This window comes from Urtica dioica, chromosome 11 (assembly GCF_054948205.1).
Source record: "Urtica dioica subsp. dioica isolate 48M chromosome 11, U.dioica_male_clone48M_v1_H2, whole genome shotgun sequence".
NCBI lineage: Eukaryota > Viridiplantae > Streptophyta > Magnoliopsida > Rosales > Urticaceae > Urtica > Urtica dioica.
Window position 1 is genome coordinate 16,304,929 of NC_142766.1, and position 117,962 is coordinate 16,422,890.

At 38.8% G+C, this 117,962-nt stretch overlaps 11 protein-coding genes, 8 non-coding genes and 2 pseudogenes across 23 annotated transcripts; 1 reads left to right on the forward strand and 20 right to left on the reverse strand.

The window, feature by feature from the left end:
• Nucleotides 1-2,947: 2,947 nt before the first annotated feature.
• On the reverse strand, nucleotides 2,948-7,752 carry LOC149381701 (potassium transporter 1-like; annotated as a pseudogene). The gene is made up of 8 exons (XR_016293829.1): nucleotides 7,198-7,752; nucleotides 6,936-7,154; nucleotides 6,633-6,852; nucleotides 6,158-6,208; nucleotides 5,475-5,792; nucleotides 5,130-5,244; nucleotides 4,487-4,700; nucleotides 2,948-3,916 (listed from the first exon to the last, which is right to left on the reverse strand). The product of XR_016293829.1 is annotated as a potassium transporter 1-like (transcript).
• Nucleotides 7,753-8,610: 858 nt separating this feature from the next.
• On the forward strand, nucleotides 8,611-9,932 carry LOC149381702 (uncharacterized). The gene is made up of 2 exons (XM_089601415.1): nucleotides 8,611-9,487; nucleotides 9,631-9,932. The coding sequence occupies exon 1, from the start codon at nucleotides 8,611-8,613 to the stop codon at nucleotides 9,271-9,273; it is 663 nt and encodes a 220-aa protein (XP_089457541.1). The 3' UTR covers nucleotides 9,274-9,487; nucleotides 9,631-9,932.
• A 480-nt stretch (nucleotides 9,933-10,412) lies between these two features.
• On the reverse strand, nucleotides 10,413-12,144 carry LOC149381703 (INCREASED PETAL GROWTH ANISOTROPY 1-like protein 1). Of its 2 annotated transcripts, none has more exons than XM_089629958.1 (4): nucleotides 11,221-12,144; nucleotides 11,009-11,120; nucleotides 10,798-10,923; nucleotides 10,413-10,721 (listed from the first exon to the last, which is right to left on the reverse strand). In XM_089629958.1, exons 1-4 carry the CDS (start codon nucleotides 12,090-12,092, stop codon nucleotides 10,680-10,682), a joined length of 1,152 nt encoding a protein of 383 aa, XP_089486084.1. In that variant the 5' UTR covers nucleotides 12,093-12,144; the 3' UTR covers nucleotides 10,413-10,679. The 2 variants fall into 2 exon arrangements, with proteins under 2 accessions (XP_089486084.1, XP_089486083.1); XM_089629957.1 differs by having other exon boundaries at nucleotides 10,413-10,728; nucleotides 11,221-12,141.
• Nucleotides 12,145-14,694: 2,550 nt separating this feature from the next.
• LOC149381704 (MADS-box transcription factor 50-like) lies at nucleotides 14,695-15,270 on the reverse strand. The gene is made up of 2 exons (XM_089601416.1): nucleotides 15,022-15,270; nucleotides 14,695-14,949 (listed from the first exon to the last, which is right to left on the reverse strand). Exons 1-2 carry the CDS (start codon nucleotides 15,268-15,270, stop codon nucleotides 14,695-14,697), a joined length of 504 nt encoding a protein of 167 aa, XP_089457542.1.
• Nucleotides 15,271-33,816: 18,546 nt separating this feature from the next.
• LOC149381705 (potassium transporter 1-like) lies at nucleotides 33,817-37,475 on the reverse strand (annotated as a pseudogene). The gene is made up of 7 exons (XR_016293830.1): nucleotides 37,284-37,475; nucleotides 36,981-37,200; nucleotides 36,517-36,567; nucleotides 35,824-36,160; nucleotides 35,500-35,614; nucleotides 34,877-35,056; nucleotides 33,817-34,369 (listed from the first exon to the last, which is right to left on the reverse strand). The product of XR_016293830.1 is annotated as a potassium transporter 1-like (transcript).
• LOC149381706 (INCREASED PETAL GROWTH ANISOTROPY 1-like protein 1) lies at nucleotides 37,397-38,624 on the reverse strand. Its single transcript, XM_089630326.1, has one exon. The coding sequence runs from the start codon at nucleotides 38,098-38,100 to the stop codon at nucleotides 37,501-37,503; it is 600 nt and encodes a 199-aa protein (XP_089486452.1). The 5' UTR covers nucleotides 38,101-38,624; the 3' UTR covers nucleotides 37,397-37,500.
• Nucleotides 38,625-38,981: 357 nt separating this feature from the next.
• Nucleotides 38,982-39,554, reverse strand: LOC149381707 (agamous-like MADS-box protein AGL61). The gene has a single exon (XM_089601417.1). It carries the CDS (start codon nucleotides 39,552-39,554, stop codon nucleotides 38,982-38,984), a length of 573 nt encoding a protein of 190 aa, XP_089457543.1.
• A 606-nt stretch (nucleotides 39,555-40,160) lies between these two features.
• Nucleotides 40,161-42,263, reverse strand: LOC149381708 (INCREASED PETAL GROWTH ANISOTROPY 1-like protein 1). Its single transcript, XM_089630325.1, has 4 exons — nucleotides 41,356-42,263; nucleotides 41,144-41,255; nucleotides 40,933-41,058; nucleotides 40,161-40,863 (listed from the first exon to the last, which is right to left on the reverse strand). Exons 1-4 carry the CDS (start codon nucleotides 42,225-42,227, stop codon nucleotides 40,783-40,785), a joined length of 1,191 nt encoding a protein of 396 aa, XP_089486451.1. The 5' UTR covers nucleotides 42,228-42,263; the 3' UTR covers nucleotides 40,161-40,782.
• A 3,997-nt stretch (nucleotides 42,264-46,260) lies between these two features.
• Nucleotides 46,261-50,294, reverse strand: LOC149381709 (agamous-like MADS-box protein AGL62). 2 transcript variants are annotated; one of them, XM_089630633.1, is made up of 6 exons: nucleotides 50,219-50,294; nucleotides 50,068-50,149; nucleotides 49,877-49,997; nucleotides 48,744-48,786; nucleotides 48,110-48,255; nucleotides 46,261-47,039 (listed from the first exon to the last, which is right to left on the reverse strand). In XM_089630633.1, exon 6 carries the CDS (start codon nucleotides 47,035-47,037, stop codon nucleotides 46,390-46,392), a length of 648 nt encoding a protein of 215 aa, XP_089486759.1. In that variant the 5' UTR covers nucleotides 47,038-47,039; nucleotides 48,110-48,255; nucleotides 48,744-48,786; nucleotides 49,877-49,997; nucleotides 50,068-50,149; nucleotides 50,219-50,294; the 3' UTR covers nucleotides 46,261-46,389. The 2 variants fall into 2 exon arrangements, with proteins under 2 accessions (XP_089486759.1, XP_089486760.1); XM_089630634.1 differs by lacking the exons at nucleotides 49,877-49,997; nucleotides 50,068-50,149; nucleotides 50,219-50,294 and having other exon boundaries at nucleotides 48,110-48,260; nucleotides 48,744-48,763.
• A 2,441-nt stretch (nucleotides 50,295-52,735) lies between these two features.
• LOC149381710 (ran-binding protein 1 homolog b-like) lies at nucleotides 52,736-55,568 on the reverse strand. The gene is made up of 4 exons (XM_089630635.1): nucleotides 55,263-55,568; nucleotides 55,011-55,162; nucleotides 54,768-54,893; nucleotides 52,736-53,351 (listed from the first exon to the last, which is right to left on the reverse strand). The coding sequence occupies exons 1-4, from the start codon at nucleotides 55,409-55,411 to the stop codon at nucleotides 53,077-53,079; spliced, it is 702 nt and encodes a 233-aa protein (XP_089486761.1). The 5' UTR covers nucleotides 55,412-55,568; the 3' UTR covers nucleotides 52,736-53,076.
• A 3,133-nt stretch (nucleotides 55,569-58,701) lies between these two features.
• LOC149381711 (clathrin heavy chain 2-like) lies at nucleotides 58,702-71,075 on the reverse strand. The gene is made up of 30 exons (XM_089601137.1): nucleotides 70,867-71,075; nucleotides 70,525-70,729; nucleotides 69,915-70,003; nucleotides 69,728-69,806; nucleotides 69,452-69,579; nucleotides 68,426-68,524; nucleotides 68,174-68,282; nucleotides 67,921-68,000; nucleotides 67,603-67,830; nucleotides 67,459-67,524; nucleotides 66,599-66,715; nucleotides 66,268-66,465; nucleotides 65,709-65,825; nucleotides 65,482-65,541; nucleotides 65,254-65,340; nucleotides 64,763-64,846; nucleotides 64,537-64,671; nucleotides 64,395-64,457; nucleotides 64,215-64,319; nucleotides 64,020-64,132; nucleotides 63,670-63,922; nucleotides 63,362-63,498; nucleotides 62,981-63,259; nucleotides 61,458-62,460; nucleotides 60,851-61,336; nucleotides 60,585-60,755; nucleotides 60,324-60,509; nucleotides 59,861-59,983; nucleotides 59,657-59,767; nucleotides 58,702-59,223 (listed from the first exon to the last, which is right to left on the reverse strand). Exons 1-30 carry the CDS (start codon nucleotides 70,909-70,911, stop codon nucleotides 59,110-59,112), a joined length of 5,070 nt encoding a protein of 1,689 aa, XP_089457263.1. The 5' UTR covers nucleotides 70,912-71,075; the 3' UTR covers nucleotides 58,702-59,109.
• Nucleotides 71,076-74,996: 3,921 nt separating this feature from the next.
• On the reverse strand, nucleotides 74,997-76,392 carry LOC149381712 (mitogen-activated protein kinase kinase kinase 18-like). The gene has a single exon (XM_089629959.1). The coding sequence runs from the start codon at nucleotides 76,349-76,351 to the stop codon at nucleotides 75,065-75,067; it is 1,287 nt and encodes a 428-aa protein (XP_089486085.1). The 5' UTR covers nucleotides 76,352-76,392; the 3' UTR covers nucleotides 74,997-75,064.
• Nucleotides 76,393-84,951: 8,559 nt separating this feature from the next.
• Nucleotides 84,952-86,903, reverse strand: LOC149381713 (putative protein phosphatase 2C 25). Its single transcript, XM_089601679.1, has 4 exons — nucleotides 86,231-86,903; nucleotides 85,745-86,083; nucleotides 85,477-85,656; nucleotides 84,952-85,385 (listed from the first exon to the last, which is right to left on the reverse strand). The coding sequence occupies exons 1-4, from the start codon at nucleotides 86,732-86,734 to the stop codon at nucleotides 85,224-85,226; spliced, it is 1,185 nt and encodes a 394-aa protein (XP_089457805.1). The 5' UTR covers nucleotides 86,735-86,903; the 3' UTR covers nucleotides 84,952-85,223.
• Nucleotides 86,904-90,508: 3,605 nt separating this feature from the next.
• Nucleotides 90,509-90,651, reverse strand: LOC149381714 (small nucleolar RNA snoR136). The gene has a single exon (XR_016293970.1). It is a non-coding gene; the product is annotated as a small nucleolar RNA snoR136 (small nucleolar RNA).
• Nucleotides 90,652-90,698: 47 nt separating this feature from the next.
• LOC149381715 (small nucleolar RNA SNORD25) lies at nucleotides 90,699-90,785 on the reverse strand. Its single transcript, XR_016293983.1, has one exon. It is a non-coding gene; the product is annotated as a small nucleolar RNA SNORD25 (small nucleolar RNA).
• A 5,243-nt stretch (nucleotides 90,786-96,028) lies between these two features.
• On the reverse strand, nucleotides 96,029-96,170 carry LOC149381716 (small nucleolar RNA snoR136). The gene has a single exon (XR_016293973.1). It is a non-coding gene; the product is annotated as a small nucleolar RNA snoR136 (small nucleolar RNA).
• A 55-nt stretch (nucleotides 96,171-96,225) lies between these two features.
• Nucleotides 96,226-96,312, reverse strand: LOC149381717 (small nucleolar RNA SNORD25). The gene has a single exon (XR_016293986.1). It is a non-coding gene; the product is annotated as a small nucleolar RNA SNORD25 (small nucleolar RNA).
• A 5,568-nt stretch (nucleotides 96,313-101,880) lies between these two features.
• LOC149381718 (small nucleolar RNA snoR136) lies at nucleotides 101,881-102,023 on the reverse strand. Its single transcript, XR_016293971.1, has one exon. It is a non-coding gene; the product is annotated as a small nucleolar RNA snoR136 (small nucleolar RNA).
• A 48-nt stretch (nucleotides 102,024-102,071) lies between these two features.
• On the reverse strand, nucleotides 102,072-102,158 carry LOC149381719 (small nucleolar RNA SNORD25). Its single transcript, XR_016293984.1, has one exon. It is a non-coding gene; the product is annotated as a small nucleolar RNA SNORD25 (small nucleolar RNA).
• A 4,744-nt stretch (nucleotides 102,159-106,902) lies between these two features.
• On the reverse strand, nucleotides 106,903-107,044 carry LOC149381720 (small nucleolar RNA snoR136). The gene has a single exon (XR_016293972.1). It is a non-coding gene; the product is annotated as a small nucleolar RNA snoR136 (small nucleolar RNA).
• A 56-nt stretch (nucleotides 107,045-107,100) lies between these two features.
• On the reverse strand, nucleotides 107,101-107,187 carry LOC149381721 (small nucleolar RNA SNORD25). The gene has a single exon (XR_016293985.1). It is a non-coding gene; the product is annotated as a small nucleolar RNA SNORD25 (small nucleolar RNA).
• Between the last annotated feature and the right edge of the window lie 10,775 nt (nucleotides 107,188-117,962).

The following is a 117,962-nucleotide window of genomic DNA, read 5'->3' on the forward strand; positions in this document are numbered from 1 at the left end:
TTACCACCTAAGAAATTTAAAAGAAAGCCCTTGCCAACTCATCAAGTAACTAGTTTTATTTATAAAATGAACTTTTATAATCTTAATAATATACTAAATGAAATTAAACAATCATAGATTTTTAGAATTTGTTTTAATGATACCTTTAAATTAATAAAATTCTTTTTTTAAATATTTAAACATATGATAAGTTGTTCAATTGTCTTTTTTTTTTACGGTGTTAAACTTCATAAAAAAATTAATATTTTATGAAATTGATTAAAATTAATGCTATAAATTAATAATTCAAAACTATTTTACTAAAATAAACTAGATCAGAAAAAAAAAAAAAAAAAAAAAAGCCTCCACATCAATTTCAGTACAAGCTATTCATGTCACGCAAGGATCCACTTGGTGTCACAGTGAAAACTGACTAAACTTAGAAGTTAGTAATGAAATTATGAAAGTCTTCATTTTAGGCACCATTCTTTAAATGGATCCATTTTAGCCAGCTATATTGTACCTGAAACAATGCCCATAATTATAACACTTGAATTATCACTAACGTGACAGTTGCTTGGTTCACTTGAATCACTTCTTAATGCTGAAAAAGAAAAGAAAAAAAAAATCCACACCGCCTAATTAAGAGACCTCCATTATTTATGCCCCCCTAATCCCCTATAAATAAAAAAGATATATGCTTTTTAGCCACAAACAATTTCACAGCATCCAAATTCAAAGGAAATGATGGGACAAGACCTTCACGATTATTTTAGCCCTACACCAACCGTCCTTCAAAAGAGCTCATTGATGACCTATAAAATGGTTTGTTCTAATAACCGTAGCTTTTTCCGAGACCTATCAAAACTTTGAAGATCCATCAACTAAATTGTTGTCACTTTGGAAAGATAGTACGTCTTAAATGAGTTCATACAAACCAACAGCTGATGTGTACTTTCCTATACATATAAGATAAGTACGACTCAATTTAATAAATATCACACTATATGAGATATTATGGAAGCTGGTCATGATCGACTGGTCAATGACTCTGATCATGGTCGTGTCTCAGAATCCATTGTTGAAACTGCTGAACTGCAAATGAAATGAAATATCCCTCACACTTCTCCACACATTTTATCACATGTTCTTAGTTATGATAAATTGTCCCTTCCATACAGGTCTTTTATTCTTGCAGTCTATGTGGAATGTGAACCACAATATTATCACCAAGCTTCTAAACACTCTCATTGGCAGGATACCACAAGCTATGAGTGAAAACTGGTCCATAATTGCTCTACAACATGACAAAAGATCCATTTGGTGCAGATGGATTTATAAAAATAAATTCCATGCTGATTGATCTTTGTCTAGAAGAAAAAGCACGTCTTGTGGTCAAGGTTACAATCAATGAGAAGGCTTTGATTATCTGGACACTTTCTCACCGGTTGAAAAACTAGTGACAGTGAAATTGCTATTATCTTTAGCTTCATCTTGCAATTGGCATCTAGAACAATTCGATGTCAATGATGCCTTTTTTAATGACGAACTAACTGAAGAAGTTTACATGGATTTTCCACTTGGTTATCATATTCAGGGGGAGCTTCCAAAAAGGCAAAGTAGTGTGTAAATTACACGAATCCATTTATGGATTAACACAGGCTTCTCGCCAATGGAATTTGAAATTCACACAGGCTTTGCTGAGCTATAGTTTCATTCAGTCAAAATCGGATTACTCGTTGTTCACCAAAGGGTTTGGAAGCAGTTTTATTGTCATTTTATTATATGTAGATGATATAATCTTGTCTGGTCCTGATATGAGTTTGCTTGCTAAAGTTGAGAAATTTCTGCATTCTAACTTTAAGTTGAAAGAACTTGGTCTTGTTAGGTATTTCCTAGGTCTTGAAATTCCAAGGTCAAAGGAAGGGATAGTAAGTTCACAAAGGCAATATGCTTTTCAACTGCTTCAACGATTTTAGATTTCTGGAGTCAAAGCCGGTCAAGACTCCCATGGATACTCGAAATTCACTGTCTATTTATCGCAGACTAATTGGACGCTTGTTCTACCTCACCATTTCGCGACCAGATATCACTTTCAGTGTGCACAAGTTGAGCCAATTTGTGTCAACACCTCGTACTGAACATCTATAATCAGCTCATTATATTCTACGCTTCATCAAGAGCCATCCAGGTCGTGGTCTGTTCTATCGTTCCACTTCTTCAACACAAGTCCTCACTGGCTTCATCACGACGTTCAGTCACTGGCTTTTGTGTGACTCACTCATCTCTTGGAAGCCTAAGAAGCAAACCACGGTCTCGCGAAGCTCAGTGGAGGCAGAATATCGATCTCTTGCAGCTGCAAATTCTGAGTCATTATGGTTAAAACAGCTGCTAGTTGACTTCTCAGTCACGTATTCAATGCCAACAGTTTTATACTGTGACAACCAAGCTGGCCCAGTCAAACTCTTGCCAGTAAGAACAGAGCATCATCTCGCAAATGTATTCATAAAGCTTCTATTAGCTCCAGTCCTCACTTCTCTTTTGTCCAAGATGACTCTCAAACATTCATACGGTAACTTAGTTGCTAAGTTACCGTTGAGTATTGTTTAAACTCTGGCATTGTTATTTGTTTTAGCTTTTGACGTGGACAGTCCTTATCCTTTTACTTTATCGCTTTACAGATGTATAAATACTATTGGTTTTGACCTCAGCTGGGTTAACCAATCATTAATTCCATTTTTGAATTCATTCAATGTTTAAATTGGGAATTTCATCTTCTTCTTCTTCGCTCCTCTGATCTTGAGTTCTCAGTTCCGCAACAACAACAAAACATTATCCACTACACGGACACATTAAAATGAGAGTACCGACACCCAGCTAGGAATCGGGATTGAGACTCGCGCCACCAAGAAATGTTATTTTTTGGGTCAAATGTGTGTATTTCTCTGAAGATAAAGTGTTTGGTCTAAGTAATAATGTTATTGATATATAAATACGCTTCAAATTAAGAAGAAAAGAAATTCCGGGGGGCTTGAAGCTCAACTCCGCTTTATGTGGCTTCGTGCCTCGATACCAGGTACTTGCGGTAAAACGGTTTAGGGTGTGCTGGTAACCGCGGTAACTCAAACCAAAAAAATTACAAGTTTAACCATAAGATAAGAGACATAGATGCATAATAAACCCATATATACATCCTCACCCACTAATATAAACACTGAAAAACTATAGGTGTCACGCTTTGTGAACAATCTAAATTCACACATCATTCAATCAAACTCTATTGAAAGACTCATCACACATAATAAACCATGCCAACTTGGAGCAAAGAGGTATGAGGCACGTTGAGAGGGAGCCACGTCGTTTCCTCTGCAGTTCTTGCTGAGAATCGCGTACACCACGTCAATGGCTATCCTCTTCACAACCGACGACGATTTCTTCGACTTGGCGTAACAATGGCCGAGGATATACGCCACTCCGGTCTCCTTGCCTCTCAACACACTCTTCCTTACTATTATGATCATTACTATCATCAGCCTCGACGAAGCGCACGATCTCCTCGACGAGCCTGGCCTCGAAATCGACGCTGTCGCTGGGGAGGTCCTTGTAGTTGTACCCGTATCTGAGGACGCACCGGAACACGAGGGACCCATGCGGGCTATCCTCATCCCCGACACGTGGCACGTCGAACTGGTGCTTCTTGCGGGTCCCGTAGTGCCACGTGTACATGGCGGCCGTGAAGAGGAGCGAGAGGGTGACAGGGACGAAGCCGTCCTCGGGGATCTTGGTGGCGCAGGATGACACGTAGAGGAGCTCGATGGATCACCCGAAGAAGACGAGGAAGCTTAGTGAGAGGATTGGGTTCTTGTTCCACACTAGTGTGTCATTACTAACGCCATTAGACATGTTGTTACCAACATCACGCTTGTTATTGCCAGCCCTGTCAAAAAAAAAAAAAAAATTACAACAATTTTGTGATTGTTTTATTTTATTTTATTCTGCCCGTAGTCAAGCATATGAAGTTTAAATCAAATTATAATTCGTTAAACTACATCAATATGTCAATTGTATTTTAATCAACGTTTAGTTAATAATTAAAATGTAGTTGATTCGATAATGTGAAAAGTGAGTAGAGGATTAAAAATTAGCCAATTCATATGTGATCATTTGATTAATAATTGGAATAGGCTAATTTCAATTATCGATTAAAGGTTTGGCTAAAATATAATTTTAACCTCTTAAAAGAACTATATAATTACAGCGGATGCAGTGTGTGTCCAGGGTGGGGCCGAAACCTCCCCTCATTTTTAAATTTTACTTTTATTTTACCTTAAAATTTACAAATTAGCCGTCTGAAATTTTTCTTACGCGATGGCACTCGAACTATTAATTTTGTATTGTTTTAGTAATTTTCCAAACATAATTACTTTTTGTAATGAAATTCAATACTTCAAATATATGAACTTGTAATTTGGGTGAAAATTGAGGTGAGTAAGATTGGGAGAGTAACCATAAGCATGGCCAATCATGTTAGTGTCTGTGAGTCCAATTGTTGATCTCCGGAATGTAGACTTGGCCCAATATTTGGGTGGAAGTGTGGACTACTTTCACCCTCAGAAAGCAGTTCAGAGCGGAGCACTGTCTTACGATTGAGAATGTCGCCGCTTGGCTTCCCACCACTGCTGCCATTGTCGCCACGATGAACACCGGCCAAAATACCGCTTCTATAATAATTTCACTTCATTTAGTTGATAGTGTTTAGTCGATTAACTGCAAAAACTAAAACATTTTAGTCCATCGCATTTCAAGCTCGATTAATAAAATCGAAAAAATGAAATTACGAAATTTCTCAATCCCTAGGCATAAAATTATTTAAGGGGCATCTGCGGCCCTGATGAGTTTGAACTCACGACCTCACTTTTGAAATGGCGCGGAATCACCTCTAGACTAAGTTAGGAACCACCACAACCATCAGAATTCATTAGAAGGTCAAACAGATAATTAAACCAAATGGTTTTTCCCGGTTGAAGACTAACCGGTTACAATTTCTTTTTTCTCTCTAGTTAAGTGGTTTAACCTTTATTATTTTTTGGAGTCGAATGTTATTGTCAAGTGTTGAAAAAAAAAATTCAAACCAGAAGTTTCATGTTTACCTGGAATGGCCTTATAGAAGCTCCTCTGAATGTCGTCGCGGTGTTTGGAGAGAAACGCAGCCTCGCCCATATACGCCAGCATCAGAGCCGGGTACACCAAAACTGTGAAGGCTGTCTGCATATATTGTGCTTCTTATTAACATATCTCGTCATTTTTTTACTCGTACTAAAAACTAAAAGATATCATAGTGAAAGAAAGCGACGACGTGGCTTTTTTCAATTGGAGAGACACCGAACGAGACAGAGAATAATATTCTCCTCAAGATTCCTTTTTTTTCTATATCCTCTCTACATTTACAACTTATGATCAACAACTTGTTACTCAAGCTAAGTACTTAAACATACCTTGATTGAGAGAGGAGAGAAGTGCCCTAGATTGGCAAACATTGCTTCGACACCGGTCATGGAGAGAACCACTCCGCTCAGCGACACCCATCCTTTGGTGCCGGTGGTGCGGAGGAACTTGAACATGTAGAGCGGAGAGAGAGAGAGAGCGGAATATCCAGCGATTCCATCGCCAAATGTTGTGCACTCCGATCCCACTGATGCAACACAGCCACGCCATCACGACCGGAGCAAACACGAACGCCACTCTGTGGGTCCCGTGGTGCTGAAGACTGAACAGCGCCACCAGAATTTCGCACGATATTATTACCATGTAATCTGCAATAATTATGTTGTTGTTTTTCACAACTTTAATCCAGAGTTGGAGGCAGGTGGAGACCAAGGGACATTTAGGAACTCAATTTTTACCTCTATTAACGAATATTTACAACGGTTAATGTCTTTTTAGTTTTGTTAATAAAATCTCTTGCTATTTACTTAAAATTTATCAAAGTTTGGCTGTATGACAAAATTTGAGTTTTCATATGATTATATATCTAGAGAGCCTTTTTATTTTTTGTTAATGAAATACTCTCCTGGGTTCGAATTCTGGCTCCACCACTGCTCAAATCGATGGCTTGTTTACATAGAAGAAGAAGAAGAAGAAGAAGAAGAAGAAGAAGAAGAAGAAGAAGATGGCTCACTGTCATGGAGTTCTGTAATCTCAAGTTGGATGCCTGAGACCGCTGAAAGGACTGCCAAAAAAAAAAAAAAAAAAAAAAAAAAGGAGCTTCATTCTTAAGTTGGAAATTATCATATGAGAATGTGCTGATTAATCTGTGGGTAACAATGTATATAGAAGAAGATGATGGGTCAAGGAGCGAGATAGATAAAGAAACTTAACAGAGTTGTTTACAAGGTCATGGATCACTCATCTGATTACTAATAGATCTTTAGATAATAAAATAAAAAATGGTACATGGTATCAGACTCACAAAGTTTAATGGAACACTATAAAAAAAATGATGGGATCCAGTTTTGGATAAGTGGACCCTTGAGATTTTATAAGATCACATGATACTTAACATGAGCAGAGTTTGCTCCTTCTATTTTCTTCAAAAGGTTTTGGTCATTTTTCCGGCTCATTAATAAATAAAAGGCAAATCCAGAGAAACATGCCTGAAATCGCAGGAGTCAGAACTCCGTCCCCGATGGTCATAGAAGCTCCGAGCAGAACGAAAACCAAGAGCGCTTCGCAAAGTTTTGGACTCTTCTCGAAGATCAGCTTAAGAGTCTGGCTATGCCACGTGTCCCTGGAGGAATTCCAAAAGTTTCTCGTCCAAGGCAACGCTCACTCTCTCGTGACGGCATAGAAGCGAGTACAACGCAAACACACAACCTGAAAATAACATTAAAATTAGTATCACTGATGATCACAAACAAAAGGTTATTAATTGGGTAGGGAAGGGTAATACTAAAGACCTTCGCCGTGATCGTCGGCAGAGATAACGATGAAGACGTATTTGAAGAGAGAGCGATGAGAGTGAAGGTCCAGAAGATGAAAGAGAAGACGCCGAAGATTTCGTCGTGGTCCTCGTGGAGGCTGAGTTTCCCTGAGAAGGTGGTCTTGAAGACGTACAGCGGAGATGTGCTGAGATCGCCGAGATCTTCTCGTGGGCCGAGCTCTCCACTTCCTTGATCAGCAAGTTAATGAGCTCCGCCCGAGTCTCCACCTCCGACTCACTGCCGAGATGTACGTCGACCGGTTCTCGATCTCCCCGATCATGTTCTTCATCAGAGCCACCGCCGGGCTTTTCCCCGCTTCCCCGGGCTTTGTCTCGGGACCCGCGTCGCGCCTCGTCAGCGACCGGTAGAGCTCCATGACCTCCGGGACCCGGTGGACCGTCCTCAGGCCCACCAGAGCCTTGGAAGGCATCGGCGGCGGCGGAGGAGCTCGGGGCGGGACAGGTGGCGGGGTCGGAGCCTTTTTCGTCGGACTACTCTCTTTCTTTTCGGCTTCTTGCTCCGATTGTTGTTGCGGTTGTTTCTCAGTCGTCGATAGGTTGAGAAGGATCGTTGGCTTTTCGATGCTGTGTTCGTTGGAGTTTTGCAGCTTCTTCCACGGCATTGATTTTCTCTCCTGGCTGTGGGCTCTGAGAGCCGTGGTCTGCGCTTTGAGACGATTCACCTCTTGTCTCAGCTCCTCGTTTTCTTTGGCCAACGAAGCGTTGGTCACGAGAGCGGATTCGAGTTGCCTTCTCAGAAGATTGGTCTCAAATTCGCCGTCTTCTCGCGGCATTTTTGTTTTGGAAGCAAGCAGAGAAGAAAACAAAGTCTTTAGAAAGTCTCGCTCTTTTTTTTTTGGCCTTATATATGAGCTTTTGCCTTCAAACTAAGGTATGTGTGAGAGAGAGATATTTAGAGAAAATGAGAAATGCCATCACTCACCATGTTGATAATGGCAACTATACGAGTCTTATGCACAGTGGTTCAGACAAGGATGGTTTTGGCATTACAAAAGGTTGGAAAAAATAAATAAAGTAACTCTAAAACATGGATAGCAAAATGTGAGAGGACTTATTCAATTTGCTTTTATTAAAAATTTTATTCTTTTTCTTCCTAGTTTAGGTGTAAGCTTACTTGGGCTTGGTGGCATAGGAGCTTATTGGTATGTTCACGAAGCTATGTTAGCTTAATCACATTTGAAGTGTGTATGATATGTTCTAATTCTAGAAGCACAGGAGTTCCTAGTGTACCACGTGTTTTTAGATAGATAATTGGTGACAAATGTTGCATGAAATATGAGCATAGACTATGTAAATGACCCTCATGGTGGTTTGATTGATTTTCATTGTGATATAGTGTATTACAAATTTACAATAACACATTCAATTTGTATCTCCTAAGCAATACTTTCATATGTTTTCAGAAAAAAAAGGTCATATTTTTATTTTTATTTTCAATAATAATTTAAAGTAATATCCTCGTTGCTACTGACTTTGTAGGACTCTCACTTTATTTTGGCTTTTATTTCCTTAGGACCCATGACTTTTATATAAGCTCATAATATAAATTCCCTACAACCATCGTAACCTTGGAGGGTGATAGCTTAACAACTTGGTCAACACTCTACCAAATAATATAAATTCCTACAACCATGGTAACCTTAGACGATAAATTAATTATAAATCACCGAAGACGTACGATCAAGCCATTAGCGTTCCCATCACCGTCAATCAACCCCTCAAACATCCCTTCTTCTTCTTCCGCCGCCGCCGCAGCCTTCTCGGCGACCATACGCCTCAGATCCTTCAGCGCCGCCAGAAACCCTTCCGCGTCCTCTGCCTCCGTCACCGGCCGGTCCCACCAGAACCCGCCGTCCTTTTCCCGCTTTCTCCGCTCCGCCGTCCGCTTCGCCAACTCCTCGAGCCGTTGCAGCTCCCTCACCGCGCCGCCGCAGTCGCTCTCCGCCGGCGCCGTCGGTCGCCGGAGAACGGGAACAACGCCGTTGCGTACGGCGGAGAGCACGGCTGGGCCCCCGGGAGTGGAGAACGTGTACGTCTTGCCGTACTTGGAGAAGACGATGACGACAACCTCTGATCCGGTGAGGACGCTCAGCTCCGCCGCCTTGTTGATTATACCGGCCTTTCGCTTCGAGAATGCCACGTGGCGTCTGTTATCGTCGCCGATCACTTTCATTTCCAGCTTCCGGCGACCGGCGCTCGTCCTCTTCTCCGTCTCCATGGCGGTTCTTCGTTCTTGCATAGAGAGAGAAAGGTGGCTAGGGCTTGAAATAGAACTCTGTGTTGCTCGAAGATGAGAATGACGGTCTGTTTGTGGCGGATTGGGGTTTGAGAACCTCGTTTCGCACTTATAAAGCGAACCCTAGTTTGAGAGTCGGGCCGGGTCAAATTATTAGTGATTTAAGACTCCGATTTTATAGTGGCCCATAACAAGTCTCTTGGTTTATGACCTCGGGTTGTCGCGATAAAACCTCCAGATTTGACGGCCTTTGCTTCACCATGAGAGCCAAGGTAAAGTCTCGATTCAAATACAGATAGTGTACGTAAATCTGATATTTTACATTTCGATTCGTATGATAAAAAGTGTTCGATTTGCAAGAAATTCGTTAGTGACAGATTTCGATTTCGTGTTTTTATTTTATTTTATTGATCAGTGGAAGAAGAAGCGTATGAGGAGATTGAAGAGGAAGCGCCGAAAGATGAGACAGAGATCTAAGTGAGGAAGTTGTGTCCCTCCGTCTTCGTTTCTTCGGAGTTCTCTGGCTTGGCGTTTGATCGGTTTTAATTTTCATTTTTGGATTTCGTTTTTCAAGTGCTTTGTTAGGGTTTGTGTCGAATCATCGAGTGCTCGTACAGCTTTGGTGTATTTGGTACATTTTTCTAGCTGTTAAAGTTCGAATTCTAGTTTTGTCAGACTCAAGTTTTTAATGAATTATTTAGATTTTGCTGATGCTGATATATTGACTACTGAGCCTTTAGTTATCTGATATATGTCTAATATAAATTGATGTAATATCTTTGCATAGCTTAAGAAGAAATTCAGTTTTGATAATCAGAACGAAAATAAAAATATCTCACTGAGTTTCTCATTTTTTTTTTTTCACAACCAAAAAACAGAAGAATACAGGTTGGATCACTTGTGATCAGTGACGGAGCCAGAAAAGACTATCAGGGGGGCTAATTTGAAAAAAAAAATTCAGGGGGGGCTTGATTGTAAAAAATTTATAAAAATTGGGCTAAAAGTATAAATTTTCAAGGGAAAAAATGTAATTTTTTTTTAAAATGGGTAAAAAGTGCAAAAAAAAAATTTTGAGGGGGGCTTAAGCCCCCCTGAGCCTTAGCTGGCTCCGTCACTGCTTGTGATAGTAACTCATCTTACAAGATGATGATTTTACATTGCTAGAATGAACAGAGTGTGTGTAAAAGGACCAAGTGAAACGCATAAATATTCGTCAATTTCTCGTACTAAAAAACAGAAGAAGAAATAGGTATTTTTTTGTTGCACAACCTGAGGACTTTTGAAACTCTCTTCAACTCAAACGATGTATAAGATTCTAAGGATTCATTTTCTGTTTTGATATTCTCAGAAATAATATTGTACATATGCGCTGGCTAATTTAATACTAAGTTCACATTGCATCATCTAATCACATGTGCTCTTGTTAATAATGCTACTTTGTTGCATATCCAAGTCCTACTCTCTTCAGTTCTTGAAACGCTTGTGTTGTTTGAACATCAAACCCACCTGCAAACTGGACATTCAGTCTCGAGTTTAGTTTTAGTTTTATAATGCATCAGGCTGAGAGAATATTCAGTTTTACCTGGTGAACCCGATGAGCAAATCGAACCCCTTGAAGCAGGAGATTATCTTCTTCCCTCGTCGATTTCAATTCTCTAGTTACCCTTTTCATGTACTCTCTTGCCAGCCTCAGCGAGCTCAGTTTCATCTGCAACAAAACAAAACACAGTTCATATACCTCACTATAAATTTTGTTGCTAATTGGTTGGTTCTTAGTTTCACAATCTACAAACCTCGCCGATTAGACCCGAGTCGGTCATCCAATCCCACGGAATCTTGAAATCCCGGTACCTCTTGCTCGTCCCTTCCCGCGTCCTCTCCACGTTGCTCACGCTCCTCTCCAACCTGTTAACGACCCCGAAATCCCGTCTTTGTTAAATTCGAATGAAACGGCTTTGATTCCCTTTTCGAATCCGACGAAAAAAGAGAGAGTGTACATGCTCGCCTGTCTTGCAAATCTTGGACCCGCCTGGCGGCCTGGGCGAGGCTCTCCCTCGGGTTGTCCTCGAAGGACGAGACCTCGCAGTTGAGGCTCGCGAGGTCTCTGTAGCAGAACGCGGCCTCCCGGAGCGTGTCGGCCTTCCTCTCCGGCCACCGCGGGAAGTGGCGGAGCACCGCCCGCTCGTCCACCAGCCCCGAGAGCTGCTTGTCCACCCACCCCACGAACGCCTCCACCTCCGAGATCTTCTCGTGGGCCGAGCTCTCCACTTCCTTGATCAGCAAGTTAATGAGCTCCGCCTGAGTCTCCACCTCCGACCTCACCGCCGAGATGTACGTCGACCGGTTCTCGATCTCCCCGATCATGTTCTTCGTCAGAGCCACCGCCGGGCTTTTCCCCGCTTCCCCGGGCTTCGTCTCGGGACCCGCGTCACGCCTCGTCAGCGACCGGTAGAGCTCCATGACCTCCGGGACCCGGTGGACCGTCCTCGGGCCCACCAGAGCCTTGGAAGGCATCGGCGGCGGCGGAGGAGCTCGGGGCGGGACAGGTGGCGGGGTCGGAGCCTTTTTCGTCGGACCACTCTCTTTCTTTTCGGCTTCTTGCTCCGATTGTTGTAGCGGATGTTTCTCAGTCGTCGATAGGTTGAGAAGGATCGTTGGCTTTTCGATGCTGTGTTCGTTGGAGTTTTGCAGCTTCTTCCACAGCATTGATTTTCTCTCCTGGCTGTGGGCTCTGAGAGCCGTGGTCTGCGCTTTGAGACGATTCACCTCTTGTCTCAGCTCCTCGTTTTCTTTGGCCAACGAAGCGTTGGTCACGAGAGCGGATTCGAGTTGCCTTCTCAGAAGATTGGTCTCAAATTCGCCGTCTTCTCGCGGCATTTTTGTTTTGGAAGCAAGCAGAGGAAGAAAACAAAGTCACTTTAGAAAGTCTTGCTCTCTTTTTTTTTGGCCTTATATATATGAGCTTTTGCCTTCAAACTAAGGTATGTATGAGAGAGATATTTAGAGAAAATGAGAAATGCCATCACTCACCATGTTGATAATGGCAGCTATACGAGTCTTATGCACAGTGGTTCAGACAAGGATGGTTTTGGCATTTCAAAAGGTTGGAAAAAAATAAATAAAGTAACTCTAAAACATGGATTGCAAAATGTGAGAGGACTTAATCAATTTGCCTTTATTTATTTATTTATTTATTTTTCTTTTTCTTCCTAGTTTAGGTGTAAGCTTACTTGGGCTTGCTGGCATAGGAGCTTGTTGGTATGTTCACGAAGCTATGTTAGGCGTAACATTTAATTCTTTTTTTATCTATAATTCTTTTGGTCAAATTTACCAATATATTAGAGAGGGAATTGGAATGTGACTGATTGCAAACTAACAACTGCCCTGGCCTCTGCTTTAAACAGTATTACGTCTTTACTCTCTTGGTTTTGTTTCATTTTATTTGCCAATGCTTTTTTTTTTCTTTTCTTTTCTTTTTTTTCTTCCTTCTTAAATTGGAGTTTGCAATTCTTTGCTTGTGAAGCGAATGTGAAAAGCAGAAAAAGGCGAGGCTACGTAAACACTACTTGTAAATATCTGCTGACAAGGGAAAATTAAAGTAAAAGTAAAAGAGCTTTGACATTTCACATCCCACCACACTGATAATTAGTTCTTAATCACATTTGAAGTGTGTATGATATGTTCTAATTCTAGAAGCACATGAGTTCCTAGTGTACCATGTGTTTTTAGATAGATAATTGGTGACAAATGTTGCATGAAATATGAGCATAGACTATGTACATGACCATGGTGGTTTGATTGATTTTCATTGTGATATAGTATATAACAATAACATATTCAATTTGTATCTCCTAACCAATACTTTCATATGCTTTCAGAAAAAAAAAGGGTCATGTTTTTATTTATATTTTCAATAATAATTTAAAGTAATATCCTCGTTGCTACTGACTTTGTAGGACTCTCACTTTATTTTGGCTTTTATTTCCTTAGGACCCATGACTTTTATATAAGCTCATAATATAAATTCCCTACAACCATATGGTAACCTTAGAGGGTGATAGCTTAACAACTTGGTCAACACCCTACGTCCCTTCTTCTTCTTCTTCTTCCTCTGCCGCCGCCGCAGCCTTCTCGGCAACCATACGCCTCAGATCCTTCAGCGCCGCCAGAAACCCCTCCGCGTCCTCCGCCTCCGTCACCGGCCGTCCGCTTCGCCAACTCCTCGAGCCGTCGCAGCTCCCTCACCGCGCCGCCGCAGTCGCTCTCCGCCGGCGCCGTCGGTCGCCGGAGAACGGGAACGACGCCGTTGCGTACGGCGGAGAGCATGGCTGGGCCCCCAGGAGTGGAGAACGTGTACGTCCTGCCGTACTTGGAGAAGACGATGACGACAACCTCTGATCCGGTGAGGACGCTCAGCTCTGCCGCCTTGTTGATTATCTCAGCCTTTCGCTTCGAGAATGCCACTATCGTCGCCGATCACTTTCATTTCCAGCTTCCGGCGATCGGCGCTCGTCCTCTTCTCCATCTCCATGGCTTGACGGTCGGTTCTTCGTTCTTGCATAGATAGATATATATATATATATATATATATATATATATATATAGAGAGAGAGAGAGAGAGAGAGAGGTGGCTAGGGCTTGAAAAGAGGTTTTATCGCTTACTAATTTTGTTATTAGGTGCGACAATGTCGCACCCAATATGTTAAAAAAAAACTCGGAGAGATTCGCCGAAAACTTTAAATTTAAACCCTTTGGGTGCGACAACTGTCGCACCCAATAAGTTGAAAAAAAACTCGGAGGGATTCGCCGAAAACTTTAAATTTAAACCCTTTGGGTGCGACAACTGTCGCACCTAATAATATTATTAGGTGCGACAATGTCGCACCCAATATGTTGAAAAAAACTCGGAGAGATTCGCCGAAAACTTTAAATTTTAAAACCTTATGGGTGCGACAGTTGTCGCACCTAGAGGTATCAGGTGCGACAATTTCCTATTAGGTGCGGCACTGGTCGCACCGAATAACACTAAACATTAGCAAAAATTTTAGTCATCTTCATGAGTATCCGGTGCGACATGTCGCACCGAATATGGTCTTAGGTGCGACATTTAAGTGCGACATGTCGCACCAAATACTCCTTCCGCACAAGAAATGTAAATTTGTAGTAGTGGACGACGGAGATTCATAATCACATCCCACAAACATGTAGTAGAATTTAAAGAAAATAAAACCTTCCTTGATTGCTACAGCTGAATTGAAGCAAAACAAACCTAACTTTTTATATACTCACAAAAATCAAGACCCATATGTATATGTATATCAATGGCGATCGCTATCAATTATTATCCCTACAATTATTACTAATAATCAAATTCAAACCGAAAACACACATAAATTATTATTTACTTACAATTACCATTGTCAGAAAATTAAAAAAGCAGTCTCTGCAACCTGCATAATACACTAAGAGAGACGATGAATTAATTATAAATCACCGAAGACGGAGAAGAGCCCATGATCAAGCCATTAGCGTCCCCATCGCCGTCAATCAACCCTTCAAACGTCCCTTCTTCTTCTTCTTCCTCCGCCGCCGCCTTCTCGGCAACCATACGCCTCAGATCCTTCAGCGCCGCCAAAAACACATCCGCGTCCTCCGCCTTCGTCACCGGCCGGTCCCACCAGAACCCGCCGTCCTTATCCCGCTTCCACCGCTCCGCCGTCCGCTTCGCCAACTCCTAGAGCCGTCACAGCTCCCTCGACGCACCGCCGCATTCACTCTCCGCCGGCGCCGTTGGTCGCCGGAGAACGGGAACGACGCCGTTGCGTACGGCGGAGAGCACGGCTGAGCCCCCGTGAGTGGAGATCGTGTACGTCTTGCCGTACTTGGAGAAGACGATGACGACAACCTCTGATCCGGTGAGGACGCTCAGCTCCGCCGCCTTGTTGATTATCAAGACCTTTCGCTTCGAGAATGTCACGTGGCGTCTGTTATCATCGCCGATCACTTTCATTTCAAGCTTCCGGCGACCGGCACTCGTCCTCTTCTCCATCTCCATGGCTTGACGGTCGGTTCTTCGTTCTTGCATAGAGAGAGAGAGAGAGAGAGAAAGGTGGCTAGGGCTTGAAAGGATGTTTTATCGCTTACTAATTTTGTGTATTTGGTTTGTAATAAGGAAATGTGAGAGCTTAGGGCTTTAATATAGGAAATGTATGTTCGCATCAATTAGTAATCGCAGGGCTGGGGTTGAATGAGGGTTTTGACTGTAATTAGGTCCGTTGGATGAAGGTTTTATCAAGGGAAAGTTCCTTCTTTCGTCAAAGAGAATTAATAAAGATTGATTTTATGTCCTATTTTGGACCGTGTGAAATCACGAAGAATCAATTTATCAAACCGTACATATATATTTAAGCTGTCAATGTAAATATATTTTTCAACCATATTTATTAGGTGCGACATTGTCGCACCCAATATGTTGAAAAAAAACTCGGAGGGATTCGCCGAAAACTTTAAATTTTAAAACCCTGTCGGTGCGACAACTATCGCACCTAAAGGTATTAGATGCGACATTTGTCGCACCTAGAGGTATCAGGTGCGACAATTTCCTATTAGATGCGACACTGTCGCACCGAATAACATTAATCATTAGCGAAATTTTTAGTCATCTGGATGAGTATCCGGTGCGACATGTCGCACCGAATATGGTCTTAGGTGCGATATTTAGGTGCGACATGTCGCACCTAATACCCTTCCGCACTAGAAATGTAAATTTGTAATAGTGGACGACGGAGATTCATAATCACATCCCACAAACATGTAGTAGAATTTAAAGAAAATAAAACCTTCCTTCATTGCTACTGCCGAATTGAAGCAAAACAAACCTAACTTTTTATATACTCACAAAAATAAGACCCATATGAATATGTATATCAATGGCGATCGCTATCAATTATTATCCCTCCAATTATTACTAATCAAATTCAAACCGAAAACACCCATAAATTATTATTTACTTACAATTACCACTGTCGAAAAATTAAAAAAGCAGTCTCTGCAATCTGCATAATACACTGAGAGAGACGATGAATTAATTATAAATCACCGAAGACGGAGAAGAGACCATGATCAAGCCATTAGCGTCCCCATCGCCGTCAATCAACCCCTCAAACGTCCCTTCTTCTTCTTCATCCGCCGCCGCCTTCTCGGCAACCATACGCCTCAGATCCTTCAGCGCCGCCAGAAACCCCTCCGCGTCCTCCGCCTCCGTCACCGGCCGGTCCAACAAAAACCCGCCGTCCTTTTCCCGCTTCCACCGCTCCGCCGGCCGTTTTGCCAACTCCTCGAGCCGTCGCAGCTCCCTCGACGCGCCGCCGCAGTCATTCTCCGCCGGCGCCGTCGGTCGCCGGAGAACGGGAACGACGCCATTGCGTACGGCGGAGAGCACGGCTAGGTCCCCGGGAGTGGAGAACGTGTACGTCTTGCCGTACTTGGAGAAGACGATGACGACAACCTCTGATCCGGTGAGGACGCTCAGCTCCGCCGCCTTGTTGATTATACTGACCTTTCGCTTCGAGAATGCCACGTGGCGTCTGTTATCATCGCCGATCACTTTCATTTCCAGCTTCCGGCGACCGGCGCTCGTCCTCTTCTCCATCTCCATGGCTTGACGGTCGGTTCTTCGTTCTTGCATAGAGAGAGAGAGAGAGAGAGAGAGAGAGAGAGAGAGAGAGAGAGAGAGAGAAAGGTTGCTAGGGCTTGAAAGGATGTTTTATCGCTTACTAATTTTGTGTATTTGGTTTGTAATAAGGAAATGTGAGAGCTTAGGGCTTTAATATAGGAAATGTGTGTGCGCATCAATTAGTAATCGCAGGGCTGGGGTTGAATGTGGGTTTTGACTGTAATTAGGTCCGTTGGATGAAGGTTTAATCAAGTAAAAGTTCCTTCTTTCGTCAAAGAGAATTAATAAAGATTGATTTTATGTCCTATTTTGGACCGTGTGAAATCACGAAGAATCAATTTATCAAACCGTACATATATATTTAAGCTGTCAATGTAAATATATTTTTCAACCATATTTATTAGGTGCGACATTGTCGCACCCAATATGTTGAAAAAAAACTCGGAGGGATTCGCCGAAAACTTTAAATTTTAAAACCCTGTCGGTGCGACAACTATCGCACCTAAAGGTATTAGATGCGACATTTGTCGCACCTAGAGGTATCAGGTGCGACAATTTCCTATTAGATGCGACACTGTCGCACCGAATAACATTAATCATTAGCGAAATTTTTAGTCATCTGGATGAGTATCCGGTGCGACATGTCGCACCGAATATGGTCTTAGGTGCGATATTTAGGTGCGACATGTCGCACCTAATACCCTTCCGCACTAGAAATGTAAATTTGTAATAGTGGACGACGGAGATTCATAATCACATCCCACAAACATGTAGTAGAATTTAAAGAAAATAAAACCTTCCTTCATTGCTACTGCCGAATTGAAGCAAAACAAACCTAACTTTTTATATACTCACAAAAATAAGACCCATATGAATATGTATATCAATGACGATCGCTATCAATTATTATCCCTCCAATTATTACTAATCAAATTCAAACCGAAAACACCCATAAATTATTATTTACTTACAATTACCACTGTCGAAAAATTAAAAAAGCAGTCTCTGCAATCTGCATAATACACTGAGAGAGACGATGAATTAATTATAAATCACCGAAGACGGAGAAGAGCCCATGATCAAGCCATTAGCGTCCCCATCGCCATCAATCAACCCCTCAAACGTCCCTTCTTCTTCTTCATCCGCCGCCGCCTTCTCGGCAACCATACGCCTCAGATCCTTCAGCGCCGCCAGAAACCCCTCCGCGTCCTCCGCCTCCGTCACCGGCCGGTCCAACAAAAACCCGCCGTCCTTTTCCCGCTGCCACCGCTCCGCCGGCCGTTTTGCCAACTCCTCGAGCCGTCGCAGCTCCCTCGACGCGCCGCCGCAGTCATTCTCCGCCGGCGCCGTCGGTCGCCGGAGAACGGGAACGACGCCATTGCGTACGGCGGAGAGCACGGCTAGGTCCCCGGGAGTGGAGAACGTGTACGTCTTGCCGTACTTGGAGAAGACGATGACGACAACCTCTGATCCGGTGAGGACGCTCAGCTCCGCCGCCTTGTTGATTATCCTGACCTTTCGCTTCGAGAATGCCACGTGGCGTCTGTTATCATCGCCGATCACTTTCATTTCCAGCTTCCGGCGACCGGCGCTCGTCCTCTTCTCCATCTCCATGGCTTGACGGTCGGTTCTTCGTTCTTGCATAGAGAGAGAGAGAGAGAGAGAGAGAGAGAGAGAAAGAGAAAGGTGGCTAGGGCTTGAAAGGATGTTTTATCGCTTACTAATTTTGTGTATTTGGTTTGTAATAAGGAAATGTGAGAGCTTAGGGCTTTAATATAGGAAATGTGTGTGCGCATCAATTAGTAATCGCAGGGCTGGGGTTGAATGTGGGTTTTGACTGTAATTAGGTCCGTTGGATGAAGGTTTAATCAAGTAAAAGTTCCTTCTTTCGTCAAAGAGAATTAATAAAGATTGATTTTATGTCCTATTTTGGACCGTGTGAAATCACGAAGAATCAATTTATCAAACCGTACATATATATTTAAGCTGTCAATGTAAATATATTTCTCAACCATATTTATTAGGTGCGACATTGTCGCACCCAATATGTTGAAAAAAAACTCGGAGGGATTCGCCGAAAACTTTAAATTTTAAAACCCTGTCGGTGCGACAACTATCGCACCTAAATGTATTAGATGCGACATTTGTCGCACCCTTCCTATTAGATGCGACACTGTCGCACCGAATAACATTAATCATTAGCGAAATTTTTAGTCATCTGGATGAGTATCCGGTGCGACATGTCGCACCGAATATGGTCTTAGGTGCGATATTTAGGTGCGACATGTCGCACCTAATACCCTTCCGCACTAGAAATGTAAATTTGTAATAGTGGACGACGGAGATTCATAATCACATCCCACAAACATGTAGTAGAATTTAAAGAAAATAAAACCTTCCTTCATTGCTACTGCCGAATTGAAGCAAAACAAACCTAACTTTTTATATACTCACAAAAATAAGACCCATATGAATATGTATATCAATGGCGATCGCTATCAATTATTATCCCTCCAATTATTACTAATCAAATTCAAACCGAAAACACCCATAAATTATTATTTACTTACAATTACCACTGTCGAAAAATTAAAAAAGCAGTCTCTGCAATCTGCATAATACACTGAGAGAGACGATGAATTAATTATAAATCACCGAAGACGGAGAAGAGACCATGATCAAGCCATTAGCGTCCCCATCGCCGTCAATCAACCCCTCAAACGTCCCTTCTTCTTCTTCATCCGCCGCCGCCTTCTCGGCAACCATACGCCTCAGATCCTTCAGCGCCGCCAGAAACCCCTCCGCGTCCTCCGCCTCCGTCACCGGCCGGTCCAACAAAAACCCGCCGTCCTTTTCCCGCTTCCACCGCTCCGCCGGCCGTTTTGCCAACTCCTCGAGCCGTCGCAGCTCCCTCGACGCGCCGCCGCAGTCATTCTCCGCCGGCGCCGTCGGTCGCCGGAGAACGGGAACGACGCCATTGCGTACGGCGGAGAGCACGGCTAGGTCCCCGGGAGTGGAGAACGTGTACGTCTTGCCGTACTTGGAGAAGACGATGACGACAACCTCTGATCCGGTGAGGACGCTCAGCTCCGCCGCCTTGTTGATTATCCTGACCTTTCGCTTCGAGAATGCCACGTGGCGTCTGTTATCATCGCCGATCACTTTCATTTCCAGCTTCCGGCGACCGGCGCTCGTCCTCTTCTCCATCTCCATGGCTTGACGGTCGGTTCTTCGTTCTTGCATAGAGAGAGAGAGAGAGAGAGAGAGAGAGAGAGAGAGAAAGGTTGCTAGGGCTTGAAAGGATGTTTTATCGCTTACTAATTTTGTGTATTTGGTTTGTAATAAGGAAATGTGAGAGCTTAGGGCTTTAATATAGGAAATGTGTGTGCGCATCAATTAGTAATCGCAGGGCTGGGGTTGAATGTGGGTTTTGACTGTAATTAGGTCCGTTGGATGAAGGTTTAATCAAGTAAAAGTTCCTTCTTTCGTCAAAGAGAATTAATAAAGATTGATTTTATGTCCTATTTTGGACCGTGTGAAATCACGAAGAATCAATTTATCAAACCGTACATATATATTTAAGCTGTCAATGTAAATATATTTCTCAACCATATTTATTAGGTGCGACATTGTCGCACCCAATATGTTGAAAAAAAACTCGGAGGGATTCGCCGAAAACTTTAAATTTTAAAACCCTGTCGGTGCGACAACTATCGCACCTAAAGGTATTAGATGCGACATTTGTCGCACCTAGAGGTATCAGGTGCGACAATTTCCTATTAGATGCGACACTGTCGCACCGAATAACATTAATCATTAGCGAAATTTTTAGTCATCTGGATGAGTATCCGGTGCGACATGTCGCACCGAATATCGTCTTAGGTGCGATATTTAGGTGCGACATGTCGCACCTAATACCCTTCCGCACTAGAAATGTAAATTTGTAATAGTGGACGACGGAGATTCATAATCACATCCCACAAACATGTAGTAGAATTTAAAGAAAATAAAACCTTCCTTCATTGCTACTGCCGAATTGAAGCAAAACAAACCTAACTTTTTATATACTCACAAAAATAAGACCCATATGAATATGTATATCAATGGCGATCGCTATCAATTATTATCCCTCCAATTATTACTAATCAAATTCAAACCGAAAACACCCATAAATTATTATTTACTTACAATTACCACTGTCGAAAAATTAAAAAAGCAGTCTCTGCAATCTGCATAATACACTGAGAGAGACGATGAATTAATTATAAATCACCGAAGACGGAGAAGAGCCCATGATCAAGCCATTAGCGTCCCCATCGCCATCAATCAACCCCTCAAACGTCCCTTCTTCTTCTTCATCCGCCGCCGCCTTCTCGGCAACCATACGCCTCAGATCCTTCAGCGCCGCCAGAAACCCCTCCGCGTCCTCCGCCTCCGTCACCGGCCGGTCCAACAAAAACCCGCCGTCCTTTTCCCGCTGCCACCGCTCCGCCGGCCGTTTTGCCAACTCCTCGAGCCGTCGCAGCTCCCTCGACGCGCCGCCGCAGTCATTCTCCGCCGGCGCCGTCGGTCGCCGGAGAACGGGAACGACGCCATTGCGTACGGCGGAGAGCACGGCTAGGTCCCCGGGAGTGGAGAACGTGTACGTCTTGCCGTACTTGGAGAAGACGATGACGACAACCTCTGATCCGGTGAGGACGCTCAGCTCCGCCGCCTTGTTGATTATCCTGACCTTTCGCTTCGAGAATGCCACGTGGCGTCTGTTATCATCGCCGATCACTTTCATTTCCAGCTTCCGGCGACCGGCGCTCGTCCTCTTCTCCATCTCCATGGCTTGACGGTCGGTTCTTCGTTCTTGCATATAGAGAGAGAGAGAGAGAGAGAGAGAGAGAAAGAGAAAGGTGGCTAGGGCTTGAAAGGATGTTTTATCGCTTACTAATTTTGTGTATTTGGTTTGTAATAAGGAAATGTGAGAGCTTAGGGCTTTAATATAGGAAATGTGTGTGCGCATCAATTAGTAATCGCAGGGCTGGGGTTGAATGTGGGTTTTGACTGTAATTAGGTCCGTTGGATGAAGGTTTAATCAAGTAAAAGTTCCTTCTTTCGTCAAAGAGAATTAATAAAGATTGATTTTATGTCCTATTTTGGACCGTGTGAAATCACGAAGAATCAATTTATCAAACCGTACATATATATTTAAGCTGTCAATGTAAATATATTTCTCAACCATATTTATTAGGTGCGACATTGTCGCACCCAATATGTTGAAAAAAAACTCGGAGGGATTCGCCGAAAACTTTAAATTTTAAAACCCTGTCGGTGCGACAACTATCGCACCTAAATGTATTAGATGCGACATTTGTCGCACCCTTCCTATTAGATGCGACACTGTCGCACCGAATAACATTAATCATTAGCGAAATTTTTAGTCATCTGGATGAGTATCCGGTGCGACATGTCGCACCGAATATGGTCTTAGGTGCGATATTTAGGTGCGACATGTCGCACCTAATACCCTTCCGCACTAGAAATGTAAATTTGTAATAGTGGACGACGGAGATTCATAATCACATCCCACAAACATGTAGTAGAATTTAAAGAAAATAAAACCTTCCTTCATTGCTACTGCCGAATTGAAGCAAAACAAACCTAACTTTTTATATACTCACAAAAATAAGACCCATATGAATATGTATATCAATTGCGATCGCTATCAATTATTATCCCTCCAATTATTACTAATCAAATTCAAACCGAAAACACCCATAAATTATTATTTACTTACAATTACCACTGTCGAAAAATTAAAAAAGCAGTCTCTTCAATCTGCATAATACACTGAGAGAGACGATGAATTAATTATAAATCACCGAAGACGGAGAAGAGCCCATGATCAAGCCATTAGCGTCCCCATCGCCGTCAATCAACCCCTCAAACGTCCCTTCTTCTTCTTCCTCCGCCGCCGCCTTCTCGGCAACCATACGCCTCAGATCCTTCAGCGCCGCCAGAAACCCCTCCGCGTCCTCCGCCTCTGTCACCGGCCGGTCCAACAAAAACCCGCCGTCCTTTTCCCGCTTCCACCGCTCCGCCGGCCGTTTTGCCAACTCCTCGAGCCGTCGCAGCTCCCTCGACGCGCCGCCGCAGTCACTCTCCTCCGGCGCTGTCGGTCGCCGGAGAACGGGAACGGACGCCATTGCGTACGGCGGAGAGCACGGCTAGGTCCCCGGGAGTGGAGAACGTGTACGTCTTGCCGTACTTTGAAAAGACGATGACGACAACCTCTGATCCGGTGAGGACGCTCAGCTCCGCCGCCTTGTTGATTATCTCGGCCTTTCGCTTCGAGAATGCCACATGACGTCTGTTATCGTCGCCGATCACTTTCATTTCCAGCTTCCGGCAATCGGCGCTCGTCCTCTTCTCCGTCTCTATGGCTTGACGGTCGGTTCTTCGTTCTTGCATAGATAGATAGATAGATAGAGAGAGAGAGAGAGAGAGAGAGAGAGAGAGAGAGAGAGAGAGAGATAGAAAGGTGGCTTGGGCTTGAAATGAGGTTTAATATCGCTTACTAATTTTGTGTATTTGGTTTGTAATAAGGAAATGTGAGAGCTTAGGGCTTTAATATAAGAAATGTGTGTGCGCATCAATTAGTAATCGTAGGGCTGGGGTTGAATGTGGGTTTCGACTGTAATTACGTCCGTTGGATTAAGGTTTTATCAAGGGAAAGTTCCTTCTTTCGTCAAAGAGAATTAATAAAGATTGATTTTATGTCCTATTTTGTACCGTGTGAAATCACGAAGAATCAATTTATTAAACCATACATATATATTTGAGTTGTCAATGTAAATATATTATTCAACCATATTTATAAGGTGCGACATTGTCGCACCCAATATGTTGAAAAAAAACTCGGAGGGATTCGTCGAAAACTTTAAATTTAAACCCTTTGGGTGCGACAAGTACCGCACCCAATATGTTGTAAAAAAACTCTGAGGGATTCACCGAAAACTTTAAATTTAAACCATTTGGGTGCGACAACAAACCTTCCTTGATTGCTACATTTGAATTGAAGCAAAACAAACCTAACTTTTTATACACTCACAAAAATTCAGACCCATATGTATATGTATATCAATGGCGATCGCTACCAATTATTATCCCTCCAATTATTACTAATCAAATTCAAACCGAAAACACCCATAAATTATTATTTACTTACAATTACCACTGTAAAAAAATTAAAAAGCAGTCTCTGCAATCTGCATAATACAGTGAGAGAAACGATGAATTAATTATAAATCACCGAAGACGGAGAAGAGCCCATGATCAAGCCATTAGCATCCCCATCGCCGTCAATCAACCCCTCAAACGTCCCTTCTTCTACTTCTTCCTCCGCCGCCACCGCCGCCGCCGCAACCATACGCCTTAGATCCTTTAGCGCCGCCAGAAACCCTTCCGCGTCCTCCGCCTCCATCACCGGCCAGTCCCACCAGAACCCGCCGTCCTTTTCCCGCTTCAACACCTCCGCCATCCGCTTCGCCAACTCCTCGATCCGCCGCAGGTCCCTCGACGCGCCGCCTTAGTCGCTCTCCGCCGGCACTGTCGGTCACCGGAGAACGGGAACGACGCCGTTGCGTATGGTAGAGAGCACAGCTGGGCCCACGGAAGTGGAGAATGTGTATGTCTTGCCGTAGTTGGAGAAGACGATGACGACAACCCTTGATCCGGTGAGGACGCTCAGCTCTGCCGCCTTGTTGATTATCCCAGCCTTTCGCTTCAAGAATGACACGTGGCGTCTGTTATCGTCGCCGATCACTTTCATTTCAAGTTTTCGGCGACCGGCGCTCGTCCTCTTCTCCGTCTCCATGGCTTGACGGTCGGTTCTTCGTTCTTGCATAGAGAGAGAGAGAGAGAGAGAGAGAGAGAGAGAAAGGTATTATATTAATACGGCACTTGTTAACTCTAGCATCCAGAGAATATAGAAAATACCAGTAAAGATAATAAAGCCAGAAAAGAATGTTCTACGAAAAAGAACAAATAGAACCACTATAAGAGCCAGATATAAGAACCCCATTAACCACTAGAATGTCGACAGAGAAGGCAGGTAAGACTTATCGCGATGTAGATCGACAAACCGACCTTGAAGAGTAAAAGAAAAGGCCACGCTGTTTGAAAGATGAGAAAGGGCTTAGGTACAGACTTAATGACCTCTGAAGCTGCTTTTTGGGCTTACCTAGTTCAACCGGCAAATGGCCGATCCAAGTTCACCAGGCCATTGGCCGGCCCAATCCTTCAGTCGGCCAATGGCCGACCCAAGTTCACCCGGCCAATGACCGACCCAAGTTCAGCCGGCCAATGGCCGGCCCAAACCTTCGTCGGCCAATGGCCGACCCAAGTTCACCCAGCCATTGGCTGGCCCAAACCTTCATCCGGCCAATGGCTGACCCAAGTTCACCCGGCCATTTGTCAGGCCAAACCTTCAGCCGGCCAATGGCCGACCGAAGTTCAGACGCCCAATGGCCGACCCAGGTTCACCCGGGCGTTGGCAGGCCCAATCCTTCAGTCGGCCAATGGCCGACACAAGTTCACCCGGCCATTGGCCGGCCCAAACTTTCATCCGGCCAATGGCCGACCCAGGTTCAGCCGGCCAACGGCCAATGGCCGACCCAGGTTCACCCGGCCGTTGACCGTTCAAAACTTTCAACCGGCAAATGATCGAACCAAGTTCAGTCGGCCAATGGCCGACCCAAGTTCACCCGGCCGTTGGCCGGCCCAAACTTTCAGCCGGTCAATGGCCAACCCAAGTTCAGCCGGTCAATGGCCGACCCAAGTTCAATCCGCCAATGGTCGACCTAAGTTCAATCCGCCAATGGTCGACCTAAGTTCAGCCGGCCAATGGCCGACCCAAGTTCACCCTGCCTTTGGTCGGCCCAATCCTTCAGCCGGCCCAAACTTTCAGCCGGCCAATGGCCGACCCAAGTTCATCCGGCCATTGGCCGGCCTAAACATTCAGCCGGCCAATGGCCGACCAAAGTTCACCCGGTCATTGGCCGGCCCGAACCTTCATCCGGCCAATGGCCAACCCAAGTTCACTCGGCCATTGGCCGGCCCAAGTTTAGAACCTGTTCTTAGGTTTTTGGTCTTGGAATAATATAAGTAGAACTTAACTTTAGATACATCTCAATAACGCAATTGATACACTCTGTAGCATCAAACAAACACAAGCACAACCGTAGATAAAGCTCACAACATTCAGTATTTACACAAACACAATTCTATCTTAGAACATTTAGTATTTACCTAATGTTTAAAATATGCCCAAACTCAGAGCAAGACACAAGATCTCACAGAGGAAAAATAAGAAGCAAAAACGCATAAAAAAAATCAAATCAAATAACAATCAGAATTTCTAGGCGATCATACAAAACAAAAAAAACATCCAGGCAACACTCATCAAATTCAACAAGTGATCAGACAAAACAAAAAAAACAATACTCTTCATCTGGACAGAGTGAGTGAGAGAGACTCACCAGAACGAGTGGCGGAACAACGGCGAATTTTTGGGCGGGTTCTGAGAGATCGATTGACAGATTTCTCGAGCGGTGGAATGATGGCGAACCTGAGACTTCTGGGAATTGAGGGAGCCGACTTCTGAGACAGAATGAGTGAGTGAGGGAGTGAGCGACACATATAGAAGGAGAGAGATCGAATCACCTCAACGAGCGGCGGAGCGGCGGCCAAAATCGCGCGGAGAAGACAATTTGGATTTTCGGGAATCGCCGGACCTGGGTTCGGAATGAGGGAGTGAAAGAGTGAGGACCTGGGTAGAGAGAAGGAACGAGAGAAACACTAACCACAAACAAGGCGGGACGGAGATGGCCGTCAATTTCCGGGAAATTGCATCGCACACGGAGTCTGTTGAGAGAGTGGTTAACGTGAGAGCTAGGTTTCTATTTGGGTGTTCTATTTATATATTTATAAAGGCATATATTACTTAATAAGTTGAGTCTATTTCTTTTTTTGTAACCTAAAGACGCAACTTCTCGTGTCTAAATCCGTAGTGCAAAAAAATTATGTAAGCACATTTTTCTCTTTATTTCCCCCAACATTTACGTATTCAGTTGTGTCTATTTCTTTTTAACCTACCGACACGACTATTACTACCAGACGCGATTTGTCGCGTCTATATCTTTAGCGCAAAAAAATATGGAGGCAAATTCTTCTCTTTATTTTCCCCAAATTTGTGTAGACGCGATTTTTTATTTTTGACGCGACATGTCGCGTCTGTTACTTAACAAAATTAATAAAAAAAATGGGATAAATTATTTTCGAACGACCATTGGATGGCAAAACCTTGCCTCGGCAATTGGTCGGTCCAACCTTTGACCGGCCAATGGCTGACCCAAGTTCAGCCGGCCAATGACCGACCCAAGACTCGGCCAATGGTCGACCTAAGTTCAGCCGTCCAATGGCCGACCCAAGTTCACCCGGCCATTGGCCGGCCCAATCCTTCAGCCAGCCCAAACTTTCTGCCGGCCAATGGCAGACCCAAGTTCATCCGGCCATTGGCCGGCCCAAACATTCAGCCGGCCAATAACCGACCAAAGTTCACTCGGCCATTGGCCGGCCCAAACCTTCAGCCGACCAATGGGCGACCCAAGTTCAGCCGGCCAATGGCCAACCCAAGTTTAGCCGGCCAATGGCCGACCCAAGTTCACCCGGCCATTGACCGGCCCAAACCTTCAGCCGACCAATGGCCGACTCAAGTTTACCCGGCCAATGGTCGACCCAAGTTCACCCGATGAGGACGCTCAGCTCCGCCGCCTTGTTGATTATCCCGGCCTTTCGCTTCAAGAATGCCACGTGACGTCCGTTATCGTCGCCGATCAATTTCATTTCAAGCTTCCAGCGACCGTCGCTCGTCCTTTTCTCCGTCTCCATGGCTTGATGTTCGGTTCTTCGTTCTTGCATAGAGAGAGAGAGAGATAGAGAGAGAGAGGGAGGGAGAGAATGGTGGCTAGGGCTTGAAAGGAGCTTTTATCGCTTACTAATTTTGTGTATTTGGTTTGTAATAAGGAAATGTGAGAGCTTAGGGCTTTAATATAGGAAATGTGTGTGCGCATCAATTAGTAATTGTAGGGCTGAGGTTGAATGTTGGTTTTGACTGTAATTAGGTCCGTTGGATTAAGGTTTTATCTAGGGAAAGTTCATTCTTTCGTCAAATAGAATTAATAAAGATTGATTTTATCTCCTATTTTGGACCGTATGAAATCACGAAGAATCAATTTATTAAACCATACACATATATTTGAGCTGTCATTGTAAATATATTTTTCAACCATACTTATTTATTTAATATTTTCTTTTCTTGTGATCTTGTGTATATCGCATGGAATGGAAGAAGTACTGGAGTTTTATTTTCTCATGTTCGTATATAATGCTACATTTTTTAGAAGAAAAGAGATAGAAACAGATAGAATGGTCTATATGATATTTTTGGTTAGGGATAATTCCAAAATTATTATCATTTTGATATTTGTTTACCAAAATTTATTACTAGCTTTTTATTTCAAAATTATGATCATAATAAAGTTATTAGGTCCTAAAATACTCTCTCTCTCTCTCTCTCTCTCTCTCTCTCTCTCTCTCGAGTTGGTTTCATTTTAGATATTCATGTTGATTACTGTTGTCGGCCCGTCCCGGACCGACGATAACAAAAGCATCTCTTCAACCTACACGACCGTCGCAAGGTTTCGGACGGCCATTGGATGGCAAAACCTTGCCTCGGCAATTGGCCGGTCCAAACCTTTGGCCGGCCAATGGCCGACCCAAGTTCAACCTGCCAATGACCGACCCAAGTGCCAAGTTCAACCTTTGGCCGGCCAATGGCCGACCCAAGTTCAACCTGCCAATGACCGACCCAAGTTCACCCAGCCATCGGCCGGCCCAAACCTTCAGCCGGCCAATGGTCGACCCAAGTTCAGCCGGCCAATGGCCGACCCAGGTTCACCCGGCCGTTGGCCGGCCCAAACTTTCAGCCGGCCAATGGCCGACCCAAGTTCAGCCGGCCAATGGCCGACCCAGGTTCATCCGGCCGTTGGCCGGCCCAAACCTTCAGCCGGTCAATGACCGACCCAAGTTCAGCCGGCCAATGGCCGACCCAAGTTCACCCGGCCATTGGCCGGCCCAAACCTTCAGCCGGTCAATGGCCGACCCAAGTTCAGCCGGCTAATGGCCGACCCAAGTTCACCCGGCCATTGGCCGGCCCAAACTTTCAGTCGACCAATGGCCGACCCAAGTTCAGCCGGCCAATGGCTGACCCAAGTTCACCCGGCCACAGATCGGCCCAATCCTTCAGTCAGCCAATGGCCGACCAAAGTTCAGTCGGCCAATGGCCGACCCAAGTTCATTCGGCCATTGGCCGGCCTAAACCTTCAGCCGGCCAATGGCCGACCAAAGTGCACCCGGCCATTGGCCGGCCCAAACCTTCATCCGGCCATTGGCCGACCCAAGTTCAGCCGGCCAATGGCCGACCCAAGTTCACCCGGCCATTGGCCGGCCCAAACCTTCAGCTGGCCAATGGCCGACTCAAGTTCAGCCGGCCAATGGCCGACCCAAGTTCACCCGGTGAGGACGCTCAGCTCCTCCGCCTTGTTGTTTATCCCGGCCTTTCGCTTCGAGAATGCCACTTGGCGTCTGTTATCGTCGCCGATCAATTTCATTTCAAGCTTCCGGCGACCGGCGCTCGTCCTCTTCTCCGTCTCCATGACTTGATGGTCGGTTCTTCGTTCTTGCATATATATATATATATATATATATATATATATATATATATATAGAGAGAGAGAGAGAGAGAGAGATAGAGAGAGAGAAAGAGAGAGAGAGAAAGGTGGCTAGGGCTTGAAATGAGGTTTTATCGCTTACTAATTTTGTGTATTTGGTTTGTAATAATGAAATGTGAGAGTTTAGGGCTTTAATATAGGAAATGTGTGTGCGCATCAATTAGTAATCGTAGGGTTGGGGTTGAATGTGGGTATTGACTGTAAAACTCGGAGGGAATTCGCCGAAAACTTTAAATTTAAACCCAACCCAATATGTTGAAAAAAAATTCGGAGGGATTCGCCGAAAACTTTAAATTTAAACCCTTTGGGTGCGACAACTGTCGCACCTAATAATATTATTAGGTGCGACAATGTCGCACCCAATATGTTGAAAAAAAACTCGGAGAGATTCGCTGAAAACTTTAAATTTTAAAACCATGTGGGTGCGACAACTGTCGCACCTAAAGGTTTTAGGTGCAACATTTGTCGCACCTAGAGGTATCAGGTGCGACAATTTCCTATTAGGTGCGACACTGTCGCACCGAATAACACTAAACATTAGCGAAATTTTTAGTCATCTGATGAGTATCCGGTGCGTCATGTCGCACCGAATATGGTCTTAGGTGCGACATTTAGGTGCGACATGTCGCACCTAATACCCTTCCGCACCAGAAATGTAAATTTGTAGTAGTGGTAGCATTTAGTGCTTTATATTAGTATTAATCTTTTAATGAAATCTACCACCTAAGAAATTTAAAAGAAAGCCCTTGCCAACTCATCAAGTAACTAGTTTTATTTATAAAATGAACTTTTATAATCTTAATAATATACTAAATGAAATTAAACAATCATAGATTTTTAGAATTTGTTTTAATGATACCTTTAAATTAATAAAATTCTTTTTTTAAATATTTAAACATATGATAAGTTGTTCAATTGTCTTTTTTTTTTACGGTGTTAAACTTCATAAAAAAATTAATATTTTATGAAATTGATTAAAATTAATGCTATAAATTAATAATTCAAAACTATTTTACTAAAATAAACTAGATCAGAAAAAAAAAAAAAAAAAAAAAAAAAGCCTCCACATCAATTTCAGTACAAGCTATTCATGTCACGCAAGGATCCACTTGGTGTCACAGTGAAAACTGACTAAACTTAGAAGTTAGTAATGAAATTATGAAAGTCTTCATTTTAGGCACCATTCTTTAAATGGATCCATTTTAGCCAGCTATATTGTACCTGAAACAATGCCCATAATTATAACACTTGAATTATCACTAACGAGACAGTTGCTTGGTTCACTTGAATCACTTCTTAATGCTGAAAAAGAAAAGAAAAAAAAATTCCACACCGCCTAATTAAGACACCTCCATTATTTAGGCCCCCCTAATCCCCTATAAATAAAAAAGATATGTGCTTTTTAGCCACAAACAATTTCACAGAATCCAAATTCAAAGGAAATGAAGGGACAATGACCTTCACGATTATTTTAGCCCTACACCAACCGTCCTTCAAAAGAGCTCATTGATGACCTATAAAATGGTTTGTTCTAATAACCATAGCTTTTTCCGAGACCTACCAAAACTATGAAGATCCATTAACTAGACAGTCGTCACTTTGGAAAGATAGTACGTCTTAAATGAGTTCATACAAACCAACAGCTGATGTGTACTTTCCTATACATATAAGATAAGTACGACTCAATTTAATAAATATCACACTATATGAGATATTATGGAAGCTGGTCATGATCGACTGGTCAATGACTCTGATCATGGTCGTGTCTCAGAATCCATTGTTGAAACTGCTGAACTGCAAATGAAATGAAATATCCCTCACACTTCTCCACACATTTTATCACATGTTCTTAGTTATGATAAATTGTCCCTTCCATACAGGTCTTTTATTCTTGCAGTCTATGTGGAATGTGAACCACAATATTATCACCAAGCTTCTAAACACTCTCATTGGCAGGATACCACAAGCTATGAGTGAAAACTTGGTCCATAATTGCTCTACAACATGACAAAAGATCCATTTGGTGCAGATGGATTTATAAAAATAAATTCCATGCTGATTGATCTTTGTCTAGAAGAAAAAGCACGTCTTGTGGTCAAGGTTACAATCAATGAGAAGGCTTTGATTATCTGGACACTTTCTCACCGGTTGAAAAACTAGTGACAGTGAAATTGCTATTATCTTTAGCTTCATCTTGCAATTGGCATCTAGAACAATTCGATGTCAATGATGCCTTTTTTAATGACGAACTAACTGAAGAAGTTTACATGGATTTTCCACTTGGTTATCATATTCAGGGGGAGCTTCCAAAAAGGCAAAGTAGTGTGTAAATTACACGAATCCATTTATGGATTAACACAGGCTTCTCGCCAATGGAATTTGAAATTCACACAGGCTTTGCTGAGCTATAGTTTCATTCAGTCAAAATCGGATTACTCGTTGTTCACCAAAGGGTTTGGAAGCAGTTTTATTGCCATTTTATTATATGTAGATGATATAATCTTGTCTGGTCCTGATATGAGTTTGCTTGCTAAAGTTGAGAAATTTCTGCATTCTAACTTTAAGTTGAAAGAACTTGGTCTTGTTAGGTATTTCCTAGGTCTTGAAATTCCAAGGTCAAAGGAAGGGATAGTAAGTTCACAAAGGCAATATGCTTTTCAACTGCTTCAACGATTTTAGATTTCTGGAGTCAAAGCCGATCAAGACTCCCATGGATACTCGAAATTCACTGTCTATTTATCGCAGACTAATTGGACGCTTGTTCTACCTCACCATTTCGCGACCAGATATCACTTTCAGTGTGCACAAGTTGAGCCAATTTGTGTCAACACCTCGTACTGAACATCTATAATCAGCTCATTATATTCTACGCTTCATCAAGAGCCATCCAGGTCGTGGTCTGTTCTATCGCTCCACTTCTTCAACACAATTGCGTTTCTCCGATGCGGATTGGGCAACGTGTGTGGATTCACGACGTTCAGTCACTGGCTTTTGTGTGACTCACTCATCTCTTGGAAGCCTAAGAAGCAAACCACGGTCTCGCGAAGCTCAGTGGAGGCAGAATATCGCTGCAAATTCTGAGTCATTATGGTTAAAACAGTTGCTAGTTGACTTCTCAGTCACGTATTCAATGCCAACAGTTTTATACTGTGACAACCAAGCTGGCTCAGTCAAACTCTTGCCAGTAAGAACATAGCATCATCTCGCAAATGTATTCATAAAGCTTCTCTTAGCTCCAGTCCTCACTTCTCTTTTGTCCAAGATGACTCTCAAACATTCATACGGTAACTTAGTTGCTAAGTTACCGTTGAGTATTGTTTAAACTCTGGCATTGTTATTTGTTTTAGCTTTTGACGTGGACAGTCCTTATCCTTTTACTTTATCGCTTTACAGATGTATAAATACTATTGGTTTTGACCTCAGCTGGGTTAACCAATCATTAATTCCATTTTTGAATTCATTCAATGTTTAAATTGGGAATTTCATCTTCTTCTTCTTCGCTCCTCTGATCTTGAGTTCTCAGTTCCGCAACAACAAAACATTATCCACTACACGGACACATTAAAATGAGAGTACCGACACCCAACTAGGAATCGGGATTGAGACTCGCGCCACCAAGAAATGTTATTTTTTGGGTCAAATGTGTGTATTTCTCTGAAGATAAAGTGTTTGGTCTAAGTAATAATGTTATTGATATATAAATACGCTTCAAATTAAGAAGAAAAGAAATTCCGGGGGGCTTGAAGCTCAACTCCGCTTTATGTGGCTTCGTGCCTCGATACCAGGTACTTGCGGTAAAACGGTTTAGGGTGTGCTGGTAACCGCGGTAACTCAAACCAAAAAAATTACAAGTTTAACCATAAGATAAGAGACATAGATGCATAATAAACCCATATATACATCCTCACCCACTAATATAAACACTGAAAAACTATAGGTGTCACGCTTTGTGAACAATCTAAATTCACACATCATTCAATCAAACTCTATTGAAAGACTCATCACACATAATAAACCATGCCAACTTGGAGCAAAGAGGTATGAGGCACGTTGAGAGCCACGTCGTTTCCTTTGCAGTTATTGCTGAGAATCGCGTACACCACGTCAATGGCTATCCTCTTCACAACCGACGACGATTTCTTCGACTTGGCGTAACAATGGCCGAGGATATACGCCACTCCGGTCTCCTTGCCTCTCAACACACTCTTCCTTACTATTATGATCATTACTATCATCAGCCTCGACGAAGCGCACGATCTCCTCGACGAGCCTGGCCTCGAAATCGACGCTGTCGCTGGGGAGGTCCTTGTAGTTGTACCCGTATCTGAGGACGCACCGGAACACGAGGGACCCACGCGGGCTATCCTCATCCCCGACACGTGGCACGTCGAACTGGTGCTTCTTGCGGGTCCCGTAGTGCCACGTGTACATGGCGGCCGTGAAGAGGAGCGAGAGGGTGACAGGGACGAAGCCGTCCTAGGGAATCTTGGTGGCGCAGGATGACACGTAGAGGAGCTCGATGGATCACCCGAAGAAGACGAGGAAGCTTAGTGAGAGGATTGGGTTCTTGTTCCACACTAGTGACATTACTAACGCCATTAGACATGTTGTTACCAACATCACGCTTGTTATTGCCAGCCCTTTCAAAAAAAAAAAAAAATTACTAACAATTTTGTGATTGTTTTATTTTATTTTATTCTGACCGTAGTCAAGCATATAAAGTTTGAATCAAATTATAATTCATTAAACAATCAATATATGTCAATTGTATTTAGTCGACGTTTAGTTAATAATTAAAATTTAGCTGATTCGATAACGTGAAAATTGATTAGATGATTAAAAATTAGCCAATTCATATGTGATCATTTGATTAATAATTGGAATAGGCTAATTTCAAATTACTGATTAAAGGTTGGCTAAAATATAATTTTAAACTATTTTTATTTTACCTTAAAATTTACAAATTAACCGTCTGAAATTTTTCTTACGCGATGGCACTCGAACTATTAATTTTGTATTGTTTTAGTAATTTTCCAAACATAATTACTTTTTGTAATGAAATTCAATACTTAAAATATATGAACTTGTAATTTGGGTGAAAAATGAGTAAGATTGGGAGAGTAACCATAAGCATGGCCAATCATGTTAGTGTCTGTGAGTCCAATTGTTGATCTCCGGAATGTAGACTTGGCCCAATATTTGGGTGGAAGTGTGGACTACTTTCACCCTCGGAAAGCAGTTCAGAGCGGAGCACTGTCTTACGATTGAGAATGTCGCCGCTTGGCTTCCCACCACTGCTGCCATTGTCGCCACGATGAACACCGGTCAAAATACCGCTTCTATAATAATTTCACTTCATTTAGTTGATAGTGTTTAGTCGATTAACTGCAAAAACTAAAACATTTTAGTCCATCGCATTTCAAGCTCGATTAATAAAATCGAAAAAATGAAATTACGAAATTTCTCAATCCCTAGGCATAAAATTATTTAAGGGGCATCTGCGGCCCTGATGAGTTTGAACTCACGACCTCACTTTTGAAATGGCGCGGAATCACCTCTAGACTAAGTTAGGAACCACCACAACCATCAGAATTCATCAGAAGGTCAAACAGATAATTAAACCAAATGGTTTTTCCCGGTTGAAGACTAACCGGTTACAATTTCTTTTTTCTCTCTAGTTAAGTGGTTTAACCTTTATTATTTTTTGGAGTCGAATGTTATTGTCAAGTGTTGAAAAAAAAAAAATTCAAACCAGAAGTTTCATGTTTACCTGGAATGGCCTTATAGAAGCTCCTCTGAATGTTGTCGCGGTGTTTGGAGAGAAACGCAGCCTAGCCCATATACGCCAGCATCAGAGCCGGGTACACCAAAACTGTGAAGGCTATCTGCATATCTCGTCATTTTTTTACTCATACTAAAAACTAAAAAATATCATAGTGAAAGAAAGTGACGACGTGGCTTTTTTCAATTGGAGAGACACCGAACGAGACAGAGAATAATATTCTCTTCAAGATTCCTTTTTTTTTCTATATCCTCTCTACATTTACAACTTATGATCAATAACTTGTTACTCAAGCTAAGTACTTAAACATACCTTGATTGAGAGAGGAGAGAAGTGCCCTAGATTGGCAAACATTGCTTTGACGCCGGTCATGGAGAGAACCACTCCGCTCAGCGACACCCATCCTTCGGTGCCGGTGGTGCGGAGGAACTTGAGCATGTAGAGAGAGAGAGAGAGAGAGAGAGAGAGAGAGAGAAAGAGCGGAATATCCGGCGATTCCATCGCCAAATGTTGTGCACTCCGATCCCGCTGATGCAACACAGCCACGCCATCACGACCGGAGCAAACACGAACGCCACTCTGTGGGTCCCGTGGTGCTGAAGACTGAACAGCGCCACCAGAATTTCGCACGATATTATTACCATGTAATCTGCAATAATTATGTTGTTATTTTTCGCAACTTTAATCCAGAGTTGGAGGCAGGTGGAGACCAAGGGGCATTTAGGAACTCAATTTTTACCTCTATTAACGAATATTTACAACGGTTAATGTCTTTTTAGTTTTGTTAATAAAATCTCTGGCTATTTACTTAAAATTTATCAAAGTTTGGCTGTATGACAAAATTTGAGTTTTCATATGATTATATATCTAGAGAGCCTTTTTATTTTTTGTTAATGAAATACTCTCCTGGGTTCGAATTCTGGCTCCACCACTGCTCAAATCGATGGCTTGTTTACATAGAAGAAGAAGAAGAAGAAGAAGAAGAAGAAGAAGAAGATGGCTCACTGTCATGGAGTTCTGTAATCTCAAGTTGGATGCCTGAGACCGCTGAAAGGACTGCAAAAAAAAAAAAAAAAGGAGCTTCATTCTTAAGTTGGAAATTATCATATGAGAATGTGCTGATTAATCTGTGGGTAACAATGTATATAGAAGAAGATGATGGGTCAAGGAGCGAGATAGATAAAGAAACTTAACAGAGTTGTTTACAAGGTCATGGATCACTCATCTGATTACTAATAGATCTTTAGATAATAAAATAAAAAATGGTACATGGTATCAGACTCACAAAGTTTAATGGAACACTATAAAAAAAATGATGGAATCCAGTTTTGGATAAGTGGACCCTTGAGATTTTATAAGATCACATGATACTTAACATGAGCAGAGTTTGCTCCTTCTATTTTCTTCAAAAGGTTTTGGTCATTTTTCCGGCTCATTAATAAATAAAAGGCAAATCCAGAGAAACATGCCTGAAATCGCAGGAGTCAGAACTCCGTCCCCGATGGTCATAGAAGCTCCGAGCAGAACGAAAACCAAGAGCGCTTCGCAAAGTTTTGGACTCTTCTCGAAGATCAGCTTAAGAGTCTGGCTATGCCACGTGTCCCTGGAGGAATTCCAAAAGTTTCTCGTCCAAGGCAACGCTCACTCTCTCGTGACGGCATAGAAGCGAGTACAACGCAAACACACAACCTGAAAATAACATTAAAATTAGTATCACTGATGATCACAAACAAAAGGTTATTAATTGGGTAGGGAAGGGTAATACTAAAGACCTTCGCCGTGATCGTCGGCAGAGATAACGATGAAGACGTATTTGAAGAGAGAGCGATGAGAGTGAAGGTCCAGAAGATGAAAGAGAAGACGCCGAAGATTTCGTCGTGGTCCTCGTGGAGGCTGAGTTTCCCTGAGAAGGTGGTCTTGAAGACGTACAGCGGAGATGTGCTGAGATCGCCGAGATCTTCTCGTGGGCCGAGCTCTCCACTTCCTTGATCAGCAAGTTAATGAGCTCCGCCCGAGTCTCCACCTCCGACTCACTGCCGAGATGTACGTCGACCGGTTCTCGATCTCCCCGATCATGTTCTTCATCAGAGCCACCGCCGGGCTTTTCCCCGCTTCCCCGGGCTTTGTCTCGGGACCCGCGTCGCGCCTCGTCAGCGACCGGTAGAGCTCCATGACCTCCGGGACCCGGTGGACCGTCCTCAGGCCCACCAGAGCCTTGGAAGGCATCGGCGGCGGCGGAGGAGCTCGGGGCGGGACAGGTGGCGGGGTCGGAGCCTTTTTCGTCGGACTACTCTCTTTCTTTTCGGCTTCTTGCTCCGATTGTTGTTGCGGTTGTTTCTCAGTCGTCGATAGGTTGAGAAGGATCGTTGGCTTTTCGATGCTGTGTTCGTTGGAGTTTTGCAGCTTCTTCCACGGCATTGATTTTCTCTCCTGGCTGTGGGCTCTGAGAGCCGTGGTCTGCGCTTTGAGACGATTCACCTCTTGTCTCAGCTCCTCGTTTTCTTTGGCCAACGAAGCGTTGGTCACGAGAGCGGATTCGAGTTGCCTTCTCAGAAGATTGGTCTCAAATTCGCCGTCTTCTCGCGGCATTTTTGTTTTGGAAGCAAGCAGAGAAGAAAACAAAGTCTTTAGAAAGTCTCGCTCTTTTTTTTTTGGCCTTATATATGAGCTTTTGCCTTCAAACTAAGGTATGTGTGAGAGAGAGATATTTAGAGAAAATGAGAAATGCCATCACTCACCATGTTGATAATGGCAACTAAACGAGTCTTATGCACAGTGGTTCAGACAAGGATGGTTTTGGCATTACAAAAGGTTGGAAAAAATAAATAAAGTAACTCTAAAACATGGATAGCAAAATGTGAGAGGACTTATTCAATTTGCTTTTATTAAAAATTTTATTCTTTTTCTTCCCCGTTTAGGTGTAAGCTTACTTGGGCTTGGTGGCATAGGAGCTTATTGGTATGTTCACGAAGCTATGTTAGCTTAATCACATTTGAAGTGTGTATGATATGTTTTAATTCTAGAAGCACAGGAGTTCCTAGTGTACCACGTGTTTTTAGATAGATAATTGGTGACAAATGTTGCATGAAATATGAGCATAGACTATGTACATGACCCTCATGGTGGTTTGATTGATTTTCATTGTGATATAGTGTATTACAAATTTACAATAACACATTCAATTTGTATCTCCTAAGCAATACTTTCATATGTTTTCAGAAAAAAAAAAGGTCATATTTTTATTTTTATTTTCAATAATAATTTAAAGTAATATCCTCGTTGCTACTGACTTTGTAGGACTCTCACTTTATTTTGGCTTTTATTTCCTTAGGACCCATGACTTTTATATAAGCTCATAATATAAATTCCCTACAACCATGGTCACCTTGGAGGGTGATAGCTTAACAACTTGGTCAACACTCTACCAAATAATATAAATTCCTACAACCATGGTAACCTTAGACGATGAATTAATTATAAATCACCGAAGACGGAGAAGAGCCCATGATCAAGCCATTAGCGTTCTCATCACCGTCAATCAACCCCTCAAACGTCTCTTCTTCTTCCGCCGCCGCCGCAGCCTTCTCGGCGACCATACGCCTCAGATCCTTCAGCGCCGCCAGAAACCCCTCCGCGTCCTCTGCCTCCGTCACCGGCCGGTCCCACCAGAACCCGCCGTCCTTTTCCCGCTTTCTCCGCTCCGCCGTCCGCTTCGCCAACTCCTCGAGCCGTCGCAGCTCCCTCACCGCGCCGCCGCAGTCGCTCTCCGCCGGCGCCGTCGGTCGCCGGAGAACAGGAACGACGCCGTTGCGTACGGCGGAGAGCACGGCTGGGCCCCCGGGAGTGGAGAACGTGTACGTCTTGCCGTACTTGGAGAAGACGATGACGACAACCTCTGATCCAGTGAGGACGCTCAGCTCCGCCGCCTTGTTGATTATCCCGGCCTTTCGCTTCGAGAATGCCACGTGGCGTCTGTTATCGTCGCCGATCACTTTCATTTCCAGCTTCCGGCGACCGGCGCTCGTCCTCTTCTCCGTCTCCATGGCGGTTCTTCGTTCTTGCATAGAGAGAGAAAGGTGGCTAGGGCTTGAAATAGAACTCTGTGTTGCTCGAAGATGAGAATGACGGTCTGTTTGTGGCGGATTGGGGTTTGAGAACCTCGTTTCGCACTTATAAAGCGAACCCTAGTTTGAGAGTCGGGCCGGGTCAAGTTATTAGTGATTTAAGACTCCGATTTTATAGTGGCCCATAACAAGTCTCTTTGGTTTATGACCTCGGGTTGTCGCGATAAAACCTCCAGATTTGACGGCCTTTGCTTCACCATGAGAGCCAAGGTAAAGTCTCGATTCAAATACAGATAGTGTACGTAAATCTGATATTTTACATTTCGATTCGTATGATAAAAAGTGTTCGATTTGCAAGAAATTCGTTAGTGACAGATTTCGATTTCGTGTTTTTATTTTATTTTATTGATCAGTGGAAGAAGAAGCGTATGAGGAGATTGAAGAGGAAGCGCCGAAAGATGAGACAGAGATCTAAGTGAGGAAGTTGTGTCCTCCGTCTTCGTTTCTTCGGAGTTCTCTGGCTTGGCGTTTGATCGGTTTTAATTTTCATTTTTGGATTTCGTTTTTCAAGTGCTTTGTTAGGGTTTGTGTCGAATCATCGAGTGCTCGTACAGCTTTGGTGTATTTGGTACATTTTTCTAGCTGTTAAAGTTCGAATTCTAGTTTTGTCAGACTCAAGTTTTTAATGAATTATTTAGATTTTGCTGATGCTGATATATTGACTACTGAGCCTTTAGTTATCTGATATATGTCTAATATAAATTGATGTAATATCTTTGCATAGCTTAAGAAGAAATTCAGTTTTGATAATCAGAACGAAAATAAAAATATCTCACTGAGTTTCTCATTTTTTTTTTCACAACCAAAAAACAGAAGAATACAGGTTGGATTACTTGTGATAGTAACTCATCTTACAAGATGATGATTTTACATTGCTAGAATGAACAGAGTGTGTGTAATAGGACCAAGTGAAAAGCATAAATATTCGTCAATTTCTCGTACTAAAAAACAGAAGAAGAAATGGGTATTTTTTTGTTGCACAACCTGAGGACTTTTGAAACTCTCTTCAACTCAAACGATGTATAAGATTCTAAGGATTCATTTTCTGTTTTGATATTCTCAGAAATAATATTGTACATATGCGCTGGCTAATTTAATACTAAGTTCACATTGCATCATCTAATCACATGTGCTCTTGTTAATAATGCTACTTTGTTGCATATCCAAGTCCTACTCTCTTCAGTTCTTGAAACGCTTGTGTTGTTTGAACATCAAACCCACCTGCAAACTGGACATTCAGTCTCGAGTTTAGTTTTAGTTTTATAATGCATCAGGCTGAGAGAATATTCAGTTTTACCTGGTGAACCCGATGAGCAAATCGAACCCCTTGAAGCAGGAGATTATCTTCTTCCCTTGTCGATTTCAATTCTCTAGTTACCCTTTTCATGTACTCTCTTGCCAGCCTCAGCGAGCTCAGTTTCATCTGCAACAAAACAAAACACAGTTCATATACCTCACTATAAATTTTGTTGCTAATTGGTTGGTTCTTAGTTTCATAATCTACAAACCTCGCCGATCAGACCCGAGTCTGTCATCCAATCCCACGGAATCTTGAAATCCCGGTACCTCTTGCTCGTCCCTTCCCGCGTCCTCTCCACGTTGCTCACGCTCCTCTCCAACCTGTTAACGACCCCGAAATCCCGTCTTTGTTAAATTCGAATGAAACGGCTTTGATTCCCTTTTCGAATCCGACGAAAAAAGAGAGAGTGTACATGCTCGCCTGTCTTGCAAGTCTTGGACCCGCCTGGCGGCCTGGGCGAGGCTCTCCCTCGGGTTGTCCTCGAAGGACGAGACCTCGCAGTTGAGGCTCGCGAGGTCTCTGTAGCAGAACGCGGCCTCCCGGAGCGTGTCGGCCTTCCTCTCCGGCCACCGCGGGAAGTGGCGGAGCACCGCCCGCTCGTCCACCAGCCCCGAGAGCTGCTTGTCCACCCACCCCACGAACGCCTCCACCTCCGAGATCTTCTCGTGGGCCGAGCTCTCCACTTCCTTGATCAGCAAGTTAATGAGCTCCGCCTGAGTCTCCACCTCCGACCTCACCGCCGAGATGTACGTCGACCGGTTCTCGATCTCCCCGATCATGTTCTTCGTCAGAGCCACCGCCGGGCTTTTCCCCGCTTCCCCGGGCTTCGTCTCGGGACCCGCGTCGCGCCTCGTCAGCGACCGGTAGAGCTCCATGACCTCCGGGACCCGGTGGACCGTCCTCGGGCCCACCAGAGCCTTGGAAGGCATCGGCGGCGGCGGAGGAGCTCGGGGCGGGACAGGTGGCGGGGTCGGAGCCTTTTTCGTCAGACTACTCTCTTTCTTTTCGGCTTCTTGCTCCGATTGTTGTAGCGGATGTTTCTCAGTCGTCGATAGGTTGAGAAGGATCGTTGGCTTTTCAATGCTGTGTTCGTTGGAGTTTTGCAGCTTCTTCCACAGCATTGATTTTCTCTCCTGGCTGTGGGCTCTGAGAGCCGTGGTCTGCGCTTTGAGACGATTCACCTCTTGTCTCAGCTCCTCGTTTTCTTTGGCCAACGAAGCATTGGTCACGAGAGCGGATTCGAGTTGCCTTCTCAGAAGATTGGTCTCAAATTCGCCGTCTTCTCGCGGCATTTTTGTTTTGGAAGCAAGCAGAGAAGAAAACAAAGTCACTTTAGAAAGTCTTGCTCTCTTTTTTTTGGCCTTATATATATGAGCTTTTGCCTTCAAACTAAGGTATGTATGAGAGAGAGATTTAGAGAAAATGAGAAATGCCATCACTCACCATGTTGATAATGGCAACTATACGAGTCTTATGCACAGTGGTTCAGACAAGGATGGTTTTGGCATTTCAAAAGGTTGGAAAAAATAAATAATGTAACTCTAAAACATGTATACCAAAATGTGAGAGGACTTAATCAATTTGCCTTTATTTATTTATTTTTCATTTTCTTCCTAGTTTAGGTGTAAGCTTACTTGGGCTTGCTGGCATAGGAGCTTGTTGGTATGTTCACGAAGCTATGTTAGGTGTCACATTTAATTCTTTTTATCTATAATTCTTTTGGTCAAATTTACCAATATATATCAGAGAGGGAATCGGAATGTGACTGATTGCAAACTAACAACTGCCCTGACCTCTGCTTTAAAGTTTAAACATTATTACGTCTTTACTCTATTGGTTTTGTTTCATTCTATTTGCCAATGCTTTTTTTTCTTTTCTTTTTTTCTTCCTTCTTAAATTGGAGTTTGCAATTCTTTGCTTGTGAAGCGAATGTGAAAAGGAGAAAAAGGCGAGGCTACGTAAACACTACTTGTGAATATCTGCTGACAAGGGTAAATTAAAGTAAAAGTAAAAGAGCTTTGACATTTCACATCCCACCACACTGATAATTAGTTCTTAATCACATTTGAAGTGTGTATGATATGTTCTAATTCTAGAAGCACAGGAGTTTCCTAGTGTACCACGTGTTTTTAGATACATAATTGGTGACAAATGTTGCATGAAATATGAGCACATGACCTCATGGTGGTTTGATTGATTTTCATGGTGATATAGTGTATAACAAATAACACATTCAATTTGTATCTCCTAAGCAATACTTTCATATGTTTTCAGAAAAAAAAGGGTCATGTTTTTATTTTTATTTTCAATAATAATTTAAAGTAATATTCTCGATGCTACTGATTTTGTAGGTCTCTCACTTTATTTTGGCTTTTATTTCCTTAGGACCCATGACTTTTATATAAGCTCATAATATAAATTCCCTACAACCATGGTAACCTTAGAGGGTGATAGCTTAACAACTTGGTCAACACTCTACCAAATGATTTTTTTATTTGTTATTATTTGCGGTTTTTTGCAATTAGAGACTTGCCATCAGAAACAAGTATACGTGACCTTTTTTTTTTTTTTTTTTTTTCTTTTGTTATGCAAAGCACTGTAATTACAGGAACAATGTATTGTAAAAATAATACGTAATATTTTTTGTTTTTGTTTTTGTTTTTGTTTTTTGTTTTTTTTCCTCCAATGTGCCCCAGAGAGTAGGGAATCAATGAAAGCCATCCCATAATCATTAAAGAGGATCATGAATGTTGGTCTGTTTACTTCTAATAATGCCATGCTTCTCTTAATACATATGGCTCTCACTCTCTGATGCCTTTTTAAGCAAAGTAATGCTTACATTCTAATTTTACACACTATCTCGTGGCTCAGTGCTATTAACGTCAACTAATACATTCCAACCAGGATTACTAAACTTATATATACATTCCTTCGCCTTAACAAAAAAATCGATTTAAATTAAATTTAACATTGATTCTCTTAATTTTTAGTTTTTCTTGGTTAAAACGATTAGAAATACGTTAATCCTATTTAAACCAGTTCAAAGTAACATTTCAATTATTTTAACCAGTTTAAAATCAGATTAGTAATGATATCAAATGAAAACTGCTAAAATGCTTACTATTACGCACAGGCCATCGCAATAACAATGACTTAAAAGCTAAAACAAATCTTAAGATTCAAAAATCAAAATAGTGGTTCTTGTAAAAACTAATATTAAGTTAACTTATAAACAAGCTAGTGATTTTTTAGTCACGAACTATTATGTGAGTGATATTTTGATCTTCTTGAACTAATTTTGGTTAGCGACTGATCCTCGAATTATTAATTTTGTAGCATTTAGTGCTTTATATTAGTATTTATCTTTTAATGAAATCTACCACCTAAGAAATTTAAAAGAAAACCCTTGCCAACTTATCAAGTAACTAGTTTTATTTATAAAATGAACTTTTATAATCTTAATAATATACTAAATGAAATTAAACAATCATAGATTTTTAGAATTTGTTTTAATGATACCTTTAAATTATAAAATTCTTATTTTAAATATTAAACATATTATAAGTTGTTCAATTGTCTTTTTTTACAGTGTTAAACTTCATAAAAAAATTAATGCTATAAATTAATAATTCAAAACTATTTTACTAAAATAAACTAGATCAGAAAAAAAAAGCCTCCACATCAATTTCAGTACAAGCTATTCATGTCACGCAAGGATCCACTTGGTGTCACAGTGAAAACTGACTAAACTTAGAAGTTAGTAATGAAATTATGAAAGTCTTCATTTTAGGCACCATTCTTTAAATGGATCCATTTTAGCCAGCTATATTGTACCTGAAACAATGCCCATAATTATAACACTTGAATTATCACTAACGAGACAGTTGCTTGGTTCACTTGAATCACTTCTTAATGCTGAAAAAGAAAAGAAAAAAAAATTCCACACCGCCTAATTAAGACACCTCCATTATTTAGGCCCCCCTAATCCCCTATAAATAAAAAAGATATGTGCTTTTTAGCCACAAACAATTTCACAGAATCCAAATTCAAAGGAAATGAAGGGACAATGACCTTCACGATTATTTTAGCCCTACACCAACCGTCCTTCAAAAGAGCTCATTGATGACCTATAAAATGGTTTGTTCTAATAACCATAGCTTTTTCCGAGACCTACCAAAACTATGAAGATCCATTAACTAGACAGTCGTCACTTTGGAAAGATAGTACGTCTTAAATGAGTTCATACAAACCAACAGCTGATGTGTACTTTCCTATACATATAAGATAAGTACGACTCAATTTAATAAATATCACACTATATGAGATATTATGGACGCTGGTCATGATCGACTGGTCAATGACTCTGATCATGGTCGTGTCTCAGAATCCATTGTTGAAACTGCTGAACTGCAAATGAAATGAAATATCCCTCACACTTCTCCACACATTTTATCACATGTTCTTAGTTATGATAAATTGTCCCTTCCATACAGGTCTCTTATTCTTGCAGTTTATGCGGAATGTGAACCACAATATTATCACCAAGCTTCTAAACACTCTCATTGGCATGATACAATGCAAGAGGAGTCACAAGCTATGAGTGATGATACAATTTGGTCCATAATTGCTCTACTACATGACAAAAGATCCATTGGGTGCAGGATGGATTTATAAAAATAAATTCCATGCTGATTGATCTTTGTCTAGAAGAAAAAGCACGTCTTGTGGTCAAGGTCACAATCAATGAGAAGGCTTTGATTATCTGGACACTTTCTCACCGGTTGAAAAACTAGTGACACTGAAATTGCTATTATCTTTAGCTTCATCTTGCAATTGGTATCTAGAACAATTCGATGTCAATAATGCCTTTTTAATGACGAAGAAGTTTACATGGATTTACCACTTGGTTATCATATTCAGGGGGAGCTTCCAAAAAGGCAAAGTTGTGTGTAAATTACACAAATCCATTTATGGATTAAAACAGGCTTCTCGCCACTGGAATTTGAAATCCACACAGGTTTTGCTGAGCTATGGTTTTATTCAGTCAAAATCGGATTACTCCTTGTTCACCAAAGGGTTTGGAAGCAGTTTTATTGCCATTTTATTATATGTAGATGATATAATCTTGTCTGGTCCTGATATGAGTTTGCTTGCTAAAGTTAAGAAATTTTTGCATTCTAACTTTAAGTTGAAAGAACTTGGTCTTGTTAAGTATTTCCTAGCTCTTGAAATTGCAAGGTAAAAGGAAGGGATAGTAATTTCACAAAGGCAACATGCTCTTCAACTCCTCGACGACCTAGGATTTCTGGAGTCAAAGCCGGTCAAGACTCCCATGGATACTCGAAATTCACTGTCTAAGTCACCCATACTTATTATTTACTTGCAATTACCACTGTCAGAAAATTAAAAAAGCAGTCTCTGCAATCTGCATAATACAGTGAGAGAGACGATGAATTAATTATAAATCACCGAAGACGGAGAAGAGCCCATGAACAAGCCATTAGCGTCCCGATCGCCGTCAATCAACCTGTCAAACGCCCCTTCTTCTTCTTCCTCCGCCGCCGCCGCAGCCTTCTCAGCAACCATATGCCTCAGATCCTTCAGCGCCGCCAGAAACCCCTCCGCGTCCTCTGCCTCCGTCACCGGCCGGTCCCACCAGAACCCGCCGTCCTTTTCCCGCTTCCTCCGCTCCGCCGTCCGCTTCGCCAACTCCTCGAGCCGTCGCAGCTCCCTCACCGCGCCGCCGCAGTCGCTCTCCGCCGGCGCCGTCGGTCGCCGGAGAACGGGAACGGCGCCGTTGCGTATGGCGGAGAGCACGGCTGGGCCCCCGGGAGTGGAGAACGTGTACGTCTTGCCGTACTTGGAGAAGACGATGACGACAACCTCTGATCCGGTGAGGACGCTCAGCTCCGCCGCCTTGTTGATTATCCCGGCCTTTCGCTTCGAGAATGCCACGTGGCGTCTGTTATCGTCGCCGATCACTTTCATTTCCAGCTTCCGGCGACCGGCGCTCGTCCTCTTCTCCGTCTCCATGGCTTGACGGTCGGTTCTTGGTTCTTGATCATCTCCACCGCTACCTCCCGCTCCCATAGCCATCGACATATCTGTACATATAAAAGCAAAACAAAATGTTAAAAATAATAAATTTCAATAATTTAATTTTGAAATATGAAGCCAAGAATAAGCTAAATTACTCATTCATCGTCAGCATATACATAATCTATGTCATCTAAGTCTAAATCATCATCCACATCATCAGGACGATCAACATTGCGTTTCGCTATGCTATAATGGTTTGAAATTTTGAATTATATATATATATATATATATATATATATATATATATATATATATTATATATATTACTATTCGTTTGAATTAGAATTAATGATTAAATTTTTTATTATGTTTGTAACTACTTCCACTAGCTATCAATTGGGCACTTAGGACAAACCAAATCAAGTTCAGATTCGTGTATATGAAAATAGCTATCTAGGTTTAACTTAAGATTTTGGATTTGCAACACCTAATCCGATTTTTTCATCAACAAAAAGAACACAAATCATAAAAATGCTCAAGAACATGGGACCATATATGGGCAGCAATACTTAGTGGGAAAAAAACTTGCATTAATTATTATCTACCAAACACTTGGCCTTTTTTTTAAACACTTTCTTGAGGAAAATAATCAAGTGCCTGTTTAACATGTCTATGTGTAAAAATGTACCTGGGACTTGGGAGACGAGATAATGACTCTACAAAACATTTGGGATTGCATAAGCAAGCTAATAAGAATTGCTTCAAAGTAGCTTACAAGGTTGACACATCACTATTCTTTGAAATAACCAGACAATAATATCATTATAATTCTCCAGCAAGTGAACTGGGGACAGATATTGAAAAGCTTTCGAGGCAGAGAGAACATATTCTTGTGAAACATAAGGGTTCAATCTTGCATGTGTCTTTTTAATCTTCTTGGTTTCTAAGAGCTTTATGTAAAATATATATTTTAAGGCATCTTATTTGAGACACACATGACCAAGCGAAGAGATGTACCAAGCCTGCGTTAATATAATACCAATTCAAAGAATTTTGTAACCTTAACAATTAACAAGTATTTTATTATTATTATGAAACAGGTATACAATTTTTTCTTCATAATTTGTATCCTAACCTGGCGGATTTTTGGGCGAGTTCTGAGAAATTAAGGATCGATTGGCAGATTTATCGAGCGGTGGAACGGACGCGGTGGACTTCTACGAACCAGGCCTTGGACTTCGGTTTCTCAATTTCTTCGCAAACACGCCACTGAATGTTTGCCTGCACTGATAATCAAATCAAACTCTATGTAATCAGGACAATATTCTCTCAGTCATAGCTGCAACACATATGTATTTTTTCAGAGCTTCAAAAGACCATCAACACACAAGTAATCAGGACAATATTCTCTCAGTCATAGCTGCAAAACATGTATTTTTTCAGAGCTTCAAAAGACCATCAACACACAAATAATCAGGACAATATTCTCTCAGTCATAGCTGCAAAACATATGTATTTTTTCAGAGCTTCAAAAGACCATCAACACACAATAAAAGAACACCTACAGAGTAAGATATAGAGAGGCCAAAAAAAACTGAAGAGACACAAAAAAAAACTCATCTTCTGCCTAAAAGTACACTAATGAAAGAACAAGCTGATAATATGAATTAAGTTTCAATAATGAAAGACCAAGCTGAATATGAACATCGATATCTATGAAAATCTTGTGCAAAAGACATCAATAATAACTTGATATAAATGAGCCGTACCTTGATTCCCTCGAGTTTCTTTAAAAGGCTTGGGATATATTCACTGCAATAATATCAAATGTGAAAGAATCAAACGTTGTCAACAATGGTACTTCAGATAAACTGAACAAAAAATGGAACTCTTGCTGATAAAAGAAAAGCAAACAGAGCCATTTTCTGAATGAATAAGTAACAAGTTATGAAGGATAGTCTAAAACTAATAGAGAGACAACACAAGATAAGAAAAAAAATTAAAAAATAAAATGAAAAATGAAATCACAAAACGGTAAAATAAAGTACCGTCAACACACGCTGAATGCAGCGGACCAGCATCAATATGTTTCACCTAATCCGTTTACACAATAGCGAGAAAGAAAGAAAGAAACAAAATACCGTAAGCAGTTTTCGACTAATCTTTCCGTAAAAACATTCACAAGAAGATTGAAATCAAAGTTGCAGAATATGAGTTCAGTTTCAATAATGAAAGATCAAGCTGATTTTTCATAAATTTTTTTTTTTTGTCTCAGATTCTTTGAGAGCAAGCTATTAGATTTTCCATTAAAATCACAATGCTTGTGTTCAAGTGAGATATGCAACATTTAAATCACATAGTTATATTCTTTGTACATATTTATACCATTTTATATCCTACAACGTTAGATTCTTCAATGACTAATTTATACCATTTTAGCTGATTTCGAAAATAAAACTGGATTTTTTATAATTCCTAACATTCATATCTAGAACCTGTTCTTAGGTTTTTGGTCTTGGAATAATATAAGTAGAACTTAACTTTAGATACATCTCAATAACGCAATTGATACACTTTGTAGCATCAAACAAACACAAGCACAACCGCAGATAAAGCTCACAACATTCAGTATTTACACAAACACAATTCTATCTCAGAACATTTAGTATTTACCCAATGTTTAATATATGCCCAAACTCAGAGCAAGACAAAGGATCTCACAGAGGAAAAATAAGAAGCAAAACGCACAAAAAAAAATCAAATCAAATAACAATCAGAATTTCTAGGCGATCATACAAAACCAAAAAAACATCCAGGCAACACTCCTCAAATTCAACAAGCGATCAGACAAAACAAAAAAACAATACTCTTCATCTGGACAGAGTGAGTGAGAGAGACGCACCAGAACGAGTGGCGGAACAGCGGCGAATTTTTGGGCGGGTTCTGAGAGATCGATTGACGGATTTCTCGAGCGGCGGAATGATGGCGAACCTGAGACTTCTGGGAATTGAGGGAGCCGACTTCTGAGACAGAATGAGAGAGTGAGGGAGTCAGCGACACAGATAGAAGGCGAGAGATCGAAGATCGAATCACCTCAACGAGCGGCGGCCGAAATCGCGCGGAGAAGACAATTTTGGATTTTTGGGAATCGCCGGACCTGGGTTGAGAGTGAAACCTGGGTTCGGAACGAGGGAGTGAGAGAGTGAGGACCTCGGTAGAGAGAAGGAACGAGAGAAACACTAACCACAAACAAGGCGGGACGGAGATGGCCGTCAATTTCCGGGAAATTGCATCGCTGTTGAGAGAGTGGTTAACGTGGGAGCTAGGTTTCTATTTATATATTTATAAAGGCATATATTACTTAATAAGTTGAGTCTATTTCTTTTTAACCTACAGCAACTTCTCGTGTCTAAATCCGTAGCGCAAAAAAAATATGTAGGCAAATTTTACTCTTTATTTCCCCTAACATTTACGTATTCAGTTGTGTCCATTTCTTTTTACTAACAGACACGACTTATCGCGCATATATCTTTAGCGCAAAAAAATATGGAGGACAATTTTTCTCTTTCATTTTCCCCAAATTTGTGTAGACGCGATTTTTTATTTTTGACGCGACATGTCGCGTCTGTTACTTAACAAAATTAATAAAAAGCGGGATAAATGTCGCGGGCAAAATTTTCGTGAAATTTTGTATCAGACGCGACTTTTCGTGTCTGAAGCCTCCGTTTGTAGTAGCGTGAAAGGAGGTTTTATCGCTTACTAAGATGATCAAGATTGCGCCTCATTTAATCACCAAAGTTTGTCGGATAATTTTTTGTGGGTTTTTTTATAGATTACGATAAGCACACCGAGAGTGACATCCAACCTCGTGCGAAATGCAACATTCTTTGTTGATGAAGATGTCTTTGTGGCTACTATGGCGAGTTTCTAGTCAACCATCACCGCAATCATCTCCAACTGTCGATAGTTCATAATCGTCTTCTGTCCAGATCAACCGTTGCGATTCAACCGGATGAGCATCGATAGACGAAGACGACCTTGACACATTAAAGAGGTAAAAAGAGCATGAATGACATTTAGTAGTGCCAACGCGTTCTCAAACAATGCCTCACAAACTTAGCTCTCGAATGTGAAGGGCAATGATGATAGCAAAAGATTGGTGTCAAGCCGAGATGCTAGAACAAAAGGAAGTAGTAGATAATCCCGACCTTTCCGATTATTTCCAAATGTAATAGCCAATGAAAAATAGCAATTTTTTCTCTTATTTAATTTGACCGTTAATTTTTTTTTCATTAGGTAATTTACGTTTATTCAGATATATTTATATATATATATATATATATATATATATATATTACTTTTTACTAGTTTAATTTAGTCTTATTTTTAATACCCTTAATTAGAAAAACCTTGTATAAAAAAAGAAAATAAAAAAAAAAAAAAAAAAAAAAACTTATATTTTAACTGTGTAGACTTCTTTTACAGTAATAAAATCCGGAAATGGACAGATTAAATTTTTAGTTAATTCTGTTGTAGGTGCGGTGTTAACAATATTTTTGCTCTACACCTCTATACTACAGATAGCAAAATGATGAAAATTGATTACATTGAAATGGTTATTACCTTTGTATTTGGTTAATTAAATCAAACAACTGGTACTTATAAGAATGCTTTAAGCTCTCGATCTTGAAGGATCGGATGGTCCAAGTCCATTAGCAAGAGTTATTGAAGTACCCCCGAAGCATAGTTTAGGACCCGAGGGTCGAGCCTATTAGCACAGACCCTCAGTCCAACCACTCGATAAAATGGTTAAGGATCCTCTGGACCATGTGTGGTAGCCGAGAGGCGCATATATTTATTTCATAAAGAAATTAATTCTCCACTTGGCTTAACCTCCTTCAAAGGCCCTTAAACAAGTATTTGATCTCAAGTCATTCTCAATCTAATAGAGTAAATTGTGAGAGCTATCATTCCCTTAATCTCTTCAAAAAATTAACTCTCCCATATATCGCGTGAAAGCCCGTGTATTGATCTCAGGCAAAACTCTTACTGACATACAAGGGTCACCGGAGCTTGGATCTTGGCCAAATTTTACAGTGCAAGAAAATGAGGAGCTGAATTGTATGAGGACATGAAAAACGACCATCACGAAAATTTTCAAATATAACTCTTTAAGAGAATCTTTAATTTGGGGTGAAAACATTTAAGACGAGGGTACAAGACAGTAAAAAACAAAAAATTCACGAGATAGTATCAAGTAATCCATAAACATTGAAGCTCAATCGCAGAAGCGACTTAGCTATACTGCAGAGCATCCAATGTCACTGCCTACACCTATAGTCCTTAAATTTAAATCTCGAGAATAATGAAGTAGGAATGTTTTTTTTTGTATCATTTCATTATATCAAAAATAAAAAAAGAATTCTATATGTAATTTTGATTTTACAATGTAAATGTTGCGCAATGGAATTCATAGTTGAGAGACTAAAGAAGTAGGAATTCATAGGTGAAAACATCCAATGCGACTACCTCCATGACTCCATCTATAGTCCTTAAATATCGAGACTAATGAAGTAGGAATGTTGTATTTGTATCATTTCATTTTACTAAAAAAAAAATTGTATATTGAAATTTTTATTTTATTATGTAATGTTGCGCAATGGAATTCATAGTTGAGAAATCTAGGCCAATGAGCACGACACGTTTAAGAAAGCCGACCATGATTTCTAAGACGGGTACTCAACCGAAACACAAATCTTCGTCTCAAAACATGGTATTTAAGACTGAACAAATCAAGAAATTATACGGCAACAAAATCTCTTCTAATAACAAGTAATTCTCGCCTCAATTTCACTCCCAAGCGAATAAATATCACCGTAAAAAAAAACCCTAGTTTAAACTCTGACAAACCACCAAACTGATAAAAGAAACACAATCTTAGAGCTGAAAACACGACCCAAAAGTTCGACCAAGAAATACGCGTTGACGGACTCATCATATAGACCAACGGCATTCCAATCACAAAACCCCAGAATGGACAATGGCATCGCAGGGTTGAAAAAGAGGCACGCTTATGACTCTCTCACCATTTCTCTCTCTTCTTCAAGTAGAGGAAGCTGGTTTGTCTTCCTTCTTCTCGGCCTCTCCTTTTACCGTTTCGGTTTCGGCCTTAACATCTTTCACCTCCTCCTTGGTAGCTTCTTCTTCCTTGACTAGAACAGGAGTAGAAGTCTCCTCTGTGGATTTCTCCTCAGTCTTCTTTTCGTCAACGCTCAACTTCTCGAGAAGCTCCACAGCTTCTTTAGCTTCTTCGGATTCTTCCTTTTTGTTTTGGGACTCCACAACTTCTTCAAACATTTGCATGAATTGCTTGCAGTCTAAAAAGAAAACAAAGCAACAGCCAGTAATGTTATAAACCCACACAATTTGAATTAGACAACAAGGGATTGTGGCACTTCAACATTGATGTTACGCTGACACAACAAGAGATATAGCAATAAATAGTCACAGTTGTAAACCTCAACAACAGTTTGAAAGATGTCATTTAATATCATATAATAAATAAATAAAAGAGCATGGAAATTAAAAAAGTAGTTCCACTACCACTTGTATTGTTATTCAAATGCAACAAAGTTTATTTCACTAAGCTGAAACTATATTGATGCATACAAACACAGTAACAAAATGCATGTAGAGAGAGAATACTACATCTATCCATGAAAATATTTTCAGGTTTTGCACACAGTCACAGCATCCCGACATATTTCTGTGATTGGTAGAACCTCATTAAATACAAACGGCAATTTATGAAGTAGAAACTACAGCCACAGCGTCAATTTCATTGTTTAAAGATTATGCACCAATCGTTAGTTAGTCATTATAATCTTAAGTCTCCCAAATGCACTGAAAAAATTAATCACATATGAAATAAACATTACAAGGTGATCTAAAATCTGACAAAATGAGATTTGTAATAACTTTTCCTACGAAAGCGTCAATTCATGTGTCAGAAAAGAAAACTATTCACAGACTTGCAATAATGTGTACAATCGTGTTTGTCACACACGCATATGTTCAGATGTGCGCATTCAAAAGAGCATGCATTATAATCTCAGTTTTCACACAGAGAGCGATTAAAATTTTAATTTCCACACACAAATTAGCCACATCTAATAAAACCTTTGCATGTACATTGTATCACACAAAAATATAAGACCTTTTCCAGCGATATTTTAACGATATTGATTTGTATAAATTGGTTCTTTAAAAGGCTAAGATGGTCTTTCTCGAACTTTAAGTCTGAGTCACTTCCAAAATCCCACGTCCTTTGGAACAACGTAAGCAGAACGAAAGAATCTAGAAGCAAAAGATGTCCAAATATCCAACAAAGACTATAATAAGCTGAAAAAATAGCATCTGGAGTTTTAAAAAGTAAAAGAAAAAATAGAAATAACATCAGCCATATGAGTAAATAAATTTTATAAGCTTAACCAGAATAATCATTTCAGAAATCATTTCCATCACCATGACCAAATCATCCACAAAATACACAAAAATCCGAAAGGGAAATTTATAGTTTAAAGGATATCATTAGCGACAAGCAATTATCAATCCTATGCACCTTTGTCTCAGTTTTTCAATTAGAAAGGGGAAAAGAAAAGTTAATTGCAGTGCCGAGACAGACACCAAATCCATCAATAAACTCTAATTGCGCAAAAAATCAAAACAACAATCTTACTTAATATAAAAAAAAATCAAGAAAAACGAATGAAATGACTAGATTCGATACTCACTTTCGATCGAGGCAAATCTAATGCAGAAAAGCTCGTCCTTCAATTCACCGTCGGCGAAATCAGAGGCGTGCCACACACAAGACTTTTCGTTCCCAGCGTGCTCCTGCACAGACATGGTGGGCACAACTGCAGGGGAAGCAATACAACCGAGATCAAATAAACACCAATCACAATTGGAGATCAGAGACACTCCAAGCCTTAAAGAACTCTTGGCCAAAAATCAAGAAAATCGAAAGAACTAACCGAGATGATTGGCACAGATCTTTAGGGTTTTGGACTGCCTCATAACGAGGCGAACCTTTCCGGTTTCCTTGTGCTTCAAGAACTTAACCGTCCCAGCGCCTCGCTCCTTCCACTGGTTTCCATCCTTGTCAAATCGGTAAAGCTTCGACTTTCTACAAAAACAACCAAACAATCAAACTATCAGAATCGAAAAGTTTAAAAAGAAAACCTAGGGTTTTACAGCGAGATCGGCGATGAGAGACAGAAACTTACAGATCGAGGATGGCGTCTTCGTCTTCCTCGCCGGTACTGACAGCGACCTCTTCGAGCTTGACGATCGGAGCGACCTGCGCTCCGGTGTCCTCGTCCTCGGCGGCCGGGGTCTCCTCGTCCTCACGGTGCTCGGGATCGTTGCTGGCCATGGATGAATTAGGAGAAGAAACTAGAAGCGAAGCGAAATGGAAGAGAAGAGCGAAAGCAAAAAGGCCTGGTTGTGGTTTTAGGGATCTATGGGAAACGAGGGTTTTATACTCCGAAGAACTTGTGTTTGGGTTATACAAATGAAAAGCTAACGAGAGGATTGTGCGTCAAATTTAAGCACGACAATAAAAATTAAAGTTACACAAATAACTTCTTTGATTTAAACATGTTAATTTGAAGAATATGTTTTAGTCTCAAATATTTCATGGATTTTTTATTTTTTAAATATTTTGCTTTAAATTATAAACAAGGAAATATAATTTTAAATAATAATAATAATAAATTGTAAACAACAATAAAAAAAAAGATGAAAAAATAATTACTTAAAAAATAAAAATCTTTCATGTTATATTTGAGAAATTGAATTTTAAAAAAATATACCAGAGTAATTTCTCCGTTTTAAAAATGGAGTCTCTTAATTTTAAAAAAAATGCTCTTAGCATTTCAGATAAAAATAATGAAAAAGGGGTTTCAGATACATTTTATAGATATATATATATATATATATATATATATATATATATATATATCATGAGAATAACGACTACCAAAAACTTTTTCAAATAGGATTTCTAAATTGAAACGGTAAATACTATTCTATAAAATAATTACATACGTGTGTATATATATATATATATATATATATATATATATATAACTAAAGGAAAGTGTACGTAATTGAAATTTAAAAAGAAAGAATCGCATAAATAAAGAAAATAAACTAAATAAAACTATATTATAAGAAGGATTATAGATAATCGTATGCGATTGAAATTTGGGTCGATATTTGATAAATTAAGATTAATAAGTCTATGCCACATAATTTCTCCAAATATAATAAAGACCACTAATTAATTGAGTTATGTTGTTATAGTGTCATTTTTGTACGGTCGAAACGACAAGGATAGCTGGAAAAACACGAGAAGGAAAGAAAATCCGGATCACATGGTTCTCAAGCCCAAATGCACTAAAGACCCGCACGACCCATAGACTCCACTTGCCTCAGGAACAACAAGTGGTCAAAGACACCAACCCCGCGGAGCTCACTTACCATGTGCCCCATGAACACCGCATGGCCAAAGACACCAGGGCTCGCGAGAGGCACTAGAGCCACCAAACACCAATGACAAGGACCACTAACCACGCTCACGTCACCACACAAGGACCATAGATTGCTCCACAAGAGTCGCAGCACACGCACGCACAAGAGTGACAAGGACAACTAACCATGCTCATGTCGCCAATAATTGGTTGTCACAAGCCCCCGATGGATGTTTTTCCACGAGGAAAGGGGCAATAAAAAACGCCCTTAAAAGTCCAAAAGCTCACTCACTTGGGATGAGGAAGATTCATGGCTTCCTATAAATACCACATACATTTTAAAAGAAGGACGCACAAAATTTTGAGGAACAAAAGGCTACGAATCCAATTTCTTGCCTCATTATCCCTAAAAAAACTAAACAAAAAGTAAAAGATTCATTTTCAGATATTCAAAATAGAGCTAATGTTGTGCGTCGAAGCGTGTGACAGGGGAAACCCTCTGCCCTCGTCTAGCTCATTTTTCTCTTCCTCTTTCAGGTGAAGGAAGCACAGAACCCCGACGACGGCAAGGGCGGAGGCAAGGAAAGGACATCTCAAGGTGAATCGCACCACTCACCTCAGTTTTGTAGAGTCTCCATCACGATCAAAACGTCGCAGGACATCTCCACCCTGTTACGATCCTTTCGGAACCATAGCAAATTTGACGCTTGCAACCCAAAATCGGTACACATGACAAGCTCGCCCTCCAATACGTGTCTCGTGAATGTTATCCGAAAAATCGAATTAACATGTTATATCTCGTTTGTACCGAGAGTTTTACATGCAAACCATCGGTAACCATTGATTATCATGTTGGTGTAAGACTTCGGTTTTTAGAATAATTGAATTTTGCATCTCAGAGAGAGCGAGCTTGCGGCGCAAGAATGCAATTTGGGCATACCTCTGTCCAGTTCGTTATGAGAACAACAAGGAACCTATTCCATCTCATTTCCTCACAACTCAGCTCAAGCGATCACACGAATAACAACCCAAAGACCAGTTCAACAGAGTACTCGAATCCCTGAGACAAGGAAAATCAATCGCATTTCCTCACAACTCAGCTCAAGCGATCCCACGAATAACAACCCAAAGACCAGTTCAACAGATTACTCGAATCCCTGAGACAAAGACCAATCAATCGCATTTCCTGAAACCGTCTCATTCATATTGGGAGAGGAGGTACATGTGTCGCGAGCTCATTCGAGAAGACTAACTAACAAAGATGTGTCCTCTGTAGTGCACGGAGCTCGAAAATCGCATAATGCCCGAATAGAACTCTTAACCTTTAATCCATTGAATGACCTTACCTGGCTGGCTAACATTAATCAACTCGTGACAATATATATAAACGGACGATGCCGAAAATTGACGCTTCTATTCACGCAACCCTTAAATTCTTTTTAAAATTTAATATTCCATATGTACTAAGCTTTGATCTCTCTTAGAGAAAATTGTTCACAAAAAGAAATCAACAAAAACATTGTTATCACGCAAACAAATTTGGCTCAGTGTTGCATGTTTTTGGTCTCATCTTACAAATGTTTTAGTTGCATACAGTAATCATCTTTATTATTTTGACCACTAATTACAGATTACCCATAAAAAAAAAAAAAAATAATAATAATAAAAAAAACCCCTACTATTTATGCCTAGTGTTTATCACGGTTTATATTATTAACTGCTCGAGCTCTTAATAGTATCGGGTACATTTCGAACCTACTATACCATTATATATATAGTGATTCTTTCTCGACACTATACCATAATATATAGAGTATACATGATTCTCGACAAATAGATGCAAACATGCGATGTTAACTAATTTATACGACTTTACGAATTTGAACCAGCTGGCTGTACTAGATCGATTGAAGTGTGCTGTCTTATTGACCTTTTCTTCATTATTTGTTGCTTTCTTCTCATTAGTTAATATTATTTTAATTCGTCTTATGATATCCCTTCCAAAAGTCCGTTGCCTTTGCCCCCCCTGTCCCTCCATCACTGCAGCCTCTATTTATTTTATTTGTTAACTTCTCAACGGCATTGTTCATTTATCTGCCAACCAAATGCTTTTTGAACCCTATGCCCGCCATTTAAATGTGCAATAAGATAGTAAACCAAATACATAAATAGATTGCTAACCCTAACCACAAAGATGTCAAAACGTTTATTGTCAAGGCACGTAAATAGATTCAAGACACGTAACACGATGAAGCATGGACGTTTATTGTCAAACAAACTCTAAAAGAGCTGTACAAGAGGCAAACATGTTAACAAAAGTCTCGTCCATGACTCAGTCATCCTAATATCTCTCTAACCGGAGTTCGCACAACTATGGGACCGGACCAGCAGCAGCTAAAAACAGTGGCCGCAAACCCCATAAGCATTGGAAATTAAAATAATAAGAGAACCCAGTGTCTAAAATCAGCGATTTTTTTAGATGAAAGTCGATGTTAAATCGTGCTTTTTCTCTGTTGCTGGAAGTTATGCATATGCAACTGTCACTCACTTTTTACCTTTTGCTGTGTAAATCTACAACCGAGGCGGTGGGGGGAGAAAGTTAAAAAGAGCCCATTGGTGGCATTCCATAAGCTCCTGGCATCGGAGGCGTGAAACCCACAGCAACCATGCCTGGTGGTGCAGGTAATGCAGGCAGCAATTGGGCATACATGTTCTGCACAAAGTTGCAACAATTATTATTATAATATCGCAGGAAAAAAAAAACAGAAAAATATATGCAAGGTAGCAAAAAACTCGGTGAAGGGTTTGCTGTTGGAAGTACAAGTGCATGACATCTTCTGGCTATTCCTTTAAAATATGTGATGGTTTGATAACTTGAAAAAGGTACTGTGATGTCTTGAAGCTCCTGAGTAGTGGATTATTTCAAGGTCTTGCCAAGCTTTTAATTGGGTCAACATAGTCCCCTTTTAGTTTTTTTTTTTTTTTCAATTCAGTTTAGTTTTTCATTATCAAGTGCGCTTTTTCAAACTCTGAGAAGATTGACCCATTTTTATCCTCTGTCGCATGTGTGACAATTAGCCTACAGCACACTATACGAACAAGTAATAAATGACACAAGGATTTAAACAAACAAACAAAGTCCTTACATGTTGAGCAACCAAATCCTTCTCCTCGCTCTCTTTGGCTTTCACTTCATTTTGAGCTTCAATTTTGTCCTTCACAAGCTCATCTACCTTGCTTGTATATTCTCGGATGAACTGTGATATTTTATAATAATCTAAAAGGTCAGGAGGGAACGTACGTAGTATACTATGCGTTAGAAAATAATGAAAATAGGGAGAAAAAAAAACCTGTAAGAGATACGGGAATGAAAAGTCAATCATATTGTTCAGCCATGCAAGCTCAAGGACCACATCTGGACGTATTAAATCATAGCAAACGAAGAGGCACGACGCAAAACACTCTTTCTTTCCCTGCACAGAAAACCAGACAATAGCAAATATATGAGCCTGCGCAGGATGAAACCAATAATAACCAAGAAAGAAATTCATATTAGAATAATTAAGTGAAAAACATCCCCAATCCATTCGTCCGTGAGAATATAAGATAAAACTATCACTGGAGAATATTAAATACAATATCCATGCCACGTCAGAAATTTGCTCAACTCACAGTAACGTTACACTAAAAAACAAAATTTAGAAGTTCAAAGCGAACTCAAAGATAGAGAGAAATATACAAAAAAAAAAAACAAAAAAAAAAAACCCAACGGCCAAGGATATTTACTATTTGTTTCTCTCTATGTTCCCTTACCTGCTCAATGAAATAGACAAGCAAGTCCTCTGAAAGTTCACGATCGCCAGACTGCGAGCACGTTTCCATGGCATCTTTGTACAGCTTGTCCTTTTTTGATAAAGCAATGGACTGCTTCCATCTTCCAGCTTTCTTATATATATAAGCACCAACACGCCTCATCTCAAGCAGCTCATGTTTCTCAATCTGCATTTATGTAAGGTTGAAAATGCAAATGACCATCACAATTTCCAATTCCGACAGACAGAAACTTGACCATACCTTTTGTGCAAGACCTATCAGGTCAAAGTTATCATGCAAATCAATCGATTCGTGTAGCCTATCATAGTCTTCTTCTTCTATGTATATTTCATTAAGAGCTTCATTTACAGCAGAAACATTGGTGCTCTGAACTGCAACCATGTATGGCTTCACAAGGAGAAGATGCCCAGCCTGAAACCCAAAAATCAATTGAGAACAGTGAGTTCTAGATGGAATGCATTGAAAACTGGAAAGATGGGGGATGAAAAAGGTATAGACAAGCATACCTTTCGCATTATGTCCACTACTCGGGCATGGTCTACACGGAGTGCTAGTACATTCAGGAGGTCATTGATTAGGTCAGGATGTTCTTGCAAATAGAAATATACAGCCTTATAGTAGAGCTCAACACTTGCAACTTTGGAAATCACATCTTTGAATTGCATGTGGTCCCAAGCTTCTGGGGAGTGGTTCATGACAGTGGTTGCAGCATTATCAAATTCATCATATTGGACAAAGAGATAAGTTAGTTCCTTCCAGTGTTGCTGTTCATCACAGGCTCGTATAAGCTTGGGAATATTCAGACGGGTCGCAAAGAGTTTAATGTGCTCCATTAGCTTCTCAGGGCGGTATCTTGCATATAGAACTCCCAACTCGGTAAAGATGCCCATATGTGCACGTTCCAATCCCAGTCCACTTTCCATGAGAGATATGAGCTCATCAAAATACCCTCTACTCTGATAATATTCGCTTACTTCTTCCAAATCATCCACCTAGTAAGAAAAAAAAAACTAAAAATTTTACACACAACAAAATTATATTGCAGATATATTTTAATGGAACAAAGGTTTAGCATTTCTAATTCAGGAAAAAGTCAAAGTGAACAAGAAATACCTGTATAATGATATTGAGACCACAGATCTGAGCCAAGCGAAATTCCTCAGCATCAACACATGCAAAGCACACCTCCTTCCAAGTTTTTGCACTGTTGGCTTTTCGAGCTGCATCAACGGCACTTTGGTACTGCTTAAGCTTGACAAGTGTAACTGCCAGCTTAGCCCAGTTAGAGATAAATGCATATATGGTCTTAGCTGCTTCATACAATTCTTCGTCAAATAAACGATCTCCAACATTTTGAAGATTAGCAACATTTGGCATCAGAATGAACTCCTCAATCTCAGCCAAACGATCAGTCTTGGCGTATGCGTATATGAGTTCACCATCAACCTTGGGCTCTTTGATTTTTTCCCGAACCATCATAAGATACTTTACCAAGTCCGGGTATACATTTGCATCTTCAGAAGCTCGAATGACATCCATAAACTGGGTCACATCATTTGCAAGGATGAAAGACTCGATTGCCTCACTCACTAGACCCTCTCTTAGTTGGATCTTGGCCACCTGACTCCAAACAGCGTCCTCTTCGACCCGGGATGCAAAATCCACAGCTCGTTCAATGCTTTGAATGTTATCCAACAGGACATTCACAGCCTCCACATTCTTATTGAACTTCTTGAAGATAGAAAATGCTTCTTCATACAGTTGTGCTTCCACAGCCACCTCCCCAACTGCAGGTCCATCGAAATTGTCCAGCCTATTGATATAGTCCATAACTCTGGATGGATCGGCCTTGATGGCAGTCAAAATTAGCAGATTCTGAAGATTAAAGTTCCCACTAAAAGCAGAGTTTTGAAGCACAATCTTTTCAAGAAGCTCGATCAACTCATGTGGAAGGTCTGCAGTCATAAAAGCTTTTACAGCTGCTGAAACCTGTTCTGGACTGCTGCTCTCAGGAAGAGCTGTAGATACAACCTGATCGATGAACTGTCTTCTGTACTCATTTTCAGGATTGAGAACTTTCTCCCATAGGTCACCATCCATCCTTTCCACCACATACCTGGTAAACGAGCAAATAAAGTAAGAAGCGTTCTATAATGGAATTTCGTGAAGGTTACTGTTTTGAACCCGGGATTTTGATCTAGTGATGGGATCCGTTGTGCTTTAATCTTTGGTAATCATGAATACTCAAGAGCACAAAGCTCCACTGAAACCTAATCCCTTAAATAGACCCCAGGCCGAAAAACCATAAACCTATTATTATATAAAACCCTAACTAAATACGTAAGAGCAAACCTGGCTCGAAGTTTGGCAAGAATTTTTTTTTTTTTTGTTACATTCATGAGTTCATGATCACATTGCCCTCTTTGATAAGCAATAACAGACAACCTAGTTATTTATTGATACCTGATTACTTAATTGAAAAATCTAAATTCGTAATAATAAAATGCATAATAAAAAGCCCTTATTGCATAATTCAAAACCCCAATTCCATGTAAAAACCCCAATCAAATAATTAAATACCCTAATTAACCAAATACGTAATAGTTGCCCTGAATATAGAGCAGAAATAAACAAACCTGGCTTGAAGTTTGAACAGAGAGTTTTTATTTGTTACATTTATGAGTTCATCATCACACTGCCCTCTTTGATAAGCAATGACAGCAAGGGTTGGATCCCTTTTCTCGCAATATTTCCCAACCACCCGGGAATCATAATATGGGTTAGTTGTGAGAAAATGCTCTGGATTGTTGTTGCTGTCAATAATTATTTTACCCAAAGCATTATGAACGTGTACATCTTGGCTTCCCTCACTCACAAGATGCTCCAAGAAGTCAGTAAGTAAGCGGAGCCGATTCCTGTAAACCAAAAGCACATACCAGATTAAGCACGAGGGAACATGGACGACGAATTAAAAACCAAAACAAAAGAATTATACATATATAGAGAGCAAGTCTCACCTCTTTTCACATTCCTCAACCAGTGGTTCAACTGGCAGGAGAGAACGAACTGATAGAATTAGACCTTTGATAAAGTCCTCAGGGCACTCATCATCTAACAGCTGCCCAACAACTAAAGGAGCATTTCCTGGGTTGACCTGTGACATAAACCAATAATAAGAACAAAAACTATTCACAATTTTGGTAACAATACAATCTTAACATAATATGTAACATGAGAGAGAGAATATGACTATCAACTGTCTGTATGGCATAAGTCTGCACAACAATAAAAATATACAACAAAGAAATCACTGATAATTTTTTACCTTTTGAACATATCCTTCAATATAACGAAGCATATTGCTTGTATATAGATAGTGAGTAAGGTCGGGAACGAAACCAAAACGGTCACAGACATTGATCAGAGGGCGTGCATCTGGAAGCTTTGCTTCCATTAGAAAGTTTTTTGTCTTTTCCGCATCATAGAAGTTTGATTCCCGAGTAACACGCTCAACCTCCTTAATCTGTCCAGTTTTTGCAGCTGCCTCAATGTACTTGAAGTGGATATCAGGGTCCTCACTACCAAAAGCAAATAAAAAAATTCGATTAAAAAAATGATGTGCAAGCAGGCACCTCAAGTTATCTTGTTTCTCTAATCAAAGAATATAGAGGGTACCTGGAACTCAAATACGAGCCCAAGAAGAAGTATAAACCCTCATAGGACTTAAATTGCTCAAAAACGTTTATGCAAGCATCTACACCCAATTGATCTGCATATTCTTTGGCAGTCTGAACCAAGCTATTCCAGTTAGCCTCACATCAATACAGAGAGCACAAACAAAGGATTAGTAAAAGAGGCTATGATTTTCACCTGGACAATAATCTGAAGATTACCCCTGAGATTGACTACGAGAAGATCCTTCATGCACTCGAGAGCCCATTCTTTGGAAAGGGTCCCAAAGAACTCAACCAATGCCTAACAAAACTCATAAGTTTAATAACAAATAACGTACTAGCATGGTAAGAGTTTGATAACTTTTGAAGTACCTACCGCTGGATCAATGCCTTGAGTATTCACAATGACACGTTTGATGTCAGGCAACTCCGAATAGTGCTGCAACAATCAAAGATGATTTTTTTAGAGAATGATCAATTGTCCAAGAGAAAAATTTGTTACTGAAATTAAAGTGTACCTGCAAAGCACGTATATACAGCCCGGCCTTTTCACAGAGTTGCGCAACACGTGGACGGTCATAATGACTGAACATTCCATTGGCCAATATCGCATCCGCAACGTTGGGGAACGTAACTAGATTAATTTCCAAGACCTTACCAGAAAAATAAAGCCAAATTACGACTATTACAATGTAGCAGCAGGTAATTTCAAGAACACTTAATTTTTTTTAAAATAAAATGAACCTTCGTTTGAAGGAATGCATGCTCGGGTAGGTCTGGTTTCAGCACATCCAACAGGAATGCAGTTGCCTCACGTATCAAATTCCGCTGAGAAATGATGGAGAAAATACAATAGAAAATAATCTTAAAACTTCCTTCTTAAGAGATAAAATAGAATAGGGAATGATATAATCATAAATCTTTCTTTTTTAGATAGGTAGCATATATATATATATATATATATAAATATATATACATACATGTATATATATATATATGAGTGCATAAAAAGAGAGTTCCACACCAATGAATATCATAGTATACCAAACTCACGCATGGTAAAATTAATACATTTGAAGGCCAAAAAAATGTATTTAAAGCGCTATAACTATAGCCCCACCCCTACAATTGTTTAAATCTCGAGTTGAGAGAGTGGGGAAAAGAACTACAAATTACCAGATCATGGAGGACAAGGCAAAAGTTAAATACCAGAGATGAAAAATCTGAAAACAAACCTGGAGGAACAGATCAGTAATCGTATTGTAGTCAATTGGACATCCACCTTCCATTTGAGACATCATCAGTGCAAAATTTACAGCACCCTGACGACAATACCAAGAAGATGGTATTACATCAATACATTGTATATCAAAAACCTAAGCTCGCAGTGCCAAAAGTGCTCTAGATATGTAGTGACAGTTAACATATCCCTTTCAACTTTCTGTTTCAGAACAGGTACCTACCTGGGGATCTGTCCGCAAAATTGTTTGCAGAAGGAACAAATAATCTGGTGTGTATCCAACCTGGATAAAAGAAAACCATTCAAATTCTTATCATCATCCCCAAAACTCAATGTCTCGTCGCTTCAGCATAGTTAGAGACCTCTTAGTGGTTGAAAACCAGAATCAAACAAAAATAATAATTTCCATCAATCACTCCAGTGGCTTATGAAAAGGAATGATATTGATACCTGCTTAGAGTATATCAAAATCTTGTCAAATTCCCTTCGCTCGGCAAACGCTGCAACAACTTTAGGCGTTGCCCTGGCTTTGATGTATATCTTCAAAGCAAGATCATTGTCCACTGTCTGCATTGTGAAAATGTTTTATAGCCTCAGAAATCGAAAACAGTTATAATTATGCGCGCCACCATCTAGTGGTATCTTTTCAAACATGAAATCCTTAGGCAAGCTCGTAAAGATTGGGATCACTTGCATTTTTTAGGGTTTACTTTGTTTCATGATTGCATAACATAAAACATTCTCTCCATGACCAGTTTTATCTCTTTTTTATCTAGTACATTGTAGGGCCTAATAATTGAAGGTGAAATAAGACCTGCCTTTAAACAAAATCAGAAATAATAAGGACCACAAAAATTACACATATAATTAAAGCATTAGCCAATGAGAGCCTAATATCAGATCGCAGATCCAACATTAAGGAGTTAAACATTAATTTTCCTTGATATGACAAAATAAAAAATGAAGTGACAAAGCATTAAAGGAAACAAGTCAATTATAATAATCGGACCTTTACAAGATCTCCAAGCTCTTCACTGCATTCAAGCTTGTCCTCGGCCAACCAATTCTCCAAAAGGTTTTTCTTATTTTGATTGACTACTAGGCGGGATAATTCCAGCGATTCAAAAGCATTTAGTTTTCCTTTAGTTAACAGAGTTCCAAAGTATTGCAACAGTGGTGGTGTTTGCCCAGCTTGTACAGGTACACTCTGGAACAATGAACATAAGCAAATTAGGACCCCAAAAGCACAGTGTCATCTACAAGGGGATCACATTATAAAGATTTGTAAGTATTATCAAGTAACCATATAAAAGCATGAGCAAAGAGTACTAAAATTACACCTGAAATTTAGCAACTGTATCAGGAGTACGAAGTATTCCCTGTGGAGATTCTGCCGCAAGCTCTGCTGCCTCCTTGTATTTTGTCTGAACAAACAATTCCTGGAACCGCTGCACAACCTACATAACAGCCAGATAACCAATCACAACTTCTATATACTGAGACACTAATAAATCAACGTATGAAATTATAGTTCTTTTTTTTAAGAAACATAAATTTTTATTAAGACCTGAGCCCTCTGGAAAGGAAGGACAGCAGATGAAATTACAGCTTATATTATTATCAGAACTATATATCACTGTGGACATGTAGTAATGATTGGCCTTCGTCAATCACCAAGTACGCTCTTTTTTTCTATTATTAATTTTGTTGATACCCCAAGCGGCCCGGCGTCAGATTCCACGAGACAACAAGGATTGTTCAGCTCCTAGGTGTCGAACTTGTAACCACTGACAAAGTGAAACCTAACAAGTTGTCCTCTTACTACTGAACCAAAGCCTTGAGGACCACCACCAAGCATTCACTTTTGTTCACAAGCACTCATCTTTCATCTCGAGGATTAAAAATACCACACTACTTGTTCTTATTCCTAAGTGCATCATGCTTTACGGATGTCACAATTGTGAATTCATGTAGTAATTACAATAACAATCTCACACATGAACTATAAGCATTAGACCCACTTTAATATAGTGACCATGTAATTCTAAGAAATGTGCTTCTTTTTCTCCATTGTCACGAGCCATCCACAAAAGCATATAAACTATCTATCTTCTGCTTCAGGTGTGATGTTGAGCACTGACCCCCAATGCAAGGGTTTTCAAATAGCAATAGTTTTAGATTAGAAAAAATTAACGCTTACCAACTCCTCTGCCCCGGGAAGGTTTCCTCTTTTAGCTAGATTAACAGCAAGTTCCAAATTGTTTAACTGCAAAATCACTAAGATTATCATATACAAGATTTTCATTCCAGTGACACATGCGTACTCATGGCATTGAAAGCATACCTGACCACTAACAAACGGTATAATTGTTTGTTCATTTACAGTCGCAAGTAGCACCTGGCCTCGCCTATTAATAGCATAAAACCCCCCAACAGAGGAAGCTTCAGCGGTCAGAAAGATGGGATCTGGACTGATACGATTTCTGTAAACGGCAGTTGCTGTCTCTAGATCGTACACAAACAGAAGTCCTAGCTTTGTCACCACATATATCAAGCCATACTTTTCGGATATCTGCCCCACGCCAGGGAAGGGAAAAATAATTAGCTGTGCAGTAAAAACATCTAGGGTACATAACATGAAAAATATTGTTTTAAACCATACCTGCATTGATACAGGAAAGTCATCTGCAAAGTCGGGAGGAAAAAACAGGTCCGCTTGCTTCTTACTAAATGACGGTTTTCCTGATAACGAATTCCACAGAATAAGTTTTTACTTTTTTTAAATGCAACAGATAGCTTGTAACTTCAGGAAGCAAGGGAAAGTAAAACTATGACAAACATGTTATAAACCACTGAAGATAAATTTGAGCGACTGAATAGATATCTGATGTATTTTCCAATAGGCGTCCGCTTACCTGGCTGGGCACCAAGTTCAATGACATGCAACTTTGATGTCACTTGTCCAGCATTCAAGCTCTTGGAGGCAAAACAAATGAGAGTGGAAGGATTCTCATTTCCTGCAACCTGGTATTCATTATAAAAATAACCATTACTATCGGAATTAGAGTTATAATTTATAATTATAATTAAAATAATGATGGATGAATGAAAACCAATTGAACAAAGAAAGAATATTGAAACATAAATAGGAAAGAACCCATCAAAACCTTAAATGTGGCAAATGATGCAGCATGTGCTTCAAGAGCCTGGCTACGTTGCTGATCCACGGAAAACAGCTGCATGCTTCCTTTGACTAGTTGTGGCCTCTGCAATTAGATTTCATTTACATAAATGCAAAGGAAATAGCGTACAAGTATAAATGTAAATTTATTAAGAGGTCTAAAAGGAAAAGAAAGAGAAAAACAGATGGGAGACATCAACATTTGGCCAGAATGCCAATGGTAAGTCTAGGAGATAAGATGTCATCAACAAGCCTAAACCCAAAGTTCAGAACACAAATTAGTGTACAGGATTCGCATATGAGAGTAATATATGTTTCTTAAAACAAAAAATTAGCCAAATAAGCCACCGAAAGTCTAAGAATTGCTAGATAGCCAACCTTTTGTAATTTTTTTGTAAATAGTCACCTCAACTTATTTACGGCATTCAAAAAGACAAAAATACCCAAAAAATTCCCGCCTATTTTGAGTTTTTTTGTCTTTTCGAGTGCCGTAAATAAGTTGTGGTGGCTATTTACAGAAAATTTACAAAAAGTTGGCTATTATACAAAACGCTATAAGTCAAATGGCTATATAGCTAAAAGACCCTTCTTAAAATTCAGACTGGTCTTATCTTACATATAAACAACATTTTAGAGTAGCTTTGAATGGAATTTTAACAAGAGTCTCTACATTTTAGAGTAAGGCCTAGTGCCTAATGCCTTCTTCTTTTGAATAATCTGCATATAGCATTCACATATATGAGACAGCCAAGAAATTTCCGAAACAGAAATAGAGCTAAGAAGCAACATAACACTTCAGACACCAAGTGTGATGCATGCCGATAACTAAATGTCGTGATCAGAATCACAAAGGAAAAATACTTATAGAATCCCAGTTTCCCTATAGACCATCACAGATATAGCTTCTTCTTGAGAGTGTATGTGCCAGTTTACAATATAGTCCTAGAAACCAGAAATTCACAAAATCCTGTTTCCCAATTGTAAGGCACTATTCTCATCGATAGAAACAAACCTCAGATGCACCAGGAGCGATTCCGATTAAAACCAACCATTTTTCAGCAGGATCACAGCGGTAGTTGATAATTTGATTATTGGCCAGATTCGTTGTCCGTTCAAACATTTTCACAGGCTCAGAATCACCTACGAACAATTATAAAATCATTTTAGAATTTTTATTTAATATTTAGACCTGGTTACAAATATATAGAAATAAAATTAAACCTTAACTAAATTAGTCAACAAATAAACCACAATCTGCTTGCACCAGGAAAATTTAAGGTTGTATTACCTTCAATTGACCAATGATAAACTGAAGTTTGAGTCACAATACCCACCATCTTTGGAGTGACCCACTTCCAAAATACCACCTGAATATGATGACAATATAAATTGAAAGAGTCCCTTATCTAGGGTTAGAAAATTAAGCCACACATTGTATTCGATTTCAGAAACACACTTGAGAGCAATGTAAGTACCTGTTCAGGCATCTGATGAGATTTTATCTTCGTTTTTGTTTCTATGTTAAATATTTGTAAATGATCCTGTGCAGTTCCCTGAATTTGAGCTAGAGACCAAACGCGACTATTGATTAGTCAAATATAAACTAAAGAAAAATATTACCTTCTCAAAGGACAATGCAAAGAATCAAGGCTACTATTCCAAAACACTAATTTCACTTCCCCATAAAGCGACTAATCCATTTTCTCAAAATACGATCTATATCGCATTGTAGAAAAAGAGACAAATTCCCATTTCCTCAAGGGCACAAGCACCACTGGACCCCCATCGACGGTCCAAAACAGGAAAACAAAAACAAAAAAGAACATTTAAGTAACCCGTCAGGAATCAAATTCTACAGGCAGAAAAATGAAGCATAAGATCACTAGTTATGCAAGAAACATAAATTAGGGACGAAATTTTATATGAAGAAGATGATATATCAAATTCAAGATAATTCTATAATATAGCATACTTTCACCCGTGTAACATGCAACAGTTCCCACAAACCCCCCAAGTGTACACGACAAAGTAACAGTTATAGTTCACTCGAAGTCAAGAACTGAAAAGAAGAAAAAAAATTGACACCTTTCAGAGCGAGAATTTTTGCACTAGGGTTCATCAATGCGGAGTCCGCTGTGATCGGACGCCTCAGAGGCTGCATCGGCGCACTCATGTCAACGATGACGACGCTGTTCTGCGGCGAAGTCTCTCTGACGCAAATGAACTTGTCGGACTCCATCGTCACATGAGTAAACGTAATGAATTGGGGATTTATACCAATACTCGGCAACTACGACGCAAAAAGAAAAACGAATGTCAAACATCGGAATAGAGAATTCGAAATGTGAGTGCCGAATTCGAAAGAGCAAACAAAAAAGCGCACTGAAAATGAAATTAGGTCAAAAGAAACTTTGGAGATATTAGTACCGTCAAGATCTCCTTCATTGCGATTGGGGCGTTCGCGGCCGCCATGGCTACCGGATCGGAGCTTCGACGGAGGGAATACTCTGACGGAGAAGACTAGGTTTTGAAATGGCGGTTCTGGTTATAGCGGGAACGAGAAGTGCTTTTGCAGATCTAACGCAGACAGAGACGAAGAGAAGGACGAGACGAGAGTGGTCTTGTCTTTTTGGGTTTCTTTATATAAGTCAATTGTTTAGCAAGTCAGCATTAAAGTGTAGTCCACTCAAACAGATTGATGATACGACGCGTCGTTTGGTGTTTGCCGTTGTCCACCTCATGATTTCTTGTTCTAGCGTAGGGTTGAAGCCGGTTCAGTTCAGGTTTGGCCCATTTTATAGATCGGAACTCAATTTTCGGTTTTCAAATTTTTTTATCAATAACCGGATCGAATTGATCCAAAACCGAAATCTGTCAACCGAATTATGAAAATCGATATCCAGTTTGAAAACCGAATTTGAAAAAAGTGGTTATCCAAAAAATGGGTTATCCCTCAAAAAAAAAAAAAGGGTTATCATATTCAAACCAATTTATTTTCCTACAATTTTGTACTAATATAGAAATAAAAAATAAAAAAATTGATTAAATAAGTTTCAAAATTGTTTATCCGATTGAAATCGGTTATCCGGTTCAAATCGATTATCCGAATTCAAAACTGGTTATCCGTTTTATAAATAAATAATCAGTTAAATAAATTGATAACCGAATTTTTGAAAATTCAAAACCGATAATCAATCCAGTTTCATAAACCCTGGTCGGTTAACCGAACCAAATTTTTGGTTTGATGATGCAACACCAAATTTCGATTTCGAATCGATTCGATTATTGGTTTAACCAATTTTCGGTCAATTTTTGTACCCCTCTGCTCTAGGATATACTATATATTAGAAAGATAATTACTTGGATTCATTGTCCTTCATTAATTTGTATTTACTGTCATTTACTTCAATCATATATCTGGTACTAAACGTTGCAAATCTTGCAATATATGTATAAATCAACAACACCATTCCCTTAAAAAAATAAACAAAAAATAATTACCATTAATTATTATTTTTTTATTATTTATGGGTATCCATAGCAGCTATAACAAAATACTCGTTAACTTATTTTCTTAAATGGGCCGAGTTACAAGTATACCTAACAGATAACTAATAGACCATAAGCGTGACGAATTGGGCCAAAAAGTGGCATTGAGATCCTTGAAATAATCGATGCAAAGAAAATGACTAACATACTACCATTTCATAATCAAATTCTCATCTTGCACCAAAATTATAATTTGGACAAATTTACTAACAGGTAATGTACAGTAACCAAAATGCCATCTTATTTCTAAACATTTCATCCCCCATTCTCCATCTTTTTTCTTCTGCTTCTTTTTATCATTTGACTTTCCCTCGCTCTCTATCTCTGTGCGCTAAAAATTGATGTCATCCACCACCATCACCATCGCCGCCACCACGTCATCACCTATCGACTCCTTCGCTTCCGACCAGATCTTCTCGGCCTTCCTCTCACCAGACTTCTCGTCAGCTTCATTCTCCTCCGCCGCGGGCTCCTCTGGTTCACCGGCATCCACCGTTGAGAAGCTCAACGCCGTCGTACGCTTACTAGACTCGCAACTCCAATCAAAAGTAATCTCCCGCCACGACGGCCTCTTCAACCGGGCTACTTGTAGTCCACTCAGACGGCCAAAAAACAAAAACTTTCAAAGTCGGTTTCACTCATTTAGCGAGGCGCTCCGGTTGCTCCCTCATCTCCTCGCCGTGCCACCGTTGCTCACTCACCACGCCGCAAGAATCCCGTCTTTATCATCAACCCTAAAAACTCACACTCAACTCCACTCATCAGAGTTTGCTTCGCGATATCACTGTTCTTCACTCCGATCCTCTCGAGCGTTCCACCCTGGGCATTCGTCACGATCGTTCCGCCGTGGGTGTTCGTCTCGATCGTTAGTCACACATTGTCTCCGTGCTGGCTCGAAGGTTATCGAGCTCTTTCATAGATCACTTTCCCGTCCAGGCTCAAACTCCACCAAGAATGCAGCGGTGGACCATTCATGATCTATGCCGTCTCTGTACCCCGATCGTGATTTTGGATCATACCAAAAGGTGCAACGACGTGTTTTGTAGGTATTATGATGTTCTCTCAATTGGCGTACATCATTCTTATCTCTTCCTTCGAGATTTGGTCTTGGTTTTTTCTGAGCCTACAAAGCGCAACGACATCGATAGATGAAATGCGTTTTCTTACTCGAGATAATCGGCGCAATCGCGCCAAAGCCCGCTCAGCTCTATCTCGGGCTTCGGAGTAAGTTCTGACCTAGCGAAGAACCTGAAATTCAGGGGTGGCTCCTCATTCTCTTTTTCCTCATCTGCCTGAACGAGGCCCTCTATCATGTTTTCGCCGTCATAACTGGTCATGCACTTGAACAAGATTTTGGATGCAGTTAAATCACTCTTATGGTTATTTTCCTTCGTCATCTTTGATGATAAAGTTCGTTTCTCCTTAATGGCATTTCGTATATCCAAAAACCATCGGTCTATTGAGCGTGAGGCGACCGATCATAGCGTTGTAGCCGAGGGTTGATCAACCACCAAGAACGGGATCATGTGAATGACCTCGATCCATCCAGGAGTCCTGACAGTAACCGGCAAGCTGATGGTGCTTTCAGTCATTACTTTTTCCCCGATCCAGCGTGGTCTTGAAAAGAATATCAGACGAATCGCCGTTATTGATCGAGATTTTTTTCACGAGATTGTTGGTCACTTGGGCTTTGAAGATTATCACGTCGTTGTGAGGATGGAGCACATGCATTTGCTATTTATTTGTGGTGGGGTCCCTCGTATGTCAAATTGATGAGCTCAACTATTTTCTTTTTGTTGGTCCGAACTCGGTCCACCCAAAATGATCTTTTAAAAAAATCGCCCTTAACCACTTTCTTCAAACAAGATTACTATTTTTTCAAACAATGCAAGATAATTATAATTTTTGCGACTAATGGAGAAAAAAGCCGAACAAGAGATTAGCAAACTACATGTCATTCCAATTGAGAGCATGGACTCTGAACAAAAAAGAATTGAAGGTGGCACTTAAAAAAAAAAATCATATTCTTTTGCTTTTTAAAATCAAACAATTTAGTTGATGTGCGTTGAGTGTGTTTACAAGAGATGTCGTTTTCTGCCTTCAGAAGACAAGCAATTACAGAACACACGTACCCAAACACAAATATTATTATTTTGTTAATCAAATCAACAATTAGTATTTATTTAGGACAGATGTCTCTCAAGGCTAAGGTTGAGAACCTACCACTTAAAAGCTGAAAAGCACACAAGAACCAACCAATAAACTAGAGACACGTTACCAAAATCCCAGAAACAAGAACTGGGCTAGACCTAAACTTTTTCTTATTTATTTATTGTTTGAAATTCTCGTTGTCTTCTCTCTCTCTTTTTTTTTTTTTTTTTTTTTAAAGAGTTGTCTTCTCTCTTTAGGTGTGTTTACTTTACCCAAAAAAAGAAGAGAGTACGTGCAATTTAAATAAAGGTGAAGCCCATTAACCAGAAGGTTCTCACCAAACAAAACAACCGAAAATCACCCACTTTCCAAGTTCTTTATTTTTAATACCATATAATAAACTAATTTGAAACAAAACCATGTCCTTAAGGTTGAAGCACTGAGTAGCCATGTTTTTTTTTTTTGCACTGTATGAATCATTTGGGATGCAAACAAATAGGCCACTTAAAATATTGAGATATTTGAGAAAGTTATTCGGCCCAACAATATCTTTGCAGTCATATTTCATTCTTCACCCCTAAGATATACATAGTCCTTTCCCTATGCTATTTTTTTGGCCACTTGAGATATATTTTTGTTATAAATCATGTGCATCTGAATAACTGTTTGGTTCCAACTTCCAACACCAATTAACAACTTGCAATGCAGCCAAGTTTGAAAGCCCACTTTCCCACGCTTTCATGGCACAATTTTTTAGCATCGACGGTTTATTATTATTATATTATTATTATTGTTTATCTCATTAAGTAGATGCGTGGTAACTCAGTTAGGATATTTATTTTATTCCCTTTGCGGCGTTGTTGTGTTATCTTATCTGGAATACAATTAAGGAAAATACGTCACTCATTTCTCTGCATCTATCTTCTCAAAAAGATAAAACAACCGAAAGCCGGTAATTATCACTGTGACTCACGTGACGTGTGATATTTGCAAGGATGTAACTAGTAATCAATCCATTGAATTTCTTAACGAACAACAATACAGTAATAATAATGTTGATGATATTATTATACAAGCTGGACAACCACGCGACCAATAAATTATGACACTTTCGTAGCCCATCCCGACAGCAAGGAGAGACACCAAACTTGGGGTAATATTCCGAACTAGTCCCCAATATTTCCCGTTCTACCCTCGACGAATTTGAAAACACCGAAACTACCCCTTCCCCGCCAAACTCCCTCACCACCGTCCAACCCTCCGATTCCCAATTTACCCCTCCGGTTCCCGCCAATTTACCAATCCTCTCCCGCGCCGATGACTCACCACTCCGATCCTCCTCCTCCACGTCATCATCGTCAAAATCGCAATCGAGAACACACCGCGGCGACGGTCCCGGCGCTGAAGATTCTTCCTCCGTTACGGCGGCGCCGGCGAGGAACGGATGGCGGAGAAGGCGTTCACAGCTCCACCGTGCCTTCGGATCTCTCTGCAAACACTTCTCGAGGAAATCCTTTGCCGTTTCCGAAAGCTCCGGCGGAAACTCCGGCATATCATCGGAGAATCCGATCGTCCTGAGAGTTTCTCCGCCGCGATCCTCCCACGCCGGTCTTCCCGTAACGATCTCCAGAACCGTGCATCCCAAAGACCATACGTCGCTCTCAGTCCCCTGAAACTCGCCTCTCACAACCTCCGGCGCCATCCACAGCGGACTCCCCCGCAGAGTCGCCGGAGCTCCGATCTCCGTCGCCGATCCGAAGTCCACAAGCGTTGCTCGATTTAGACTAGGTCCGATCAGGACGTTCCTTCCCTTGACGTCGCAGTGGACGAAGCCCTTGGAGTGGACGTGCTTCAGAGCAGAGACTAGACACCACGTCAACGATCTCACCGTCTCCTCGTCACGCGCCGGCGCGTCGGCGATTGTTCTCCCGCCGGGAACGTACGCCACGTGGAGGTTCCTGTACGACGCGGAGTTTTCCGAAGACTCGTCGTCGCCGAGGTATCGGGCGACGTAAGGCGAGGAGAGAGAGCGGAGGATTCGAATTTCGCTCTCGAGAGCCTCGAGCTGAGAGGGGAGACACGTGGCGCGATCGACGGACTTCACCGCGAAGACTCGACCGTCCGATCGGTTGACTCCGAGGCTCACCGTACCGAAGCAACCCTCACCGATTCTCTTCCCTCTGACCCAATCCAATGCAGAACTTCTTCCCATTTTTTTTTTTTTTGTGTGTGTGTTTGGTGACTTTTTAGGGGGTCCAAGTCAGGTATTTATACTAGTATAATTTTAACCTCGAAAATTGGTTTTCAATTAATGTGGGAAAGTGTGACGTGGAATTTAGGAAATGGATATAAGTGAGTGACATAGAATAGAACTCTTGGTTTTGTGAAGACGTGAACGGGATAGATACTAAATAAGTAGTGGGACTGACTGGGTGCGACGGAAAATAAAGATACGACGCTTTATTTTATACTTATCCATCGCTACCTCTGCACTCGCGGACCGATCTGCGCCGTTAATCATTCACGTAAAGAATATTATATCAAAATATATTTCACTAAATTAAATTTTAATTACCAATTGTTTTTTTTTACATTATTAAACGTTATATATATATATATATATATATATATATATTTAATTAGTCTTGGAGATTTCTTGGAAGAGGACGTTGTTCTAAAATGTGTCACGTAAGATTAAATGAGATAAAATCTACAATTAAATCAAGATTTCTTGTTTAATTAAATAGATAATCTTAAAAGTTAAAACAAACAATAGTAAATACTGTTTTTCAGTTCATTTACTGCAAATATTACGTAATCAAATTCTATAAAGTTTCTTCTAAATAAAATTTTGCGCAAATAATTGCTGATAGAATTCAACATACTATTTCGTCAAAAAAAAATTCAACATACTATCTTATGTATTTTTTTTACCACTATTTACTTCTTTTTGGTGTAATTTATATCTAATATCTATATATACTGTGCGCGATTTGACCGTCGTGAAATGCCCTTAATTAGTCTTTGTCAAACGCAGTAACTGGTTTGCGGTTGTGGGAATTTCCGCATGTGGTTCGTTTTTGTCTAACAATATTTATGTATTTATAATATTTATTTATTTTGCTTTCTATTTTTAGGTTTGTTTTTTTTGTTTTTTTGTGGTTGCAAATCAGCACCAAGTGATTGTGGGGGATCGTGGAGGCCTAAATGCAGGATTTGGTCCGCCGCAAGATCACGTCCGTCAAATATTTTATTTATTTCATCATGCATTTTATGTATGCCTATGAACTAATAGACATAAGTACGGAATATCATGGATTATGCTCGACTAAACACAAGCACAATTCACGCTTAGTTGTTGACCATTACAGCACGGCATGCTATTAACTTCACGAGACATTGGACAAAGTGACATTCACAATTTCAAACTATTATTTTTAAACTTAGAATCATCATTATGATTAGGTTCTAATGATGACATGAATTTTAACGTTAAAGAAACAAATTAAACGAACCTGACCTTGAAAAAGCATTTTACGTCCAAGTAAAGTCATTTAACCAATTCCTAACTTCATACTTCATTCATGCACAGTGCTACTCGGAAACGCCACACCAAAAACCGAAAACCTAAAATGAGGATAAAATTAGTGGGTCCCACGCACCTTGTGATGACATGGCGATATAAGATAGGTCCACGTAGGTGCAACAGTGGGCTAGGGGCTGGAATATGAAGAAATTGATTTATAGGTATGGGCTTTTCCCAGCGTTTTTTTTTTCCCTCTTTAATTCAAGTGTCTCTTGATGACGTGCACTACTCAGCCTCAAGTAGATATTATAATATTATAAATGTAATATTACAAGAGAATATACGCTATATATAGGAATACCAGATTGGCAAATTGAGTTTTGATTTGTATGGAATGGATTCAAATTTGACAAAGGGACAAACCCACTTTCATATAATCTGAATTCGTATCTTTTAAATGAGTGGACATTTAATAACATGAAGCCATTATTTATTGCCTTTTGGACATTTAACCTTTTTTTTTTCTTTCAATTGCGCAAATGAGTGGCCATAATCTAAAAGACCCCCCAGAATCCAAAAAGACGCACAAAAGACTCTCTCTCTCTCTCTCTCTCTCTCTCTCTCTCTCTCTCTCTCTCTCTCATCCAATAGGGTGAAAAACTTAGCCCCTGTTTGGTTAACTTTTCTATTTTTGTTTTCTGTTTTCTGATTCTAAATTCTAGAAAACAGTTTTAGAAAAACTGTTTGGTTATAAATTCAGAAAACAGATTTAGAATCATGTTTCTGTTTTCTTTGAAATTTGTTTAGAAAACAGAAAACAATGAAAAGTTGTTTTCTGTTTTATCTCTATACAATTGAATGGAAAACATAACCAAACAACATTTAAAATATTCTGAAACGTAATTCTAAATCTGTTTTTTAAATTTAAAAATTAGAATCAGAAAACAGAATTTAAAAACAGAAAACGAGTTTAGAAAACTAAACCAAACGGCCCCTTAAATTTTAATCTGTCTTTTGTTCTACAAGACATAGGCATTGCACATTAACTTAAATGTATTATTTGTAATCAGATATTTTTTTTCAATTAGAATTTGTGATTAGAATTAGTTTAAACTTTAAAGCATACTAGATTACGTCTTTCAAGTGATATTATATTATGTAGCGTACGCAAAGTTGAGTCAAATGTATCAATTGTATTTAAGATTTAGAGTAACTAGAATGACAAGTGGGCGTGACACGTGGACCATGAGAAATTTGCCACTTTAGGAGTTTGCTTGGTTCAAGGTGGTGAGTATTATGGTCCTAATGTGATAAGTAGGAACAATTTCTTACGAGAGGATAAATGAGTGGGAAAAGAAGGAGAGTTCATTGCAAGGGGATTGTCTTTTACCCACTTTAGAGATAAACTTTATAGTAGCTGCTATTATTACCACATATATAATACTTTGTCTCACTAACAAAAATGAAGTTATCCATAACAGCTTAATGGAGATTTAGTCTCGTGATCGTTTAAAATTCAAATTCATTCCTTTCCTCGTTTGTAAAACCTAATTTTGTGGGTTCAAATTTAAAGATCACTAACCACTTCCGAGAGCGGTTGTTATTACCCATGCATAAATTTGAGAATTCGGTCGGAACATGGACTTTCTGTTACAAACAGTGTCAGAATTCCAACTAAATTGGAATAAAATATTATGTTCCACTTAATTTCAGCATTATATACCTAGTGATGCATATATTTATAGAATTTTATGATATCTTCATCCAACATTGATAAATTTGTCAAAAAAAATATATATTCATCTCATTGAAAAAATTTATAATCCAAATTCTTCTGAAATTTTTATAAATTGATCTTACTTTATCTTATCAATATTGATATTTTTGTAAAATCGAACTATCAAAGTTTGGTCCAAAGAGACATTTTTAAATCTCCCCTCTTTATTTTCTTTTGATGTTAAACATATTCACTATCAAACACAAAAATCAGTTGTTATAACTAGTCCAAGTTTCATTGTGGGCTATTTTTTTTTTTAATAAAATGAAATTTGAGTTATTTTTAAAAGGAGATTGAGCTAATATATTATTAGTCTAATTTTTTTACGTTATGTGTATAAGGTGTGTGCGATAATTTTGAGCTTTTTTATAACGAATTATTTTTATTTGAATGCTCTTTATCATAAATAAATTTAAGAAAAATAAAATGTTTTGTTTGTCCCCGTAAGCTAAAAATCCCATGTGATAATATTAATATATATGCGTTTTACATATTAGGAGGAAAAATTGTCAGAAAACATCGTTTTTGATATTTTTGCTACTTTAAGGAAGAAGAGGACAATATGTTGAATATTTGGATTGCTAGCCAAAAAAAAAATGTTGAATATTTGGACGTGTCAAACGGAAATAACCATGTGGCTCTAAATCGTCAAGCTTTTAGAAGTCATTTTCAATGCCTATCAACATCCTATTTGCTTAATGGTACATCTGTTACCGTACTACAAACATTTACAATTAGATAAACTTGTATCTTTATCCATTGATAAAATATTTGCTAAAAAATAAGAAGAAAAAAAAAACAAAAGATTTGCTAAAAGATTATAGGTAGTACATACAGAATATAGATAAACAGATGTAGGTTACCGAATCATTGAGCAAAGCCAACACATATAACATTTCCTAAATAAATAAGAAAAACTAATGGCCTAATTATTGGATAAACTATACTGTTAACAACCTACCTAACAAATTATTTGGTTTCTGCAAGTAAGTTATATGCATGAAAATAGAATACCATATAAAGTAGACGAATAAATAAATTAATAAGAAAACATGGAGTTATGCACAACTACTAATGTACATAAGTTAGTGTTTCAATATATATTTTTTTTAATTTTTTTATATAGGGATTTGTGAGGTGAAAGGAACAAGTGGGTGCTTAGTTAATATTGATGTCGCTGGAGGGAAAGACAATGAAATAGGAAATGTTAATCAAAGGCTCCGACAATTAAACGTGAAAAATCCTAAATGTCGCAAGTTTTGGAGGCTGACATGGATATATAGTTGTATACCTCACTCTCTCCACTTTCATTTCGCTCGATTTCTCATCTCTTGAAGTTCATGCATTAACCAAATCCAAACACAGCTGTTAAAAAAAGAATAAATAAAATTTTAAAGCCCAACTAATTAGTCGCACATCAAACATTGTTTTGTTTTTCCCTCACAAATCATGTCACGAAGTCACGTCGTGTAATGTGTTCATAAAATTCATGCAATCTGGCTAAGATACAGCGAAAGAAGAGAGCAAGACACCCGAGTTTATGAATAGTTACTTCTAGAATTCGGCGAACCGAAATTTGTTTGGTTCTTTAATTGGAAATTCGTGTTGAAAAAGTTTTTATTTCCTTGTTTTACTATTGTTTTAAGCCTGTCTTTAATCCAACATGCTTGATTTTTGTTATTTGAATAAATTCTTTACTGAAATTTACGACTATGAAATATCGAATATAACCATTTGTGTGGTGTAAATGAGTGAAAATAAAACAGTAACCAACGTTTGAGTCCTACTAATAAGAAAATCAACAACATCATCAGACTTAGTACATGTTTGAATTCAAATTTGAATATTTAAAAGCAAAATCATTAATGAATATAATATAAAACAAATTAAATATTGATTAAAATAAGTAACTTCTGAATCGTCAATAAATTTTCGTTAATTTTTAATTATATGTGTAATAAATAAACGAAAATAAACCAAAATAAATAGGCAAGATATTCAGCCGACTTTTAAACAAAGGATAAACACGTAAATTGTTAAATGACTAATAAAAGTCACGTCATTAATTGTGGCTATGTTTGAAACTTAGCTGAAACGTTGGTTAGATTGCAATTTCCACGTTTTTTTTTTTTTTTTTTAATTTTAATTCTCTAAGTTTTATCCATTTGTACATATTTAAACTAAGAAATCATGCATGTTCATGACCTCAGAATTCTGTTCAAACAGGCTCGAATTTTTTAAAATATAAACTCAAGTTAGAATTTTTGTATGGGCCAAAAATTTATATTTACTAGGATATGACATCACTTGTTTATATTTAGTTTAGAATAATGATAAATACAGGTGCAATAATAGTGATAATCTCATGAATATAGAACAATAATCAAATTAAAAACATATAGAGGGTGTTTGGCATGATATTAATTGGCCATTATCATTAAAACAAATTGGTTAAATGATTTTAAGTGTTTTTAGGCAAAAAAAAAAAAAAAGAGATTAAATGAGATTTTTATCATTACTTTTAAGAGTCCATTAGGTAAATAGTCACATTTACAGTTTGACATTGCTAAAATAGCCAATGTTTCGTAAATATTAGGCAAATAGCTACTTTCATATATTTACAGACATATATCTTAGGTAAATAGTCGCTTCCATTTTTTAGGCCTCGGAATCGTTATGGATATTTACCTAAGATTTACGAAACATTGGCTATATATCAATTCCAAACGTTTTAGTTGATTATTTACCTAATTTTTGTATTTTTAATTCTAGTAGATAGATGAATTAAACTCATTTACAATATCCACCATTAAAAAAATATATTATTTTATTATATATTTGTTCATATGAATATAAATGAATTATATGTTAATATTCAGTTTTAATTTAAGCCGAAGAACTATAGATTCTAATAAATTTATTATTAATCGTAGTAGTTAAATAAAAAAATTCATTTTTTTTTATCAACAAATAAAAAAATTTAGAATTTCTAGTTTAATAAAATATCATCATTACATATTGGTTTTATAATTTTTACAAGTAGAAAATAGTAAGTATTATAAATAAGTACATATAACACCTGAGCTTAAAACAAAGAATTTATATATATATATATATATATATATATATATATATATATATATTATTAGATCTCTACAAATTACCCTTAGAGTGTTTTACGATTTTTATGACATATTAATCGAGTTTTATATATGATCATATGTTTTATTATATTTTTAACTTACAAGAATACATTTCATACTGTTTAAATGGGTGTTACCGAACGTTAATTATTTTATTTATCGTTTGAATTGCCTTTTTCATGAAAAATTCATTTAAAAAGTCATTTTGAATGGCCAGTTCAGTTGTAATTTAAATGGAGACAACTTGAATGAAATGACCAATTTGAATGATGTACCAAACAGACCCATAGTGTTTTGATGAAGAAATGTAACAATCAGAGTCCATGACGAAAGATCGGGTAACTTGTACAATCTCACATCAGCTATGCTATGACCGCACAATTAAGAAGGGTTTAAATAAATTATTTGGTACTACACGTACCAACAAGATGTATTTTCTTTTTCAACCCCATCACTTGAGAACTAACAAAGTAAATGCGCCTGGCTCGAGTAGACTCAAAATAGGTGACCTCCATGGAAGTCTTCTAACGAAGCATGTGAGGGAGCACAAAGCAAGGCTCTATGTTGATTTTTAGGGCTAATCGTGAATTTATGAAGCAACCGCGAAGACGTACCCATGTATAAAAGTGACAAGTCTGTGGGTTTACGGTAGAGGCTTGAAATGGGGGCGTTACAAGATCAAATTTAACCACAATTTATACAAAATATGTAAGAGTAGTGGGAACTCATAAGCTTGATATACATAGATAATAATAGAATGTGATAATATGAAGAATATGTGTTGATTTTTAGGGTATGATATGCCAATTACAACGCATGATGCGTCCTCTGAGCTTCGTGTATTGCGAAAGATACATTACTGATGAAATAATCGTCTCCACGCGCGTCTTCAGCTATTTAAATTGTACGAGGTGGTTTGAACGGCTCAAGATGAATAAGTCTAGTCCTTTGTAAAAGTCTCTTCTTCTTTTGAATGCATCGCCAGTTTATTTTGTTAGTATTTTTTTTTTACTTTAAAATATGTTTCAGTATACCCATCGTTAAAAGATTTACCTACAGAAATCAATATTCTAGATATTTTTGAAAGATATATCTTTGGAATACTCGTCGCCATCCATTTTTCAATGATTTGTGCGAGACTGATGAAAGAGGTCTTATTGGATCAAGGAAAAAAAAGAAGTGGATATAAGCGATTGGCCAAAAAAAAAAATACAAAAAAAAGTCATCTTAGTAATAGATAGATATATACAAAGCATGACACATAACATGGTATGAAAAGATGACAACTTTTAAAACGAAGAGCAAATTAGGGGTGTATAGAGAAGTGTCCAAGCACTACTTGTAGAAGCAACGTGTTATGTGTGTGGGGTTTTAGAGCAAACTGCTCACCCACACCACATGTGCTTTCTTCTTTCATCTTTAGGACACTTGACCATATCGCTCTGTCCTCCTTCAAATACTATTATGTTTATGTGCATGTGTTCGATATTTTATGGGCTTCTACTTGGTGTTTTTTTTATTTATCGGATGTCTTTGTTTTTTTTTGTTTGATATTTGATTGTGATGGTTAACGCCAAATGTATGATCTCAAAGCTAACAACCGAATCAAGTGGAAGTGCTCGGCTAGAACGCTCTCTCTTCTCTCATCATTATCCACTTTTTATTTATTTATTTTAATATGGTGAATATTTGTGGGGGGTAATGTATAGCTAGGATGTCCTCAACGGATCTATATTTATTTTAATATAATGGTGAATATTGTTGGCATTGATACAGAAAAGCATACCAAACCCCTATTAGGTTCTTAATCCCCTTCTCTAGTGTTAGCTTTGCATGAATATCCCTAAGGCTTTGTATCGCGACTCGTATTTGAGGACAATTTCCGATTGTGAGAGATATATAGTAGTTACTACGGTAACTTGATTAGTAAATATCAGAGGTTCATAATCTTATCCGGTTAGTATTTTGGTCACGTGAGCGGGTGGAATCTTCCCTCGAGGTTCAAGAATCACGTGTTTCTTCTTCTATTGAAATCTAGTTTGAGATTTTCTGGACCAAATCGTCTCCTCCAAAGTTTGCAAGTTGGCCAATTTTTTTTACGAAAGGGTCGATGTATAGGAATATGGAATTGATATTTTCTGTCCTGAATCCTGATCAAACCGGGAAAAGTAATCAAAGTTGTGATAATCAATTACTCTCAAGAGATCCAAAAGTTTCAAATAGTCCTCAGAGAGAGAAAAAAAATGACGAAAGGGTCTTGATCAAAATCAAAATTGTAACATTTTAAAAGCAGACAATCAGATATGACTCTTTCTCTCTCTCATCGCAAAAATCAACAAGAAAATATCAAAAGAAGCAAGCTCACGAGACCAAAGAAAAGAATGAATTAATCAAAAGAATAAATAGAGTGTTGTTCAAAAGAATGAAATAATCAATGAATACAATCAATCAAGTATGATCCGACCCTGAATAGCCGGGCTATGACTGGTCTCGTAACTAAAGTTATAAATTGAACATTTACAGAACGAATGAATCAGAGTAAAAATCTAACTAGCTAACACAGTAAGTAAAGTAAGTATCAATCTGTCTACTGAAAAAAAAACCCCTTCATCTTCTAATTTCAAGACCACGATCATCGTCAAATATAACGCCCCAAATGGATAAGCATCACACTGATATCGTCGATCGAGCGCCGCGAGGCAGCGATCTCCACAAGCTTTTTACAGGCGAACAATGGCTCGGGATTCTCAACGCCCACGAACAGAGGACGGACCGTATCTACTGCTTCCTGGTTACTAACCTGAAATCAAACACCCAAGAGTTCGTATTATAAGGCGAGAAATAAATAAATACAAAAAAAAAAAAGAAAAAAAAGATCAACTTCGCGTTACCTTATCCCACAATCCATCGGAAGCCAGAATCAAGAACTCGTGGTCTGGTTGGATTGGAAGCACACGGGTCTCTGGTTCGGCGGTCACCCATTGTTTCATATGGCGGTCTCCGATCCCTCTGGACACCCCTAGAGACCCTTGGATTCTCCACGCGCCGTGGCACAGATCAACATACCCGCCCTGAAAAACACAATAAAAGATATATATCAGCGTCTCAACTTCTTCGATCCATTACATTGTGGCGGGACGAGAGAATCGATTTGGTTACCAGGCTCTCGATTCTGTCCCTCTCGTCTGCCCTGGAGGGTCGGTGATCGGAGGTCAGGGCCTCGGCGGCGCCGCCTCTGCTCAGGACGGCCCGGCAATCTCCGGCGTTGGAAACCACGAGGCTTCCGTTTCTGATCAAGGCGGTGACGCAGCACGATCCGCCGCGAGAGTCTTCCTTGAGGAAATCCGAGTCCGTGCTCAGGTAACCGAGCTTCACGGCCTCCGAGATCTCGTTCTCGTCCATCCTCGTCACTTCCTCCATCACGTTCTTCTCCAAATTGTCCGCCGCGAATTGAGCGGCCTTTGCTCCTCCGTGCCCATCGAACACACCGAAAAAGGCCTGAGCACGTGTGGAATTTCATTGTTAATGATCAATCTCTATCATGACAATTCAGATAACTAGGATTTACTAGAAAGAATCGAGTTTCTGTTTTAATTCCAACAATAAACTTTAGAGAACTGGCAAAGGGAAAATGACTTCAATTACCTGTTTGGAATCGCCGTGGAGGTTGAGAGAGACCGAGTACCGATCCTCCATAGCCTCTCTCCTCCCTCTCTTGCAGTATACAGAGTATCCATCGCCGTCCAATTCCGCGGCCTCCCTCCACGCCGCCGCTGCCGCCGACGACGGAGTCGGAGGAGGAGCGCAGGAGCTCAGCGACGCCGCAGGAATATCGAGCCTCGCCGGCCTTTTCCTCTTGAACACCGTGCCGGGAGATACAGACCCCGGGGCGGAAGCTGAGAGCCCCGTCGGAGGCTTCGGGATCCGGAACCGGAACGGCGACGAAGGCGACGAGGCGGTCGGCGACGACGAGGAGGCGGAGGGCGACGCCGCGGCGGAGGAGGACGACACCTGCGACGACGGCTTAAGGTGAGCTAGGGTTAGGGTTAGGGTTTCGGGAGAGGAGAGCATGGTCGATTTTTTGTTGCAGAAGAGCGACGACGACGGAGAGAACACCGGAGAATTTGAGACCGCGACGGAGCAAGACATAATAACACTATTTTGATAAAAAATAACAAATTTAATTCAATTTTGTTCGAGTAAAAAAAAAACGAAAAGATGTTCGAAAAAATCGATTTCTGTTCTCTTTATTTGATTTGATATTATTCGCTCTTTTTATTTTTTCTGGCCTCTTTATATATTCAGTTTGGGTTTGAATGGATTGCTGGAGAGAAAATGGAGAGATAAATTCGTATAAAGGAAGGTTGTGGTGGGTCCTTTGTTTCTCGTAATCCCGTGTTTGTAGAGTTCTACCTTGACTCTCTTTATTCGTTTATGGGACCCACAACTTGCACTTACATAATTACCCTTTAGAGGATATTTGGTTATTTACCCAGCACGTCATAACAAAAAAAAAATACCTTAGTTTTTTTTTTAAATTTTATTAACAAAAAAAAAACTATTGTTTATTTCTTACTAAATATTATCATGCAAATTATTCCCAAAAAAAAAAAAAATTATCATGCACAATATGTCATTCATTTAATAAAAATAGAAAGACTGACTTAAAAAATATCTTGATACTAAAAAATTAACAGCGCAAAAATAAAATGATTATATTAATATTAAAAATCGCATGATTTTTTTTATTTATTTACCACCAAAATCGAATAAGCTACAAGTAAATATATTTTTTGAATTTCATAAAAATAATAATATTTTAAACAGTCTTTTTCTAATTTGTTCTCTCATTTTTCTCAACTTAATTGCACTACATTTTAGGAGAATATTTTAACCGAAGTGGACTATTTTACTTGTATGTTCTTTCAAATAAACATTACTAAATGGTATATAATTAATAGAACCTAAAGTATTTAGCCACTGGGGCTCAACATTGTTCTTGAAATATCTGGCTAGGGGTAAAAACGTCTTGAAGATAAATTTGGATTATCACATAAGCATCAAATGTCATATTATTTATAGAGGTCTAAACACGTTATACACTCAGAGCAGGCAAATCCCAATTATAGTGTAATAAACTGTAAATACAACGTCCGAAAATAGTGGTTTTTTGACTTGCCAATTGCCATAGCAATGAAGAGAAATAATAAACAAACAAATAATGATAAATTTTCAACAGTGTGAAGAAGACCGAAGACCAAGCAAAGACGTTATTTTCAGCCCACCCCAGCCAATTGCCATCAAATGAGGGTCCCACTATATCCCCCTCTGATTGGCTTCTCAGAAGTTTACCGTTGTGAACACGTTGACATGGCATCAGTGACCGTTGGAGACGCTGAGGCGTAACTCAGCCACGCGTCGCGTTATTATTGGTGAGTGTTGTTATATTATAAACACTACCATTCCATTTATTGAGACTTGAGATAGGAGAGTAGTTCAGTTCCGTGTAGAAGTGTGATTGTTTAACTCGTTTTTCTGGTGGCTTAATGTGTGATGGTTTTGGTGACGTCCATACATAAAATATTAATGTATTATATTATATTTTTAAAACATTATGTCGGATTTGATTTTGGCATGCAATACAACGCGATGCAAAAACGCGGAAATCGTTTGCAATTTTGGTTCTTCTACAAAGTTAAGTGCACAATTAATTGTTTTCCACTTATTTATCTCATCCAAAACCTTATGATATGCAACTAGGAAAAAGGAGAGAAAGAAATCCAATCCTATGTTTCCGCACGTGAATAATGGATACGATAAGAAACTGAAAGACTAATTAAGTGAGAACACGCGTCGGCAACAATTTAGTTTCTCACTGTAAATTGAACCGTTTCGTACAATATTGTAATCGTTAGACTAGGTCTCCTAGGTAATCACCATTTCTATTTTTTTTCCTTCCCATTTTCATTTATTGATGTTTCATTCAAAACGCCGCCAAACGCCTCCCACACCAAGAATTTAATAAATCTTGCATCTCGCGGTTATATCGCATCTCAAATTTTTACCAAAGTATTTCGTGGTATTTGATAAATATAAAAAAGACTCGATTTCAAACCCAATACTTGGGACAAAATTAATAAAAGTATGGGATTAAATAAAAATTGAGTGTCAATCTTGGCCACGCGTTTTAAAAACCAAAATAAGTATATTGTCCATCCAATCGGTCTCGATATTTTAAAACTCCCCAAAAAAAGCTACCTCATGTTCAAGTATTGTTGTCAAATTCAGAGTTATTCATAATGCGTTACCACGCCCTTGCGGAACACGAGATCTCGCACAAGATTTTAATCTTTGTCCCGCACAAAGGGCGGCAAATCCCCAACACCATACAAATTGGAATTACAAATTTGCATATGAGGTGTGATCTTCGCATTCACTAGACATCAAACGAAAGTAGCATAATTAAAATTCTTAATTAAATCTAACACGTCTGAGAAGAACATAAATAACCCACAAATCCACACCACATGTCTCATGGCAAGATGAACGATGGAATTCAACTTCGAAAGTCGAGTCGATTGTTGTCACGTCCTTCCACATCCACACTAGATCACCATTGTAAACTATCGCAACCACTTTTGTCACTGCCCCAAACTTGAAAAATTCGTTGTTATTAAGTATGAGGATCTCTGCATGAAATTGAGTCCACCTAAAAAAAACCGTTAATTTCTTCTATAGAATTCCACACAACGTTAATGGGAAGAATCTCTTACACGGCTTGAAACACATCTTCATCTACCAAGCTATCCTAGTTAATTCCCTATCCTTCCACCAACGAGAATCCACATATTCCTCCTCATCTATGCAATCATCAATGTTATAGTCACCCTCATTTCTAGGAGATCAAATTTTATTTTTATTTTAGATGTTTTGGTACGAACTTTTGAATTTATATTTTATATGATAGTCATATTTAGTTATTACTTCTTTTTTATATTTTAAATGGCTCTTTAACAAGCATATTATAACGCCACAACAAATTATGATAGAATTTAGTATTATTATCATTATTATTATATGGACCTTAAAGTTAATAAAATACAAAGACTATAATTCATATTTCAAAAATATATAAAAATAGACCTTTTTCATTATTTCGAACAAAAATGACCTTGTAAAATAGGCATCATAGGGTATTATATGTCATTGTATGTCACGATGGTAAAAAAATATATTTTTATCCGAAGTAAGTATATTTTTAGATATTTTTGAAATAAAAGGTCTAACTTTTATATTTTATTAACTTATGCCCACCTAATGAAATTTATCTTTATATATTTGTTAAATAATATGTTAATTCTTAATATTTCTTCACTTATTAGGTCCACTTAAAAAAATTTCTCAATAGCCATTACTTTGCAACCCGCGACGCCAGGCTCGTGTGAAAAAGTTTGGGATATCAAATTCTCACCCAATGTCAAATGTTTAGCTAGATGTGAGTTGTCCTGTGTGTGGTGGGTAAAATTTTCCATAGTGTTTCGGGTGTAGATCTCTAATTTTTTTTTTTTTTTGCACTTTTCATCTGGTTGTGATTGCTCCAATAACGAGTACATATTAGACAATTAGAGGATATCACAACTGTTGATTTTGAAAATAATATAATTTGAGTAAACGACGACATATTTATGAATCTAGAAGCTGTCTTGATTCATATGATTTTCAACTTGTTTTTAAGATCAAACGTCTGATCAAATCAATATTTTAATTATACAATTCCACTTATTATTTCACAGAAAGCAAAATCCACCGTCAAATGTCTATTAGGTTGCACTTCGACTGGAAGCAGATTCACATTCGTGCAGATATACAAGATTTGGCAAGAGGTCAGTCCAATTAATTAATTAAATTAGTTTTAGATATTGTAATTGTAGTACCCCAACGTCCAAATGCAGCACTGACAGCATACACCGGATAGCGAGGGGAACATTTATTTTTTGGCCTCATTTCCTAAATCACACACAAAACAAACAATCCATGTATGATATTAACCAACAATATGAAGCCCAATAAGATGTTTAAAAAAAATAAAAAGAAATAATGGAAGTGTCAAGAGAGAAACTCAGTCCCTTAGATGTTCTTTAGATCTGCGATCATACCCGCAAAATCATTACAGGTCTGCTAAAGACTCATCACAGTCGCTCAATATAACACACCTTCCATTCATAAAAATAAAATACAAAAATTAAAAATAAACAGAATGAGGGATTTAGCTGCTCGCTCAAGTTTCCTTTCTTCTAGATCGAAATCAACACGAAGAAAGCAGTAAATGATTGAGCAAACAACACAATTGATGTTGCTTCAAGGGAACGAGTTCGATGGGAATAGAATTCGATAACAAATATCGTCCGCACCGACCAGATAATGAAGCCTAAACTAATTTAAGATCGGGAAACCAGACGAAGAAATTTTTTTTGTTAGAATTTCGAAGAGAACGGTGACAGATAAGGAGTCTAAATTTGGTTGCGCAAGCGCTTGGGTTTATAAGCAGAAGGAAACCAGTATAGAGGAATCGGACCATTGATATAAGAACTTTAGGTTTAGGATTGGACGGCTAGGATTTAAATACTGGAAGTCAGCTATTGGGTATACGAATTAGGTTTTTAATGGACAAATCACAATTACAAAACCCACACTTTTCCCTTGCTGGACTAATATGGCGTGGGTAATTTGTTTTTTGGGGAAATTTCAAAAATAACTTTTTAATGATTGTTGACAAAATATATTGGAATTAATAGTTTTAGTGCTTTTCAAACTGCAAGCAATTATCTTTCTAAATTAAACGATAAATAAATATAAATAAAAAAACTTCAATATGAATTTGATTGAAATAATTTATATTCATATTTTAGAAAAACTTCTTTGTATGGTGTAGATTATAGGTTTCCTCGCGATGGATCCGGGACGAGGTGTTCCTTGATATTTTGGCTTGGGATGCCTTTTATTTAGCGGTTCTTGGATGTTAAATATCATAGGATGAGTTACTTTTCATTGGCTTTAGATTTGAAGGGTAATGTTTCATGGTTTAATGAATCTTTCAATTATTTGATGTGATTGTAAAAGACTTCTATGATTAAAATCTTCTCAAGGTATCAACAAGAAAACCTCTTTCGTTATTAATAGTTTGTCGATCTATATTGATGCAACATTGATAGATTAGTAAAGCACTGGTTAGTGTATCGATAATATAGCCTAAAATATAATGATCGATGGTTATTCGGCTTAACTATTGAATGTGGGTCACAATGAACGGTTAGTAGTGCTCTGATCAAAACTACTACTTATTCAATTATTTTAATTTACAAGTTACAATTCACTTATAATATATAAATAATGCACTTCATGAAGAAAAAAAAGTATAAATACGTCACCAATTTACAATGGAATGTCAGCCAATTAGGTAGAATTTAACGACTCTTATGTAATTAGCATAATCTTAAGCAAAAGAAAAATGTTCTTACATCTTAGCTTAAACAATGTAATTAACAATATTATTTTGTTGATCTCTACCTCCTATACGCTGACATATGTTCAAATCTTACTGTAGTGAGTACATCAATATCTGCCACGTAGTTGACGACAAGGCAAAAAGACAGGGCAAAAAGCGTTCATGGATTTTCATATGATGAGAACAAATACAAGGTATCGACATATAGACGATTGACGAGAAAGACTAAGAAGTGAACGGTCAAGTGAGCACTTAAAAGAGTATAACTTCATGTATAACCATGTCAAGAGAGCTTTGCTTTCACGCCCTTAGAAATGGATAAATGACAAGCATGATTAGAAAGATTATAATCCCTTTCTTCTATTCTTCAAAAATATAGGCAATTGAATATAAATCATTTACCACTCGTTATTTTGGTATTAACCTTAAAAGGAATCTTTAAATAATCTATAAAAAACAATGAAAGATCTATATCCAATTTTGCGAATTCGTTAATTCAGTATACATAAAACCCAAATAAATAAAAACTAGTAAATATTAGGCACTTGCATCAAATTGGGTTATTTGGTTTTATACATCCTATAGACGCAAACGAAATTGATTATGGTACGGTGACAAAACTAACTTGAACCTAGACTGGTTTAAAACTTTAAACTAGTTTGTTTGGGGGTGGTTTGAGTCTATTTGTTCGCATTGTCGTAATTTAATAACACTAATAAGTGTAAAATAATGAACAAAAATCAATAGGCATATTTAATAAAATCAATACAAATAATTAAAAATAATCGTCTTCATTATGAATAATTCAAGTCAACTTGCATTTTTTCTTTCGCCAAACTCCATGAGCACGAGGACATAAAAAATAACAAATTAGGAAAATTAATTCAAATTATCGTAATGAAATCATAAACTATATATATATATATATATTTCCTTTTGAATATGATAATATATTTGTTGAAGATAAGATCCGTAATTCAGAGAAAGAGCACGACCCTATACCATGAAATTGAGAGACCCTATATTTATCTCTGCAATGACAATGGTACATGAGAATATAGGAAGTCATTTCCTTAAAAAAAAAAAACACACAACATGACATTCGTATATCACTCCATTTGAACCCAACTTTTATAAATATTAGATTAAAGAAACATTACAATAAAGCCCAACTTCCAAAGTAATATAGATGGCACTGGCATATCATAAAACTTTGAACATGTAATATTTGAAAGTTGGCATTGGCAGAACACGATTATTTAACTATCAAAGCCCACCACACACAATTACTTGGTGATATTTGAAACTTTAATATGTTGTTTGTTTAGAAAGTGCAACAAAATTAAATAAGATTGGATTCGCGATTATTAAAGTTTAATGGTAGACAAACGATATGCATAAAAAAAATATTGTCATAACTTAATAAAAAAAAGAAATTATTAGAGTAAAACGACTCCTGGCACGACTCCCGAGATGAGGCCACAATAAAAAAAAACAACACGAAAACGCAGTTTGCCCCCCACTCGGCCGAGTCCTCCCGTACGGCTAGCCTTGCCCCCTCCGGTATGCCATTACCCGGCCAGCCTTTACCCCTCGTCGGGTTGGGTCCTCCCATACGGCCAGCCTTGCCCTTTCACCCGCCCACACGTCTCGTACGGCCAACTCTCCCCCTCCCGTATAGCTTGCACCCGGCCAATCTTGCCCCCTCCCGTACAACCATTACCGGCCAGTCTTGCCTCCTCCTGTACGGCCACCTCTCCTCACTCAGTCAACCTTGTCCCCTCTTGTACGGCTATCTCTTTTCACCTGGTCAGCCTCCTCCCTCTCGTCCAAGCTCTGCCACATGGCCAAATGACCTCAAATCCATCCGAAATGTATCGAATACCCTTCTCACCTCTTTCCTAACTCAAAATGGGCCCCATTGCCCATTAAGGGCACCCCAACACCTCACAAATACTATAAAAACTCCATCTTTCACTCCAAAAAGGGGGACACACAATTCTAGAGGCCAAAACTCTACACAAATCCCTTTCACCCAAATTCTTTTCATTACACCCATTCCCAAGAAAGATTTTCTAAGGAACACTCTCCTTCACTTTCCATCTCTCATCTCTCACCTTCCATCTCTCATTTATGATCATACTCTACCCTTTTTTATCACACAAACTTTACCAAAAGAGAAACATTCTCTTTATCCTCTCTCTATAATTGGAGGAGAATACATCTCACACACATTTTCCCACACATTTTCTTATACATAAGCTTAGGCTCATTATGATGACATACCATACTACCTCTCAATGTGCCTAAAAAATTATAAAAATCTCATTCTCAAGCTTTTAACCTTTCATAGAGGTTCATGTCATTATTTCTCTATCTCCTCGTTTGATCTAGGAAATAAGGACAAGAAAGAACCCAATCATCCCATTCCACAAGAGGAGGCTACTCGGAGGCTCGTCGCCATTGAGATCATTCTTTCTAAGGCTCCTTGGAGATCATGACCCCTATTGGACTTGTCCACATAATCGTGATCTCTTCGTGACCAATGAAGATGATCTCCATCACCACCACCATCCCGTTTGACCATTCCATGGCACCACTTTCTTTGAAACCAATGAAAGATAATCGTCTCTCTGATGGCGTGCGTAATCGAACTCCTCCGCGAGACGTACATCGCAAACGTTATGCGAAAACCGCATCGACAGATTGCTTGTTTCCATGATTGATTACGAAGATTTTAGATTTTATATTGTCCTTTACTCTTTAATATTCGGTGACACATCAACGCCTATCTACCAATCCCTCAAAAGAAAGATAAACAACAAAAGTGCTGATATTTCTATAGCAATACTTTGAGATATCAAAATTAGCATGCAAAAAAACAGGCTTGCGCAGCTAAGTCAAGTATACATCAACTTCGTTCTTACCACAATATCAAAATCACAAGTTTTCACAATGTAAAACATCAACAGATTTTGCAAAGTATTTGTGATTAGATAGCAAACAATTTCACTCTGCATCAAATTGCGGAAAGCCATTTCCATTAAAACCTTCACAATTTCATCTGGTGTCAAGAAAATCGACAAAATCAAAGTTAGATAATGTAATTCAAGAATTTTTATTTGCTCTTATCCATAATTGAATTACATACTCAAACTTTATCTGTACTTTGTTCATAATTTAATTACATTCTCGCCACTTACATCTTTATTATCCTTAATTCGGATGGAATTTAATTACATATTTCGTGTGATTCTACCAACAAAAGCCAAATGTTTATACAATAAAGCTCAAAGAAAGTTAACAAACGAGAGGCTTAGTGAATCTCTTAAACAAACTACAGCATGACAAAAATATGTTAACGGTCAGGGTTTAAGATATCGCACATTAACTACAACTATCCATTGATAACAAAGAGTAATTTCTCCGATCCCCGAGAGTCCAATACGCGTTCCCAACCTGACGTTGAAGATCGAAGGCCTTTTGTCGACCATCTTCGCATACTTAGGGAAACATTCTCTTTGATACAAGCTTTGTAATCCTCACTAAAGTTCTAATTTCAAAAGCTTATTGATGACAACTTTCCATAAAGGCATAGATTCCATTTTCTGTGGAATATGGATTCCATGTTTATGTCCAATTTCTTGCTTTCCCTAATTCGATTCAATTACATACGTAGCAGGTTAGTCACCACCCTGTCCATTATTCAAAGGAAGGTAAATTAACCTCATCGAATTATTATTTGTTCGTTAATTGTTACAGCTCGAATTATCTTCCCTACGACCATGAAAACAAAAAGCGGATCCTCAGGCTCTCACCAGATAAGCCCACGAATTGCATATCGAACATACCGATGTATATCTGCCAGATTTGTATACGTAAGCAGAATCAGGAAGAGGTCAGTCCAATTACTGAATTAAATTAGTATTAGATATTGTAATTGTAGTACCCCAACGTCCAAATGCAGCACTAACAGCACACACCGGATAGCGAGGGGAACATTTATTTTTTGGCCTCATTTCCTAATTCAGACAAAAACAACAAATCCATGTGTGCTCTTTACTAACAATATGAAGCCCAATAAATTTTTTGTTTTATTAAAAAAGTAAAAAAAAAATAATGGTAGTGTTAAGAGAGAAACTCAGTCCATTAGATGTTCTTTAAATCTGCGATCATGCCCGCAAAATCATTACAGGTCTGCTAAAGACTCATCACAGTCGCTCAATATAACACACCTTCCATTCACAAAAAAATAAAATAAATAAACAGAATTAGGGATTTAGCTGCTCGCTCTAGTTCCTTTCTTCTAGATTGAAATCAATACGAAGAAAAAAAGTAAATGATTAAGCAAAAAACACAATTGATGTTGCTTCAAGGGAACGAGTTCGATGGGAATTGAATTCGATAACTAATATCGTCCACACCGACCAGATAATGAAGCCTAAACGATTTAAATATCGGAAAAAACGAGAAGGAAGAACATAAGATTTTGTTAGATAACGAAGACGAGAGCAGCTATGAGAAACCCTAGATGATGAAGAAGACCATGTAAGTGCTTGGCATTTTAAAGAAAATGAGGCCAACTGAGAGAAATCGGACGGCTGGTGTAAGAACTTAGTTTCTTGATTGGACGGTAAGGATTTAATTACTTGGGGTCTGCTATTGGGTTTAATTGACGGATGACAATTATAAAGCCCACACGTTTTTGAGGAATGCTCTAAATGTGGGCAAAGGTTTGTCGTTGCAAGCCCATACTTCTCGATGTCCCCTCGTCAAACTTGAGAGAAATCCCTCCAATATGGGGAAATGGCCTTATCAGATAATAGTACTTTTGATGTTTTTGACCAAATATTACCAAAGTATAATTTAGGATATTTTTACTAGTGAGTTTCATGTGAAAGGACTCTTTTACCCTTACTTTTTTTACGAAATAAAGAATAAGCTTGAGGGCATTCTAGGAAAGAATGGCTTTGGAAAGTTCAAGGATTTGGAAAAACAAATCAAGGAACTAACTAACATAGTAAATGACATACAAAGGACAATTAAGACTTAAATATCGGAAAAAACGAGCAGGAAGAACAGAAGATTTTGTTAGATAACGAAGACGAGAGCAGCTATGAGAAACCTTAGATGATGAAGAAGACCATGTAAGTGCTTGGCATTTTAAAGAAAAGGAGGCCAACTGAGAGAAATCGGACGGCTGATGTAAGAACTTAGTTTCTTGATTGGACGACAACAATTTAATTACTTGGGGTCTGCTATTGGGGGTAATTGACGGACGACAATTATAAAGCCCACACGTTTTTTAGGAATGCTCTAAATGTGGGCTAAGGTTTGTCGTTGCAAGCCCATACTTCTCGATGTCCCCTCGTCAAACTTGAGAGAAATCCCTCCAATATGGGGAAATGGCCTTATCAGATAATAGTACTTTTGATGTTTTTGACCAAATATTACCAAAGTATAATTTAGGATATTTTTACTAGTGAGTCTCATGTGAAAGGACTCTTTTACCCTTACTTTTTTTTTCGAAATAAAGAATAAGCTTGAGGGCATTCTAGGAAAGAATGGCTATGGAAAGTTCAAGGATTTGGAAAAACAAATCAACGAACTAACTAACATAGTAAATGACATACAAATGACAATTAAGACTTAAATATCGGGAAAAACGAGCAGGAAGAACAGAAGATTTTGTTAGATAACGAAGACGAGAGCAGCTATGAAAAACCCTAGATGATGAAGAAGACCATGTAAGTGCTTGGCATTTTAAAGAAAATGAGGACAACTGAGAGAAATCGGACGGCTGGTGTAAGAACTTAGTTTATTGATTGGACGGCAATGATTTAATTACTTGGGGTCTGCTATTGGGTTTAATTGACGGATGACAATTATAAAGCCCACACGTTTTTGAGTAATGCTCTAAATGTGGGCTAAGGTTTGTCGTTGCAAGCCCATACTTCTCGATGTCCCCTCGTCAAACTTGAGAGAAATCCCTCCAATATGGGGAAATGGCCTTATCAGATAATGAAGCCTAAACGATTTAAATATCGGAAAAAACGAGCAGGAAGAACATAAGATTTTGTTAGATAACGAAGACGAGAGCAGCTATGAGAAACCCTAGATGATGAAGAAGACCATGTAAGTGCTTGACATTTTAAAGAAAAGGAGGCCAACTGAGAGAAATCGGACGGCTGGTGTAAGAACTTAATTTCTTGATTGGACGGCAAGGATTTAATTACTTGGGGTCTGCTATTGGGTTTAATTGACGGATGACAATTATAAAGCCCACACGTTTTTGAGGAATGCTCTAAATGTGGGCTAAGGTTTGTTGTTGCAAGCCCATACTTCTCGATGTCCCCTCGTCAAACTTGAGAAAAATCCCTCCAATATGGGGAAATGGCCTTATCAGAAAATAGTACTTTTGATGTTTTTGACCAAATATTACCAAAGTATAATTTAGGATATTTTTACTAGTGAGTCTCATGTGAAAGGACTCTTTTACCCTTACTTTTTTTTTCGAAATAAAGAATAAGCTTGAGGGCATTCTAGGAAAGAATGGCTTTGGAAAGTTCAAGGATTTGAAAAAACAAATCAAGGAACTACCTAACATAGTAAATGACATACAAAGGACAATTAAGACTTAAATATCGGAAAAAAACGAGCAGGAAGAACAGAAGATTTTGTTAGATAACGAAGACGAGAGCAGTTATGAGAAACCCTAGATGATGAAGAAGACCATGTAAGTGCTTGGCATTTTAAAGAAAAGGAGGCCAACTGAGAGAAATCGGACGGCTGATGTAAGAACTTAGTTTCTTGATTGGACGACAACAATTTAATTACTTGGGGTCTGCTATTGGGGGTAATTGACGGACGACAATTATAAAGCCCACACGTTTTTGAGGAATGCTCTAAATGTGGGCTAAGGTTTGTCGTTGCAAGCCCATACTTCTCGATGTCCCCTCGTCAAACTTGAGAGAAATCCCTCCAATATGGGGAAATAGCCTTATCGGATAATGAAGCCTAAACGATTTAAATATTGGAAAAAACGAGCAGGAAGAACAGAAGATTTTGTTTGATAACGAAGACGAGAGCTGCTATGAGAAACCCTAGATGACGAAGAAGACCATGTAAGTGCTTGGCATTTTAAAGAAAATGAGGCCAACTGAGAGAAATCGGATGGCTGGTGTAAGAACTTAATTTCTTGATTGGACGGCAAGGATTTAATTACTTGGGGTCTGCTATTGGGTTTAATTGACGGATGACAATTATAAAGCGCACACGTTTTTGAGGAATGCTCTAAATGTGGGCTAAGGTTTGTCGTTGCAAGCCCATACTTCTCGATGTCCCCACGTCAAACTTGAGAGAAATCCCTCCAATATGGGGAAATGGCCTTATCAGATAATGAAGCCTAAACGATTTAAATATCGGAAAAAACGAGCAGGAAGAACATAAGATTTTGTTAGATAACGAAGACGAGAGCAGCTATGAGAACCCTAGATGATGAAGAAGACCATGTAAGTGCTTGGCATTTTAAAGAAAAGGAGGCCAACTGAGAGAAATCGGACGACTGGTGTAAGAACTTAATTTCTTGATTTGACGGCAATGATTTAATTACTTGGGGTCTGCTATTGGGTTTAATTGACGGATGACAATTATAAAGCCCACACGTTTTTGAGGAATGCTCTAAATGTGGGCTAAGGTTTGTCGTTGCAAGCCCATACTTCTCGTTGTCCCCTCGTCAAACTTGAGAGAAATCCCTCCAATATGGGGAAATGGCCTTATCAGATAATAGTACTTTTGATGTTTTTGACCAAATATTACCAAAGTATAATTTAGGATATTTTTACTAGTGAGTCTCATGTGAAATGACTCTTTTACCCTTACTTTTTTTCCCCTGCACCTTCCTCTCATTTCTTCTGAACAATCATCTCATTATTTCTTCATTTAACCACACACACACAAATTGTGTATTAGAGAGAAGAAAAATTGGGGGCGGAGGAGTGAAGAAGAGTGTGACGTAAGCGTTCGAGCAAGGCCAGAGCTTCACAACCTGCGTATAGACTTGTTTCCCTTCGCGCGCGGCTCTGAGTTTTGCACTGATTGGTCCCTCGTCCTCCTTCGAGACTCCGATGTCAACGTTAACTCTCTTCGCCGCCTTTTCACCAGCGTGAACTCTCACCACCGTTGATTGCCTCAGTCCATTGCTTCATACTCTGATCTCTGCTTGCACTCTCATTGTTCGATGAAATGTCGCTACGAACCCATCTTCCATGTTATAATGATATTGTAATGTGTGAAATCAATGATGTGTGCTTTTCATGTGTTGATGCTGAGGAATTTTACTTGGCTCAGACCTGTGATGTCAACATCAATATACATGTATTTTTCTTGTTCACTTCACTTTTGCTGAATTAGTTTCATCAATATAGAATTGCAACATAATTTTGTTCTTTGTAAATTTTTTATTTGTTTCCTTTGCTTACTAGGTGGATGATTTGGAAGAATTTAGTGAGTATTATCATACTATAGGGTATTTTAATGAGCTCATATTGACAAGAATTGGAACTTGAAACCCATCTTCATCTACCAAGCTATCCTAGTTAATTCCCTATCCTTCCACCAACGAGAATCTGCGAGCTATATCACATTTGAAAAATAAATTAGCCACATATTCCTCCTCATCTATGCAATCATCAATGTTATAGTCCACCTTCATCTCTAGGAGAGCAAATTTTATTTTCATTTTAGGCGTTTTGGTACGAACTTTTGAATTTATATTTTATATGATAGTCATATTTAGTTATTACTTCTTTTTTATATTTTAAATAGCTCTTTAACAAGCATATTATAACGCCGCAACAAATTATGATAGAATTTATTATTATTATCATTATTACTATGCGGACATTAAAATTAACAAAATATCAAAGACTATAATTCATACTTCAAAAATATATAAAAATAGACTTTGGTCATTATTTCGGACAAAAATACCCTTCTAAAATAGACATTATATACATTTGTATGTCACGATGGTCAGAATGATATTTTTGTCCAAAATAAATTCATTTTTAGATATTTTTTTAAATAAAAAGACTAATCTTGATATTTTATTAACTTTAAAGTCCATGAAATGAAATGTTAAATAATAGGTCAATTCTTAATATTTCTTTTCTTTACTTATTAGGTCCACTTTAAAAAATTTCTCAATAGCTAATACTTTGAAACCCGCGACGCCAGGCTCGGGTAAGTGTCGTCTAGCTCTTAGCCCTCTTCATCGTACGAAAAAGTTGAGAATATAAAATTCTCATCCAATATCAAATGTTTAGCTCTGCTTGACGATCGTCGTCGATAAGAGATGCGAGTTGTCCTGTGTGTGAGTGGTGGGTAAAATTTTCCACAGAGTTTCTGGGGTAGATCGCTATTTTTTTTTTTTTTGCACTTTTCATCCGGTTGTGATTGCTCCAATAACGAGTACCTATTAGACATTTAAAGGAGTTCACAACTGTTGCTTTTGAAAATAATATAATTTGAGGAAATGATAACATATTTATGAATCTAGAAGCTGTGTCTTGAATCATATGATTTTCAACTTATTTTTAAGATCCAACGTCTGATCAAATCAATATTTTAAATATACAATTCCACTTATTATTTCACAGAAAGCAAAATCCACCGTCAAATGTCTATTAGGTTGCACTTCGACTGGAAGCAGATATACAATATCAGCCTGATTTATGATTCATAAAGATTTGGCAAAGAGGTCAGTCCAACTAATCAATTAAATTAGTATAATTATAGTACCCCAACGTCCAAATGCAGCACTGACAGCATACACCGGATAGCGAGGGGAACATTTATTTTATGGCCTCATTTCCTAAATCACACACAAGACAAACAATCCACGTATGATATTTTCCAACAATATGAAGCCCAATAAGATGTTTTAAAAAAAACAAATAGAAATAATGGAAGTGTCAAGAGAGAAACTCAGTCCCTTAGATGTTCTTTAGATCTGCGATCATACCCGCAAAATCATTACAGGTCTGCTAAAGACTCATCACAGTCGCTCAATATAACACACCTTCCATTCATAAAAATAAATACAAAAATTAAAAATAAACAGAACGAGGGATTTAGCTGCTCGCTCAAGTTTCCTTTCTTCTGGATCGAAATCAACACGAAGAAAGCAGTAAATGATTGAGCAAACAACACAATTGATGTTGCTTCAAGGGAACGAGTTCGATGGGAATAGAATTCGATAACAAATATCGTCCGCACCGACCAGATAATGAAGCCTAAACTAATTTAAGCTCGGGAAACCAGACGAAGAAATTTTTTTTGTTAGAATTTCGAAGAGAACGGTGACAGATAAGGAGTCTAAATTTGGTTGCGCAAGCGCTTGGGTTTATAAGCAGAAGGAAACCAGTATAGAGGAATCGGACCATTGATATAAGAACTTTAGGTTTAGGATTGGACGGCTAGGATTTAAATACTGGAAGTCAGCTATTGGGTATACGAATTAGGTTTTTAATGGACAAATCACAATTACAAAACCCACACTTTTCCCTTGCTGGACTAATATGGCGTGGGTAATTTGTTTTTTGGGGAAATTTCAAAAATAACTTTTTAATGATTGTTGACAAAATATATTGGAATTAATAGTTTTAGTGCTTTTCAAACTGCAAGCAATTATCTTTCTAAATTAAACGATAAATAAATATAAATAAAAAAACTTCAATATGAATTTGATTGAAATAATTTATATTCATATTTTAGAAAAACTTCTTTGTATGGTGTAGATTATAGGTTTCCTCGCGATGGATCCGGGACGAGGTGTTCCTTGATATTTTGGCTTGGGATGCCTTTTATTTAGCGGTTCTTGGATGTTAAATATCATAGGATGAGTTACTTTTCATTGGCTTTAGATTTGAAGGGTAATGTTTCATGGTTTAATGAATCTTTCAATTATTTGATGTGATTGTAAAAGACTTCTATGATTAAAATCTTCTCAAGTTATCAACAAGAAAACCTCTTTCGTTATTAATAGTTTGTTGATCTATATTGATGCAACATTGATAGCTTAGTAAAGCACTGGTTAGTGTATCGATAATATAGCCTAAAATATAATGATCGATGGTTATTCGGCTCAACTATTGAATGTGGGTCACAATGAACGGTTAGTAGTGCTTTGATCAAAACTACGACTTATTCAATTATTTTAATTTACAAGTTACAATTCACTTATAATATATAAATAATGCACTTCATGAAGAAAAAAAAGTATAAATACGTCACCAATTTACAATGGAATGTCAGCCAATTAGGTAGAATTTAACGACTCTTATGTAATTAGCATAATCTTAAGCAAAAGAAAAATGTTCTTACATCTTAGCTTAAACAATGTAATTAACAATATAATTTTGTTGATCTCTACCTCTTATACGCTGACATATGTTCAAATCTTACTGTAGTGAGCCTGTACATCGATATCTGCCACGTTATTGACGACAAGGCAAAAAGACAGGGCAAAAAGCGTTCATGGATTTTCATATGATGAGAACAAAATACAAGGTATCGACATAACGGTCAAGTGAGCACTTAAAAGAGTATAACTTCATGTATAACCATGTCAAGTGAGTCGACTCGCGGACTCGGAACTCGACTCGAGGAGTAAACTCAACTCGAGGAGATACGTAGAGTCGGCACGAGGAGTAGCTTGTCGACTCGTGGACTCGGCACTCGACTCGAGGAGGGAACTCAACTCGAGGAGAAATGAGAGTCAGCACGAGGAGTAGCTTGTCGACTCGTGGACTCGGTACTCGACTCGAGGAGTGAACTGAACTTGAGGAGAAATGTAGAGTCGGCACGAGGAGTAGCTTGTCGACTCGGGCCCGACCGTGGCATCCCTCGTCCTTTCGGACCGGGAGCGTACGAGGCTAGGGGTCGCCTCGTCAGTCCTAGACTCCCCCTTGTAGTCGGGGTCGGAGTCGCCATGATCGGGACCACCCTCGACATCATAGCCGAGAAGGCCAGTAATAAGTGCGCTATCCATGCCGGGGTGGTCTAGGAGCTCGGCAAGCCTCACAACACGAAAACGCAGTTTGCCCCTCACTCGGCCGAGTCCTCCCATAGGGCTAGCCTTGCCCCCTCCGGTATGCCATCACCCGGCCAGCCTTTACCCCTCGTCGGGTTGGGTCCTCCCATACGGCCGGCCTTGCCCCCTCACCCGCCCAGACTTCTCGTACGGCCACCTCGCCCCCTCCCGTACAGCTTGCACCTGGCCAGTCTTGCCCCATCCCGTACGATTATTATCGGCCAATCTTGCCTCCTCCCGTACGGCCACCTCTCCTCACTCAGCCAACCTTGTCCCTCTCGTACGGCTATCTCTTTTCACCCGGTCAGCCTCATCCCTCTCGTCCAAGCTCTGCCACATTGCCAAATGATCTCAAATCCATCCGAAACGTACCGAATACCTTTCTCACCTCTTTCCTAACTCAAAATGGGCCCCACTGCTCATTAAGGGCACCCCAACACCTCACAAATACTATAAAAACTCCATCTTTCACTCCAAAAAAGGGGACACACAATTCTAGAGGTAAAACGATACCCAAATCTCTCTCATCCAAATTCTTTTCATTACACCCCATTTCCAAGAAAGATTCTCTCAAGAACACTCTCCCTCACTTTCCATCTCTCACCTTCCATCTCTCATTTCTGATCCTACTCTACCCTTTTTCATCACACAAACTTTACCAAAAGAGAAACATTCTCTTTATCGTCTCTCTCTATAATTGGAGGAGAATAAATCTCACACACATTTTCCCACACATTTTCTTGTACATAAGCTTAGGCTCATTAAGATGTCATATCATACTACCTCTCAAGGTGCCTAAAAAATTATAAAAATCTCATTATCAAGCTTTTAACCTTTCATAGAGGCTCATGTCATTATTTCTCTATCTCCTCGTTTGATCTAGTAAATGAGGACAAGAAAGAGCCCAATCATCCCATTCCACAAGAGGAGGCTACTCGGAGGCTCGTCGCCATTGAGATCATTCTTTCTAAGGCTCCTTGGAGATCATGACCCCTATTGGGCTTGTCCACATAATCGTGATCTCTTCGTGACCAATGAAGATGATCTCCGTCACCACCACCATCCCGTTTGACCCTTCCATGGCAGCACTTTCTTTCAGACCAATGGAAGATAATCATCTCTCTGATGGAGTGCGTAATCGAACTCCTCCGCGAGACGTACATCGCAAACGTTATGAAAAAACCGCATCAACAGATTACTTGTTTCCATGATTGATTACGAAGATTTTAGGTTTTATATTGTCTTTTACTCTTTAACATTCGGTGACACATCAAAGCCTATCTACCAATCCCTCAAAAGCAAGATAAAAACTCAAGTGCTGATATTTCTATAGCAATAAGCATGCAAAAAAAAAAAAAAAAAAAAAAAAAAAACAGCTCACGCGACTAAGTCAAGTATACATCAACTTTGTTCTTACCACAATATTCAAAATCACAAGTTTTCACAATGTAAAACATCAACAGATTTTCAAAGTATTTGTGATTAGATAGCAAACAATTTCACTCTGCATCAAATTGCGGAAAGCCATTTCCATTAAAACCTTCACAATTTCATCTGGTGTCAAGAAAATCGACAAAATCAAAATTAGATAGTGTAATTCAAGAATTTTTATTTGCTCTTATCCATAATTGAATTAAATACTCAGACTTCATCTGTACTTTGTTCATAATTTAATTACATTCTCGCCACTTACATCTTTTATAATCCTTAATTCGGATGGAATTTAATTACATACTTCTTGTGATTCTACCAACAAAAGCCAAGGGTCTGTTTGGTATGCATCTCAAAAAGAGTTTTTGAGATAAAAAAATTGGAAACAAAAAGTGAAAATTGTGTTTTTTAAAAATTTTTGAAGTTGTTATTGTAAAAGAGTAAAGAAAACTGAAAACAAATAAAATGTGTTTTTGGAAAAAAAAATTATCCTCTCCTCATTCAAACACAAAACTGAAAACTGTACCAAACAGTTTTTTCAATTTCTCAAAAACAAAAATGAAAACTGTACCAAACAGCTTTTTGAAAACAAGTGCCAGTACAACTACAAAAATTAGAAAAAAAAAACTTTTTGAGTGAGCTACAAACGGGCCCCAAATGTTTAAACAATAAAGCTCGAAGAAAGTTAACAAAAAACTACAGCATGACAAAAATATGTTAACGGTCAAGGTTTAAGATATCGCACATCAACTACCAACTATCCATTGATAACAAAGAGTAATTTCTCCGATCCTCGAGAGTCCAATACGCGTTCCCAACCTGACGTTAACTACAGCATGACAAAAATATGTTAACGGACAAGGTTTAAGATCGAAGGCCTTTTGTCGACCATCTTCGCATACTTGACTTCAAACATTAAAGATCCATTTTTTCCTCGATACAAGCTTTGTAATCCGCACTAAAGTTCTAATTTCAAATGCTTATTGATGACAACTTTCCATAAAGGCATAGATTCCATTTTCTGTGGAATATGGATTCCATGTTTGTGTCTAATTTCTTGCTTTCCCTATTTCGATTCAATTATATACGTAGCAGGTTAGTCACCACCTTGTCAATCTCTGTCCATTATTCCAAGAAAGATAAATTAAGCTCATCGAGATATTATTATTTGTTCGTTAATTGTTAAGCAGAATCAATCCAATTAATCCAGATTTGTAAGTAAGCAGAATCATGAAGATATGGAAGAGGTCAGTCTAATTAATCAATTAAATTAGTATTAGATATTGTAATTGTAGTACCCCAACGTCCAAATGCAGCACTGACAGCACACAACGGATAGCGAGGGGAACATTTATTTTTTGGCCTCATTTCTTAATTCACACAAAAACAAACAATCCATGTGTGTTCTTTACTAGCAATATGAAGCCCAATAAGATTTTTTTTTTATTAAAAAAGTAAAAAAAAAAAAATAATGGAAGTGTCGAGAGAAACTCAGTCCCTTAGATGTTCTTTAGATCTGCGATCATGCCCGCAAAATCATTACAGGTCTGCTAAAGACTCATCACAGTCGCTCGATATAACACACCTTCCATTCACAAAAAAAATAAAATAAATAAACAGAATTAGGGATTTAGCTGCTCGCTCTAGTTCCTTTCTTCTAGATCGAAATCAATACGAATAAAAAATGTAAATGATTAAGCAAACAACACAATTGATGTTGCTTCAAGGGAATGAGTTCGATGGGAATTGAATTCGATAACTAATATCGTCCACACCGACCAGATAATGAAGCCTAAACGATTTAAATATCGGAAAAACGAGTAGGAAGAACAGAAGATTTTGTTAGATAACGAAGACGAGAGCAGCTATGAGAAACCCTAGATGATGAAGAAGACCATGTAAGTGCTTGGCATTTTAAAGAAAAGGAGGCCAACTGAGAGAAATCAGATGGCTGGTGTAAGAACTTAGTTTCTTGATTGGACGGCAAGGATTTAATTACTTGGGGTCTGCTATTAAGTTTAATTGACGGATGACAATTATAAAAGCACACAATGCTCTAAATGTGGGCTAAGGTTTGTCGTTGCAAGACCATACTTCTCGATGTCCTCTCGTCAAACTTGAGAGAAATCCCTCCAATATGGGGAAATGGCCTTATCAAATAATAGTACTTTTGATGTTTTTGACCAAAAATCAACAAAGTATAATTTAGGACATTTTTACTAGTGAGTCTCATGTGAAAGGACTCTTTTACCCTTACTTTTTTTTCCCCTGCACCTTCCTCTCATTTCTTCTGAACAATCATCTCATTATTTCTTCATTCAACCACACACACGCAAATTGTGTATCAGAGAGAAGAAAAATTGGGGCGGAGGAGTGAAGAAGAGTGTGACGTAAGCGTTCGAGCAAGGCCAGAGCTTCACAACCTGCGTATAGACTTGTTTCCCTTCGCGCGCGGCTCTGATTTTTGCACTGATTGATCCCTCGTCCTCCTTCGAGACTCCGATGTCAACGTTAACTCTTTTCGCCGCCTTTTCACCAGCGTAAACTCTCACCACCGTTGATTGCCTCAGTCCATTGCTTCACACTCTGATCTCTGCTTGCACTCTCATTGTTCGACGAAATGTCGCTACGAACTCATCTTCCATGTTATAATGATATTGTAATGTGTGAAATCAATGAGGTGTGCTTTTCATGTATTGATGTTGATGAATTTTACTTGGATCAGATCTGTGATGTCAACATCAATATACATGTATTTTTCTTGTTCACTTCACTTTTGCTGAATTAGTTTCATCAATATAGAATTGCAACATAATTTTGTTCTATGTAAATTTTTTATTTGTTTCCTTTGCTTGCTAGGTGGATGATTTGGAAGAATTTAGTGAGTATTATCATATTATATGGTATTTTAATGAGCTCGTATTGACAAGAATTGGAACGTGAACATATGGGCATCTTTTCCTTTTAAGATGACACATATAGTTTGCTATAACTAAAAAATCAGTTAAATAAGCAAGAAACGCAAAAATTTGGTTTGCTATAATGGCAATTTATGTATTTGTAGACATGTATTATGTCTACAAATTTATATAATCGTAGACATGTATTTCTACAAATTTATGTAATTGTAGATATGTATAGACACAAATTGTAACTGTAGTCATTGATGTCCATAATTGATCAAATTGTAGACATGTCCGTCTAAAATTGTAAATATTATCCACAATTGATCAAATTGTCTTTTTTGGAATTGTAGACATGTATTTCTATAATTTCACTAATTATAGACATATTTACAGTTTGTGTCATTGTAAATATGTGCGTCTAAAATTTCGATAGTTATAGACATGTATATCTACAAATTTCTATAAGTAATTATACACATATTTCAAAATTAATACACAAATGAATCAAGAACAATAACAGTAGAAGAACCAAAACATGCCCAAGTTCTGAATTGTCCTAACACCAACATTCTCATACCGAATTTTTTTTTTTTTATTCCACACAACAAATGAAGAACGATTCCATACATCAGGCATTTTACGCAACTCTATATCTCTCTCTGCTCAAACTTTTTGTGCCTTACGTTTCTCAATATCCCGAAGATTGTCTTATCATCAAACTGGGAAATAGTTTGAATACCCATAAATTTTGAAATTAAAACCCTAAAAAACTGTCACTGGAGATCTCTCCGGTTGATGAGTGACCATCTCTCCGGTTGATGAGTGACGATTCTCTTGCCGTCATTCATGAACCTTCCTTGCTGGAATCCGTCACTCACCGCCGTTCAGTTCCGACAAAGCCTTTGAAGTATGCGTTAGGATTTTCGGAGGAGACATGTTGTTCCTTCGAGAAGCCATCTTTATTTTTTTCGCTTTCTCACCACGAAATTCCAGTGCCTGCTTATCCGAGATCAAAACTTGGCTCGCCGTCTTCCAACTCTCTCTGATATACAATTTTTTTTAATGTTTGTGGCTGAATGAAGAAATAATGAGAGGATGTTCAAAAGAAATGAGAGAAAGTTTCATAAAAAAAGGGAAAAAAAAAAGTAATGGTAAAAAAGTCCTTTCACACAAGACTCACTAGTAAAAGTGTCATAAATTATGCTTTGATAATCGCCGTCTTCCAACAAGTGGAGGTTACTTATTATAGAGCATGGAAGGGACGTAAAGAGTCTTTGAGGGATCTTCGCGGTGATTTTGAAGAGTCATACAGTCATTTACCACTTGTTGGAGGAATGACCAGGGAGAAAAACCCAGGTATCTACTCTGTTAGCTCTTGTTAATTAATTTCCGATGTTAATTACTTATTCAGTAATTGTAAATGTATCACCAAGTTACAGTACATTAACTATGATCAATTAACATCTGGTGTTGCCGAAATAATGAGGTCGAGATTTAATGTGGAGGTTACATATTATAGAGCATGGAAGGGACGTAAAGAGTCTTTGAGGGATCTTCGCGGTGATTTTGAAGAGTCATACAGTCATTTACCACTTGTTGGAGGAATGATCAGGGAGAAAAACCCAGGTATCTACTCTGTTAGCTCTTGTTAATTAATTTCCGATGTTAATTACTTATTCAGTAATTGTAAATGTATCACCAAGTTACAGTACATTAACTATGATTAATTAACATATGCATATATGTGACGTGTTAATTACTGTTATTAATGATTCAAATTGGTATTTCAGGTTCATATACTGTTACTGAGACTGAATCCGATGGTACTTTTAAGTCATTTTTCCTTGCATTTAGTGCCTCGATTCATGGGTTTCAATATTGTCGTCCTGTAATATCGGTGGATGGCACTTTTTTGAAAGGAAAATCTTATGGTACCTTGCTATTGGCTACGGCTCAAGATGGTGACAATCATTTATTTATGTTAGCTTTTAGTATAGTGGATTCTGAAAATGACAAGTCTTGGCTTTGGTTTTTGAATCACATTCGAGTTGTGTATGGTGTTAGAAAAGATATGGTGTTTGTATCGGATAGGCACAAGTCAATTCAGAAGGCAGTTAACACGGTGTTTCCGGATGCCAATTTTGCTATATGCATGCAGCATCTTTGGGGTAATGTGAAGGCAAATTTTGGTAAAACTTATATCCAGCCTCTTTTTTATAGATGTGCTAAAGCTTATTCTGTAAGAGAGTTTGAATATTGGCTCAATATGCTCTCTAACAACAAAATAAAAATAAAAAATATCTTCTCAAAGCCAATCCTGAGTTGTGGGCTCGGAGTAAATTCCCTGGAAAGAGGTTTAATGTCATGACCACAAACATTTCTGAGTGTTTGAATGCCGTTCTAAGAGAAGCTAGAGGTTGGCCGGTTGCTTGTCTTGTCTTGAGTTATAGAAGTTTAATTCAGAATTGGATTAACAAGAAGAGGGAGTTAATTCCAAAGATGCAATTAGGTCTGACTGGAGAAGGTTTTAGGATGCTTTATGAGTCGCTTGAAGCTGCCAGATCTATGAACGTAAGTATAGTCACAATCTGTTTTCTGTAAATTGCATGTGTATTAACAGCCCATTTACAGTACTATTTACCAATCCAGTTGTTTGGATTAAGATTCACACCGTCATATTATTAACACTTTCTTTTTACATATTTACTGGTTTCTCATTTCATTTCATTAATCGGTCATCAATGTCCGATAAGAGTTAGGGCTTGGTTCGAAAAAGCAGATATGTAAAGAATAGTTTGGATATTACCTTTATCGCCGTCGGTTTGATGATTTGATCGTCTTTTATGGTAATGAATCTTTAGTTTCGGTCGTTAAGACAAAGAAGTTTGTCGTTGTAGAAACCAGAGGTCGCGTAAATTTTTATGGGTTTCAATTGGGGGATTTCGTGTTTCAATTCTCGTCTGTATCAGAGTGAAGATTTCGTGTATCTTTGGTATTAATTGCAGAGCGTAATGATGGCCTCGATAACCGCGGTAGTTATTAGAAGAAATATTGCGTTAATTAATTTATTTCGTAGGATGTATGGGCGGGAACGGTTATTAGGGTATTTTGGTATTTTTATATGTGTAAATAAATTGGGTTGGCTATTAACCCGAAATTAACAAAATGTTGGCCAAATCCAAAACTGTATAAATATGGGAGGCTATTTAGCTATAAAACCCTTTTTAAAAACATTCTTAATTTAATTTTATTATTAAAACGTTTTTATAATATTATTATTGCTTAATTATAATATTAAAGTTATTTTAAAATATTTTTTGTTATACAGATGATATTATTAATGCTTAAATACTTTTAATGAAAAAAAATACTAAATCATGTTTAATATGAGGTTGCCATGTGTATTTTGGTCAAAATTAATTGATTTTGTTTAACGGTGAAAGTTAAACCTAACATTAGATATCTTTTACGCGAAAAATGGCTATTTAAGTGTATGTTTATGAAAATATTAAGTATTTATGATAGATAAGACGATGCTTAGCAGTTTTCTTGTTTTTTGTTCGCATTTCATTATCTTTTTAGTTCCTCGTCCTACGCTATGTGCGTTTCCGATTTTGCGGCCTCTCTATCACCCACTCCCTCACGTAGCTCACATACGCTATTCGTCATTGCTCGGCCAACCAGTGTATTCTCGTATCCCTTCGTCGTTGGCAAGCTCGGCATGTAAGAATATTTTCATTAATGAAGAAATATTCTCTCCAATATAATGGTCCATATATATAAAGTTGACCACCTAATTAATGGCCAAAATTGTGCTCAAGAATATTTTCATTAATGAAGAAATATTCTCTCCAATATAATGGTCTATATATATAAAAGTTGACGAACTAATTAATGGCCAAAATTGTGCTCAAATTAATGGCTGAAATCAAGTAATCACCTACAATAGTAGGATTGTGATTTTCCTCATTGATGGCTATGAGGCTATAAATACAAGAGTTTTGGGGTCACTAAGCTCACTCACACATTCAGAAAACCAACACCATCTGAGGGTGAGAGCGAGAGCTTAGAAGAACCTCGAAATATCTCGCCGGGAGTCGATGTCCGAAACTCGCCGGAAAACACAACAATGGCCGGAGGTAACTCAATCCTCTCTTTTTTTTTTTGCTTCCGCTTTTGGGTTCATGTTTCTAATCATATATGTTCGGATTAGAGACTTTTAAATCTTACACAGCAAGGTTGGAGTTTCTTTTTTAATATTTTTCCCATTGAGTTTCTTCTTCTTCTTGTTCGAATATGAGCATTATAAATTCTAGGGCTTGAGTTTTCTTTCGGTTTTGTGTTTGTTCCTGAGGGTCTAGGAGGAAACCAATGAATAGGAATATAGATTAAACCAACGGTCGCAGTGCTTATCTTTATTCAGAGATAAGAAAAGTTTTAGGTTGTGTTTGGTAGTTAACTCAAAAAGTTTTTGTTTTCTATTTTCTAATTTTTGTAGTTATACTGAAAAATTATTTTGCAGTTGTTTTAAAAAAGCTGTTTGGTACAGTTTTCATTTTTATTTTTGAGAAATTGAAAAAACTGAAAAAAGTGTTTGGTACAGTTTTCATTTTTGTTTTTGAAAAAATGAAAAGAGAAGATGAGGAGAAGGAGGAGAGAAGAGAAGAAATTTTTTTTCCAAAAACACATTTTATTTGTTTTCAGTTTTCTTTACTCTTTTACAAAACAACTTCAAAATTTTTTGAAATTTTTTTCCAAAAACTTAAACCAAACATAACTTTCACTTTTTGTTTTCAATTTTTTCCACTAAAAAACTGTTTTTGAGATGAATACCAAACATGGCCTTAGATTCCCCGTTTCTTGTTCCAAAATTCGCAAATGGGATTTAAGGGCTTTTATTATTGGGTTTGAGTTGAGTAAGAATTTATCTGTTAGATTTGGAGATAGATGATATATGGTTCTTGAGTTGTGGTTGGATTTTGTTGATTGATTAAGCTTTCCTTTCAATTTTCGTTTAGTGTGATTTGAATTTGAAATCTATGCATTCGGGCTCAAAATTTAAGCTTGATTGTCTTGATTTCTCGTTTATCTCTTCTCAATTTTGTTTGTTTTTTTTTGTTTGTTTTTTTTTTTTTTTTCATTTTTAGGCAATGGAGTATAAATTTTTTATTGGTAGTTATTACTTATTAGTAGGTTTTTTTTATTTGCTCATGTTATTTTGGTACTCAGCTGAAAGAGAAAAAAAAATCACAAAACACCTATATCCTATTTTGTGAATTTGTTTGTTTTTATACAGAGCCTATATCCTATCGTGAGTAGGAATGCCCTCACGATGCTCGCGGAATCAGTCTCACTGACTCATGGGTATGAGAGATTGGTCCTAAGTTCATGAGATGGGAGTGTGCTTCTCACGATTGGGGCTCGTGAGTGGGGGTGCCCTCACGATGTGAGAATGGCCAAAGTGGAGACTTACAACCGTATCGTGCGCGCTTTTAAGTAAGAGTTTTCGAAATAAAAAGAGATGAGAGATCAAGTGGAAGTGGTTATGAAAATGAAAAACATGAACACGACATCACATGCATTGTATTGTTTCTACTTATTAGGCGTTAACTCACTCATTTTTGTGATATAGTGACGAGTGTGCGTAAGATATATAGATAACATAGCGGGTTGACAAGCGAGCTCCTCATGCGGACAAGACTTCGTATATGGACTATTTTGATCTGATGGGCCTTATGTTCAGTAAACGTTTTTTAGTCTTACATGCTTTTTAAATTTAGTTGAAAAGACGTTATATGTTTTGTGTGTAAATACGAAAAGTTAGTCACGACGTCGGATCGTTTATGATTTTTGTTATATAAAAAAAAAATGACCACAAGTTTGCGTAGTAAATAAACGACTCATCGGGATTTAACATGTAGATATCGTATTTTTATCGCAATTTATCCCCAAATTCAAACCCAAAGTTTTCAAATCTGATCAAAATCAATCCAAATCGTCAATTAACTATTCTAACTATCGTATATGCAAATTAACACGATTACAAAATAATTCAAAACAACGAAAAACTGACTTTTTTTGGCATGTTTAGAGCCCGAGTTCAAACTAACTCCAACCGATCATATTCCATCGTCCGCCCTCGTACGTCATTGTCCACCTTCATACGCCGTTGTACAATTGGATGGTGAGAGAGAGAGAGATAGAGAGAGAGAGAGAGAAATCAAGTGAGGATGTGAATGGACGAGTGAATGAGAGAAAAATTTGAAAAATGGGTTTCTTTGGTCAAGAGGACATTTTTGTCTATTTTTTAGCCAAAAATTCATTTTTAGATATTTTTTAACTAAGAAATTTGGTATTGATATTTTGCTATTTTTGAAGGTCAATTAATGAAATTTCTCTTGCAAATAGCCATAAATTACAAGAATGGCATCGTAATCGTCGTTATCAACCAACAACGACTTCTTTTGTTCTTTGTTTTTTAGCTCCTCGTTGGTGCCACATACAACCACTGGCCCATCTTGGTCCACTCCTCCAAAGTCCCATATACCAAGAATGAAGCTGCAATTTGATTATCAGAAAGAGAAGAAAAAAAAAACAATCTGAAATAAAAATAACTAATTTTGATTCCATTTCAGTAGTAAGTTGTCTGAATTCTAGACGCTATCGTCACGTTTTTTTTAACAGATTATTCATTATTCTCAGAGTTTTTTTTGTAGTTATATAGTGTAGCAAAATTTATTCACCGTCCTTTTATTCTTTCTTTATTATATTATTTTTTTTTCTTTTGCGTGCACGAGTAATTCCGAAAACACCCACGTACCTACTTTTTATTCTTATCCACGAGAAAAATGGTGAATTTTACATTCTAATAAAAGAAAAATCATTTGCGAACAAAAATGAAAATGAAAATAAAAATGAAAAGAAAAAAAGTAGAGAAAGTAAGAACTATACACCTAAAAAAATCTACATAAAACTCCAAAACGATAAGGTCATAAGTCATAACCAATTGAATCTGAGTATTAGTAGTTTATTGCGATTCCACAATTCCACTTCTATAAATTATTCATAAAGAATCTCTTTAAATCGTTTTCACATGTACAATAATGTACCTAATCTGTAAATTATTATTAATATTTGGGTGCTGAATGTATTAATTAAATTACAAAATACATGGTAGCTGATGCTGCTCCGCGTCGCTACTGAAAAATAAGTGGCAATTTGAATTATTATTAAGATGCTTACCATATCATTTTTAGTTTTATTATGGATTCTCATTATTTTATTGAAACACGCAACGTAATCGAGTTGCCGCATGCGACACGTGGTGTAATCTAATTGGTCCTTGTAGTTAAGGTATTAGGGCGTGAGTCATTCATTCATTACGCATTTTTACAAAACTCAATTGAACTTTACATTGCGGCAATACAAAAACCTACATGGCTCTTATAAAAAAATATACAAGGATATTCGCTTTCAGTCGATGCCTCGATGGGCTATAAGTCCGTAAACGCCACATAAATGTGTCCTTTTCTTATATGAAGTATTGCACTTCTCTTGTTATTGTATGAGTGTGACAAAACTGTTTGGCCAATTACGTATTTATCTATGATATTATTTGAGCTCAAGTTGATAATTGAATGATTTTTTTTAATAATTCATTCTTACGTAATATATTATTTGTTTTTAAATCCTTCGAAGTTGAGGACGTTTGAACTTGAATCACGCATGAGATGCGCTTTCTTTATAGTATCTTACACCTCGAAAATGTCTTGAAAGTCACAAACAATAATACCGCATGATACAACAAGCCTGAATTTGAACTGCACTAAGACACTGTGAAATTCGAACGTAAACAAGAACAATTTATGAAAAACGTGTTTTAGAGAAAGAGAGATAGAGGTTCAAAAACCAAGTGAAGAATTCCAGAAACTCAGTGTGGTTTATATAGGAATTCGTACTTGTTCGCGAATAGTAACGACGAACAGTCGTACCTGTACGTTTGAAAGACAATTATAGTCGCAAACGACACGGCCGTTGACCAAATGACCGTTCGTTTCCAAATGACACAACTGTTTGTTCAAACAGACACTAAAAAATAACCCCATGCTAGAGGACATGATCGTTGGTAAGGCGACCGCCGAAAATTTCCGCGAGAAAACATGCGAATTGCACCGTTCGCCGGACTCGCCACGATGCTGAAGTGGCTAGGTGCATCTACAAAGAGCCACTAAAACCTCTACTCCTGAGCCCGAGCGCGACGTCAATGCCGACGTCGCGCTTGCTTGCGCAAGCAATGTGCGAGAAAGTGACTAGTGGCACTCTCTAGGCTCCATAGTATTTAATAATGGTTATCCATTTGAACATTTATAAGGAGTTCACCTCCTTAGTATTTGTTACATGTGAGACTCTTTCCTACATACACATTCCCTCACTCACAACACACTATTTTATCATTTAGTGAACAATCAAAGGAAAACACTTTTATTTTAAATACCACTTTATTTACAAATGTATTTTCCAACATTATTTTCACAATCAATTACATCTTGAACATATTTAAGTAGAAAGTAAAGTACACAAGCTATAAGTTATAATCCTTCACTATTTTGAATAAAACTCGAGACAAATCTATTAGAAAAAAGGTGTAACACTCAAAGTTACAGAAAACAAACATCTTCGAACACCGTTAGGTAAGATCTCAAGACAATATAAATTCAATCCTAGCATCGGATGAAAACAAACATCTTTCGCGTGTGATTTTCCGAGAAGCATAAGATAGTTCACACTAAATTTTGAGTGACTCAAAGACTCTTTCAACATACCCTCAGAGGTTAATGGTTGAACCAAAATGCTCGAGGACCGCCCGTTGGAAAAGATGTTCGAGAACCTGTACCACCAAAACACCAATGGCGAGCCCGAAGTTTTAACCCGAATGACGACTCACTCGTCTTCGCGACACAAAAATCACCCTAAACTGATGAACCAAACAAAAATATTTAAACACATAAAGCTATTACAGATCCAAACAGAAATAAAAAGATGAACCCTCAATCTCATTCCCTCATTTTAGAAGCATCTTTTCAAGATCCATTCCGACAACATCTCGCACTTGGTTGTCGAGACGCGATGTGCCCACAACGTCGGTTGTCATAAGACCCGAGGACGAGGAAGACCGCCTGAGGAAAAGGACAACCGCCTTCAAAGACGAGGAAGACCGCCTGAGGAAAAAGACAATCGCCTTCGAAGATGAGGACTACCCGAGGATGGGGACGACCGCCATTTCAGATATGCTCCAAGTGCGTTCCTGCACAAAGATCTCATATGTGTAGGAAAACAAGGAAAATCGAGATCTCCGACAGCCTAAGCAATCTCAAGTTAGTGCCTGCCCACCAGCGGAGAAAGATACTAGATCGCCACTCAGAGCAGACGAAGAAGATGAAA

What these genes read in the sequence shown, in the direction of transcription:
- LOC149381702 (XM_089601415.1), top strand. Translation starts at nt 8,611, where the DNA reads ATGGTAACCTTAGACGATAAATTAATTATAAATCACCGAAGACGTACG.
- LOC149381703 (XM_089629957.1), bottom strand. Translation starts at nt 12,092, where the DNA reads ATGCCGCGAGAAGACGGCGAATTTGAGACCAATCTTCTGAGAAGGCAA. An exon ending in GTCCAAGATTTGCAAGACAG is followed by an intron (nt 11,121 to 11,220) that starts GCGAGCATGTAC and finishes GGTCGTTAACAG; the next exon opens with GTTGGAGAGGAGCGTGAGCA. An exon ending in TTGCTCATCGGGTTCACCAG is followed by an intron (nt 10,729 to 10,797) that starts GTAAAACTGAAT and finishes CTGAATGTCCAG; the next exon opens with TTTGCAGGTGGGTTTGATGT.
- LOC149381704 (XM_089601416.1), bottom strand. Translation starts at nt 15,270, where the DNA reads ATGGAGATGGAGAAGAGGACGAGTGCCGGTCGCCGGAAGCTTGAAATG. An exon ending in TACGCAACGGCGTCGTTCCC is followed by an intron (nt 14,950 to 15,021) that starts GTTCTCCGGCGA and finishes TGACGGCTCTAG; the next exon opens with GAGTTGGCGAAGCGGACGGC.
- LOC149381706 (XM_089630326.1), bottom strand. Translation starts at nt 38,100, where the DNA reads ATGCCGCGAGAAGACGGCGAATTTGAGACCAATCTTCTGAGAAGGCAA.
- LOC149381707 (XM_089601417.1), bottom strand. Translation starts at nt 39,554, where the DNA reads ATGGAGACGGAGAAGAGGACGAGCGCCGGTCGCCGGAAGCTGGAAATG.
- LOC149381708 (XM_089630325.1), bottom strand. Translation starts at nt 42,227, where the DNA reads ATGCCGCGAGAAGACGGCGAATTTGAGACCAATCTTCTGAGAAGGCAA. An exon ending in GTCCAAGACTTGCAAGACAG is followed by an intron (nt 41,256 to 41,355) that starts GCGAGCATGTAC and finishes GGTCGTTAACAG; the next exon opens with GTTGGAGAGGAGCGTGAGCA. An exon ending in ACTCGGGTCTGATCGGCGAG is followed by an intron (nt 41,059 to 41,143) that starts GTTTGTAGATTA and finishes GTTTTGTTGCAG; the next exon opens with ATGAAACTGAGCTCGCTGAG.
- LOC149381709 (XM_089630633.1), bottom strand. Translation starts at nt 47,037, where the DNA reads ATGTCGATGGCTATGGGAGCGGGAGGTAGCGGTGGAGATGATCAAGAA.
- LOC149381710 (XM_089630635.1), bottom strand. Translation starts at nt 55,411, where the DNA reads ATGGCCAGCAACGATCCCGAGCACCGTGAGGACGAGGAGACCCCGGCC. An exon ending in GATCTGTGCCAATCATCTCG is followed by an intron (nt 54,894 to 55,010) that starts GTTAGTTCTTTC and finishes CTTCCCCTGCAG; the next exon opens with TTGTGCCCACCATGTCTGTG. An exon ending in TAGATTTGCCTCGATCGAAA is followed by an intron (nt 53,352 to 54,767) that starts GTGAGTATCGAA and finishes TTTTCTTTTTAG; the next exon opens with ACTGCAAGCAATTCATGCAA.
- LOC149381711 (XM_089601137.1), bottom strand. Translation starts at nt 70,911, where the DNA reads ATGGCGGCCGCGAACGCCCCAATCGCAATGAAGGAGATCTTGACG. An exon ending in TTTTGATATACTCTAAGCAG is followed by an intron (nt 65,542 to 65,708) that starts GTATCAATATCA and finishes TCTTTTATCCAG; the next exon opens with GTTGGATACACACCAGATTA. An exon ending in TTTTGCGGACAGATCCCCAG is followed by an intron (nt 65,341 to 65,481) that starts GTAGGTACCTGT and finishes TATTGTCGTCAG; the next exon opens with GGTGCTGTAAATTTTGCACT.
- LOC149381712 (XM_089629959.1), bottom strand. Translation starts at nt 76,351, where the DNA reads ATGGGAAGAAGTTCTGCATTGGATTGGGTCAGAGGGAAGAGAATCGGT.
- LOC149381713 (XM_089601679.1), bottom strand. Translation starts at nt 86,734, where the DNA reads ATGTCTTGCTCCGTCGCGGTCTCAAATTCTCCGGTGTTCTCTCCGTCG. An exon ending in TCCACGGCGATTCCAAACAG is followed by an intron (nt 86,084 to 86,230) that starts GTAATTGAAGTC and finishes ACACGTGCTCAG; the next exon opens with GCCTTTTTCGGTGTGTTCGA. An exon ending in GGGACAGAATCGAGAGCCTG is followed by an intron (nt 85,657 to 85,744) that starts GTAACCAAATCG and finishes TGTGTTTTTCAG; the next exon opens with GGCGGGTATGTTGATCTGTG.